This window comes from Cetorhinus maximus, chromosome 7 (assembly GCF_964194155.1).
Source record: "Cetorhinus maximus chromosome 7, sCetMax3.hap1.1, whole genome shotgun sequence".
Taxonomy (NCBI): Eukaryota; Metazoa; Chordata; class Chondrichthyes; order Lamniformes; family Cetorhinidae; genus Cetorhinus; species Cetorhinus maximus.
In genome coordinates, this window is record NC_135885.1 from 65849774 (window position 1) to 65993952 (window position 144179).

The following is a 144179-nucleotide window of genomic DNA, read 5'->3' on the forward strand; positions in this document are numbered from 1 at the left end:
TGCATCGGAGATCACTTTTTCTCTACATAACGTTCTCACCTTTCATTTTGTGCCTCTGGATTTTGAAAGATTTAATATTAATTTTATTGTGTCTCCTCTAAAGACAGAATACAAACAGCTAGCACAGGGATGGAATTACTTGGAGAATTATGGAGAGCTTCTGCTTTGATTCTCCACTTCATTGGGTTATTGATCTTGCTGTAGGGAAGAGTAGATGTCTTTGCTTCACTGAAAGGGAAAAGAAAGTTGGATGGGGTGTCTCTGCCAGGCCATTTTTGTGGGCCTCTTCCTGTCCAGTAAAATCCAACATTAACGGTGCGCAGCAAGCTTTCAGCTGTCCTGCCCACCTAGATACAGGTGAGAGCCTAAAACAAGGTTGATGAAAGAGGATTTACACTCGGATTCATAAATTTGTGGCAGAGGCTAAGCAGAATTTGTAATCTGATTCATTTTTATTTATCACATAACAAGCAAAGTCTGCCATCTTGTGTGTTGTTAGGATATAGCAGAGTCTGTTAGTTGCTTTGGGTCAGGACATGGAACAAGCTCATATTGCCAGTTCCTGACCTGATTGAAAATCCAGCCCATGGTTCTTTAGTATCCACTGTTACATGGGGAAATTTTGCTCACCGTTCAATCTGCTCTCTCTCTCTCTATGAAAACTTCAAATGAACTTAAAGTCACAAGAACAACTGAGAAATAATTTCCATAAATGACTGGCACATAAGCAAATTGAAATATGTCTCTTAAAACTCAAGGACCTAACAAACTTATTTACATCAAAAATGAGCATCTTTGAAATTTTGTAAGTGAATAGCGTGGGTGCTCCCATCATAGCTGACACAGCCAATAACATTGTGACCAAACCCCCATGTTGAACTTGACAGAATGAAACCTTTTCAATGATATATCAGACAAAGTACTTATTTTTTTAAACAGCTGGCTTGCTCTCAGGTATCTGCAATGTCACTTGATTGCTGCCTCAAAACAACTGACTGAATCTTTCAGGCTGAATCTTTTATCCATGGCTGCTCAGCAGTAATCTACATTCACTCAGTTGGATTGGAAAATCAATGCCTGCATTTTGTTCTACTTTATTAATGTATAAATTGGGATAAGCGTCTTTATTAAGTTCTAAAATGAAACTGCAAAGTCAGCAATGAGGTTTACAACCAAAACAATTTAATTATGAAAACAGCTTTCCAAAACATGAGCACAATAATATCACATCCTGCTTACATGATTTTACAGCAACATGTACAAAAATCCAGCAAATTAAGATGTATAGTTTAGAGGAACATCCTGATAATGCACAGAAATCTAATGGCTCTGATAAGACAAAATTGAGCGCTCACTCACTTACAATAAACATCCTTTATAGAATTGGTGCCTGAAGAAAAATGTTTCTTGTTATCCTCCAAATTAGATTACAACACATGTCACTCCTAGGTTTTTATACATTTGGTTGTGTGGAGCATAACACTGTTTGGAGACTGGTCATCTTGGCCGTGCTAATGCCAAATGTCACTGCTTTACATGTTCTTGATGGAAAAGATGTTTATACAATGGTATTAACCCCTTAGGTTGCCAAATTAAACTATTAAGTGGTCACTTTTTTGCATTGTATTTGAAAATATTAAAAGCTGACCTCGCTGTGTTAGTATTACATCTTATAATTCAACATTTCAAGCATTAAGACCCTATTGACTGGGAAACCAGTAATTTTCAATAAAAGGTCAAGTTTGTGTTATGTATTTATCTCCAGAAGGAGCCATACCAATGATAATCACTTTTTAAAAAAAGAATTTTTAAACATAAAAAAAAGTTAAGATAAAATATTTTCAACATAAAAAAAGTAAAGCTAAAATAATAAAACAAGAGGAAAAATAAAAGTCATGGCAAGCAGAAACAGTGTTAGAAGATTTATTTTGTCATAATCAAGCTACTCCTGAAATCTGAGCAATCCTATGCTAACAACATTTGAGTTTGAGTTTATTTCAAAGACATATGCAAACTGAAAATCTTTTAAAGAAAAAAAACTGTTCAGCTGAAGCAGCTTTAACTTTCCTGGAGCTATCAACAGTGTCACATTTAAAGACAAAAGCCATTATTACCGCAGGTTTAATGTCATCACAAATACCTTGTTCAGAAAAGTTTCTTTAAAATATTAAATAAAGAGGACACAAATAATAATGAACACTAGAACATATTGGCTATCTATCTAACCAACCGGCAGTAAGGATTAATAGATTACATTTAATAGGGAGTGAAATAACTTAATCTAACTGACAAGTAAAATAAAAATAAGTAATTGCCTGTAAATTGGTTCTTTCCATGACTAAAGACTGGTTGGGGGGGTGGGGGAAGAGGGTGCTCAGCCACTATATTAATACTCCTAAACTCTTGGACAACCTTTCATAAACCATATTTCAGCAGTACAGAAAACAAAGGTACAAGCTCCTGTCACTCAGAGCAATTTTCCTCCCTGCAAGAGGTGAGAACAGGACTGATAAAATTTACACTCCGTCAAACACGAGCAAGAAACACAACCTCCCCCCGCCTCTCAACACCCATCTGGTAACTCCTGTATAAGTCTGATACAACAGATGCTGGTGACTCCACAGATGTTGGCAGCACTCCTGCTGATTCTGGGTTCTCATGTGAAAAATAGCCAGTCAATTTTGACATATTTATCATGATGAGATCACAGTTAAACCAATCTTGTTCTTGTCCAATGTGTGCCAGAGCTTTTCCTGTTACTTTGACAGTGTTTCTCCCCTTCCTTTCTTGTAGGCACTGAATTTATGCTGAGTATAGCACCCCAAGAACTCTCTAGTACTTGCAAGTAGGCAATATTAAATGTATGAACCTCAACAATAAGTACTGGCAGATAATTCTTCAAATGGTTAAGTGGGTAGGGTGATGGGAAAGCAACAGTAGCAACACAATTGCCCAATATCGACAAAACAGGCAGTTCTGCAGGAATCACTTGATTGCAATTAGCAGTGACTGTTCTGCCTTATTTTACTCTCTTACCTAGGGGTGTAATGCCACTATGGCTACCACAAGCAAAATTAGACAACTCCATACATACTGGGCACTAAACCTCAAGTATGTACGGCTTTGCTACATGTTAGAAGCACCATTTGAATTGATTTGCTTTTGGATTGTTCCAGGATTTTGGATTGAGGATGAAAGAAATAGAATATCACATAGTTCTTTATATTAATTTGTATGTAGTTGGAAAGGGACAAGTATAGAAGCATCATGCTAATGTTTAAATCTGAACAATAACAGTATGCAAATTTCACTTCAACTATACAAAAGAAATTTATTCAAGCTTACGCCTGAAATGGTGAATCAGGATAGAATGTTGATCAAGAGCTCTGAAAGAAGGATTTTAAATACATGGCTGCATTTAAAGAAAAAAAAATTGTAAGCCAATCTCCAGCTACAGATCAACTGGAAATCCAATGCTGTACTGTGGGTCAATGCCTTGCAATTCACAAAAACTTATCAGTATATTTAACTTCATTATTTCTTCCAAAAATTACTGAATTAAATATCATCACTGCTGAATATTTACAGCCTTCATTAAAAAAAGTTATGGTTTAAATTAAAAAAAGATCTTCCATAGTGGACAATTATAGTTTTTTTTAATTAGAGGATCTTTATTGAAGACTGCTGAGTGTAAAAATTAAAAATAGAAAATAGTGATTAATGTTTTCAGAATTTGAATTCTTCCAATTGCTTTTATTAACAATACCATGTTGGTCTGGAGTTTCCATTCAATTGCACTGGTTTCTTTACACAATTCTCTGATATTGCAGTAACTGGTGCATAAGATCATGGAATTTTCAGTGCAAATTGGGTCAGAGTTTCTACAATCATTTGCACTAAATTTTAAAATATCACATTAGAAGCAGGTCCGACCCACAAAACTTGCAATGACCCCACAGAGTTTATCCTAATTGTGCTTGTTTGTACACTTTCAAGGAGGCTCCAAAAATTAGATGGAATTTGAATTTAAGGACACTAATTGGTATATTTTGAAAGATTAGGGTTACAGTAGTAAAACCTAACAGGAAAATATTTTTGTATCTTGAAGTCATTTTCAGTATTTAAAAGGGATCAGGTTACTCAGACTGGATTGACACGGAATTAAAACGTTCACTTTTTTGTGATAACCTATTTTCAGATGTATTAATCGAGCTTTACCAAGTTACCACTCAAGGAGTGTTTTTAATGTAACTTAAAATGTAGTGTTTTAAATGTTGACTAATTGTGCTGGTTCATGGCAAATTTTGTGTTCAATGATGTACAAATGGAGTGTGCAGAAACTCAAAAGGGGACTTTTCAAAGTGGGCACAATTTGCACTGGAATTGTTAACTGCACCCAGTGGGAAATTTTACCCCACTATACTCAAATAACTAATCTTCTTCAGAATCACTGTTCTTCTTTGATGGAGCACTAGTCCTGATAGATGACATCAATTGATCTTCAATCTGTCTTCGTGGGTTTTCCTCTAGTTCAGTTTTGATTGCACCAGATTCTGACAGCTTCCATTCCAGTTCTTCATTAAGCAAGGAGACAAGATAAAAAGACAATATGGAACATTGCAATATTATTTAACTCAAAATATCCCCTTCCATAACTTAATGACAAGTTTTAAATTGCAGGCATATAAAGACTAAATTACAATGCATGTATACACACAAAAGACTGGAGCAGTATTGTATTGTAAACAAATATATAGTTGGAAGTCTCGTGTTTAGCAATGCATCATGAGACCCACACTCTTCACAGGTTATCACATCTGAAAGTGGGGTCCCTGAGGTTTCACTTACCTGATACTTATTTTAATCAATTAATTGACTGACTAATTATAAATGTGAGCTCATTGAACCAAATCAATGAAGAACAAACAAGCAGCAGAAACTGACTCAATTGCTGAAATCATTTTGACATTAATTTAAGCCATCTTCTTGATGTTTCAGCTAGATGAAAATGTGTTGGTAAAAGCAACATTAAGAACATTGTATAGCCATATAAACATGCTTATTTTAACCAATACCTAAAGAGTAAATCTCTGGGGGAAAAAAAACGACCCCCATATTAGGAGTCTGGGGCACAATTCGAGTACTTGCTAAGTTTAGCACCTCCAAAAGGTCATCGACCTGAAATGTTAACTCTCTTCAGATGCTGAGTTTTTCCAGCTTTTTTAAATGTTTTTATTTCAGATTTCCAGCATCTGCAATATTTTGCTTTTAAATTGCTAGCTGTGCCTATTGTACCACCTCCCAACCCAAACTCCTGTCTGACTACTACTTAGCACCCTACCCATGGTTTCCCCTCCCCAATTATGCTGTCTCCCAGCATAAACTAGTCTCATCAGTTAGCTGCAGAACTCATTCTGAATCAGTTAGTTCTTAGCTTTTCAGGTCTTTCCCCCAATGCATTTTAAATATATAGATTGTCATGTATGGTATACATTATACAGTAAAACATATTACATACTAAAAATGTGCATGAGGTAATTAGTAAGCTTACATTAGTTACAAGTGTTAATTGCAGTTGACAAAAGTTAAAAGGTATTAAATTCACATCAGCAGTGTACATCGTGTGGCAGAACACAAATCCTAGATTTTTCAAGCATACCCAATCTCAAATGTACTAAACCCTTACATTTTTGGGATCAGCCTCATTAACAGATCATAGGGGAGCTTGGTGACAGGTGGAAAATCTGATGCTATTGCAGGATTTAAAAAGGACTGCAGAGCTTAAAAGGACAGGTATCATGAATTGTAGCATTGAAAGGCAAAAAGCTGTGTGAAGTATTGAGCTCCAGAGAGAGGCTTTAGAAAGGTCCAAATCAGTTTCATTAGCATGCAGCCTGGCAGAAGGATCACAAATATAAATGAAGACTTGAAAAATTGGGGCTTCTTCATTTTAGTAGTGCACATTTGTTTTAATGTCCGATTCAAAAGACAGCACCTCCAACAAAGCAGTCCTTCCTCAGTACTGGATTGAAGTGCTCAAGCATTGGAGTGAAGATTGAAACCACAAACTTCTGGCTCAAGCTCAAGAGTGCTACAATAAGTCAAGTCTCACACTTACAGATGTAGTACGCTAAAGAGAACCATATAGAAGGATTTTACTGATCCCATTGGATGCATCACAACTGTTGTCATGTTGCTTAGAGATCATGAGCCAATGCTTAGAAGTAGGGCAATGGCTGAAATAAGTGGAGATGGCAAATTCAGAGGCTGGGATTTTCCAGCCCCACCCACTATCAGGATTGTCTGGTCCCATCAATGGACCTTTGGCCGGCCCACTGCATCCCCCGCATTGGGTCTCACCACGGCAGGGCCAGAAAATCCCAGCCAGAGTTGCTGCATACCTGGATCATCCCAGATGCACGTAAATGAGGCTGAAAGCCCCAAACAGCTCATAAAGTTGCAGAGGTGCTGACCTGATAACAGGGTCATGTCAGACCTCATGTCTCAAGAGGTTTTAATAATGGAGCAATTTTCAAACTCCTACCCCTGAGGAATCACCTACTTGAAGCACAAGACTAAATTTAACAGAATATAGGACAAACAGTGTCAGAAAGGGAACGAGCCAGAAACACATACTGGTGGCAGTCACACCCATCACGTTAAATAATCAAAATATTTTTTGAAAGTATGAACAAACTTCATTATATAGCACCTTACATACAACCCAAAATGTTTCAGTGATGAAATATTTTGAGGCATAGTCAATTCTGTAAAGTAGGCAAACAAAGCAATCAATTTGTGCATAGCAAGATCCCACACAGCAATGAGTTCAATACAAATTGATTGGTTTAGTGGTGTGGGTGAGGTGTAAATGTTCACCATGGCACTGGGATAATTCCTATACTGCTCTTCAAATACTGTCATAGGATTTTTTATACCCAAATGAGCAGGCAAATAGACCTTTCATTTGAAGACTGATGGTGTAAGGTTGTACGCACAATACAGTATTAGCAACAGGATTATACATGTAATACATAATCTAATGCTCTCGTTTTACTAACACAGTGCAGCCACTGGTTTGAGAGATCCACAAATGCAAATAAAAAGCACTGTTTGAATTTTCTGAAGTATGTTTCTTCAACAAAAAAAACTAATTGTTTATTTTTCCACGAAAATTCTGGCTCATAAGTAGTGGAAAATTTAACAAGTTCAAGAGTACAAGCTGCCCAATGAGGCAGTGAAAAAATCTGCAAGCGCTCAGCAAAAAGTGCTTGTAATGCAATATACAAAGATTGGTTCATTGGAAGTGCTGACTAAAATCTGCCAACAAACATGATCAAGTGGAAAATGGCTCACTTTTAGTATTTTATACTTTATTATTTAGTACTGTGCAGTAGATGTAATGTATCACATATCAATAAATGTTGAGCTATGCAATGGGGAGCTGTTAAAATTATAGATTAATCTTCTTACAGGTCAAATCTCAATTTATGAACTGCATCATCTCACTCTGTGCATCTCTCAACTTAATGTAACTAAACCAATAGCTTACTGCTCCATTAATTATAGAAGTGGAATTTCCCCTGTCTGTAATTCAGTCACTAATTACATACTCAATCTCACAAGAAAACAAGGAAATGAATAAATCTCATATGAAAACAAGTCAGATCCACTCTTAAATTGCAAAGTCCAGAATTAGTAAATGGACAAGTTATAAATCTCTTGATAGAGATAGCTCTTTGCAATAATCCACACCGTAATTTCCATGAAGCATTAATACATAAAAAACTATTAATTCAGTATAAAATAATGGGATTAACCATCTGAAGGATGGGAACCATCAGGTACTTTGTACAGGAATTGGATTAGTGAAAATGCGAAGTGCTTATTGACGTACCCTAGGGATCACAGCTGCTATCCTTACTTTTTGTAATTCACATGAACTTCTGAATCTAAGTTGTCAAAGGCAAAATGGTCAAATTTACAAAAGGTTGGAAGGTGGGCAGTTGTATTAGGGCATGCAGCCTGGGAATTATAAAATGAATTAAAGAGTTAAAATATGCAAGAGGATAGAACAATGATGGATGAAATTGAATATGGATCTGTGTTGAGAACAGCACATAAAAGGCAAAAATGGGAGAACAAAATTGTTCTCTGCCTAATACATTGCTTCTGAATTTCCAAGTGGATTGGGCAGAGGAATGAAGACTCCAGGGAGTCTCTTTGCCCCATTTACACATGACCGTTCTAATGAAAAGTTATCAATCTGAAATGTTTACTCTGTTTCTCTCTCCAGAGATGCTGCCAGACCTGAGAGTATTTCAAGCAGTTTCTGTTATCATTGCCCTTGACATTTCTTTCCTAACACATCTCCAGTGGGGGTACAAACTTCTGCTTAAAACAGAATCATTTGGCAGACATATCATAATGGCTCTTGCATCATTCTGTGGCAATTCCTTCAGGCAGATACCTGCCACAAAGGTCAACATGGAAACTGGGACTTGGATGTTTCTGGATTGTCCTTTCAGATTGAAAGATCTGTAGGTGGATAGCTCACAACTTCCTGTGAATGTGTCACTGCACTGTAGTGTAGAGGCCATTTGGTACTTATTGACAGCAACCAACCGGCTGAAAACATCTGAATCAAGGGAACCTCTCTTCTTCAGCAAGTGTTAACTCTCAAGTGAAAATCCTGCCCAGTGCTTACTCAAAATATTTAAAGTGCCGGAACTCAGAAATATGGCCCAGTTCAGTAGCCAAGTACTCACTAAGTGCCATCAAAATATGGTCATGCAACAAACGAGTTCATAGATCAGCTATTTGAACATTACAAGTCATTTGAAAAATCCTAGAGGAAAACTTAGTTTGATATTATAATTTGATTATTAAAGATGTCAAGGCATGAATTTGGATAATTACAGCTCTGTATAAAACAATTTTCTTAATCACTTACCTTCTTTTGTTAAATTCATGCCTCCAAATACTAAGGGTCCAACATACTGTGCCTTGATGTCACCATCACGATAAATAAATATTGTTGGGAGGTTCCTGTCAGGGTAGCTGGGTATGCAGGTTGTGGATATGGCTTTAATAAATTTAGTTTCTGGGAACATCCTTGCTAGTTCACCTAGATGTTGATTTACCAACGCACAAAGAGGTATCCTGGTGCATACAAATAAACAGACAAAAAATTGCAAGACTAAGAAAGTGCACAATAAACAATAAGTTATGCTCAAAGTCCTTATTTAAGTAATTAAGGGTGCGAGTTAAAATCTTATGTAGGACAAAGCAACTTTTTAAAAAGAACTTAAATCTACTAAATTCCAGTGAGCAATGAATTGTACTGCAGTGAAATGTTGGTTGGTGCAACCTGAAATGTTATTAAATTCAAATACCTGTAATATTTACTAGTGCTATTTGGAAGCACTAGTTAGACAGTCTGGGAGAAGAGATTATAAATAGTTTCCCTTCTTATGACAATAGTATCATCAGCCATATCCCTCGTGGTTAGCAGGGAGAAATCCTTATTGCAAGTTTGGGTACAGGTTCCTATAATGTTCTGTCCATGAAAATTATATCAGAGGACTGAAGAGGAAATTCCTCTTTAATGTTGCCCCCCCTGTATTCTTCTTTGATTTGAATAAAGAAAGCATAACAACAAAATGGAGTGTGAGACAATTATAAGTATGACAGATGTTTATTTTTCATTCAAAGTGCTACTCTGTGGAACACAAGTGTATTAAATAGATATATAACTTACCCTTGTTTGTATAGGTGCAGTATTACCCACAGGTGTTCACCAGCTTTAGTCACCTCCTGCACATAGTCAGGCCCTGAGATCTCCAAAATCTCCCCAAACATTTTCTTCATCTGGGTTGCCTTCCATTCGGCTAGTCTTTGCTGTCTGGATAACATTAAATTCTAGTTAGTCAATTAATCATACAGTTGTAGTAGAAAATAACCACTCAGATGCCGTTAAACAGATCTAATATTTAATGCCAGGACTATTCATCCTGTTTCTTTCAGACACGAAATCTGCATTTGTGAGGACGAGAAGGTAATGTCCTCCCCTGGTGGCAGGGGACATTTAATCAGGCAGGAGGGTAGCAGTGGCGACCCCACTGCCTTCCCACCTCCACCCTGATTAAGTCCCTGGTGGGAAGGTCTGTGGACGGCACTGCTGGTATTAACCCAGCAGTGGGCAGGGTGCTTGCCATGCAGAGAGCATGACAAGCAAACCTGTTTGAGGCTGCTTGCTGGCACCTAGGGAAGGGGTAGGTGGGAGAGGTGTGCCTCTTGTTCAGAGGGAGATCAAGGGACTTGGCATCAGGAAGAGGGCAGCCCGCTGAGAGCCACTCCCCTCCCATCCTCCTCAACTCCTATTTGACTCTCCTCTCGCAATCACTCACCTGTGGCTCCAGCGACAATGCTAGGGCTTAGGTGGGTGTCATACAGGCAGCAGCCACCGGTTCCCTGGTGGCGCTGCCATTCATTACAGGGGCCAACCTTTGATTGGCCAGCAGCTCTCAGCGGGCGGGTCTTCCACCCCCAGGGTCCTTGATTCTGGGGAAGACCTGCCATTTTCCAGCTAAGTGCCCAAGTGGCACTTTATTTGGCGGGCCTTCCCTAAAAGAGGTGGCATGGGGCTCCTGCTGGCTCTCCAGCCAGTGGGTGAGATTTCTATCACCTCCATTAAATCCAGCCCAGTTAATCAAATCCTGTCCAAACGAAAGTTAACATGACAGTGGCGATCCTGTAAGTTTGAATTTCAAAAATTCAGCCAGGTGAAGGGAAAGCATCATATAAATCAATTTTCCACACTTATGTGGAATGTAAGAGGATATAATGGGGAAGAATTTGCTGTAGCAAATACTATTAAATACCCTGTTGGTGGGACTTGCCCTTACACGTTTAGATTTTTAAAAACTTTTTGGTGCAAGCTAATAATGAAGGAAAATGGGAACCCAAGACGTCAGTGAACAGGCAACCAACTGTGTATCTCCTTAGCCAGATTGAAGACTTTAGAAATAAATAGAAAAGGACTGAGAAGGAAATATCAACTAGAGTTGGTGAATTCCATGTCAAATCACATACAGGAAGAGAAATAAAGATTCAATTAAGAAAAAGAGAAAATGACAGAAAGGAAAATAGAAATTTTTAAAAAAACTCTCCCACAATAACATCACTTGAAGGAATGAAACTCCACACTTGAAATTAATAATCACCACGTCAAATAGGTATGGGTACTTATCCTTGAATGGCAATACTAACTTTCTATGGCAAGTTTAGTTCATACCTACTGCACAAACACAGCAACTGCTCACCATTCAATGCATTTCAATAGTGTAACAAACAACAAAATGCCATTTTCGTGAAGGTAAGGCAGAGTGGTGCAACTTGAACAGAAACTTCTGGGTTTTTCCATTTAGCCTTGAAACTGCCCCTTGCCTGAACTTGCTGTGCCATTTACATGTGAACGCTCCTAGCCTCATCGTTATTTAGACAGCAAAATCTGGGCCAATATTTAAGCAAAAGAGACAGATCAGGAAATCTAGATAAATTAATAGGTTAAAGATAAAAAGGACAGACTAATCCGCACAGAGATAAAGGTTGGTGCAAATACAGCATACTAATGGGAAATTTTAACCAGCATAAAATAACCTGAAATGCTCAAGCAGTCTACAATCTGAGAAAATGAGGAGTTGTTTCATGGGCCATCTTATTGAACCAGGTCACAAATGATTATCCATCAGTCCTAGCGTTGTGAACTGTTTATTTTAAAGTCAGATCAAATATTAAGGACTAACAATCAAAATAAAAATAGGTTAAGCTGCATGGTGGTCCCTCGTGACTGTTATGGTTTTCAATGCTAACTTGATGGCTCAAGTTTGCTGGAGCCCATCAATTAACAAACACATCTGCATTTCCAACACTTCTTTAACATCTTCAAATTGTTTACCTGTACATCTCAATGGCTCTTTCATCTTCCTCACTGAATTCATCCTCATTCTCTTCTAGCTCTTCCAGGGTCATGTCTTCGTATGTTTTAACTGACAGAAAAAGTAGATTCATTATCTGAATATGCTGTAAACCTCACATTTAAAAAAAAAAGTCATGAGCCTTTGAGCATATTTAAAAAGCACTTTCAAAAATATATTTGGCAAATTTCTTTATTTGGAAAGGGCGCAGTGAGAAACCATGTGACATTTACATCGTGCACAAGTGATAAAACAATGCATTCAATATGCAATTTGTTACTGAATTGCTTGTAAAGGAATGCAAAAGGTTTTGCTTAAATACTAAAAGCCAAAGCCCTCTACAGTTGGAACCAATACGTGATACAGCAAGTTGGAATTACACCCCTTCACCAGTGGCCTTGATTTAAATTTCCAACTGTTCATAGCCTAGGCAATTAAACAACTAACCGGATGAGGAGGCTCTCCACGCATCCCCAAACTCGATGGTGGGGTAGCCCAGTACTTCAGAGCAAAAGACAAGGCTGAAACAGTTCCAACTATCTTCAGCCAGGAGACCATCATAAATACCAGTTTTCAGCCAATTTGATTCACTCCACGTGATATCAGGAAACTGCCAGGCACTGGATACAGAAATGGGCCCTGATGACAACCCAGATGTAGTACCTTATACCTGTGCTGCAGAATTTGTCGTCGCTGTAGCCAAGCTGTTCCAGTACAGGTACAATGCTGGCATCTACCTGACAATGTGGAAAATTGTCTCGGTATGTCCGGTCAACAAAAGGCAGGACAAATCCAATCTGGCTAATTATCATCCCATCAGTCTACCCTCAATCAACAGCAAACAGATGGAAGGTGTCATTCATAGTGCTATCAAGCAGCACTTACTCAAAAATAGCCTTCCCACCAGTGCTCAGTTTGGGTTGTGCCAGGGTCACTTGGCTCCAGGACTCAATACAGCTTTGGTCCAAACATGGACAAAAGAGCTGAATTCTAAAAAGTGAAGTAAGCATAACTGCCCTTGACATCAAATCAACTTTTGATCAAGTGTGGCATCAAGAAGCCCCAGAAAAATTGAAATCATTAGGAAATAAGGGAGAAAACACTCCATTGGTTGCAGTCATACCTAGCACAAAGGAAGATGGTTGCAGTTTTTGGGGGGAGCCAAACATCTCATCCCCAGGACACACTACAGGAGTTCCTCAGATATAGTGTCCTCGGTCCAACCACCTTCAGCTGCTTCATCAATGATCTTCCTTCCATCATAAGGTCAGAAGTGGGGATGTTCGCTGAGGATTGTACAATGTTCAGTACCATTCATGACTCCTCAGATAATGAAAGAATCCGACTCCATATGCAGCAAGACCTGGCTAACATTCAGGCTTGGGCTGATTAAGTAGTGAATAACATTTGCACTATACAAGAGCCAGGCAATGACCATCTTCAAAAAGAGAGAATCTAACCATCTCCCCTTGACCTTCAGTGGTATTACCATTGCTAAATCCCCCACTATCAACATCCTAGGGGTGATCATTGACCAGAAACTTAACTGGACCAGCTATTAAATACTGCGGCTACAAGAGCAGGTCAGAGGCTAGGAATTCTGCAGAAAGTAACTCACCTCCTGACTCCCCAAAGCCTGTCCACCATCTACAAAACACAAGTCAGGAGTGTGATGGAATACTCTCCATTTGCCTGGGTGAGTACAGTTCCAACAACAATCAAGAAGCTCGACAACATCCAGGACAAAGCAGCCCACTTAATTAGAACCTCATCCACCACCTCCAACATCCACTCTTCCACTATTGGCACATGCTGGCAACAATGTGTACCATATACAAGGTGCGAATCAATAACTCACCAAGCCTCCTTCAAAAGCACCCTCCAAACCCCCATCCTCTACCATCTAGGAGGGAAAGGGATCAGACATATGGGAACACCACCACCTACAAGTTCCCCTCTAAGCTAAATACCATCTTGACTAGGAACAATATTTCCATTCGTTCAACTGTTTCTGGATCAAAAACCTGGAAAATCCTTTCCTAACAGCACCATATGCGTACCCTAAACACAGACTGTGGTGCATCAAGCAGGCAGCTCATCATTTTCTTAAGAACAATTAGGAATGGGCAACAAATTCTGGCTTTGCCAACAATGTTCACATTCCCATGACCAAATAAATAAACCCTCCCTATTTACCAACTGATTTGGGGTGCTGAATGAGCTCTTCCTCTGCTGCCTCATTTGGATCCTCTTTAGGGGGGAGGATGCCCTTTTTCCGCAAAATGTCATTCCATTCAGTATCTGCATTTGGATCCTGAAGTAAAAGAAAGAAGAACTAGTATTATAGTTTAATACACATTTTCACATCCTATACTCACCACTACAAACGACCCCACACTTCACACTTAACACTGCAAGTGGAAATATTCCACCGTTCTTTAAACACCTCACAATGATGAAACTAACAATTTCTTTTTTCTTTCAAGAATAGGTAGCCTCAAACTGAGACAAGAGGGCAATACTGAGGCAGAGTTTGCCTCTACACTTTTTTCCCTCTGAAGGAAAATGTGCTCACCATCACTGGAAGGGTACAGTCAATGACAGTGACTGGCAATGCTGGAAGAGATACTGTACAGGATTTCCTCACATCTTATCATCTTTTCCCTTCTTACTTCTAACTCACCGTCTGTGCTCAATGACAAACTGCAGATACTTTCTGCCAGCCAGTTCTTTCTTTGATGCCCCTCACTTTCATTTCAGGTGCTGAAAAATGTGGAAGCCTAGTGCTCGCTTGCGCTACTTCGCTGTGTTCAGAGAAAAAGATGCAATTATCTTTCCTAGGGTAGAGAGCCTCTTTGACCTCCCTGATACAGTGGTGGACTGCAAACGGGAAATCTGTGCAGATCATTCAGCACATTTGGCACAACTGATCTATGCCAGTGCTATGTTTCATATGCTCCTCCTCCACCCTACTTCATTTAACCCTATCAGCATATTCTTCCATTCCTTTCTCCCTTGCGTACTTATCTACGTTCCTCTTAAGCACATCTAAGCTATTCACCCCCACGTGGTAGCAAGTTCCACATTTTAACCACTCCAGGTAAAGGAATTTCTCCTCAGCTTCGTTTTGGATTTGTTAGTGATATCTTATATTTATCATCCCTAGTTTTAGACTCCCCCACAAGAGAAAACTATCAAACTCCTTCATAATTTTAAAGACCTCTATTAGGTCACCCCTCAGCCATCTCTTTTTTCTGGAGAAAACTGGCCCAGATGGTTCAGTATTACCTGATAGTTATCGTGGGTACAATGTTGATGAATTTCTAGGCCATGGAATTCTCTGACACAAACCATTATTGAACCTGAGTCCATAAATTATTTTAAAAGACAATTAGATAGTTACTGGAAAAATATTCAAAATGATGAGGACTGGATAATAGAGCAAGTTTAGGCTAGCTGGTTCATGTGGCGATTACTGGAGCGGACTAGATGAGATGAATCACCTATTTCCATGTGTTAACACTTCAGATGCTCGGCATTCAGTAGTCAAAATCATGCAGCAACCTGATCAGCTGGTTCCATGTCAAAGTCCAGCTTATTACATCAGTGGACAATTGTGGCCAGACTGTCAGTCCACTACAAGAGTACAACCAGAGCAACAACAAACTGATATTTGTTCTGAAAGCAAATCTCCAAATTATAGAACTCAACCTACTCCAATTACAAATCAATTTTCCATGTCAATAAGTTCACCCAGAATGCTCCTCACAAAGCTTTACATACTGTTTTGTTTGATGGTCAAATAATCATCACTTGCTGTACTAGGTTTGCTGGAGAATCCATTGCACAATGAAGTAGGAAATGTTACACAAAAAAAACCCACTGTCCATCCAGGTTGCCTTCTACTATCCAGGTAGATGCATGATATAATGTTGATGGACCCGTTGACTAACCATAGCAACCAATCTCATAGACCCTACAACAGACCCAGCAATGACACAAGGATTTATTCAAAGAAAAATTTGTAACTTGGCTGGTGTTACCCAGTTTAGCTGATCAATGGCCTGGATTTTTACAATGACAGAGAGCCTCTCACTCATTATAAAAATGGCAGAAGAGGCTGGAAATCAGAAGTTCCACACCTGAACACAGCAACTACCATTTTCATGGGGGCAGGAATGGGCCCAAGTCAGGATTTGTACACGCATATATCACGGAGGCAGACGCCCGTATAAAACAGCTGCTGCCTCCACTTATGTCTAATTTTGTTGATCTAGGTGTGGGAAACACAACATATGGAAGTTAGACCTGGTAGGAGTAGGTTTGAACTTTGTGGTGTCCTTTGAAGAGGTGGGGTACCCTTTTGGAGAGGTAGAGTACCCCTTTGGATATGGTCCTGGGACACCTTTTGGGGGAGTTCAGGTGCCCTTTGGGATTGTTAAAAGTAGGCACAAATATGTGTAAAGTGTGTTAACTGTCAGGCTACCAAGGCATTTAAAACTCCTGTCCTTTAAATCTTTGAAAAAAAATGTCTGGAATGTTTTAAGAAAAATTCATTGCTTGCTATTTCATTTTGGTGACATAAGCCTGAGGGCTACCATTACTGGATTAGTACTACTATTACTGGATTAGTGCTGCATGATTGATTTCACTACTTTTCATTATCACAGTAAGAGCCTGACATTTCAGTTTGATTGACAACTCCACGTGCTTACATACTCTTTGAAATGGGACTATGAATTCCAATGCTAGTTTTTTTAAGGGTTTATGTACTTGAATGAAATATTTGTTCTTATAAAGGGATTATGTAGTTGAAGGAATGCAAATATAGTAAATGGGTTTTATGAATGTGTTGTTTTCAAAAATAGTCAGCGACAGACACCTAGAACTCTATATTATTTCATCTCAGCATGGTTTCCGAGATCTGCCCATGGTGAATACGGGATGAGTTGGCATGGTAAGTATAAGGGCAAAGGGTGCTGGATGGAGGACATTAGTTGGCATAAGGCCTATAAAGGGCCACGGGGTGAGCAGAGGGGCATGGGAGTGTGCAAGGGTGAGGGGTGAGGGCTGTTTGCCTGGTCTGACATCCAGAGAACCCTACCATCCTGGAATGAAAATCCCAACTACCGGGGCACTTTCTCCTGGGTCGGGTTTGTGGAGCAGGGAAACATCATGACTCTGCACTCCCAAAACGGGAGTGAAAATTCAATCCAATGTCTTTTTCTGCTTCTGGCAGCCAACAAATTCAAACTCGAGATGAAAATCCTTCTAAAATGACCATATTAATATATTAGCAAACAAAAATTAATCCAAGGATTTTGTTTTATTCAATTTGTCTCCCTCATCTCCAATTCTGATAATGGTCTCAAATGAAATGTTGCCTTCCTCTTTCTGATACTCAATAACCTATCATTTTTTGTTCCCATTTCTAACTTATAGAATTCATTGACACACTTTCATCATGGATTACCATCAATTTATATCATTTTTGTTGAGATGAACTAAGTTATGTCGTTTAGCAAACACTCCCTGTTATTAATACCGTAAATCAATTATCCTGCAACATTATAACGTCTTGCTGCAACTGGACAATTAAATGTTAAAGCCCACCCTTGTATTATTGTGCGAAATGGGCAGAAGAAAATGAAGTTAGCTGTTGGATGTATGTACTTAAAACCGAGTGCACCATTAGAAGGTAGAAAAAATAGAATAAGGAACCTCTTAAACGGATTTTTTTGAAATAGGGCTTGCATCACACTGTATCACGACACTGATAATTAATGTGCTGTCAATGTAGTTTGAGACGTCGTTTTCAAATATATATACTTAAAACTTCAACAATTAGTTGATCTCTTGAAATGATACACACGGTTTGACAAGACTTGTGAAACTCAAATAGTGCTTTTATCTAGAAAAGTTTTGCAGCCCCGAGGTTAGTAGGCCAAACAAGCGACCCCAAAGTTATCTCCTGGGTCAATGGAAACATGTTTAATCGTGGCAGCTACACAATAAGATCCGCAGTGGTTTTTGTCACATCTCAAATGACAATAAGACATACAGTTGCTAAATATCACCCGAGAAAGACAACTCCTCTGCTGCTAACTTTTCCATACGAGTTAAATAACCCCCAGGAGGGGAGTTCCTGACCTGCATGCTGCCTGGGATGTTGTCGTCTCACTGCCCACACCGACCCTGGGCTGGATCACTCGCTAATGTCCCCGGAGCACGAGTTCCCGCTGCAGCTTCTCCCTCGATGGGCACAGGTTAATCTCAGTCTGGGTTTCACTCTCTGAAGATTGAAGGTTGCTGTTGGTTATGGGGATTTCTTTTTAGGTTGCACTAGTTTCCGGTTTCTTACGCTGCCATTTATGGAATGGCAGTGACAACATTTCCAAATGAGGAAATAGAAACCCCAGTGACTCATTCATTTGCTACTTGCTCCCAGCAGCTGCAACATGGCAGGCAGGAAATGGTTTATATTCATGTATTGGCAGTGCTTGATAATTCTTAGTTCGTAATTGATAATTCTAAGTTTACCTACTAATGTTTTACAATCGCATGCAGTTTATATGTAACAAACGTTCCAATTTTATAAATTTGCAACGTTGGAAATGTGAAATAAAAAAGGTTGATTTTTTTTGACAACGTTATTCATGCTTTTTTATTTGCTCTCCGCATGTGGGTGGTAGTGGATTTCTCAAGAGGCTCAGTTCGGAAGTCATGGTGAGAAATGTGGAGCTCTGCTGCAAGGTAAGTAAATAGGAGTGAACTGGCAATCCGACGGTGATTGTCACTCCTCGGAAGATTCAGCCCAATATTTCTGTTCCTTTGTGCTGGAGTTTAGTAATCAACTGTCCCTTGACGTTTAGCTGAATGCCTCCTGGACCGTGAAGTCTTGTGGTCGATGGCTGGAGTATGTCTGGTTTTAACCATTTCTCTATGTCTGGAAGAATTAAAACTCTGGCTCCATTGTCTAAATTGAAGTTTGTTTTATGTGGGTTGACCATAATATCTACACACCAGTCGTTCGCATTTGATCCTGTTTTTTCCAAGGAATGGAATCTCTGGTTCTTTTTCTTCTTCAACTTCTTGAATAGCAAATGATTTTGGCTGTTTCAACTTTAATTGTTTCATTGAGAGCTGTTTGGAGCAGGAAGATGATATAAAAATGGCCCCTCTTCCTGCAGGAATGGCACTCCACATTTTTGGCGGGGCATTCTTCACACTGGTGCTGCCCTTTCCCGCCACAATGAGAACATTGAATAATGGCAGCTTCCATGTGCCTTCCTCTTTTTTGCTGTTTGAGATTAGGTGTGCTGCAATTTTTATGTGCTATAAATTGGATTGTATCCACTTTTTTTACGCGATTTCTTTTTTGCCTTGAATAATTTTGTTTTGTTTGCTGTCTTCTGCCTGCCTTGTTATCAGCCTCCAAAAGTGTCAAATTTTCCTTCGACTGCAAAAAGTCTAATTAGCGTCTCTTTTAAAACTCCCACAATAATGCAATCCCAAATTAATTTGTCTTTCAGGGCTCCATATTGACAATTTTCAGCTAATCATTAATAAAAGAATCTATGCAATCTCCCAGTCTTAAGGTGCACCTATTAAATTTTGCACTCTATTATGGTGTTTTGCTGAAGATTAAAATAAATATCAAAGGCTTAGATAGCTGCTGCTTAGTAATTCGTTTATGCCCTGTCTGACCATTATGTCATCTGCACTACTGCCTATGGCATGGAGTAAGGTACTGACCTGCTCCTTGCTAGTCTTCTGCTAATCCCAATGCTGTTCTGTACTTGGTAAATGTGCAGTGCCAGTTCTGCCACTCCTTGCCTTGATCCAGGCTTTCAACATGAAGCACTCTGGTAATGGTAGAATTTTTTCCATGTCTACCTTTTACTGTTGTCTTCTCTGGGCTTGGCTTGAAGATTTTCCTGCACTGTCCTGGTCCTGCAGTTGTCTTGCTGCTCTTTGTAGCCGCTGGGCTGTTTGTGCGTTGCTCCTTTCATCGTGTTTTTCCACTGTCATCATCTGGTATTATCATTGTCAGTCTTAGATGTGGTAGTCTGAACGTACAGACAATGCTGTAGGTAATGCTGTTGGTAAATGCTACCTTTAATTGAACATTATATTAACTATTTACAATAAAATCTCAGCATGAGGCTCTAATAGAACTATCTCTCGCCATGTTGTCATGTGATCTTGCATAGAAACATAGAAAAAAAAGGAGCAGGAGTAGGTCATTCGGTCCTTCGAGCCTGCTCCGGCTTCAATATGATCATGGCTGATCCTCTATCTCAACGCCATACCCCGCACTCTCCCCATACCCTTTGATGCCTTTAGAGTCTAGAAATCTATTTCCTTCTTAAATATATTCAGTGACTTGACCTCCACACCCTCTGTGGTAGAGAATTCCACAGGTTCACCACCCTCTGAGTGAAGAAGTTTCTCCTCATCTCAGTCCTAAATGGACTACCCCATATCCTGAGATTGTGACCCCTTGTTCTATTCCCCCAGCCAGAGGAAACATCATCCCTCTCAGAATTTTATACATTTCAATGAGATCCCCCCTCATTCTTCTAAACTGCAGTGAATACAGGCCTAGTCGGCCCAATCTCTACTCAGACGACAATCCTGCCATCCCAGGAATTAGTCTGGTGAACCTCGCTGCACTCCCTCAGTGGCAAGTATATCCTTCTTTAGGTAAGGAGACCAAAACTGCACACAATGCTGCAGGTGTCGTCTCACCAAGGCCCTGTATAGCTGCAGTAAGACATCCCTGCTCTTGTACTCGAGTCCCCTCGCAATGAAGGCCAGCATACCATTTGCCGCCTTAACTACTTGCTGCATTTGCATGCTTGCTTTCAGTGATTAGTTTAAAGGACACCCAGGCCCCTTTGTACATCACCATTTAAATAATACTCTGCCATTTTATTTTTCTTACCAAAGTGAATAACTCCACACTTATCCATGTTACACTGCATCCATGTATTTGCCCACTCACTCAACTTGTCTAAATCACGTTGAAGCCTCTTAACATCCTCCTCACCACTCACATTCCCACCTAGTTTTGTGTCGTCAGCAAACTTGAAAATATTACATTTAGCTCCCTCATCCAAATCATTGATATATATTGTGAATAGCTGAGGCCCAAGCACTGATCCCTGCAGTACCCCACTAATCAATGCCTGCCATTCCGAAAAGACCCATTTATTCCTACTGTGTTTCCTGTCTGCCAACCAATTTTCAATCCATGCCAATATATTACCCCCAATCCCATATGCTTTAATTTTACACACTAACCTCTTAAATGGGACTTTGTCAAAAGCTTTCTGAAAATCCAAATACACCACATCCATTGGTTCTCCCTTATCTATTCTGCTGGTTACATCCTCAAAAAAAACTCCAAGTTTGTCAAACATGATTTCCCTTCCATAAATCAATGTTGACTTTGTCTAATCCAGGTCATATTTTCTAAGTGTCCTGTTATCACATCCTTTATAATAGACTCTAGCATTTTTCCTACCACTGATGTTAGGCTAATCGTTCTCTAATTCCCTGTTTTTCCCTCACTCCTTTTTTAAATAGTGGGGTTACATTTGCCAACCTCCAATTTGCAGGGACTGTTCCAGAATCTACGGAATTTTGGACGATGACAACCAACGCATCCACTAATTCCATGGCCACCTCCTTTAGTGCCCTGAGATGTAGATTGTCAGGCCCTGGGGATTTAATGGCTTTCAGTCCCATTAATTTCTCCATAACTTTTTTAGTGATACTGATTTCCTTCAATTCCTCCTCACTAGACTTTTTGTTCCCTAGTATCTCTGGGAAGTTATTTGTGTCTTCCTTCATGAAGGTAGACCCAAAGTAGTTGTTTAATTGCGTTGCCTTATCCTTGTTCTCTATTATAAATTCTCGTGTTTCGGATTGTAAGGGACCTACATTTGTTTTCACTAATCTTTTTCTTACATACTTTTACAGTCCTCTTTTACGTTCCTTGTAAGTTTACTCTCATACTCTATTTTCCTCTCTCAATCAATTTGTTGGTCCTCCTTTACTGAATTCTAAACTGCTTCCAATCCTCAGGCTTGTTACTTTAGCTAGTAACTTTTATATGACTCCTTTTTTGGATCTAATTCTATCCTTAATTTCTTTTGTTAGCCACGGTTGGGTTTTTGTGCCAGAAAGGAATATATAACTTACAATGCATACATTCATTCCTTAAATATTAACCATTGCCTATCCACCTTCTAATGAAGTTCCCCAATCTATACTAGCCAATTCAAGCCTCATACCTTCGTAGCTTCCTTTGTTTAGATTTAGGACACTAGTTTCGGATTGGACGACTTTACTTTCCAATGTAAGGAACAATTCTATCATGTTATGGTCACTGTTCCCTAAAGGACCCCGCACAACAAGATTATTAAGTAACTCCTTCTCATTGCACAAAACCAAATCTAGGATAGCCTGTTCCCTAGTTGGTTCCTCGACATACTGGTCTAAAAAACCCATCTCGCCCACACCCCAGGAATTCATCTGCCACAGTATTATTGCTAATTTGGCTTGCCCAGTCTATATATAGATTAAAGTCATGCATGATTATTGCAGCACCCTTGTTACATGCATCTCTAATTTCCTGTTAATTCCCTACCTTAGCACTACTGTTTGGAGGCCTATATACAACTCCCACTAATGTTTTTCACCCCTTGTTACTTCTTAGCTCCACCCAGACTGATTCTACATCTAGATTTTCTGAGCTAATATCCCCTCTCACTATCGCACTGATTTCATCCTTAACTAATAATGTCATGCTACATCCTTTTCCTTTTTGCCTGTCCTTCCTAAATATCGAATACCTTTGGATATTCAGTTCCCAGCTTTGGTCACCTGCCATGTCTCTGTAATCGCAATCATGTCGTACCCGTTTACATCTATTGGCGCTGTTAATTCATCTACCTTATTACAAATGCTCCGTGCATTCAGATACAGTGCCTTTTAGACTTGTCTTTTTACACATCTTTTTTGTACTATGGCCCTATTTGCTGCTAGCCCCTGTTTCCCCTGCCTTCCACTTTTGCTTTTTACTTTTCTGTCTCTCATTTCTATCTTTGTTTCCTTCTCTTCAGTCTCCCTGCTCAGGTTCCCATCCATCTGCCACTCTGGTTTAAACCATCCCGACAGTACTAGCGAATACCCCTGCGAGTATATTGGTCCTGGTCCTGCTGGGGTGGAACCCGTCCAGCTTGTACAGGTCCCATCTTCCCCAGAATTGGTCCCAATGCCTCAGGAATCTAAATCCCTCCCTCGTACACCATCTCTCCAGCCACTCATTCATCCAGTCTATTCTCCTATTCCTGACCTCAATAGCACGTGGCACTGGGAGTAACCCAGAGATTACTACCTTTTGAGGTCCTGCTTTTTAATTTATTTCCTAGCTTCCTATATTCTGCTGTAGGACCTCATCCCTCTTTTTACCTATGTCTTTGGTACCGATATGGACCATGACCCCTGGCTGTTCATCTTTCTCCCATCAGAATGTCCTGCAGCCACTCAGTGACGTCCCTGACCTGGCACCAGGGAGGCAACATCCCATCCTGGTGTCACATCTGCGGCCACAGAAACTTCTGTCTGTTCCCTTTACAATAGAATCCCCTATCACTATTGCTCTCCCACTCTTTTTTTTCCCCTGTGCAGCTGAGCCACTCGTGGTGCCACAGACTTGGCTCTCGCTACATTTCCCTGAGAAACCAGCATCCCCAGTATCTAAAATGGAAAATCTGTTAGCGAGGGAGATGGACCCAGGGAACTCCTGCACTACCTGCTTAGTGCCTTTACTCTGTCTGGCGGTCACCTTCTTCTTGTGCACTCTTTACCTGTGGTGTGACTACCTCACTGTATTTGCTACCCACGAAGATCTCAGCCCTGCAGATGCTTCTCAGTGACTCCAGCTGCTACTCCAGATCCAAAACGTGGATTTCAAGTAGTTGCAACTGGAGACACTTCCCGCATACGTGGTCACCATGGACACTGGAAGTGTCCCTGACTTCCCACATCGCACAGGAGGAGCATTCCACATGACTGAGCTGTCCTGCCATGACTTACCCTTAAATTACTCCCTTACTTCCTCTAGTTTAGAGAATATTAAGGACAGTAGATATACTTACCAAGGCCACAGCTCTTCTTGCCGAGGAAAGGTACAAAATGAAAGGATCACCTCCCCTCTTCAGCAAACTCCCTCAGACACCATCATCGCTGATTATATAGACTATATATTGTTATGATCCCCAGCTGAGCACTAGACAAGCCTGATCCCAGGGTGAAACCCAGCTCAATAGATCCTAACTTTTATTTGTTTGTTTAGATACGAGGAGAGTGGCCACTGAACAGAGTCACTGGAGTCAGCTAATGAACTTTTAACAAAAGCATAAAACATTTATTAAATAAGAAACAATGAACGATATTACAATACTTCTTCATCCAGAACCATACCTTTACAGATGTATACAGGTTCGTAAGGATAACGTAAGTTACAAAAGCTGTCTTATACTCTAATGTCCACAGTAAGTACACAGTCCATGTAAACCTATTGACGACCTGTGGTCAGGCACACCAGACTCTGAAAGCAAGTGACTGATGCCACCTCAAACAGATGCTATGGATCTCCCCTCAACTCCCCACAGATGCTTGTCACACCATGAGCCAATCAGTCTCACTGAACTCCGTCTTTCACATAAGGGTTTTCAATCTCTACTCTCGAAGACCTCACCTTGGAATCTTCTCCCAAGCCGATGCTTTCTCTCAGATGCCTTCTCCAAGGGTTCACCTCCAGGGTTTTGAACTCTCCTTCTGATGTTCCTCTTCCCTGGGTCACCACATGCATTCAAGCTGTCTTCCATGCAATCTCTCTCACTGACTCAGTCATCAACAGCACACCACTGCTTCACATGTCCATAGCAAAGAGTCGCAGACCTTCAGGTGTCCCTTTGAACCTTATTGCCTCTTGCAAGCTGTTCTTGCTTTAAATCTGCTTCCTGCAGCTTTTGTCTCTTTAAATCTGAAGTTTGGAGCCTTTATCTCTGCCCTTCACTCTTATCTTCACTTAATAGGACCTTTTCTATGTTCCTGTTCTTCCTTTTGACTAGATGGCCTGCCTGGGACTTTCTCCTGTTCCACGCCCCTGGCTTTTTAGGGTCTTTTCTTTAACTTGGGACTTGCTATCTGTCCTTTTTGCTCCAGTCTCTGTCAGCTACTTTCAACCAATTTTAGCTTGGGACTGGGTATCTGTCCCTTCTAGGTGGCTTCTTTTTGGCAGCAGTCTTCAAACTGAACTCAAAATTGCTGTTTCTTTCAGTTTTCTGTGTGTGTCTTTGGGAGGGACTTGCTTCTCTGGACCCCTGTTGCTAGGCACTGCAGGATCACCTCCTGGGAGATGTAATTGAAGCATGGAAACACCCTTCCTCGCACTTCTGACATCACCCCACCCACAGACTTCCACCTCATTCCACCTGCAGCCTTCTGTGTGCGGTCGGTATGAAGGCTGCCAACACCCTTTTTAAAATGGTGCCCTCAAGCTCCCTGCTGGCATTAACACCCTCCTGTCATTCTTTATTGGTCACATACCCCCTCCCCACCCCTGCAACCCTGATGTAATTGGCTGCATATCAGAAGATCGCTGCAGAAGTCCTGCCATCCACACGTGTGGCCTTGTGAACCAGAACTGACCCCAGCATCAGGATCTCGAGGCAATCGGCAAAATTCTGCCCTATTTCCTCTGGTAGGTGAGTCCAGAGCAAGAGGGCATAAAGTTGGAGCTAGGCTTATCAGGGGTGATGTCAGGAAGCATTTCTGTACACAGGCAATAGTGGAAATCTGAGATTCGGTCTCTAAAAAGGTGTTGAAGGTAGGTCAGTTGAAAGTTTCAAAAGTGAGTTTAATGATCTATCGTTAGGCATGCATATCAAGGGATATGGAAGCAAGACGGGTAAATGGAGTTTAAGTTCTCATCAGCCGTGATCCAGTTGACTCGGGCTTGGGCTGAATGGTCTATTCCTGTTGTTTTGTTCCTTGGTTAAGCCACCAGAATCTGCATGAACTCGTGCCCAAACTATTAAGAGGTAAAGGTTTTGTTTCAAAATCCTATAAATATTTTGAACCAATCAAATGCTTGTTTTCAGGTTTATTAACTTGTTTGTAAATTTTGTATTGTATGCCTTTATACTGTTACGGCCTGTGCTGCCACAATTCCACAGGGTTTCTCCCAATTATCTGTAGTAGCTTCAATAGAAGATTCAAGAAAATCCTAGAAAAATGGAAAAATCTCCTTTTTATGCCAGTTGTTCAGGCTTCAGACAAAGTTATGCCAGGTGATCCAGAGAACTCCCCTGGAAACTCAACCCCTGTATTTCAAAGTTTTATGCTCTCAGCTATTGAGAATGTAAGGTTATGGCCAAAAAGATCTGAAGCCGTTTAATTAACTTTTGTTTCTCTCCTTTACTAAATTTGCAGTCTCTTCCTCTCTTACTCTGCCTCCCTTCTTCTCTCTTCCTGTCAATTCCTCTCTCTGTATCAATCTCTTTTTCATTTTGAGTTAGCCTGAAGCAAAACTGAATGTTGAAAATAGTTTATCTGTCAAACCATATTGCAAAGCAGGCTATAAAGTTCATATTTAACCTGTTTGGAAGTAATTTCCAAAGCCAAGTTCATGATTATGTAAATAGCCTGCGGAAAGCCACATTTCAAGGTGTTATGGACAATTATCTGAGAGATTGTACTCATACATGCTGAGAGATTGCTCCACAGTGTACACACTAAGACTGTAGCATGCTGAGAATTATAGATATCTTTCATCAACCAACAGAGCAAAAGTTTGGGGAATATTAATTCAGGCTCCAGGCTTCTTAGAAAGAGTGAGGTCTCTGAGTGGAAACATAGCTGATGGTACAACAATAGTAAAAAAGACAGGTTTATTGAAAACTTTAATCATATTATTGCGAAATACGTACTTTTGTTTCTTTATTCTATTTTTACTTGTGTGCAGTGGATTGTCTGAAACAATGGTGACTGTACTGATTTAAAATATATTGGGCCAAATCTTCCGGTCTCCAGATTATCAATGTGCGAGGGAGGATGTGCGTCAGGACCCTGTGGAAGTCCTGACCTGTGGACCTACATAGGAACTCTGAGCTAGAGCTGGAGACTTGGGACAGATCTGCTGTACTTATCTAGTTACCCAGGAAATGTTAGATTAAAACCCAGTTTAACCCCTGAGTAACTTCACAACCAACACCCCCAATCAGCCCCCTCGGCCACCCCTCTGACTACCCTTCAGACCACTCAACCAGACCCAACTATCTCTCCCAACCAACCAACAAACCCCTTAGATTACTCGACTTCACCCCCAACCAGACCCAACTACTACTCCCCAGACCACCGGACTACCCCTCCAAATCTGTCTAGCTCCTGCCTTAATTACCTCCGATCCTGACCCGACTATCTCTCTCTCTCTCTCTCTCTCCGCTCTCTCCCCCCCCCCCCCAACCCCCCACCACCCAATTACTCCTCTGACTGACCACCTGACTACCCCTCCAAATCCAACTACCCCATACCACTTGACCACTCACATGACCTGACTAGCCCCTGACTACTCGACTACCCTCGAGAACCCAACTACCTCCCTGACCAAACCCAATTACCCCATTACCACCCGACTAACCCCCCACCCGAACCAGCTACCTCCACAACCACCCGACTATGCCCCCAAATGACCCGAATGCACCCCTGACCATCTGACTACCCCTGACCACCCTCCAACTCGGCCTAATTGCACCCCCCCCCCCACCCCCAACCTCCTGACTAGCCCCCCTGACATCAACACCACCTGAAAAATGAATCTTGCAACACTGGTCTCCAACCAAACTCTAAACGCCTACGTGAAAGAATTCCTCATTGGCTTTGGCACTCTGAACCTCACGTGAACCAATATTGTTTTTTTTTCTCTGGTCCTTGCATTGTAAACCTTTTCTTTATCTGCCCCCGTTTGCTGTATGAATATGGAAAAGGATGTTGTGGAAGCTCCTTTCACGGACTTTGAATGTGTGAAATAAACTAACCTTCTGAATTAATCCTAACTTGAGTTTGCTGTGGATTATTAGTAAAATTGGATCACACAAAAACCAAGGGGTTGGGAAAAATATGCCACTATTTAGTCTTTAAAACAAACTAATTCAAAACAGCTTCTGTTGATGGACAGGTAGTAAGAGGAAATCAGTGCTGTTTTAACTGACACCCCTCCTGTCTGTAACAGTGGACAAAGTTTGAGATTCAAGACCCTGCTCAGTGAATAAAGCCACAAGATTCCACGGGTTTTGAACAAACAAAAATAAACTTTACTGTACAAGGTCAGGAAGATGAACCATTTACAATATCAATCTTATACTCTAACATTCAATGCGAGGTACATGGAAATTAACAGGCAACTTGTGGTCGAGCACAATAAATGGGAGATGCGACCAAGACAGATTCCACAGATTTCTCAACAACCCACCAAATGTCAGTAAACACGGAGTCAACCAATCTCGTTGAAACTCTGTGTCTCTTTTAGGAGGGAGTCCAGTCTTCGCCTTCAAAAATCTTGCCTTGGAATTCTCTCCAAGTCGCTCCAACGTGGACAGCCTCAATGATGGCCCACCTCACACGGTTTCAATCTCGTCTCCCAAGATCCCGTTCAGTACTTAAGCACCAATTCACAAGCATAATTTCAGCTCTTCGGCCGTGTTGAGCAGAGCTCCCACGGCTCCAAAGGGGTACCTTTGCCCTAATGGCCTGCAGCAGGGAGTCACCAACCTTCTGCCCTCTTTGATTTCCAGGGCTTCCCCTGCAACTTTTTTCCTGCTAGGTGCCTCCTTCTCTGCTCATCTCTTTTTACCACAACTGGGACCTCTTCCTGCCCCTGTCCAGGACTCTACTTTTGGGACCTTCCCTGTCCCCTGCCTGGGACACTTGTCTGCAATGGTGCTCTGCTCCTGGTCACATGATCTGGGTTTTCACTCCATATTCCCTTTCTGCACAGGTGTGCTGGGCCCATCCTCTGCCCAAAGAACTTAAAACACTGAATTGTGCATATGTGGCCCTTTCCCTGCCCGTGCATGCGCGGAAACTCCAAGTTCTGCCAGGACTTGGAGTTCTCGACTTTAAGGTAAGTTGGACAAGTTCTTCTCGAGAATGGCACAAAGCCTTCCCCTCTCGGAGCCCATTTCCGTGGCAACATGAATCACATGGGCCTTGTTCCCAGGTAGAAATGTTGATTGTCTATTCTTGAGACCCTAGCTCTCTCTTTTACTTTGGAATGAAATGGACAGTTTAAAACATAACTGTTTACAACCCAACATTCTCAACACATTTCTGGGCACCTTACCTTACGAAGGATTTACTGGTCTTGGAGGGAGTGCAGCATAGGCCCACCGGAATGATGCCTTTTAATCCCTGGAATTTAGAAAGCTGAGGGGGCGATTTGATCAATGTTTTCAAGATATTAAGGGGACAGAGAGGATAGATAGTTTTTGTCTATTTCCAATGTTTGGGGAGTCTAGAACTAGGGTGGGTACAGTCTAAAAATTAGAGCCAGACCTCTCAGGAGTGAAATTAAGAAACAATTCTACACACAAAGGATGGTAGAAGTTTGAACACATCCACAAATGACAATTGATGCTAGACCAATTGTTAATTTTAATTCTGAGATTGATAGGCTTTTGTTTACTGAAGGTATGAAGGGATATGGGGCAAAGGTGGATATATGGAGTTAGGTCACAGATCAGCCTTGAATTATTGAACAGGCTTGAGGAGCTAAATGTCTTACTCCTGTTCCTATATAGCTAGGGCTATATGATTTCAGAACAAGCATTGGTTCCAATATCCTCTATCCTCCTTCCATTGCCTAGATTAAGAGTCTGGTGGTAGCTTATGGCTGAACAGATCATATCTGTGAACAGATCAATGTGTATCTATGGAGGTGAGGAAATTCTCCCTTTTGGTTAACTATATAGCTGCTTGAGTATGATTTGGTGCTATGCAATTTTTGTTAGTGGCCTTCACACAAGACATAGTGGTAGTAAGGGTATTGTGGAGCACTACTCCCATGTTACTCAATACGTTAATAAACAGAGGAGAGGATTTTCTGGTTGACCACACACCGGGCTGAATTTTCCCAGCCCTGTGGAGTGGAGGCGGAGCGGTGTCAGGAAAATAGTGGGAGGCACATTGGCGCTGCTTTCCAATGCATTTCTGCCTCTGAGGAACTGTCCCGGGATGGATAAGGAACCTGGTTGGCCACCCACTCCAAGACGCCCCACTTAAGGCCATTTTACGCCAGTGCTGGTATTTTACAATGTTGGAGTGCTAACACTTTTACTAGTGCCCCACTGAGGGATAGGTAGACCTCACAAGTGACTGAAGGATTTCTTATTTGACACATCACTATCTGGGAGTGCTGCTGATCCTGCAACCTAGTGAAAACCTGAAGGTGCAAAAGCAGAACAATACTTAAATAGGCAATAAAAAATGCTGAGAGAGATATTTATTATTCACAGTAGAAAGCACATCTGTAATTTTCTGCAACATATTACAACATCTTATGATTCACCACAAATTGTCCAACATTACAATTTGTTTATAGTTATTGATTGTTAGACACTTTCAAGGGATGAAGGTCGATTGTAGCTTGTAACTGTTGTTATTCCTAAATGGTTATTCCAAAGGATCTGTAAATAAAAGTACATTTTAATTCTATGTCTGTTATAATTTTATACAATATTCAAAAGTGCAGGCCAATGCTATATTATCTGAACATCCTCAGATCACATAAGGTGATGCAATCTAAGCACTAAACTATTTTCACCAGATTTCACTGCTTTTTGGAGCTATATTCAGCGCAGCTGAGACTATCGGCATAACATGATATAACCAAACTTATTAATTACCAAAAACACCAGGGGAAGAGCTTTTCCCTTGTCAGCCGGGCGCGCGTCTGACCCGAACAAATGTAAAATATTGCACGATGACATTGGGTGAGCGTCCCGACGTCATCGTGCATCTTGTGATATTTCGCTCGGGCATGTGGGAGAGGCAGCAATGCGCCCGCCAACAATTAAGGCCCTTAATCAAGTAATTGAATCGGATCTTTCGCTGCCTTTTAGACCGTTTGGTTGTTGTTGGAGCTGCAGTCGTCCGTTGGCGAGGAAAATAAGAGATTGCTCAATCCCACAAACTTTGGCGGAGGTGGTCCTGGGCAGCTGTATTGTGGCTCTTTTCCAGGATGTGTTGAGGCTGGGAGGGAAGCAGCCCTCAAGGAGCCAATAATTGGCCACTTAAGGGTTTCAACTGGGGTGAGGGCAGGCGGGCTGTCCTTGGCCTTACCTACACCCCCATAATATTACGGAAAGGATGAGGGCAGGTGGGAGAGCAGAGGGAAGGCCACCTGGGCAATTTTACAGGCCCCCTTTGTCTAAAAGGGGTCTGTAAAATTTTGCCCTTGGAATTATTAATTTATCTTAGTCTTTCCTGCCTTCTACAATCTTTATTTAGATTTTCAAAGTGCGGCATCTCCTAATCACTACTTTCCAAAGTACTCTGTCCTATCTTTCACTATTTTCAACTTGGTATTAGCCTGTATGATGGCCTTCAACTTAATTTCTTAAAATATTAAAAACCCTCAGGAGCTTACCAAACCTTGCATCAGGAGTGTGAATAATTCCACTTCTCATTCCATTGGCTGGATTCTAGTGGCCAAAGGGGGCAGGGCAGTGAGGCAGACGAGCAAATAATTTCTCACTGCCGGCTGTCTTACCGGCTCCCTGACACCGTTCCGACAGTCAGTGATTTTTTTTGGCAAGTTGGGGACTCGGCAACCCACCTGATTCTGAGCAATGACCAATTGAGCCTATTAATGAGCTTGTTGTCAGCTCATCAAGGGCTAGTCTGCAACTTTTGAGGGAAGGCACGAGATCCATGCTGGATATGGAACAGGTGAAGTATAAGAAGGTGGCAAAGCGCTGGTAGGCAGTTAAAGCCACCCCATTCAATGAGATGGGTTCAACAAAGGAAGTAGGGGTAAGAGTGGTATTTCGGGTTGGTAGGTTAGTGGAGCAAGTGTCTGTGCATGCTCAGTCAGCTGAGGGGGTCGTGACCTTCCAGCGATCTTGGGGCCATAAGAGGAAGATACAGCAAGAGCCCTGTGCTTGAGAGGGCAAAGAGGAGGAACGAGGGACAGTAAGGTAATGAAGTCCATTTCCTCAGCATTGAGTCTACCGTTGAAGAAGAAGCTATTTGGAAATGTTAGAGAATCCGTGCTGCAGCAGACCGCGCCTATCCATGTAGATGGTATCTGAGATTTGTGAGCTTCTTGAGAAAGACCTCACACCTGGCAGCACCTCTTGCCATGCCCTGCCAGTAGTTGTTAAAATCAGGCCTTGAACTTCTTCACCTCTCATTCATTCCAAGGATCAGTTATGGACCTTGGTGTTTGTCAAACGGCAGCACACCATTGCATCTCGCACGCCACTAATGGCCTATTTGTAAGCAGGGCAATACATACAATTTTAAACAGATAGGCATGCACCAAAGGGCAGTGAGATTTGCCTCTAGTGCTGGATTCCTGCAGGTGCATGGGATCATCAGTTGCACCGTGTGGCCATTAAGGCACCTAGTGTCCAGCCAGTGAGATTGATCAACAGGAAAGGCTTCCGCTATGCAACCACAAATGCCTTATTCATGTTTATGCTCACTATCCTGCTATTACCATGACGTCTTTATCCTCTGGCGGTTGAGAGTGCAGCAGCTCTTCATGGGTCAGTACTGAAACTCCAAAGATGGCTTCTAGAAGATAAGGGTTATCCCCTGAGGAGATGGCTATTCATACCTTTACATGACCCAGAGATTGAGGCACAGAGCCAAAATAACCAAAGCCACCTGTTCATAAGAACCACCATCAAGCAGGCCTTGGGCTTCTGAAAATGTGGTTCTGGTGCTTCGATCAGTTGGATAGTGCCTTGCAGTGCACTCTTGCAAGGGTCTCGTGCATTTTGGTTGGCTGCTGCACTCTCCATGACACAACCCTCCAGAAAGGTGTAGGCCTTGGAGAGGGGGAAGCACTATATTACCACAGTTCATGTTGGAGGAGGATGCAGATCAGGATGTCACCCTTGCTGTGTAGGGAGGTAGCTGGGGAAGTGTCAGGAATCGAAGTACTCATCAGGATTATGTGAATAATAAGGCATATCTAATCCAGGCACGTTTCACCTGAGCACTCCTCATTCAGGAGGAACAGAGGGTTCAAACGTTAAACAAGCACAGAGATAGCTGATGATTATAAGTTAGTTCATAGAGCCAAACCTTTTTTCCGTCACCTGGAAGTGGGACGGTGAAAGTAAGGTGGGTAGTGAGAGAAGGGAAAGAGTAGGTGGAAATTTTCTGGAAGTTTTTTCCTCAGAATAACAAGGAAGGTGCTGAGGGTTGAGGTGACATTTGAAAATTGAGGTGTTTTCATTGTAATAGAGTTGGACACAGAAAGTCAGTGTGTTGGAAATTACAGGAAAAATCTGTTGGAAAAGTTCTAGAAGTAAAAGTACTGTGAGTTCTGAGGTTCAGCTACAGGAAAAACCAATAGTTTGTGTATAGGTAAAACAGGAAGAATCAGTGATAGGCAAAGATGTTAAAATTTTAAGAGACACAGGGGCTAGTTAATCCTTAATGGTGTGGGATGGTAATATTTGTTGTTCAGAGGGAGTAGTGCAGGTGATAATAAGTGGAGTTCATGGAGGTGCTAAACCTATTCCATTGTGGAAGGTAAATTTAAAGAGTAAGTGGAAAACAGGTGAAGTGAATTTTGGAGTGGTGTAAAAATTGCCCATTGCAAGGGTTCAATTTATTCTGGGTAATGATATAGCTGGATCACAAATTTGGGTGCTGCCTATGGTAGTTGAGCAGCCTGTAGAGATGTCTTCAACAGAAGTGTTACAGAGAGAGCATCCTGGATTCTTTCCAGATTGTGTGATAATGAGGTCACAGGCTCATAGGTTGAAACAAGAAAAACAGGAAGGACAGGCAGTTCAAAGGCAGGAAGAGGTCATTGAAGTCCAATTAGCTGACACTGTGTTTGGTAACATTGGCCTGAATTTTTCCCACGCTGGGCGGGCTCAGTGGGAATGGGCGGGGGTGGTCGCGGAGCCGACTGCTGCCCGTGATCGGCTGCGCACCACCATTTAACACAGGTGGGCCAATTAAGGCCTGCCCAGCAAAATACACGAGCAGTAGCACTGAACGCTACCTGTGCAGGCAGGGGGAGGAGGGAGAGTCGGGCTCAGCGCTCTTTTGCGTATGCGCGCAAAAGAGCACTTCAATCCCCGAGGCACAGAGCTGCCTCAGGGAGATTGAAGTGCCTTTGAAAAAAAATTAATGTATGTAATAAAAATTTAATGAAACATGACCCCTCATGCGACTGTGTCACATGGGATGGGACATGTTTTTATTTTTTAGAAAAACTTTTTAATTCTTAAAAGCTTTAGGAAACCTCATCCCGCTTGTGGATGAGGTTTCCTAAAAAACATGAGGGCTGCTTGGCCTTTTTGCTTGCCCGCCAACTGTAACTCTCTTGTAGAGTTAAAACAATTAACTAAATTAACAATAACAAGGGAGAAATCAAGCACAGCCCCTAAGTCAGGTCAGCTGTAAAATCAAGGAAAAACTTTAAAGGAACCTTACAAACATCAAACCAAAATGTGATTAAAGGGGTCAACAAAACACCCCTGTCCCCGCGGTGCCCACCGGGCACGGAAGGCCTCGATGGTGCCAGCAGACACCGCGTGCTCCCTTTCCAGGGACACCCGGCCGCGAATGTAGCCGCAGAAGAGGGACAAACAATCGGGCGGGACTCCCCCCTCGATCGCCCGCTGCCTGGACCTATTAATGGTCAACCTGGCCAGGCCCAGGAGCAGGTTCACGAGGAGGTCCTCCTCCTTCCCGACCCCCTTCCGCACCGGGTGTCCGTAGATCAGGAGCGTGGGACTAAAGTGCAAACAAAACAGCAACAGAAGGTTTTTTAAATAACTAAAAAGGGAGTGCAGCCTATCACACCCTATATAAACGTGGTCCACGGACTCCACAAGACCGCAAAAAGAGCAGGTGTCTTGGGAGTCCGTGAACCTACACATTCTACGGTTGTAGGGGACTGCTGCATGCAATACCCTCCAACCCAGGTCCCCGATAGAAAGCGGGAGGACACCTCCGAAGAGGGCCTCCCATCGGGGGCCTCCGCTGCCGGACGGCAACAAGGCACGCCAGGGCGTGTCCGGGCGGCAAACGAGGGCAAGAAAATGGAAGGTGTGCAGCAGCAGTCCGTACAGGAAACTCCTCCGCGCCATGCCAAATGGCACCGAGGGCATGTCCCCGAGCTGGCTCATATTATTGCAGGGCACCAGCACCCGAGGGAGGGTTCGGGGCTTGGGGCCAATGTGGAATTCCATCCGAACAGGGGAACGTTCAGCCGGAAGACCACCGCGCACCTGGGCCACCTCGAGACCTAAAATGACATCGGGTCCAAGCACGACTGTCCTTAGGTCTTGGATGGCATCGGCTGCAACCTGGACACTCACTGACGCGCGACGCGCCAACTCCTGTGGGAGCATCTAGCCCAGTCATCTGCCACCCAGCACGTCCCCAATCCTGGTCACCCCGCCAGCCACTGAAAGGGACGGAGGGGCGGATTCCTGAGCAGCGGCTCTCTGACGATAGCCGCTACTCCTGACGGGGGAGAGCTGCGTCGTGAGGCGACCACGTTCCAGACTTTGATCAGGTCCTGGTAAAAGACGGGCAACGCTGCCAACTGTAAGGTTGCACAGGCAGCGTTAACTTGAAATTAATTACTTCATTAATGGCCTTAATAGGCCTATTAATTATCGGCGGGCGTGCAGCCATCTCCGGTGCGCTCCTGCCGAACAAAACATCGCGAGGCAGCGTGATGACGTTGGGACGCTCGCCCGACATCATTGTCATTTTACAAGCCGGCGTGTTGGGCCCACCCTTGCGTACCGACTGTAAAATCCTGGCCATTGTTCAAGAAGAAGGACTAAAAGACAATTCAGCTGAAGTGTTTAACTCAAGACAGCTAGTGGAGTTACAACATTACAGCATTTATATCAGGCAGCTTACTCAGAAACAGAGGCAAAATGTATTCCAGAATGTTATTACCTTAAGGGTAATATGTTAATGAGAAAATGGAGGCTGTATCATGTTTTAGCAAATGAAAGCTGGAGGGAGACACATCAGATTGTTATCCTAGTTGGGTATAGAAATGAGATTCTGAGGATAGCTCATGAAATTCCAATGGGGGTACATTTAGGAATTAGAAAGACACAGACGGAAATACAAAAACATTTTTGTTGGCCTGGATTGCATAGGGATGTAGTCAAAATCTGTAGAACATGTCACAGATGACAGGGAAACCAGAGCAGTGATTATGCTGGCACATTTAATTCCAATTCCAGCATTTGAGGAAACTTTTACTAGGGTCATGATGGATTGTGTAGGACCCTTCCCTAAGACTAAAAGTGGAAACCAGTATTTACTGACAATAATGGATGTGTCTACCAGATTTCCTGAAGCAATACTTTGTGAAACATTACAACAAAGAAGATTATGGAAGAGTTAACTAATTTTTTTTTACGAGATATGATTTACCTAAGGAAATAAAATCAGATCAGAGTTCAAATTTTATGTCATAGCTGATAAAAGGAAGTAATGAACAGTTTGGGGATAAAACAATTTATGTCAATAGCTTATCATCCTTATATTATCTATAAGAATGGAATTCCTCTATCCCAATCCTGTTATTTGCTATTAGGGATGCTCATAATGCATCGACTGGTTTTAGTCCTGTCGAACTAGTCTATGGTCATGAGGTAAGGGGACCACTGAAATTGATTTTATGAGAAATTGGTACGTCAAAACTCAGAAACTACTCTCCTGGATTATGTATCAAACTTCAGAGAGAGATTAGGCAGAACATGTGAGTTGGCTAGGGAACATTTAAAGATATCACAGCAATGAAGAAAGTGAAAGCAGACAGGAAAGCTACCACTTGGAATTTTGTTGCTGGAGAGAAAGTGCTTGTTCTGTTACCAGTACTGGGTGACTCATTAAAGGCAACGTTTAGTGGGCCTTACAGGATTGAAAAGAAACTGAGTGAAGTAAATTGTTCAATAAATACTCCAGATAGAAGAAACAGTCAGAGGATGTGTCATATAAATATGCTTAAAATATTTTGACAGGGAAGAGGACCATAAGACGTAGAAGCAGAGGTAGACCATTCAGCCCATCGAGTCTGCTCTGCCATTCAATGAGATCATGGCTGATCTGATAATCCTCAAATCCACTTTCCTGCCTTTTCCCCATGACCCTTGATTCGCTTACTGATTAAAAATCTGTTTATCTCCGCCTTGATTATACTTAATGACCCAACTTCTACAGCCCTCTGTGGTAAAGAATTCCACAGATTAACTACCCTCTGAGAGAAGAAATTCCTCCTCATCTCTGTTTTAAATCGGTGACCCCTTACTCTAAGATTATGCCCTCTGGTCCTAGACTCTCCCTCAAGGGGAACAACCTCTCAGCATCTTTTTTTTTATTCATTCATGGGATGTGGGCTTCGCTGGCTGGGCCATCATTTATTGCCCATCCCTAGTTGCCCTTGAGCAGGTGGTGGTGAGCTGCCTTCTTGAACCGCTGCAGTCCATGTGGTGTAGGTACACCTACAGTGCTCTTAGGGAGGGAGTTCCAGGATTTTGACCCAGCGACAGTGAAGGAACGGTGATATATTTCCAAGTCAAGATGGTGAGTGACTTGGAGGGGAACTTCCAGGTGGTGGTGTTCCCATCTATCTGCTGCCCTTGTCCTTCTAGATGTTAGTGGTTGTGGGTTTGGAAGATGTTGTTGAAGAAGCCTTGGTGAATTCCTGCAGTGTACCTTGTTGGTACACACTGCTGCTACTGTGCGTCAGTGGTGGAGGGAGTGACTGTTTGTGGATATGGTGCCAATCAAATGGGCTGCTTTGTCCTGGATGGTGTCAAGCTTCTTGAGTTTTGTGGGAGCTGCACTCATTCAGGAAAGTAGAGAGTATTCCATCACACTCCTGACTTGTGCCTTGTAGATGGTGGAAAGGCTAAGCAAGTGCCGCTAGATAGCAGTGTTGATGACCCCTTCCATTACTTTACTGATGATCAAGAGAAGTTAATGGGGTGGTAATTGACCAGGTTCGATTTTTCCTGCTTTTTGTGTGCAGGGCATACCATGGCAATTTTCCACATAGCTGGGTTGATGCCTGTGTTATAGCTGTACTAGAACAGCTTGGCTAGGGGCGCAGCAAGTTCTGGAGCACAAGTCTTTGGCTCTTGACACTTCTGGCCGAAGATTGTAGCAAATGCTTCAGCCTTATTTTTTGCCCTGATGTGCTGGGCTCCTCCATCCTTGAGGATGGGGATTTTTGTGGAGCCTCCTTCTCCAGTGAGTTGTTTAATTGTCCACCGCCATTTACGACTGGATATGGCAGGACTGCAGAGCTTAGATCTGATCTGTTGGTTGTGGGATCGCTTAGCTCTGTCTATCACTTGCTGCTTATGCTGTTTGGCACACAAGTAGTCCTGTGTTATAGCTTCACCAGGTTGACACTTCATTTTTAGGGCATGCCTGGTGCAGCTCCTGGCATGCCCTCCTGCACTCTTCATTGAACCAGGGCTGATCCCCTGGCTTGATGGTAATGGTAGAGTGGGGGATATGCCAGGCCATGAGGTTACAGATTGTGTTCGAGTACAATTGTGCTGCTGCTGATGGCCCACAGCACCTCATGGATGCCCAGGCTTGAGTTGCTAGATCTGTTCGAAATCTATTTCATTTAGGACGGTGGTAGTGCCACACAACACAATGAAGGAATCCTCAATGTGAAGACAGATCTTGCCTCCACAACAACTGTTCGGTGGGCACTCCTACCGATGCATCTGTGGCAGGCAGGTTGGTGAGGATGAGGTCAAGTATATTTTTCCCTCTTGTTGGTTCCCTCACCACCTACCGCAGGCCCAGTCTAGCAGCTATGTCATTTAAGACTCAGCCAGCTTGGTGCTACTGAGCCACTCTTGGTGGTGGATATTGAAGTCCCCTACCCAGAGTACATTCTGCGCCCTTGCCACCCTCAGTGCTTCCTCCAAGTGATGTTCAACATGGAGGAGCACTGACTCATCAGCTGAGGGAGGGCGGTACGTGCTCATGTTTGACCTGATGCCATGAGACTTCATGGGGTCTGGAAATGATGTTGAGGACTCCCAAGGTAACTCCCTCCCAACTGTATACCACTGTGCCATCACATGATGGTGGTGTCTGGGACATTGTCTGTAAGGTATGGTTCCGTGAGGATGACTATGTCAGGCTGTTGCCTGACTAGTCTATGAGATAGCTATCCCAATTTTGGCACTAGCCCCCAGATGTTGCGAAGGAAGACCTTGCAGGGTCGACAGGGCTGCGATTGCTGTTGTCGTTTCCGGTGCGTAGGTCGACGCTGAGTGGTCCGTCAGGCTTCATTCCTTTTTTGTGACTTTGTAGTGGTTTGTTACAACTGAGTGGCTTGCTAGGCCATTTCAGAGGGCATAATCACATTGCTGTGGGTCTGGAGTCATATGTAGACCAGACCAGGCAAGGACGACAGACTTCCTTCCCTAAAGGACACTAGTGAACCAGATGGGTTTAACAGTAATCAACAATGGTTTCATGGTCATTATTAGACTTTTAATTCCAGATTTTTTCATTGATTTCAAATTCCACCATCTGCCGAGGCGGGATTTGAACCTGGGTCCCCAGAGCATTACTCTTGATCTCTGGATTACTAGTCCAGCGACAATCTACCATGCCAAGCCCCCTAAGAATCTTATATATTTCAATATAGTCACCTCTCATTCTTTTGAACTCCAATGAATACAGGCCCAACCTATTCAACCTCTCCTCATAAGAAAATCCCTCCATACCCTAAATCAACCTTGTGAACCTTCTCTGGACTGCCTCCAATGCCAGTATATCTTTTCTTAGATAAGGAGACCAAAACTGTTCACAGTATTCTGGCGTGGTCTAACTCGCGCCTTGTATAGTTTTAGCAAGACTTCCCTATTTTTATAAAAGCAAAATACTGCGGATGCTGGAAATCTAAAACAAAAACAAAAATACCTGGAAAAACTCAGCAGGTCTGGCAGCATCTGCAGAGAGGAGCACAGTTAACGTTTTGAGTCCGTATAACTCTTCAACAGAACTAAGGAAAAATAGAAAAGAGGTGAAATATAAGCTGGTTTAAGGGGGGGGGGGGTGGGACAAGAAGAGCTGGATAGAGGGCCAGTGATAGGTGGAGATAACCAAAAGATGTCACAGACAAAAGGACAAAGAGGTGTTGAAGGTGGTGATATTATCTAAAGGAATGTGCTATTTAAGGGTAGAAAGCAGGACGAGCAAGGTACAGATAGCCCTAGTGGGGGTGGGGTGGGGTGAAGGAATTGAAAAAGGCTAAAAGGTAGAGATAAAACAATGGATGGAAATACATTTAAAAATAATGGAAATTGGTGGGAAAAGAAAAATCTATATAAATTATTGGAAAAAACAAAGAGGGGGAAAATCGGAAAGGAGGTGGGGATGCAGGAGAGAGTTCATGATCTAAAATTGTTGAACTCAATATTCAGTCTGGAAGCCTGTAAAGTGCCTAGTTAGAAGATGAGGTGCTGTTCCTCCAGTTTGCGTTGAGCTTCACAGGATCAATGCAGCAAGCCAAGGACGGACATGTGGGCATGAGAGCAGGGTGGAGTGTTGAAATGGCAAGCGACAGGGAGGTCTGGGTAATGCTTGCGGACAGGCCGAAGTTGTTCTGCAAAGCGGTCACCCAGTCTGCGTTTGGTCTCTCCAATGTAGAGGAAACCGCATTGGGAGCAACGAATGCAGTAGACTAAGTTGAGGGAAATGCAAGTGAAATGCTGCTTCACTTGAAAGGAGTGTTTGGGCCCTTGAACAGTGAGGAGAGGGGAAGTAAAGGGGCAGGTGTTGCACCTTCTGTGGTTGCATGGGAAGGTGCCGTGGGAGGGGGTTGAGGTGTAGGGGGTGATGGAGGAGTGGACCAGGGTGTCCCGGAGGGACTCGGAAATGGTGTCAACATTGAGGTTCAGCACCATATGTTCTTTCTGGGTGATCAGCAGTTTAGTGACAATTTGCAAACTGTTCCTGTGTTGTGAACCCATATGCACCAGGACCTGAGTTGTGACAGCTCAAACTTAGTTCACGTAGTTTATCATTTCGAAGATAATTTAAAAATAATGCTTTCATCCCATCAGTCTGAAATGGATACAAACCCAGTTCCCAGAGCTGAATGGATAGTATGTTAATATACTTCACCATCCAGTCTCCAAAAAAAACATTTTTATTTGTTATAAAATTAATGTACTGGGTTGCAATAAATATACTTTCTAATTCTACCAGAAAAAGATGTTAGTATAAATATACATACGTTTTAGATGATGGTTTTGTTTATTGTGTATACACATTGAGAGTTCTTCCATTACGAGGCTGGAATTAACAATATAAAATATAATGACCAAAATATATAACAGCATTACTAAAGAAACATAGGATCCATTTGAAAATAACATGAGCAAGCTGTAATATCACTACCATATCCTATAGCTGCATCAAATATTACAATATGACTATATATCCTAAACAGAAAGAATGGCCTTACCAGAGCTACCCTGCAACATAAAAGCCTGTCATGTGTAGGAAATCTCTTAATACAATGCAGATGAAAAAGCATTCCAACACGCCACTTAGGAAAATCCTAGATCTATCTTTTTGCTAAATTCTGTTTGTTCAGGCTGTTGTTCCAGAAAAGGAAGACTTCTTTAATCATTAGATGTTGTAACATATTTCATTGTTTTGGAAATTGACTGTACAATGTACGTAACTTTTCGTTGTACACTGCATGTGCAAATTCCCGCCCCCCACCCGAGTAATGAGGGAGCTTAGATTCACAAGACCCTTAAAGCAGCACCTGAAGTGAATAATGTTTTAAAAATAGAACGGAATACTTTGTTTGATGGCAAGAGATTTGGAAGGGAAGCATCAAAATGGAATGGTGTAGGTATATAAAATATTAGTTAGACTACAGCTGGAGTGATGTGTGCAGATTTAAACTCTGCACTCTAGGAAGGATGTTGATGAAGCAAAGAAGGTGCAGCACAGATTCACTAGGATGTTATCTGATGTGAGGAAATATAAATACAGAGAAGAAAATGTCTATTTTTGTAAGAATGATTTGGCTGGGGTGTTTAAACTTATGCAGCAGAATTTTCCCCTTGTCAGGCGGGCACCTGACCCGAAAGAGAGTGAAATAGTGCGCAGTGACGTCGGGCGAGCGTTCCAATGTCATCACGCACTCTCGCAATATTTCGCTCGGCAGGCGCGTGCAAGAGGCGGCAGCGGCCCACGGACAATTAAGAGGCCTATTAAGGCCCTTACTCAATTAATTACATTGGATTTTTCGCCGACTGTCCAACCGTTTGGTTGGCGGGCGGACGAGAAGGCCAAGCAGCCTTTGGATTTTTGAGGAAACCTCATACACGGGTGGGATGAGGTTTCTAATGTTAAAAATAAAATAAAAATGTTTGAATCTCATTTGTAAAATGCCCCTGCTCATGTGACAGAGTCACAAGAGGGGATGTGTTTACCTTATTTTTTAAATCTTTATTTGTAATGTTATAAATCTTCAACTCCCTGAAGCAGCTCTGGCCTTCAGGGAGCTTTCAGTGCGTGCACCCGCATACATGCGCAAGCTTTAGTGCCTGTCCTCCTCCTGCCCCCACCTCGGCAGCGCTGAGTGTTGCAGTGCGCGATTCATGCTGGCTGGCCATGAGTTAGGCTGTTTCACAGCTGCTCTTGGGCCCGCCCACCTGAGTTAACAATCCTGCCCATGAAGAGGTAAAGCGGGTGAATAGAAAAAAACTGGTATCGAGATAACTCGAGGCATGATCAGTGCATAGAGGTCCAAAGCTGAGCAGTGCACAAAGAAATCATGAAGGCGGTGTGGCCCAGTCAATTTTAACAGTTGTGACTCAATTCAACTTTTCAAATATATCTCCAGCCCTAAACTGGTGGGATTGATGGACAGGAGTGGGTATTTGATGAGGAGCTAGGCATTGCCAGGGACTCGAGGGAAGAATTTCCATCATAAGGGTAAGTGATAAGTATGAAAACAATGCCAATCAACCTCCCTGGCCTGAAAAGGGAACAATTCAAACTTGTTCGATCTCATTCCTACATGTAGTAAATTGTTGTTAGAGATTGAAAAGATGTCAAATTTATCTCTAACTTTTCTTTCATGACTCTTGTTTCTCTTTCCCAATCCAATCTTTCTTTTTCTCGACCTGATATGACTCTCATTCACCCTATTTTTATTCAGGTGCAGTATGGGGGGTTACAGGGGGAGGTGGAAGTGGAGGATTTTTCACACCGCTGCCTGTTGGGGGAGGGAGAGGCAAGATTGGGTCTGGGAGGCCCAATGATCTTGTACAGCCTTGGGGAGCGGATCCTGCTCCTCTTGGTCCTCAAGAATTTCACATGGAAGTAACATTTTAAAACACACCTTGGCCTTTTCTGGCTGCTCTGACTCTTTTCATGTATTAACTGTTGGGGTAGGCCTCATGCCTTACCGAATACCAAAGTTAAAAGCCATTGCAGTATTGATGACTTTATCAGGCCACACATTTTATATTTAAATGAGGCCGCAGCCTGCTTGCAATGGGAGTCTCATCTGACTTCAGAATTGGTGAAGATAGAATGTTTCCAGATAAAACAGTACGGCTTTGGAATGATTTTAACCGCTATCAAACACCGATCCTGCCAGATTGAGGAGGATTAGTAAATTCTACCAAACCGTTCGCAGGAATTGTGAGGTTGAAAAAAAGGAGACGGAGATATAACATTAAGTATTTTTAAAAATTAGCAAATAGAGCAAGAGAAACCTCTTTAAACAAAGGATTAAGAGCCTGAGGCATGCACTCGTGAATTAGTGATTTAATGTCGACTTTTAACGATAATCCAGATAGGTGGTTGAAGGATCAGGGAATAAAGGGATATGGGAATGGGGTGGGCACATTGAATTCAGACTGCTTCTCAGTGGACCAACATAAACTTATTGGGCCAAATGGACTGCTTTGTATAATATTTTTGGTAAGGATTCTTAGGAATAGGATAAGCACAACAAATTTCCAATAGGAAAGAAAAAATGGACTGAAGAGGAATAAATGAATTGGCATAGGGTAGGCACACATTAGATGGCACATATTTTGAGGGCAATGGGAAGGACACTTCAGAAGTCTCACTAGAATTCCAAGAGCAAATGATCTGATAGATGCGGTGGAGATAATTTTCTCTTTAGGAGATATGTCAATCAACAGGCGTGGACAGGAAGACTCACAAACATTTCAGAAGACACATTTGATACAAAGGAATTGAAGTATAAGTGTAAAGGATTCTGACGGCAATTGTATAGGGCCTTGATAGGACCACATCTGTTCTTCCCCAGGGAAGGATATACTTGGGATGAGGGGATTGTCTTATGAAGAGAGATTAGGCCCTTATACCCTAGAGTTTAGAGTTTAGAAGAATGAGAGGTGATCTCATTGAAACATCAAAAAAATCTTAAAAAGGCTTGACAGGATAGATTCTGGGAGTCAGAGATTGATAGTTTTTTGGATACTAAGTAAATCATGGGTTAATGGGGATAGCGCAGAAAGGTGTAGCTGTGGTCGAAGATCAGTCAAAATTTTACGGAATGGCAGAGCAGGCTTGAGGGGCTGAATGGCCTACTCCTGCTCCAATTTCTTACGTTCTTGTGATTGCCTTCTGGATGTGATGAGACATTAAATGAAGGTCCTGTTTAGATAGATAGATAGATGTTCAGATAGATGTTAAAGATCTCATGGCACTTTTTGAAGAACAGAGTTCTGATGGCCTGGCCAATATTTGTTCTTCATTAAACACCACCAAAAATAAAATGAGCTGGCTGCTCAGTTCATTGTTGTCTGTAACTTCTTGTAAAATGGTTGCTACATTTGCTGACATAATTCCACCACAATAACTTGCATTTATACAGCAATGTTGGGGAGTAAAATATCTCAAGGCTTCATAGGAGCATTATCAAACAAATTTCAATACCTAACAACAAAGAGATATTAGTACAGGTAAACAAAAGCTTGGCCAAAAAAATAGGTCTTAAGGAGCATCATAAAGGAAGAGAGAGAGATGTGGTGCAGAATTTTCCCTGTCAGGTCACAATCTCAATGTTTGCCTCAATTCTGCATCAGGAACCCTGAAGTGACTGTGGGTAGGTTGTTGTTCATGATCTTCCTGGAGGCAGCCAGTTAAGAAGCTGCCTCCAGGAACCTCATCTAATTGAGGACAGTGAGCAGATCAGTGAAGTGGGAGGCTCAGTTGTGATGTCTGGCCAGCAGCCCCACGAGGAAAGGTGGGTGCTGCTGAGACAGGCAGGTGAGCATAAGGGCGTCTCAAATTGAGGTCATACTTTGCAGCATTGTAAAAGGTTAAAAATCCCTCATGTCAACAGCTGTCAGGCCATGAGTGTGAATTGAAAATCCTTCCACAGGATGGGTCCTTGGCTGCGGCTTTGGCATCCCAGCAGATCTGTGCTGGGGTGATGGAGGAGAGGCATTTATGGCTCACTAACCTGCTACTTGGAGACTGCCTCCAGTTCAATTCCAGTCTCCAAAGACAGCAGGTGAGGGGGACCCAACACCATCAGAAAAATCCCGCTGGCGGCAGCATCTCTCCCCCAATTGGCCTAATGATGAGCCTAATTGGCTACCCACAAGTGTTGAGTGCTTAGCCTCTGCCAGACTCAACCTTCCTCCAGCACGGTTGCTTGGAGGTGGGAATGCATTGGGTAGCCGACCCAACATGTTCTTCTCTGATTTTGCTCCTGATTCCACCTCCTACCCCACCTCTGCAGGACTGGGAAAATTCAGCCCATAGGGAAATGAGGAGGTTTAGGGAAATAATTTCAATGCTTAGAGCTGAAGGCAGGGCCGCCAATGATGAGGTAAAGACGGAGCACAAGAGCCACAATTGGAGGAACATCAAGTTTTCAAAAAAATGGTAGGGCTGCAAAAGGTTACAGAGATGGGGTGGGGTGGGGAGGGGGGGTGGTGTGGTGAGGGGTGTGGGTGAGGTTCTGGATGGTTTGGAACACAGGGATGAGAATTTTAAATTTGAGGTATCACTGAACCAGGAGCCAATGTAGGTCAACAATCATGGGGGAGATGGGTGAATGGGACTTGAATTCACTGCATGAGAAGCTTGGAAACATTTTTGAGGGGGAGTAATGTTGCAAGAAAAGCAAGTCTTTCCTTTCCTTTTAACTGGAAGTGCAGGAAGACAGCAATTGATACTTCTTAATACTTGATAAACAGTGCAGAGAGCCAATTTGACAGTTGAGAAAGGAAACCAAACTAAGATCAGAAAACATACTGAAGTTGTAGATAAGAGGAGAGAGATCAGGACCTGATCCTATATGCTGGGAGGTATTGGCATTGCAAATTGTACCAGGATGCAACTCTAGCAACCTGTTTGTGGCAACACCTCCTGTGGGCTGCTGTGCAACACCACAATGACCAGTGGCTAAGGCAACAGACACCAACACTGAAAACAAGAAACTGCAATGACACTCGGTAGCTTCTTCTGCAGCACTTGTGACAGAACCTGCCTCTCATGAATTGGCCTCTTTAGCCATCAGTAAAGGTATGCCATTTGAAGGCACCTCATCTGAAATGGATTTGTTTGCTGGGGTCCATCATCTTTTGTAGATGGAAGGATGCCAGAATGGAACTGAACAGTTCATACTGCGGTTAAATAATTGCTCCTCAGAACTTATCTTGTAATGTAATTTTTTTTTAAATTATAAAATATTGAACCAGTCCTTAGTTGTACATTTGTAATCCACTATATTGAATTAAATTGTGAAGTTAACTGTCATAATGTAAACCCTACAACTTATCATTTTGATTACACCAGAATTATGAGTTAACGTTCTATTGTAATGCTTGTCATAACATCATTTTCTTTGATTTTTTATATTTAAATATAGAGATAAGATCACAATGTGAATAGATGGCTATATGAAAAAGTTTGTTTCAGTCATATCGCTAAACCCACTCCATATGCAGTGATTGGATTTAGTTCCCATTAAAACTTCAAAAATGTACATGCAAAAGTTAATTTTACTTAATTACCCATTATACTTGCTGAAAACCAATGAAGTAAGATCTATATCTCAGCTGTAGTGATGATCATTAATCATTTGTAACATTATGTTTGGGCTCCATATCATGTGGATTTTTTTTTAAAAGAGCAGGATCCTACCTAACAGTCAGCCTGATTGACAGGCTTAGCTTCTTGGCAGGCAGAGAACACTCCAGAGAAGCAGCCATCAGCTGCTAGAAAGCGTGCACAGATGGGGGTCCAAACCCTGACCCCAGGGGTGTCCAGCCCTTATAGGTGGGGTGGGGAGTCTGAACCATGATTGCAGGTCGAGGCTGGTCCCCAACCTTGGGAAGTGATCAGATTTTCCCTAAAGGGATCTTTGTTTAGGGGTGGGTGTTGATCCAAGGCAAAAATGAAAACTTGGGAGGTAGGGGGCAAGCACACCTGCAACTCTTGTCCCACAAGCAGTGCTGTAAAGCTGTCCTCGCCTTCCTTCAGCTGCTGGGTTTCCTGAGGCCTAGGAAACTCGGTCAGTCAGGGTTAAATTTGCAATGCTGGTTAAATGTTCCCAGCCTCATTAACATATCTAAATTACCAACTTGTCTCCTGGGAGTGGATTGGCTGCTTGCTCCGTGACCTGACTTGGTTAAACTCAGTGGACATGTTGGAAGCAGGTTGTGGTCAGGTTTGAGATTTAACATCTCACTGTTGGGTGCCCCAACGCACCCTCACTGGGGGTTAGAATTAATCCTGCAGAGTCTAAAATAAGAAGTTTAAGTTAGAATAACTAAATCAATGTCATATCATGTTCAGAAAGCAAAAACAATGATGGGATTAAAAGTGTTGGATAAAAGGCAGAGAGAAAAGTAAACTAAAAATTATGGAATTTATTTTGAAAAAAGCAAAAATAATTAAAATCTGCTAGAATGAGAATCCACATTTGTAAAACCTATGTTTCAGTGCCAGGGACATTGTTGATAGTGGTTAAAACTTAGCATGCTGTTAAAATTCACTTCCACTTGAATGGGCAAGCTATAAATTTTACTGATATGTTTAGTTGCTATCTAATGGGCAAGTACTGCAACTTCATACCTTTCCATGTGTTTCAATTTTGAGTCTCTTGGCCAGATACTGATATAGCAAAGTTGTGGAGAAGTAGGACATTTTAGACAACAATTCCTGATTTTCATGGCCTGAATTTTCAGCTTGGCGGGCAAGCGCGATCGGTGGGCCCGAGACCGGTTGGGAAACGGACCGCCAATCGGCCCCTGCCTGCGATTTCACATTGGCTTGCTAATTAACAGCTAGTCAGCATGAGATGTGTGTTGAAATGCTCAGCGCTGCCGGGGTGGGGGGGCGGGAGGAGGGTGGGCAATGGCGTTTCTGTGGGCATGGGCGAGTGCTGAGAGAAAGCTCCATGAAGGCAGAGTTCTGCCTCAGGGAGCAGGCCCAAAAACCATGAAATAAAGGAAATCAGGAAAAAAAAAACCAAGCATCACAATCAGTCACCTGAACATAAAGATGATAAAAATGCTGTCCATAGATTTTTATTTTATGTAATAATAAAAACCTCTTCCCACCCTTGGGTGAGGTTTCATGAAAACTGCAAAGTCCGCCTGGCAGTTTCGCCCTTCTGCCAACCGTAAGGTTGGACTGACCACGAAAAACAGAGTCAATTGCTCCATTAATGGGCTTAATTGCCCCCTTAATTGTCGGCTGTGCTTCCGACTTTTGCACGCGGCTGCTGACTGAAATATCGTGTGAGCGCGGGATGATGTTGGGACGCTTGCCTGATGCCATCTTGCGCAATTTTACGCCAGATTGGGTCAGGCGCGCGCCTGCCCAATCTCCGTAAAATTTTGCCCTGTGTTTAACTGCATATGTGGAACCTCTGGAAGTTGCTGTTCAATTTACTTTCTTTAAAAAACACTGATAGCTTCATTGTTATTTTTCCACACAAAATCTAGGCTAATAACTAGTCATTTAGGGTGAAATTTAATGCCACCCCCACACCCCCCATGACAAATTTGGTGCAGGGTGCATTTAATCAGGCAGGAGGATGGTGATGGGGCGGGTTGATGTTGGGGGGTGGTGGTGGGGGGAGACCCTGCCATCTTCTCACCTCCACCCTGATTCAGCCTGTGGTGGGAAAGCCCGTGGAGGGCCTTTTGCCCTGCCGCCAATTGAGACCCTTAAGTGGGCCTCATCCTGCTGCCACTGGCATTAACCCAGTGGTGGGCGAGAGGTGGAGGGCTTGCCATGTGGGAAACACAACAAGCAAACCCTGTCGGAATTGCTTGCGGCCTCCTGGGGTTGTGGTGGTGGTGGGGATGGGGGTGTTGGTGGTGGAAGGGGTTTGTCCCATTCGTCCCTTGTTCAAAGGCACTCAGTGTCTGAATGAGGAACCCAGCATTGTGAAAGGGGGGCCCACTGAGAACCACTCTCTTCCCTTGCTGACGACCACCCTGCTCCCCCCTCCCCTGCGACCCCCACTCCGTGGCCCCCCCACCCCTACCCCGCCAATTGGCCCCCCTCCCCCACTGCTGCCATCGCTCACCTGTGGCCTGGGACCTAGCAACGATACTAGGCCTCAGGTGGGTGTCATCTCAGCAGCAGCCACCACCTCCTAGTGGCATTGCCGTTCAATAGGACTGACAGCTCTCGGCGGGCAGGACTTCTGCCTCCCGAGGTCCTGGATCCTGGGGAAGGCCCACCGCTGTCCAGTTAAGTGCCTGAGTGGCACTTTATACAGCTGGCCTTCCCTAAGAGAGACAATGTGGGCTCTTGCCAGCTCCCCAGTCAGTGGGTGAGATCCCTGTCACTTCCATTAAATATCACCCTAAGTGTTGCTATTGGTATATGAGCAACCTGGCAATGCATAAATTCACCTACTTTGCAAGAACAGAGATTTCCCATGAAAGATGATTCATTAGAATTTGAAGTTCTCTGAGCATGTGATATGCAGGTTTTTTCTTTAGAATTGCCTGACCAACTCATTTGTGGTATTTAAATCTTATTTTGGCTCTTCATCTATCCTATTGGCTGACATTTACACAAAAATGTCATATTCAAAGGCCCATTATTCTTTAAGCTTTCTTCTCAACTTTCCTCCTGTTTTGTCATGTATAGAATTTGCAGCACAGAAACAGACCAATTGGCCAATCTGGTCTGTGTCTCAGTGCTTATGGTCCCTGTGAACCTCCTCTCACCCTACCTTATTTAACCCTATCTGCATATCCGTTTAAATGTTTTTTTTTTAAAACTGTCACATTCTGGTTAAGAGAAATTTCAGAAAACATTTGGACAAGTTTATGGTCTTGCATCTACTGTACACAGCTATGACTTTGCAGATTCAGTAGAAATGAAAAAAAACCTACACCTGGGCCAACATAAAATACAGGATTGCTGCTTGTGGATCCAACCCTTCCCCCCCAGGAATTTGTCAGGGCGCAGGAAATTCGTATGATTTTTAAAATGTAAAATTGTGTTATGGCAGCCTGTAAGGGATATTTCACTAGAAAAGGTATTTCACTAGGCGATGTTCTCTATCAGCAGTCATACCTGAACTTTATACTAATAAGTTTCACTTCAAATAAAAACAGAAAATGCTGGAAAAACTCAGCAGGTCTGACAGCATCTGTGGAGAGAGAAACAGAGTTAACATTTCGAGTCCATATGACTCTTCTTCAGACTGTTGAAAACTACTGTTTCCGTCAGTCAGTCAACTTTGTATCAATACCTCCATTGCCCCTTTTATTCAATGGTTTTTGACTCTGCTGACAAGTCTTTGATATGGGCCAGAAGCTTACTTATGTCGGGCGGGCTGGGCAGGGGCGGGCGCAGAGTCGATCGCCACCCGCAATCGGCTGCGTGCCGCCGTATTACGTGGGCGGGCTGATTAAGGCCCGCCCAGTGTGAGGCACAGCAGGTAGAGTGCTACTTGTGCGGGTGGGGGAGGAGGAAGAGTCAGGGCCTGTGCTATTTCGCGCATGCATGCAAAAGAGCACAGCAATCTCCGAGGCAAGGAGCTGCCTCAGGGAGATTAAGTTGCTTAAAAAATTTTGTTACCAATAAAGTACAAAATTATTTAAACATTTCCCCTCATGTGACAGGAAACATTTTATCATTTAATTAATAAAAGCTTTAGGAAACCTCATCTCGCCTGTGGATGAGGTTTCCTAAAAAACGCAAAGGCCGCTTGGGCTCTTTGCCTGTCCACCAACCTTAAGGGTTGGACGGGCAGCATTGCAAACAACTTTAATTGGCCTTTTAATGGCCTTAATAGGCTGTTGACAGTTCAGTGGGCGTGCAGCCGCCTCCAGCATGCGCCCGCCAAGCGAAAGATTTAAATGACATATGATGACGTTGGGATGCATACCCGACGTCATTCTCGCGTCATTTTGCATGTCAGTGTGTTGGGCCGGCCCCCGCAAGCCGACGGCAATATTCTGGCCGTGGTATTTAATCAAATACCTTTCAGAAGTCCAAGTATACCACATCAACTACATTACTGTCATCAACCTTCTTTGTTACCTCAAAGAACTCAATCAGTTTAATTAAATGCAATTTGCCTTTAACTATCTATGCTGGCTTTTCTTAATTAATCCACGTTTATCAAGTGATTGTTTATTTTGTCCCGGATTATTATTTCTAAAAGCTTCCCCACCACTGAGGGTAAACTGATTGCCCTATAGTTGCTGGGCTTATCCTTGTGCCCTTTTTTTGAACAAGGCTGTAACATTAGCAATTCTCTGGACCTCAGGCCTGTATCTAAGGAGGATTGGAAGATTATAGCCAATGTCTCCACAATTTTCACCTTTACTTCCCTCAGTATTATGGGTGCATCTCACAGTCCTGGTGACTCAACTACTTTAAGTACAGCCAGCCTTTCTAATACTTCACCTTTATCAATTTTTACAAACATACAAATTAGAAGCAGGAGTAGGCCACTTGGCTATTTGAGCCTGCTCCGCCATTCAATAAGATCATGGCTGATCTGATTATAACCTCTCGCTTATCCCTGATAACCTTTTACCCGCTTGTTTATCAAGAATCTATCTACCTCTGCCTTAAAAATTTTCAAGGACTCTGCTTCCACTGCCTTTTCAGGAAGAGAGTTCCAGAGATTTACTACCCTCTGAGAGAAAAAAATTTCTCCTCATCTGTCTTGCACTCAGAATGAGATACCCAGCATTCCCCTACAGTTAGCCAGAGCAGCTTGACCATCACTCAGGGGTGAGTGCTAACCACCCTGAAAAACCCCTCTTTAAAGGGCACTTAATCAGGAGTTGGACAGGCAAAGTTCTGAAACCAATGGCTTTGCTTGTGCCTGATCACCAGCAGAGGAAAATTAATAATTCTAACCCTGAATAGATTTCCTCACAAGTTGAATTTCGAATCTTCCCAGGTCACAGGCAGAAAGGGAATGGCTGATCATCAGGAACAATAAAAGACTTAGGAAGGTAGTGCAGGAGTCCCCTGTGGTCATCCGCCTCTCTAACAGATATACCGCTTTAGATACTGTTGGGGAGGATGGCCTCTCAGGGGAAAGCAGCAACAGCCAAGTTCACGGCACCGTGGGTGGCTCTGCTGCTCAAAGGGACGGGAGGAAAACAAGTGGCAGGGCTATAGTGATAGGGGATTCAATAGTTAGGGGCACAGACAGACGCTTCTGTGGCCGCAAATGTGAATCAAGGATGGTATGTTGCCTCCTTGGTGCCAGGGTCCAGGATCTCAGAGTGGCTGCAGGACATTCTGGGGAGGGAAGGTAAGCAGCCAGTGGTTGTGGTACACATTGGTACCAACGACATAGGTAAACTAAGGGATGAGTACCTGCAAGCTCAGTACAGGAAGTTAGGAGATAAATTAAAATGCAGGACCTCAAATGTAGTAATCTCAGGATTACTCCCAGTTCCACATGCTAGTGAGAGCAGGAATAAGAGGTTAGACCAAATGAACACGTGACTGGAGAGATGGTGTAGCCGGGAGGGATTCAGATTCTTGAGGCACTGGGACCAGTTCTAGGGAAGGCGGGACCTGTACAAACCGGACGGACTGCACCCAGGCAGAGTTGGGACCAGTGTCCTTGCGAGGGCTTTTGCTAGTTCTGTTGGGGAGTATTTAAACTAGTGTGGTAGGGGGATGGGATTCCAGGAGTAGGATCAGATAGGTCAGATTCAGATCAGAAAAATGGAGGTAGAACATTAGCTAGGGATGTTGTGATAGACATGGAGTTACAGGAGAGGCAAAGTTTAAAAAGTGTCCAGCAAGGGAAATTGACGGAGTTAAACTGTTTATACTTCAATGCAAGGAGTATTACAAACAAGGTAGATGAGTTAAGGGCACAGGTAGACATATGACAGCAGGATGTCATTGCTATAATGGAGACCTAGCTAAAGGAGGGACAAAACTGGCAGCTTTATATCCCTGGTTATAGAATCTTCAGACACAATGGAGTAGGAGATAAAAAAAGAGGTTGGGGGGGTGGGGGTTGGGGGGTGGGGGGGGTGGGGGGTGGTGGGGGTGGCGGTAGCACTAATGGTTAAAGAATCAATTCCAGTTGTGCGGAGGGACAATATACTAAATGGGTCAACAAACGAGGCTTTATGGATTGAGCTTAGAAATAAAAAACGGGCAGTCACACTACTGGGAGTATACTACAGACCCCCAAATAGTGAAAGGGAGTTAGAAGAACAAATATGTAGGCAAATTTCTGCTTGTAAGAACAAGAGGGCAATAATAGTAGGAGACTTCAACTAATATCAACTGGGATTCAAACAATATAAGGGGCACTGAGGGAGAAAAATTCATGCAGTGTGTCCAGGAAAATTTTTTCAACCAATTAGTGACAAACCCAATGAGAGGAGATGCAATTCTAGACCTAGTCTTGGGGAATGAAGAAGGGCAAGTGGGTGAAGTGACAGTTGTCGACCATATCGGGGACAGTGATCACAATTCAGTTAGATTTAGCATTACCATGGAAAAGGACAGGGATAAGGCAGGAGTAAAAATCTTGAACTGGGGGAAGGCAAATTTTGCAGAAATGAGAAGGGACTTGGCTGAGGTGTTCTGGACAGCACTGCTGGAGGATAAAACAGTGGGAAGCACTAAAAAGTGAGATCTTAATTGTACAAAGTAGACATGCCCCTACAAAAATAAGAGTGGTACTGCCAAATCTAGATCCCCCGGTTGTCTAGTGGAATACAGGAGAAGATCAAACAGAAAAAGAAAGCGTACGATAGGCACAAAGAACTAAGCACTGCAGATAGCCTAGACGAATATAGGAAGTGCAGGGACGAAGTAAAAAAGGAAATAAGGAAATCAAAGAGAGGGCATGAAAAAAGATTAGCAAGTAAAGTTAAAGATAACCCAAAGATGTTTTACCAATACATTAATGCTAAAAGGCTAGTTAAGGAAAAAGTGGGACCTATCAGAGATGAAGATGGAAACTTGTGTGTAGATGCAGAGGCTGTGGGAAGTGTTTTGAATGAATATTTTGTCTCTGTGTTTACAAAGGAAAGGGAGGATGTATATATAGTAGTCCAGGAGGAACATTGCGAGATATTGGACGGGATAGTCATAAAGAGAGAGGAAGTACTTGAAGGGTTGAAATCCCTGAAAGTTGATAATTCACCAGGGTCAGCTGGATTGTTTCCGAGGCTGCTGAAGGAAGTCAGGGAGGAGATAGCAGATGCTCTGAGGATGATTTTCCAATCTTCACTAGATACAGGGGAGGTACCAGAGGACTGGAGAAATGCAAACGTAGTTCCATTGTTTAAAAAGGGATCAAAGGAAATACCAAACAATTATAGGCCAGTTAGTCTTACATCGGTGGCGAGCAAATTAGCAGAATCAATCCTGAGAGATAGGATTAACTGTCATGTGGAAAGGCATGGACTAGTCAGGGATGGTCAGCATGGATTTGTTAAAGGAAGGTCTTGCCTCATAAATTTGATTGAATTCTTTGAGGTAGTGACAAGAAGGGTTGATGAAGGTAGTGCAGTGGATGTTGTGTACATGGATTTTAGCAGGGCATTTGACAAGGTCCCACATGGCAGATTGGTCAGGAAAGTAAAAGCCCATGGGATTCAGGGTAATGTGGCAAACTGGATAAAAGATTGGCTTTGTAACAGGAAACAAAGAGTAATGGTCGATGGATGCCCTTGCGAATGGAAAGTTGTCTCAAGTGGTGTTCCACAGGGCTCGGTGTTGGGACCCTTGCTGTTTGTGTTATATATTAACGATTTGGAAATTTGCAGATGACACAAAGATTGGCCGAGTAGTGGATAGTGTAGAGGATAGCCATAATCTCCAAAACGATATAGATGGGTTGGTGGAGTGGGCAGTAAAGTGGCAGATGGATTTTAACATAGAGAAGTGTGAGGTCATACATTTAGGGAGGTCAAACAGTTACAGGAATTACACAATAAATGGGAATATACTAAGAGGGGTAGATGAAGTGAGAGATCTTGGCATACAAGTACACAGGTCCCTGAAGGCAGTAGTTCAAGTAGACAAGGTTGTAAAGAAGGCATATGGAATGCTCTCCTTCATTGGCAGAGGTATAGAATATAAAAGTAAGGTTATAATGTTGGTATTGTATAAAACACTGGTGAGGCCACAACTGGAGTATTGTGTGCAGTTCTGGTCACCACATTACAGGAAGGACGTAATAGCTCTGGAGAGAGTGAAGAGGAGGTTTATAAGAATGTTGCCAGGGTTAGAAAAGTGTAGCTACAAGGAGAGATTGGATAGGTTGGGGTTATTTTCCTTAGAACAAAGAAAGCTGAGAGGTGACTTGATTGAGGTGTACAAAATAATGAGGGGAATAGATAGAGTGAACAGGATAAAATTGTTTCCCTTGGTGGAGAATTCTAGAACCAGGGGACATAGATTCAAGATAAGTGGCAGAAGGTGTAGGGGGGACATGAGGAAGAACTTTTTAATGCAGAGGATAGTGGGTGTCTGGAATTCGCTGCCCAAGTTGGTGGTAGAGGCAGAAACTCTAAACTCTTTTAAAAAGTACCTGGATTTGCACCTTAAGCTGCAGGGCTATGGGCCGGGTGCAGGAAGGTGGGATTAGAAAGGGCACCTGGGTGTCCTTGGGCTGGCATGGACAAGATGGACCGAATGGCCTCATTCTGTGCTGTAACTTTTCTATGGTTCTATGGTCACCTAAACATTCCACATCCCAGGAAAGTACAGTGTCCTTGCTAATACACCAACCAGGTTTAAACCTCAAAAAGAAAATGCAGCAGAGAACTGCCATTGCCCCTGCTAACTGTGTGTCGGACGTGCCAGTGTGAATGAGATAATGCATGCATATTTCTTTACTTCCTATCCTTCCTTCATAAGACAACAGATATGAAAAGAAATACCAGCTAATATGGCAGTTTTGCAGGAACTGGCACCTTGTTAACTCTGAAGAGACCCTATTGACCCCCCGGTGGGCTGCAGAGAACAAGTTCAAAGGGATCAATACAAAGGCCATCTACATTTCATAAGCCAGACCTGGCCAACCAGTGCTGTTTCATCTGCTAGGACAAAGGACCGCACAACCTCTCTTTAAGACTTAATGGTTGGAACACTAACAATCTCAGGGACCCATACAAAGGGATACACATCCTTTGTCAAAGTCAAAGTGGAGAGGTATGACTCACGTGACATGACCCCATCTACCTAGCAGCAGAACAGAAAAGGGGCTCTGTCCAGGTTTGAATGCCTGGCCCCCATCTATACTCTTTCTGCTAGACCTTTAGTACCATCACCTACAAGACTGATTCATCTCTGCATGCCTATCTCATCGTGGAAGTCAGCTCTACTGGAAAAGTAAATTATTCAACATCAGTTCAGCCTGCCAATCTCTGTGAAGGAATACACGATTAAACTTTGATTCTGGACCCTGGACTCACGTGAAACCATAATTCTTCAGTTCATGGTCTTTGTCCTGTAAATCTTTCTTTCTCTATCCCACTTTATTGTATGAGCGCACAGGAGGCTACGTAGTGACCACTCTCCTATGTTTTGTGTGTGCGCAAATAAGCTAACCCCCTGAGTTCATCCTATCTTGAGTTTGCGGTGGGGTTATTTATAGAAAATTAGATCATGCCAAAACTTGAGGGGTTGGGAAACATGCCAGCGCTTATAAAAGGGGAAGCAAATCAAAGCACCTTTCTGTTTATGGACAGTGGTGACAGTAGAAATCAGGGCTGTTTAAATTAAAGCCACTCCTGTCGTTAAACACATGTGTAATAATGAGAACAATTTAAAAAAAGATAATGGAAGGAAAAATTGCATACTGAATTGCGAGATCTGTCCATCCTTCTTTCAGAAAGCTTTGGAGCAAGATGCAGCAATGGGTGCACAGCAGACAACTACAACAAAAAGACATGATGAACGTCAGATAGCATTAAGAGAATGGAAACATTTTCAAACACTCCAGGCCTGGTGCATTTTTTGTTAGACAATAAACTGCTGAACAGATTTGTCCCATTGACAGATTCCTTAAAGTTGGCATCAAAGGCAGCACAATTATTTCAAAGCTTAATCTCAGTCTTAGTAATTACACATTTTTAACTTTAAACTATTAGAAAAAAATGTCTGTTTTTAAACTTTTATGAACTAATTGGTTCTTTTGTTACGGATTCAGAAAATATTTATTTAGAATTGGCAATTGAAGTAGGACTGAGAAGTGAAATCATTTAAATCCTTCTGGAAAAACATTTATGATAACATGAAAACACAGATATCTGAGCACTAACAAAACATTTTAACATGTTGGGATAGTTTCCTGTGAACTGAAAATACTTACTGCATTTTTCAGATGTGATGTTGGCGTTTTGGAGTAATGAAATAAAAACTGTATCAGAGAAAAACAGGACTTCACTCATGTACAATGAGACAAACTAATTTCACAATTTTAATCTTTAAGTAAAATAATAAAAAATACTCACTCTTTTATACATATCCACACTATCATCACCCTAGAATGGGTGTAATGATACAACATTTGGTAAGTTGATTTGTAATGGTAACAAAAATTGATTTTTAAAATTAAAATAAAAGGAAACCATCCAAATTTGAAGAGAAATATGTGTAAAATAACTTCCATAGATTAATGTCAATTACTTGCCTCAGTTCTTGGCACATATTGAAGGATGTCATTGCAAAAGTCCACAACAAATTTACTGAGCTGAAATGCAAATATTTCATATATATTAATTAGCATGAACATAGTATTATGGTAGTTCTTTTGTTTTAATATTGTTTTGGTTTTGCTCATTTCCTTTTACCCAAAATGGTTGGCCATTTGGACATTGGAATTATCCAGTTCAAGCATCACTGCCATTCAACATTGAGGAATTTAAATTGGCATTGAATGTCTGGTGGAACAGATCACCTCAATATCCTTTTCTCCTTCTATTTCAAGATGAAGTTTCCTGCTAATCCAAGATGTTCTTTCTGGTAGTTAAATGTTTGCATTTTGGGGATCCAATTACAGCATCATATTTAGAGAAAAGCCTTATTTACTCTATCCCATTATACCTTAAGTTTATTCTCAGACAAGCACTGCCCACTGATCTCGTGTGAACTTTTAAATTTATCACACAAGCTACCTCTAAGTAACATTGTTAAATTAATGCTAATTCTGAGGAGTTACTTTTGCTGATCAGAAACTGGGATGCGGTTGTACTGCTAAACCCATTTTACCTTGGTTCTTTCAGTCAAAAGAGAAAGACCTTGGGCAGAATTTTAATGAAACCATAAGACTTGTAGCAGCAGTTGGGGGTGGGGGGGTGGTGTTAGTGTACAGGGGCTGGTGGTGGCAGTGGATTGGGAACCCATTTCTCAGAGGTGGGGTTTGCCAGGGCTGTTTAATTCAGCCATGGCATTAGAATCCTGCTCCTGAGTTTTCCGATCAGAGAGCCAGCATGATGATGACCTGCAATGGTCAATGGAAGGATTTCTACCTAAAGGGACCCTTACATGGGCATCATTTCTCCAGGGTTCAGAAAGTAGGACATATGGTCTTGATGTCGCAACTTATCCCATTCTGATAAAATGCTGGGCCTTGTTCCAGGAAGCTGCAGATGGTAGCAGTGAAATGCTGTGAAATCCTAAGCCTGCTGAGGCACTGCTGCTCTGATAAGTTGGCAAAGCTGATCTTCTGCCTGTGCTTGAGATATTTTCTCCTTTGAGCTGGAGCTCTGTGTCCCTCTACACTGTCCTGTGGAGCAGCATGTGGCTGTGGAGAAGGCAGTTGGTGCTGCTGGTGTTGCTCCTGCTGCTCCCAGTTTTGTTGCTGATGCAGCTCCGCTCCTCTTGTCCAAGGTGGAGCTACATAAGCTGCTCCCATGCTGCAATGAAGACTGAAAGCAAGAAAGTGCAGATCAAAATGGACAAAGTCCACAATAGTTGAAATGTCTTCCAGTTGGAAAGTTGGAAATCACCTTTAAAGTTGTGAAAGCACATCCTCAGGACAGGTTGTGTGAGCACAAGCCTTTTCCTCAGGTAAGGAAGCAGGTATTCCGTGTACCACTTCACTCTTTAAAGGCTTTCCAGGTGGTTAAAGCCAGAATGTTGGGTTCAAAGTTTGCATTAATTGTTTTTTTATACATATCTGAATTAAAGACCTTGCATCTTCACTGGTGTTTCCTGCACCCTCCAAATGTGCCCCTGTAATAGCTAGAAGCTAGTGGGATCATGTTGGGTTTCTGACATGCCGGCATTTTTTTTGAGATTTAAACCCTTGCCCACAAGCAAAATTGCACCTGCCCTTGCCAGTTAAAATGTTGTCTTTTGATCCAAGTAGTCAGGCTCACTTCAAACCCAGGTTAAATGCTAAAGGACAATATAATAACCCAATATGCAATGCCATACGTTGAAATAATATTCAGAACTAAGATTTTAACCCAAGACCTCTGAAACCTTATAATGATTTGATGTTAACATTTTCAGGAACTGTCCTCCTAATGGCTCAGTGAGTAAGTGCACCACTTATTGCACTAGTGACATTGGATGAAGTTCGATTCCATATCAGTGTTGAATTAACTGATTTCAGCCAGCACATCAGCAGGGCTTAGTTACCCCAGACTAGGTGCAAAAAAAAGTGTGTCAATCAGTGTTCCTCTTTACCTCTGGAGGAAAAAGAGGAGGGTAACAGGAACAAGGAGGGGAATTTCAACGAGAAAAGGAGGAACGTGTATGTCAATGCTCAGCTTCATGGAAATATTGACCACCCCAGACATTTTTGACCCTTTCAGAGAAACAGCTTCATTGAGGTATGAGGTTCATTTAGGATATAGTGAGGGAGATCAGTGTTCTCCTGAGTCTCATTGCACAGCTGACACCACTATCCCTGTTACTCTGAAAATTACTATTGCATTAAACATTTTTTGCTTCCAGAAGCTTTTGGGAGACCACAGAGGATATGGCTAATATCTGCTGGTCAAGGAACCTTTGTTGCATTGAACAAGTCATAGATACACTGCTTGCAAAGTACAATGCCTTCTTACTGGGCATCAAAGAGCTGTGAGCTTTTACAGGAAAGTAGGAATTCTCTCATCCTAATGGTCATTCATGAAGTGTGATCAAAGACAGTGAAAGTCAGAAGAATGTTTGACCATGTTTTTGTCAAAAGAGAAACAAGATTTGTTGTTGCCAAAATTAAAAATGAAAAACTAAAAGCTACTCCGGATGCTGTAAATCCAAAACAAAAACAGAATTACCTGGAAAAACTCAGCAGGTCTGGCAGCATCGGCAGAGAAGAAATCAGTTAACGTTTCGAGCCTTCATGGCCCTTCGGCAGAACTGAAGCATAGTTAGAAGAAGGGAGAAATATAAATTGGTTTAAGGTGGGTGGCGGGGGGGTGGGGGGGGGGGGTGGAGAGGGGGAGAGAGAGACATTGAGGGTGTGGTGATTGTGGAGATGAGCAGGTAATCAAAAGATGTCACAGACAAAAGGGTCAAAGAGGTGTTGAAGGTGGTGATATTTGTCTGAGAAAAGTGCTAATTAAGAATGGAAGACAGGATATTCAAAGTACAGCTCTAGTGGGGGTGGGGTGGAAAGACTAACAAGGTTTTAATTTAGATTTAAAAATAATGGAAATAGGTGGGGAAAGAAGAATCTATATAAATTATTGAAAAAAAAGCGGGGGGGGTGGGGGGGGGGAAGAAACGGGGTGGGGACGGGGGGAGGGGGAGTTTAAGATCTAAAGTTGTTGAATTCAATATTCAGCCCGGAAGGCTGTAAAGTGCCTAGTCGGAAGATGAGGTGCTGTTCCTCCAGTTTGCGTTGGGCTTCACTGGAACAATGCAGCAAGCCAAGGACAGACATGTGGGCAAGAGAACAGGGTGGAGTGTTAAAATGGCAAGCGACAGGGAGGTTTGGGTCTTTCTTGCGGACAGACCGCAGGTGTTCCGCAAAACGGTCGCCCAGTTTGCGTTTGGTCTCTCCAATGTAGAGGAGACCGCATTGGGAGCAACGAATGCAGTAGACTAAGTTAGGGGAAATGCAAGTGAAATGCTGCTTCACTTGAAAGGAGTGTTTGGGCCCTTGGACGGTGAGGAGAAAGGAAGTGAAGGGGCAGGTGTTGCATCTTCTGCGTGGGCATGGGGAGGTGCCATAAGTGGGGGTTGAGGAGTAGGGGGTGATGGAGGAGTGGACCAGGGTGTCCCGGAGGGAATGATCCCTACGGAATGCCGTCAGAGGGGGTGAAGGGAAGATGTGTTTGGTGGTGGCATCATGCTGGAGTTGGCGGAAATGGCGGAGGATGATCCTTTGAATGCGGAGGACCTCATCTCCTCTGGAGATCTTCCTCCCACAGCTTCCAACTTGATAGTCGCCCAACCTCGGACGGCCCGCTTCTACCTCCTACCCAAAATCCACAAACAGAACTGTCCTGGCAGACCGATCGTGTCAGCCTGTTCCTGCCCCACGGAACTCATTTCTCGTTATCTTGACTCCCTTCTCTCTCCCCTTGTCCAGTCCCTTCCCACCTACATCCGTGATTCCTCTGACACCTTACGTCACATCAACAATTTCCAGTTCCCTGGCCCCAACCGCTTCCTCTTCACCATGGATGTCCAATCCCTCTACACCTCCATCCCCCACCAGGATGGTCTGAGGGCCCTTAGCTTCTTCCTTGAACAGAGGCCCCAACAATCCCCATCCACCACTACTCTCCTCCGTCTGGCTGAACTTGTTCTCACACTGAACAATTTCTCCTTTAACTCCTCTCACTTCCTCCAAATAAAAGGTGTGGCTATGGGTACCCGCATGGGCCCCAGCTATGCCTGTCTCTTTATGGGGTATGTGGAACATTCCTTGTTCCAGTCCTACTCCGGCCCCCTCCCACAACTCTTTCTCCGGTACATCGATGATTACTTCGGTGCTGCTTCATGCTCTCGTCGGGACCTGGAAAAATTTATTAATTTTGCTTCCAATCTCCACCCCTCCATCATCTTCACATGGTCCATCTCTGACACTTCTCTTCCCTTCCTTGACCTCTCTGTCTCAATTTCTGATGATAGACTGTCCACCAATATCCATTACAAGCCTACCGACTCCCACAGCTACCTCGACTACAGCTCCTCACATCCCGCTTCTTGTAAAGACTCCATCCCATTCTCTCAGTTCCTTCGCCTCCGTCGCATCTGTTCTGATGACGCTACCTTCAAAAACAGCTCCTCTGACATGTCCTCCTTCCTTAACCGAGGTTTTCCATCCACGGTCGTTGACAGGGCCCTCAACCGTGTCCGGCCCATATCCCGCGCATCCTCCCTCACGCCTTCTCCTCCTTCCTAGAAACATGATAGGGTCCCCCTTGTCCTCACTTATCACCCCACCAGCCTCCGCATTCAAAGGATCATCCTCCGCCATTTCTGCCAACTCCAGCATGATGCCACCACCAAACACATCTTCCCTTCACCCCCCCTGACGGCATTCCGTAGGGATCATTCCCTCCGGGACACCCTGGTCCATTCCTCCATCACCCCCTACTCCTCAACCCCCACTTATGGCACCTCCCCATGCCCACGCAGAAGATGCAACACCTGCCCCTTCACTTCCTTTCTCCTCACCGTCCAAGGGCCCAAACACTCCTTTCAAGTGAAGCAGCATTTCACTTGCATTTCCCCTAACTTAGTCTACTGCATTCGTTGCTCCCAATGCGGTCTCCTCTACATTGGAGAGACCAAACGCAAACTGGGCGACCGTTTTGCGGAACACCTGCGGTCTGTCCGCAAGAAAGACCCAAACCTCCCTGTTGCTTGCCATTTTAACACTCCACCCTGTTCTCTTGCCCACATGTCTGTCCTTGGCTTGCTGCATTGTTCCAGTGAAGCCCAACGCAAACTGGAGGAACAGCACCTCATCTTCCGACTAGGCACTTTACAGCCTTCCGGGCTGAATATTGAATTCAACAACTTTAGATCTTAAACTCCCCCTCCCCCCGTCCCCACCCCGTTTCTTCCCCCCCCCACCCCCCCCGCTTTTTTTTCAATAATTTATATAGATTCTTCTTTCCCCACCTATTTCCATTATTTTTAAATCTAAACTAAAACCTTGTTAGTCTTTCCACCCCACCCCCACTAGAGCTGTACTTTGAATATCCTGTCTTCCATTCTTAATTAGCACTTTTCTCAGACAAATATCACCACCTTCAACACCTCTTTGACCCTTTTGTCTGTGACATCTTTTGATTACCTGCTCATCTCCACAATCACCACACCCTCAATGTCTCTCTCTCCCCCTCTCCCCCCCCCCCCACCGCCACCCACCTTAAACCAATTTATATTTCTCCCTTCTTCTAACTATGCTTCAGTTCTGCCGAAGGGCCATGAAGGCTCGAAACGTTAACTGATTTCTTCTCCGCCGATGCTGCCAGACCTGCTGAGTTTTTCCAGGTAATTCTGTTTTTGTTGTTGCCAGCCTTGTACTAACAATAAGAAACAAAAAGCCTTTATTTTATTGCAATTAAAATATCTCCAAGAAATAATTCATCAGTCAGGTTACAGTTAAATACATTAGTTTCTCATCTATCTCTACAAGGAAGAAAAGAAAAATTCTTATTTTACCTGAGGGTGCATCTGCAGTGCTCTCCAGTGAGTGAAGCACAAAGCCAAATTCTATAGCGGAGAAAACAAGGTCACAAGTACATATAAATTATGTTGCACATCCCTCAAGAATGTAATTTATTGTTAAAGTTAGATCATGGCAACTGTAATAGCCAGCAAACATTTATTTAAGTCATTAATATTACCTCTGCACTGTTATTGTCCCATTCTTCAAAATAGTCTTGAAAGTGATGTGGAGAACCTGCCAAAGGAACAAATAAGTGTGGCAAATGCAAGTGGCCAAAGAACACACATTAAATATAACTATAACATTAATACATAGGAGCATGACAAGTGGATGGGGAAATAGGGTGTAACCAGTTAGCAAACAAAAACATTAGAGATAAGATTTAGTTCATTTTTGTTCAGCACCATTTGTGACTTCTCAGATATTGAAGCAGTCATGTCCAGATGCAGCAAGACCTGGACAATATCCAGGCTTGGGCTGACAAGAGGCAAGTAACATTTGTGCCACACAAGTGTCAGGCAATGACCATCTCCAACAAGAGAGAATCCAACCATCACCCCTTGATGTTCAATGGCATTACCATCTCTGAATCCCACACTATCAACATCCTGGGGGCTATCATTGGCCAGAAACTGAACTGGACTAGCCATATAAATACTGTGGCTACAAGAGCAGATCAGAGGCTAGGAATCCTGCAATGAGTATCTCACCTCCTGACACCCCTAAGCCTGTCCACCATCTACAAGGCACAAGTCAGGAATGTGATGGAATAGTCCCCACTTGCCTGGATGAGTGCAGCTCCCACAGCACTCAAGAAGCTTGACACCATCCAGGACAAAGCAGTCCGCTTGATTGGCACCCCATCCACGAACATTCGCTCCCTCCACCACTGACCCACAGTGGCAGAAGTGTGTACCATCTATAAGATGCACTGCAGGAATTCACCAAGGCTCCTTTGACAACACCTTCCAAACCCACGACCACTACCATCTAGAAGGACAAGGGCAGCAGATAGATGGGAACCGCCACCACCTGGAAGTTCCCCTCCAAGCCACTCACCATCCTGACTTGGAAATATATCGCCGTTCCTTCACTGTCGCCGGGTCAAAATCCTGGAACTCCCCCTCTAACTGTACTGTAGTGTACCTACACTATATGGACTGCAGCAGTTCAAGAAGGCAGCTCACCACTACCTTCTCAAGGGCAACTAGGGATGGGCAATAAGTGCTGGCCCAGCCAGTGAAGCCCATATCCTGTGAATGAATAAAAAAAAACAAGCAGTTTCTATATCAATTTTTCAGCAGTATTCAGGTGGATGAGACCAAGAAATGTGACAACGTGTCATACTTGGATTCCCATCTACTTCAGCTTTCACCCTAAAAGGAAAGACACATTTCAATGAAATGATAACAAAGCAGGATATTACACATCCCATGTTCTGTTGTTACTACTAAATTTATTGTGTGTGCCAATCACACCTTTATAAATGGGTGCCTAGCATTGCTAGGCATTACAGAACATATAGAAGTGAATTCAAAACATCTAGCAGGCATTCACAAAAAGTTTGTTTCTCAGTGATTTTGGTCAATACCTGAACTTATGCTGTATCCTCTGCAAACATCCTTCTTTTAAAAATAGACTCTGGTCAGATCTGCAGTCCCAAACTCTTCAGCAGGACAATGTATCCTGACCCTTTGGCCAGCTATGTGATCTGCTTCATGTCCCAGCACTGCCTGGTCATTCATGCTCTGTGCATCAATCCTCTCATCTTGCACATGCCCTTATGTCCCTTGGATGAATATCTCCAGATTGGAAGGGAGACCATGACTCTGTGTGCTTGTGTGTGTGTGTGGTGAAGTGCTGTCAGGACCAATGCCAGAAGAACCTGATACTTCTTCCCCCTTTGTTTCTTCCACAGGGGGACATCCAGAGGATGAAGAACAGTGGAATGCCATGCTAAAGGGCAGATTCAGATAGCACTTTCAGTCGAAGGAGTGACATGAAGGTTTCATGCTACTGTTTGCTGCCAGTTAATGCAGAATGAGAAAGAAGAGAACACCATTGTGAACCTCCACCTGACATCTACCCTTCTACTTTCCCCTCTCTGCCTTCTTCTATCATTTTCCTTTTTAGGAGCTCCAACATTTGGTAGAGGGTGAGAGGATACAAATTTGGAAGCCCATCATCTGTTACCAATCTCTGTTTGCTGTTATAGGAAGAGCAAACTTAGATAGCAGCTTTCATGTCGTCAGGATAGCAATTCAAGCAATTCAAAATTTGCAGAGAGTTTACACATAACAAGGTTCTGCAAACAGCAATGGCATAATAGTCATCTAATTCATGTTTCTGGTAATGGTAGAGGTCTAAAAGTCTAATAAAACAGGGAGCTGCACATTCATTCTGCTTCAAAAATGTGCCGCCTGCCATATTGGATCAGAATACTCTTGGCATCCAGTGCATTTACAAGGAACAACAAAAAGGAGATAGTGATGTAATGGTAATGTCACAGGGCTAGTAATCCAGAGACCCACGCTACGATTCTTGGGACAAAGGTTCAAATCCCACCACAGCAGCTGATGGAATTTAAATTCAATTAATAACCTGAAATTGAAAAGCTAGTCTCTGTAATGGTGACCAGGAAACTGTTGTTAATTATTGTAAAAAGCCATCTGGTCCACTAATGTCCTTTATGGAAGGAAATCTTCTGTCCTTACCTGGTCAGGCTTACATGTGACTCCAGACCCACTGCAATGTGCTTGACTCTTAACCGCCCTCTGCAATGACCTAGCAAGCCACTCAGTTTAAGGGAAATTAAGGATGGGCAACAAATGCTGGCCTTGCCAGAGATGCCCACATCCAATAAAAGAATAAATATGGATCCTGCACTTTTCGCAGGACACTTGAGAAATTGATCTTCACATCATCTGACTTGTCACATGAATAAATCACGATGCTAATAGGCAACAAGGGCCCTGCAGGAAGTCTATTTAAAGTGCTCATCCTCTCTGTACAACTAAGTTACAGGTTTGTTCTCCTTGGCTACTGATTAACTTCTTGGCCCTTTTTTGCCTTTGTTCCTGCATTCAACAACTGAATTCTGACTTCTGTTAGCAACTTTGTGCTGGTACTGGGCTGCTTTGTCTGCCTTAAAATAGCATTATTGCAGTCAAGGACTGGTCTAGTTGATCCACCTTTTGGGCAGATGAAGTGAAGAAGTGAAGATGGCAGGAAAGAGCCAGTACAGCCTGGGGAAGAGGGAGGACTAGAGCACTTCATAGGATGCCATGCCCACAATGAGTCTTCAGGGAAGACTTTGCACCTAGGTGACATTGAGGTATGAAATGTGTGAAGTCTTCACTTCACCAAGGAGGCTATCACCTGTTGCAGCCAGAACTCAAGCCTCAACAAGGGCATTAACAGTACTGGCAATGACTCACCAAGGCTCTGTAAATAAGGAGGGACTTCTACATTACATACCCAATAGGCAGAGCAAAGCAGGATGGGAGATCACTAGGCTATAAACACATAGCAGGCTTCCCTAGGATAAAACTGCCATTGAATGCTTCCACACTGCATGGCATGCTTCCCATCCCAGCCTTGAAATCTTTTTCACTGGAAATAGATTCCATTCCTTGAATGTCCAGACTGTTTATGACCACCTTAATAATTGCAGTGAGATCATTGAACCTCTTCTGGCATTGCAGTATGTCCTGGGTTCAAAGTTCTTGACAATCACATGCTCTGTGATCTCTTTGTATTCCCAGCACAGCTGATGACTGGACCTGCCTCCTATCAGCAAAGTATGCCCATCATTCTGTGTGTTGCCTAAACCATGGGCTCCAAGGTGCAATCCAAGAACCTTGTAACTGCCTCGGTGCTTCAGGGATCTCCCTAATTCCATAAGTACTTTCCTGCAGTGTGCAGTCAGAATGCACTTCCCTTTTAAGAGGTGCTGGATGCATTTAAGTGATGTGATAGATACCCAATATTTGACACCCTTTCCCAACATGCCCTTTAAAGGGGTGCTGTTAATGGAAAGTGTGTGCTTAAAATGATCAAGTAGCATGAATCAGAAAAGATCAATCATTATTGTCGATAGGAATAGGGGCAGGCATCTCCAATAAGGCAGCACCCACTCAGTACTTCACTAAATTGTCAGCCTAGATTACACGCGCAAATTTTGGATAGCTCCTGAATTCACAACCTTCTGACTCAGAGACAAGTACAACAAAGTTGACCAACATTTGACCAAAGTTGATACTAAATGAGCTATCTTGCCTTAGGAAAATAGCGTTAAATTAGCCTCAGTAACCATGACTTGCAATAAAGCCCAGCAGGGTGAATTTCCACAGAGTTTTTTCTGTTCGTCCACTGCAACATGGAAAAACTGTAGAAATCCTGGAAAAAAAGAGGTAAATACATTTTGATCCCATGACCATTTGCTTTCCAATGAGCTCCATATTTTAATGGCTCCATCAGCAGGAGTATATTTTTCTCATTTGATAACTTTAATGTAAAGCTAGATATGAGTGTAAAGTAGCGAAGACTGCTTTATACTCAAACCTATACTTTAATTAATTAAGATAATTGAGGAAAATGATTGACCATTTATATCAACTGATGTCACATTAACTTCATCCACAGTGACTCAGAAACTGCTGTAATGGTGCAAATTATTGAAAAACTCACCAGGCAATTGGTGGACACAATTATTTTTCCAAGGGGCAGGGTCTCAGTTATTACAATGCACTTGTAATTTCCTTGTTTGTATCCTATTCAGTCAAATATACCTTTGGCAAATACTGCTCCATTTATGTACAATTTACATGCCCTATTACTTGTGCCCAAATGTAAAATATAGCAATGGCGTTAATGAAATGTGAGTAGTCCGGTCGTCTGTGTAATTGATAGGTCAATGAAAAATGTTTGTGGAAAATAGCAGCCTGAATCAAACCTGAGAAGAAAGAAAAACTTACATTTTTCTAACTTCATGACCAGTCGACATCCCAAATTTCTTTACAGCTAATGGAGTGCTTTCAAAGTGTAGTCAATGTAAAAAACACAGCAGCTAATTTGCACACAGCAAGCTCCCACAAACAGCAATGTGATAATAGCCAGATCAGCTGTTTTTGTTATGTTGATTGAGGGATAAATATTGGCCAGGACATTGGGAATAACTTGCCTGATCTTTCTGGAAATAGTACCATGGAATGTTTTACATCCACTGGAGAGAGCAGATGGTGCCTCAGTTTAACGTCTCATATGAAGGACGGACTTTGAGATTACATTGTGACAAAATGGGTAAGAATGTTAATACCCTGGTCTAGAGTATGTCTCAGTGGTGTCAACTTATATTTTGGTCTTCTGTTAAAACAGCAGAAAGCATCATTTCAGATGTATGTATTTGCCCATAAACAACTAATACTGTCCAGCCTGGAGAGAGCAATATAAATATTGCTTATGCATTATTATTGACACTATGATGTTTATTACCTAATAGTTATGAAATTAAAAGAGCTTATGAAAATATATTTAACATTTTTATATGTCTTAGGATCCAGTCAGCTTTAAAATAGTAAGAATTTATTTAAAATGATTGAGAGATCAGATCAATTACTAGCATTACACACCCTAAGAGTAGATGCAGTTTGTTTTAACTCCAATATAGTTTTGATGGCTAACAAAGCATGAGTCTAATATACAAACATTGTTGCAATCATTTCTATCTGAACGGTAATGTCCATGATTATCGATTCATAAGGAATCCACAAATTAAGCCAGCTTTGCAAAAAAAACACAGAATTATCTGACTGTGTTTTAGACTTTGCATGTCAAATACCTTTAACGGGACCAGATCAGAAAAATAATATCATACAGAATCATAAATGATAAAGCTCCGAAAGAGGTCATTCGGCCCATCGTTTCTGCCCATGTATGATGAAGAAACAGTATATTCAAACTTTAAACAAAATCTAATTTTAGCCACAAAATAGCTAGTCCAAAAATACCCAACTCTATCATTATTGCATGACTATCATGGATTTAAACCTTCCAAAGTAGATATTGTTGTAATGATATTCCTAACATGTTTACACACATTAAGGATTGTGTTTCCACTGAACAACGAAGCTAGTCTAAAGTGACAAAGTTACACACAATCACACAAGTGTAAAATAAAAGCTCAGATAATTGAAAATGTAACAGATTATTCAGACACAATTTTAATTGACATACAGCCAAAAGATGGCGATTTCCTTTGTGAAATAAGTTTAACTTTATTATGAAACATTTGTATCTTAAGACCATTGAAAACAGGGTGGTCCATATTTTTTGTGCACTTTTATGAAATTAATTGTATCTTTAAAACTTACGCACCTGAGCTTAAAGGCAAAGTACACAGGCAGCACAAAACCAGGAAAAGATGCATTTGAGCGCTGCTCCTCATGTTGGTGATTTTGCCTGATGGTCGCAGGATTACCTTATTGGAGCCACAGTTCAGCATGATATTATACACAGTGGCGCAATGAATCTGGAAACTCACCGACCAGATGTGAGAAATCCTCAATTTATAGCATTTTGGTTCCTGTATGCAAAGCTGTCCAATCAGCACTCGGCGGGTATCCCAGCCGCCACGTAAATGTCACACGGCTTTCTTATTTATAAGGCAATCTGCCCGTTGATCCATCAGCACGCTTCAAACATTATTTAAAAAGTTAATAAGGTTAGTAAAAACTTCTTCTTTACGACACAGAAGGGAATTTAATCAAATGTCACACAAAACTACAGCTTCGAGTCACAGGAATTTTGTATATAAATGTTTCTTACTACATTTCCTCTCGTTTTGAAAAGTCAATGTATTTCCATTCTACTCTCGCAAAGAGACATCGTGGATGAGCAACGGACAGAGTGATAATTTTAACTTGAACCTCCAAAATGTTAATACCGGATAAAATTAGCTTAAAACTAAATACAACATATTTTCAGCACCTCATCTTCCGACTAGGCACTTTACAGCCTTCCGGACTTAATATTGAGTTCAACAATCTCAGATCATGAACTCTCTCCTCCATCCCTTTCCCATCCCCCTTTTTCCAATAATTTATAATTTAAAAAAAAAAATATTTTCCTTTCCCCACCTATTTTAAAATTTATTTCGATCTATTGTTTTATCTCCACCGTTTAGCCCATTTGGATCCCTTCCTCCCACCCCACCCCCACTAGGGCCATCTGCCACTAGATTGTCCTGCTTGCTACCCTTAATGTCCCCATTAGCACATTCCTTAGATAATATCGCCACCATCAACACCCCTTTGTCCTTTTGTTTATGACATCTTTGGCAATCTCTTCTTTGCCTCTATCTATCACTGGCCCCCTATCCAGCTCTACCTGTCCCACCCTCCTCTACCAGCTTATATTTCACCTCATTTCTCTATTTCCTTAGTTCTGATGAAGATTCATACGAACTCAAAATGTCAACTGTATTCCTCTCCGCAGATGCTGTCAGACCTGCTGAGTTTTTCCAGGTATTTTTGTTTCATACTTTCAACTGTCCTGAATGAGATGAAAGTAAAAACTATTTTATGAATCAGTTTCATCCGCAAAACTAAGGTCAAGTGGTAGCGCTGGATGCCACAAAGGTGGAGGACAATTTGAAAAAAAAGAGATAAATCACAGAATCACAGAATTGTTACAGTGTAGAAAGAGGCCATTTGGCCCATCATGTTTGCACCAGCTCTCTGAGCATTTTAACTTTGTGCCAATCTCCTGCCTTTTCCCCGTAACCCTGCACATTGTTTCCACTTAAATAATCATCCAATGCCTCAATCGAACCTATTTCCACCACACTTCCAGGCAATGCATTCCAAATCCTAACTACTTGCTGTATGAAAAACTTTTTCTCACTTCGCATCTGCTTCTTTTACAAAACACTTTAAAACTGTGCCATCTGGTTTTTGATCCATTTACAAGTGGGAACAGTTTCTCCCTAACTACTCTCCCAGGCCCCTCATTATTTTGAAAACTTCTATCAAACAGTGACAATTTGCCCTGCCTGGACCTAAACCCCACCCCACAAAAAGTCTAGGAGGAGAGAAAACATATGAACATACCATCATATGAGTTAGGAGCAGGAGTAGGTCACTCGGCCCTTCGAGCGTGTTCCACCATTCGATAAGATCATGAAGAGGTGCTAGAGGACTGGAGAATTGCAAACATTAGCACCCTTGTTCAAAAAAAGGTTATAAGGATAAGTCCATCAATGATAGACCAGTATGTTTAACTTCGGTGGTGGGGAAGCTTCTAGAAACAATTAATCAGGATAGAATTAATAGTCACATGGAAAAATGTGGGTTAATTAGCAAGAGCCATCATGGATTTCTGAAGGGAAAATTGTGTTTAACTAACTTGCTGGAGTGTTTTTAAAGAGGTAGCCGAGAGTTTGATGAGGTTAATGCTGTTGATGTGGTGCACGTGGACTTCCACCACCTTCTCAAGGGCAATTAGGGATGGGCAATAAATGCTGGCCTAGCATGTGGTCCCCACATCCCATAAATGAATAAAAACAATCAATACAGTGCTGCACAACAGACTGGTGAGAAAAGCTATAGCTCATGAAATAAAAGATACAGTAGCAATGTGGATACAAAATTGGCTGAGTAAGAGGAAACAGCGAGTAATGGTTAATGGATATTTTTCGGGCTGAAGGAAGGTTTGTAGTGGAGTTCCCCAAAGGTCAGTATTGGGACCTTTGCTTTTCCTGATATATATCAATGATCTAGATCTTGGTGTGCGGGGGACAATTTCAATGTTTGCAGATGATACAGAACTTGGAAGCATTGTAAACTGTGAGAAAGACAGTGTAGAACTTCAAAAGAACATAGACAAGTTGGTGGAGTGGGCAGATAGGTGGCATTTGAAGCTCAATGCAGGGAAGTGTGAGGTGATTCATTTTGGTAGGAAGAACGTGGCGAGACAATATAAAATAAGGGGTACAACTCTAAAGGGTGTGCAAGAGCAGAGGGACCTGGGTGTATACGTGTGTAAGTCATTAAATGTGGCAGGACAGGTGGAGAGAACAGTTGATAAAGCATACAGTATCCTAGGCTTTATTAATAGGAGCACAGAGTACAAGAGCAAGGAGGTTATGCTGAACTTGTATAGGACACTAGTTAGACCTCAGCTGGAGTATTGTGTACAGTTCTGGGTGCCACACTTTAAGAAGGATATGAAAACATTGGAGAGAGTGTAGGAGAGGTTTACAAAAATGGTTCCAGGGGTGAGAAACTTCAGTTATGAAGATAGATTGGACAAGTTGGGACTGTTCTCCTTGGAGAGAAGAAGGCTAAAAGGAGATTTGCTAGAGGTGTTCAAAATCATGAGGGGGCTGGATAGAATAGATAGAGAGAAAATGTTCCCACTCGATTGAGAATGAGAGGGCACAGACTTTAACTGATTTTTAACACAGTGAGTAGTTTGGGTCTGGAATGCACTGCCTGGAAATGTGGTGGAGGCAGGTTCAATCGAGGCACTCAAGAGGGCGTTAGATGATTATTTAAATATAAACAATGTGCAGGGTTACAGGGAAAAGGCAGGAGAATGACACTGAATCATAATGCTCATTTGGAGAGTTGGTGCAGACACGATGGGCCGAATGACCTCCTTCTGCACCATAACAATTCTGTGATCTGATTTAACCTCAACTCCACGTCCCTGTGTGAAAAAACATGATGCACTAAGGAATCCCACAGTTTTGAGATCCTGGGAAGAATGAACAATGCTGTATTTACATTGTAGCTTCTAGTTTGGGACCAGTAGTTTCAGTATGAATGGCCCAATTAACTGACTGGATCTGTAATTCAGCCCAGCAGACAACCCTGTGCACATCTATTTACACAACTCCGAGCTGTTCATGTTAAAATGTTTAAATGATGCAGATGGGAAAACATGGTGTATAAACATATCAGGTTTTTTGAAAAAACTGTCTAGAAGGTCCAGAGACCCTATGAGCACTTATTAATCCCGATCTGATTCCATACTGGAATTACAATTCCGGTGTTGTTGAACCCAAGTAGTGTAGGAAAGCAACCTTCAGGGCAACTCAGTCAACTTTCCACTTGAGTTAAGTTGAGTTCTGACTCAAGATTTTTGCTGCAACTTTTAAAAAGATAAATCCATGCTGAGAGACAATGTTTTGCAGTGTCATATCATCCACTTATTTTTATTTTTATTCATTTTCATTTTTATTCATTGTTTTATCCCCACCTTTTATCCTATTTTCGATATTTTCTCCCACCACCGTCCCCTCCCCCCACCCCACCCCCTCAAGGGCCATCTGTCACTAGTTTATGTTGTTCTTTCCAGAGTGCTTTCCCTTGTCCTGCTATTATCACATTCTGCTTTCTTACCTTAATGCTACCATCAGCACCTCCTTTAGCCAGTACCACTACCGTTAACACCCGCTTTGTCCTTTTGTTCACGACATCTTTGTCAATCTCTCCTTTGCCCCCACCTATTGCTGGCCTTCTATCCAGCTTCACCTGTTCCACCCCTCTTAAACAGTATAAAGTTAATTACATTTTTACTTTCCTTGAGCTCTGAAGAAGAGTCATACGGACTCGAAATGTTAACTCTGTTTTTCTCTCCACAGATGCTGTCAGACCTGTTGAGTTTTTCCAGCATTTTCTGTTTTTGGGACAGTGTCATGCATCTTGATTTCATCACAGCAGAGCTTTAGGGGTTCATTTTAAGGTATTACTCAGATATTTTTCTCATGCTCAGTATCAAATATGACTTCTGTGAGTGAATACTCCCTATGATTCAGACTGTGAGTTTGTTTGAATACTATTTGATGATCGAGAGTTGCTCAGGAATTGAATAGAAACCCTCGTTATTGTAATAACTCCTCTAGTTTATTCTCCTAATCTTTGGAGAGTGGAAGAATAAACAGTGTCAGAAATAATACTTAAAAGGTAAATTGAATAAAGCATATTTTATTTATCTAGAGAATGTTCAACTTGCCAATACTCAAATATACAAAAATGATGAACAAGCAACACACATTCTTAGCAATACTAAACCAGAACCACATTCTGTTGAGTAAAACTAATGGGCTTTTGTCTACCTACCAGAGTCTCCATACATCACCTCCACACAGGTCCCAGTACTGTAATAGCAAGGGGTATTGAGCCCACAACAGACTACATGACATATAACATTTCAACCCTTTGAAAGTCAAAACTGAGATATGGCAAAACAAGAAGTGTCTACAATAGATTAACCAAGCCTCCAACTCTTCAATATCTTCTTTGCTGCATTGTTTATGAAAACCACCAGAGATATGCCTGCAGGCATTAACATTAGGTTCCTTTCAGAGAAGCTGTTCAATCTCTCCAGGTTGTGTGCTTCCACCAAAGTCACAGAGGCAGTAATTACAGAGCTTCTGTATGTAGATGACTGTGCCCTAGCTTCCCACAAAAAACAAGACACCCAGGCTATGACAAACAAATTCTCGAGTACTGCCAGAAACTTTATTCTCCAAATCAGTAACTCCAATATGGAGGTTATATTTCAGCCAACACCAGGCACAAACTATGAAGGGCCAGACATGGCCATGGATGGCACCAGTCTTAAGGTTGTAGAAAAATTCTCATACCTTGATAATGTGTCCTCTAGCAATGTCACTATTGATGAAGGCATCAATGCACAAATCCTGAAAGCAAGTTTTGCCTATGGCACACTCTATGATTGTTTCTGGAAACAGCATGACATTAAGCTAAAGATTAACATAAAATTCTACCAGGCCATTGTCCTTTCCACTCTGCTGTATGATGCAGGAACCAGGGCCCGCATGGATGACTACAGAATCCCCGAGCAGATCTTCCAAGGGGAACTGTCTCAGAGCAAACAACATCAAGGTGGTCAGTACAAATGATACAAAAACACCATAACAAAGAGCCATACAAACCTTTGCATTGCAGACCACCTCTCTTGGGAAAACATTGCTGCCGACCGGCCCATATGGAGACAAGTACTGAGACATGTTTCAAGGACCATCTATGCCCAACTCACCATATTCGACATGCCCAGAGGAAGACAAGAGGTGGTGCAGCTGCGGAAGTTCGCCCAAGCACCAACAATGGTGACATGAACTGCTAGTTCTATGGAGATCCTGCTGATCCCCATCGGACTCTTCAGTTATGGGAGGACCCACAGAAGGCGATGAAATCGCTTATAGCTTAGACATACTTGAGCAACGAGGAGTCTACCACTAACCAAGTATAAAACGATGCCTTCTGACTCCACGCAGATGTGAAACCTTCCCTTGTGTGTTACAGAACACATTCCCTATAATGAATCCTTTAGGACAAGGCATGCAGTCTAAGTTAAATGGATTCTATTTGCTTTGCAGTAATAATATATTGTCTAGGAATAATCACTTTGAAGTAACGCAAACATCTGAGAGAAGTTCTCAACACGTAATTGTCAAATTTTAACAGACCAGTTAAATCTCAATTATAGGAGAAAATTTAATGTAAATTTTCTTATGATTTGAAATCTTATGTTCATAATGAGATGCGCATGAAAGATGAAATCTTTGCACCTTAGGAAAAACATAAAAGGAAAATTCAGAGGAGTATTGATTTTCATGGTAATAATATAATCCTTTCCTACATTACAACAGCGACTACACTTCAAAAAGTATTTCATTGGCGCTTTGACATATCCAGTGGTTGTGAAAAGCGCCATATAAATGCAAGTCTTTCTTTGTTTCTTTAAAATAAAGACAATATAGGATGAAACCGAGAGAGAGGCTGAAGCTTAAAGCAGAGAGGGGATTGCTAATTACATGACAAGGATTTTTTTTGTATCCTAAGCGGGGCTGTGAATAGTGCTAGCGTAGGATGTTCTCTAAATAGGGGAGCAATTTTTAAAGTCTTGGCAGACATAAGCTTTATAGAGACTGATTAGTTGTTGAGAAAATAAAACAAATGTTTGGCATTAAAGAGGAAACCAAGGTTTTTGGAGACTGTTTTAGGAATGGAGGAGATATTAGAGATTCATTTATGGTTAGGGCAAAGAATGTCAATAACTGAAAGGACTATGGCTGGAACTGGCTTTAGCCTTAATGGTTTGTTAGACTTGTGAGAGATGTGACAAAACTGCATATTTAATACTTGAAAGAAACAATGTTTTCATTGGACAGGGAGGAAATCAGAATGCATTGATATATTGAACTGCAAAGGATTGGAGGCTGTTTGTAATGAGAGCATGTGATCTAACAGAAGAATATAATCCACAGCAAAAGAGTAGATAGAGTTAGATATGTTCAGTAATTATGAAGGTGGGACAGAATGGAAGGAAGCACAGAACTCTGTGGAACCACTGAGTTAATAGGAAATGAATCAGAGAATGAGCCATTAACTCCAGCACAGTTATAGTAATTTGAAAGGAAACTGAATAGTTCTGAACATAGCTTTGGTGAAAAGATATATACTGATAAATTATTTAGATGCTCAGAATGTTAGACCCTGGAGGCTTTGAAGATGTAGAAAGCAACAACAGATGACATATAAAATGTTCAAGCGCATAATGCAAGCAACAAAGGGACTGAAATTGTTTTCCTCGCATGATGATTTTGTGCTCTATTGCCAGCACAAAGTTCCTCAATGCAGAAGTACACTGATTACCCTGAAACATGTATTCCAGATCCTTGGAATAATTTTATGTAATGCCAAACCAGTCTTGCCCTTGTGCAGGACAACCTAATAGAGCAATTGAAGTTTCTGGCAATCAAGTCTAAATTAAAGATATGTTCCCACTTAAAGGAGTATATCTTTATATGTGGAGAACTATTTCACATACCTATAATCATGGTCAAGGCTGAAGGATATGGGGGAGGTGGAGGCAGGAGTGTCAGACATAACTGAACTGTTAAAAAACCCAATGTAGAGGCAGAAAACTGACACTGTGAGAGAGTGAACAGCCACTTCTCTTTTTCTGGAATGGCTAAATGAACATGCAGCTGCAAGAAAGATTGCCATATTCTTCCTTCCATTCTGTCCCACCTTCATAATTACTGAACATATCTAACTCTATCTACTCTTTTGCTGTGGATTTTATTCTTCTGTTAGATCACATGCTCTCATTACATTATTCGGGGTATCTTCCCAGAAAACGACTGGGCACCATTGGGTAAATAGGCTGAATGATATGCTTATCAGGATGGATTTCTAAAAAGAAGCATATGCACAAAAGCACAAGAATTCTGAGCAGGAGTAGGACTTCAGCCCCTTGAGCCTGTTCTGCTATTTGATATGATCAGACTGCAGCCTCAACTCCACTTTCCTGTCTATCCCCCTTAACCCTTGACTCCCTTGTCAATCAAAAATCTGTCTAACTCAGCCTTGAATATATTTAATAACCCTACCTCCCCTGCTCTCTGGGAGGAGAATGCCACAGACTAATGACTTTCTGAGGGAAAGGAATCCTCATCTCAATCTTAAATAGGAAACCTCTAACTTATAAACTGTCCCCTGGTTCTAGGCTTCCCCAGAATGGGAAACATCCTCTTAGAATTCACCCTGTCAATTCCCCTCAGGATCTTACATGTTTCAATAAGATCACCTCTCATTCTTCTAAACTCTAATGGGTATGGGCCAACCTGTTCAAGCTTTCCTCATGAGATAACCCTTTCATCCCAGGTATCAGTTGGGAGAACCTTCTCTCAACTGCTGCTAATGCAATTATATTCTTTCTTAAGTGAGGAGTCCAAAACTGTACACAGTACTCCAGCTGCAGTCTTATTAATGCCATGTACAATTGTAGCAACACTTCCCAACTTTTATACTCAATTCCCCTTGCAATAAATGCCAACATTCCATTTGCCTTCCTAATCACTTGCTGTGCCTGCGTAATAACTTTTTGTAATTTATGTACCAGGACACCCAGATCTCTCTGTACCATGAAGTTCTAAAGTTTCTCTGCATTTAAATAATCTTCCTGCTAAAGAGGACAAGTTCACATTTTCCTACGTTACACTTCATATGCCAAATTGTTGCCACTCACTTAACCTATCTAAATCCTTCTGTAGACTCTTTATGCCCTCTTGACAACTTACTTTCCTAACTATCTTTGTGTCATCAGCAAATTTAGCTACTATATATTGTCCCTTTATCCAAGTCATTAATATAGATTGTAAATAGCTGAGGCCCCAGCACTGATCCCTGTGGCACTACACTAGTAACAACTTGCCAATCCGAAAATGACCCATTTACCCCTACTCTCTGCTTCCTGTTAGCTAACTAACTCTATCCATGCTAGCATATTACCTCCTACACCGTGAGATCTTTTCTTGTGTAGGAACCTTTGATGTGGCACCTTATCAAATGCCTTTTGGAAATCCAAGTACACCACATCCACAGGTTCCTCTTTATCCACCTTGCTTGTTCACTCCTCAAAAAACTCTATTAAATTAGTCAAACATGATTTCCCTTTCAGAAAACCATGTTGACACTGCAATATTATATTATGATTTTCTAAATGCCATGGTAATATCTCTTCAATAATGGATTCTAGCATTTTCCCAATACCAGATGTTAGGCTAACACACCTGTACTTTTCTGCTTTCTGTCTCCCTCCTTTCTCGAATAGATGTGTTACATCTGTGATTTTCCAATCTGTTGGGACCTTTCCAGAATCTAGGGAATTTTGGAAGTTCACAGCCAATGCATCTATTATCTAGGCAACCACTTCTTTTAAGACCCTAGGATGTAGGCCATCATGTCCAGGGGACTTGACTATTTTTAGTTCTGATAGGTTTCCCAGTACCTTTTCCCTAGTGATTGATTGTGTTAAGTTACACCTTGCCTTTTACCTTTTGTTTTCAAGCATTCTTCAGTTGTTTTTTGTGTCTTATACAGAAAAGACAGACACAATGGGCGGAATTTTCCATTTTTGAATCTAAGTGTGGTGGCAGGTGGGTTTTGTGGCACGTTTCCCACTGGTTGGAATGGCGGGAAATTGCATCCAAATCCACGCTTGGAAGCTCATTAATTATGCACAGGTGAGTATCTCTCCGAATCAGCTGGTGAGTCGGGAGCTGATTCGTCTGCCCGCTGTTACTTTACGGGGTCAAAGGCCCAGGCACCATATTTAGACACCAGCCGAGCACACACATCTCACTCTCTCCAGCCCACCTGTTTTCAGGAGACGTGTCGAGATGTCAGGTGACCACAGAAAGAAGGCAGCATCCCGCTTCTGCCCTGACATCCTCAAGGCATTGATAAGAGGAGTGTGTGAGCACAGGGATGTGCTTTATCCCAGGGACAGCTGCAGAAAGCATGTCAACCTCACCCCTCCAGCCTGGGAGGCCATTGCAGAGGATCGCCATCCAGTGCAGGAAGAGGATGAATGATCTCATCCGCTCTGCCAGGGTAAGTCATCCTTCAAGTCCCTCCAATATTAAATTTTCATCATAGCATCATGTACTCAAAGGGCTATTCTGTTCAGGGATCTCACACAACCATTAGCGGGGGACATATATCACCACTGATTGTCTTACAGGAACTTTCACATCACCACCATATCATCAATCATGCTGCTCACACTCCATCCTCAGCCCCTTCTGGGGAGGGCTCACCACACACAGGGGGCATGCATGATTCGCAACCTCTGCCACATCCCTTCTCATCACGGTCTTCCTTTGTCTTCATCAAAGGCAAGCTTGCCCACAACAGTGGGAAAGATCCCAGACTGGGGGAGGGAATGCTCACATAATTGCCCTCATGCAATTCGAGCAGGATGCTGCCGAGCTCGCTGGAGAGAACAGGGATCGACTCCGGTGGGGAAGGGGAGATCGGATTGTCTCAGCAACCTAGTCCGGATCACACCTCCATGCGTTCATCACATCCTGACCATCACAGTGAGTGACTTGCAATCTGTAATCCAGCCCCCAGACCATGTTGGTTGAGGAAGCTGAGGAAGAACCATCACTGCGCTCACCCACACCCTCCACCAATGCAGTGATACACACCTCCATGGGGCATAGTTCTAGATTAGGCTCAGGCTCACCTGCTGGGGAACACCTCACTGACACGTCCCTACAGCAGTCGGAGGCAGGGATCCCAGATCTCTGGCACCCGCAGGGCTGCTGGAGACCAGCCGCCCACTCAGTCCGAGTCAGATTATAAGCCTTTGCGAGTGGCCACCACCTCAAGGCTGGAGATGCAGCAATAGGCGGTGGAACATCAGACAGAGATTCAGCAGTCACTCAGCAGACTAGAGCGAAGGATGGAGGAGTTCATTTGCGTTCTGTTCTGTTCTGTGGCACCAACATTGGAAGATTGCCGACCACCATAAAGGCGTTGGTGCAACATGTTTTGCTGGATTTGCGCTTGACCCTGGACTCCATGGCCACACACACTGTGGGGCACCATCAATGTGTAGGCGAGAGGGGGAATGAGGCACCTTGACCTCCCTCCAGGTACTCCTCCTCCTCAAGGAGTCAGGGAGGGGCCCTCAGGAACTCACAGGGAGGTTGAGCAGTGGCCGGATACCCCAGGGTCTCCACTCAGGACACTCCAAGGGTTTCCAGCTGCTCAGAGTCCTCTTTGCTTGTGACCCCATCCACTCCAGCTGCTCGGGCCAAGGACGGTGCATCTGCCCTTGAGCAGGAGACCCTTATCAGGCCAAGGCTCTCTAGGCCTTGAGCCACCAAAGGTGTCCGCCAAGGTTATCACAGACATCAGGGCATAACAGTCAGTGGGCTACCTCCACTTCTGCTGCGGATGTCAGGGCTGTACCCAGGTGTAGTGGCAGGGTTAGGAAAGTTAAGAAACATTGAAATCACTTTTAGGTCACAGGTGTGCAAGCATTGTAAAAATATTACACCTTTGTAAATATATTTGATGTTTATGTGAATGGCTTGGTCAACTGAAGGTTTTTTTTTGCAAAAATATACTTTATTCACAAAATATCTTCAAACAACATTTCAAAACATTTCAAAATCACCAACACAAAAATACAAACAGGTTCAACTTTTACAACACGTATCACGAAATCCATTGATACATAAAATGAATATTACATTCATTTTGAGCTGTACAGCCCGAGGGGCTCTACACAGTTCCCAGTCCCTCGGTGCACTATGGCAGAAAGGTCTTAGACAGCGACCCTTCCCCATTGCGCCTTTGCGGCAGCTGCCCCAAGCTTTAGTGCGTCCCTCAGCACTTGGTCAACTGAAGTTGTTTTTTTTTTTGCAAAAATATACTTTATTCATAAAATATCTTCAATCACATTCCAAACCATTCCAAAAACACCATTTCAAGGGTACAATCCGGTTCAACTTTTACAAAATGTATCACCAGGTGCATCAGTACAAACAATATTACAATCATTTACAGCCTTTCATTTTGAGCTGTACAGCCCGAGGGGGTTTAAACAGTTCCCAGCCCCTCGGTGCGCTGTGGCAGGAAGGTCTTAGACAGCGACCCTTCCCCATTGCGCCTTTGCGGCAGCTGCCCCAAGCTTTAGTCCGTCCCTCAGCACGCAGTCCTGGACTTTGGATTGTGCCAGTCCGCAACACTCGGTCGGGGACAACTCTTTGTGCTGGAAGACCAACAAGTTTCGGGCAGACTAAAGAGCGTCTTTCACCGAGTTGATGATCCTTCAGCTGCAGTTGATGTTTGTCTCAGCGTGTGTCCCTGGGAACAGCCCGTAGAGCACAGAGTCCTGTGTCACAGAACTGCTCGGGATGAACCTCGACAGCAACCACTGCATCTCTCTCCAGACCTTCTTTGCAAAGGCACAATCCACAAGGAGGTGAACAACGGTCTCTTCCCCACCACAGCCACCTCGAGGGCAACGTGCAGAGGGGGTGAGACTCCTGGCGTGTAGGAAGGATCTGACGGGGAGGGCCTTTCTCACCACCAGCCAAGCCACATCTTGGTGCTTGTTGGAAAGTTCTGGCGATGAGGCATTCTGCCAAATGCCTTTGACAGTCTGCTCGGGGAACCATCCCACAGGATCCAACCTCTCCTTTTCCCTCAGGGCCTCTAAGACGTTACGTGCTGACCACTGCCTGATTGACTTGTGGTCAAAGGTGTTTTTCTGCATAAATTTTTCCACGAGGGACAGGTGGTACGGCACGGTCCAACTACTTGGAGCGTTCCGCAGCAGCGTGGCCAGACCCATCCTTCGCAACACCGGGGACAGGTAGAACCTCAGCACATAGTGACACTTGGTGTTTGCGTACTGAGGGTCTACGCACCGCTTGATGCAGCCACACACAAAGGTGGCCATCAGTATGAGGGCGATGTTGGGCACGTTTTTTCCCCCTTTATCTAGAGGCTTGTACATCGCGTCCCTGCGGACACGATCCATTTTTGACCTCCAGATAAAGCGGAAGATGGCTCGAGTGGTCGCCACCACGCAGGAGTGTGGAATGGGCGAGACCTGCGCCACGTACAGCAACAGCGAGAGTGCCTCACACCTGATGATCAGGTTCTTACCCGCAATGGAGAGGGAGCGTCGCTCCCACATGCCCAGTTTCCTTTTCACCATAGCCACTCGCTCCTTCCAGTTTCTAACGCATGCCCTGGTCCCTCCGAACCATATCCCCAGCACCTTCAGGCCATCAGCCCTGACAGTGAAGGGGACAAAGGATCGGACAGACCAGTTCCCAAACAACATGGCCTCGCTCTTCCCACGATTTACCTTGGCTCCCGAGGCCAGTTCGAACTGGTCGCAGATGTGGATCAGTCTGCGCACCGACAGCGGGTCCGAGCAGAAGACAGCGACATCATCCATGTACAGGGAAGCTTTTACCTGAGTGCCTCCACTGCCTGGGATCGTCACTCCTCTTATGCCCGGATCCTTCCTGATGGACTCGGCAAAGGGTTCTATGCAACACACGAAAAGAACAGGCGAGAGAGGACACCCCTGCCTGACTCCAGATTTAATCAGAAAGCTATCTGTTTCCCACCCATTGATTGAGACTGCGCTACTGATGTTAGTGTAGAGCAGTTGGATCCAATTTCGAATTCCCTCCCCAAACCCCATTTTGGAGAGCACATCCACCATGTAGGTGTGCGATATTCTGTCAAAGGCCTTCTCCTGATCCAAGCTGATGAGGCAGGTATCCACACCCCTGTCCTGTACATAGGCAATCGTATCCCTGAGCAGCGCGAGGCTGTCAGAGATCTTCCTGCCTGGCACAGTGCAGGTCTGGTCAGGGTGAATCACCAATTCCAGAGCGGATTTGACCCGATTGGCGATGACCTTGGACAGAATCTTATAGTCCACATTCAACAGTGAAATGGGTCGCCAATTTCTAATTTCCTCCCCCCCTTGTGCTTGTAGATGAGGGTGATGATGCCTTTCCTCATGGATTCTGACATACTACCAGCCAGGAGCATACTCTCGTACACTCCTAGCAGGTCTGGGCCGATCAAGTCCCACAGAGCCGAATACAACTCCGCCGGCAAGCCGTCGCTTCCGGGAGTTTTACTCTTCTCGAAGGACTCGAGGGCCTTAGTCAGTTCATCAGGAGTTAGCAGTTTGTCCAGGCTCTCCCGCGTACTGTTGTCTAAGACCTCCGTGATAGAGGACAGGAAGGACTGGGAGGCCGTGCTGTCCATGGGCTTCACGTCATACAATCCGGCATAAAAGGATTTGCTGATCCTCAAAATGTCGGACTGCGATGACTTTACTGAGCCGTCTTCTTCCTTCAGGCTGCTGATCACAGAGCTCTCTCTGTGTATCTTTTGGAAGAAGAAACGTGAGCACGTCTCATCCTGCTCCACGGAGCAGACTCTGGAACAGAAGATGATCTTGGAGGCCTCTGAGGCAAAGTGCAAGGCTTGCTGGCTCTTCACCTCTTGGAGTTCCTCCTTGACATCGACCCCCATCGACTGCAGCCGGAGCAGATTCTGCATGTTTTTCTGGAGTCGAGACATTTCCCTCTGTTCCTTTCTAGCTTTCTGGGTGCCTTTGAGGATGAAAAACCTCTTGATGTTTCCCTTGATCGCTTCCCACCAGTGTGTCAGGGACTCAAAGAGGGGTTTCACGGTTCTCCAACCTTTGTAATCCCTCTTGAGCTCCTCAATGTTCTCTGGGGTCAGCAGTTGCACATTTAGCTTCCATGCCCCCCTGCCCACCCTCAGGTCCTTCTCTAAGTGGCAGTCCGCCAGTAGGAGGCAGTGGTCTGAGAAAAACACCGGCTTGACGTTAGTGGATCTGACTGTGAATGCACGGGACACAAACAGGAAGTCTATCCTGGAACGAATGGACCCGTCTGGCCGCGACCAGGTGTATCTACGCTGCGCTCCATCTGCAGGGTTGCTGAAGACGTCATGCAGCTTGGCATCCTTAACTGTTTCCATCAGGGATCTGGACGTAGCGTCCAATCTGCTGTCGGCCCTGCTGGATCGTCCAGCCGCATTGATGATGCAGTTGAAGTCACCGCCCAGAATGACCGGCCTGGAGGTCGCCAGCAGCAGTGGGAGCTGCTGAAAAACCTCCAGCCGCTCGGCCCCTTGTGACGGGCCATACACGTTAATTAACCGGAGTGGAGCGTTCTTGTACATTACGTCTGCTATGAGGAGGCGCCCGCCCACCACCTCCTTAACCTCGGAGACGGTGAAGTTGCCTCCCCGCAGCAGAATACCCAGGCCGGAGGAACGAGAGTCGTTTCCGCCCGACCAGATCGATGGCCCATGGGACCACCATCGTGACCATTGCCTGTAGGAGCTGAGGTGCGGTATCGCACACTCCTGCAGAAACAACAGGTCAGCTTTGACCTTGGCAAGGTAGTCCAAGGTCGCAACACATCGCGTAGTAGATTTAATGCTACGCACATTTATGGATACAATCTTTAAACCCATTTTAAAGAATTTATTCTCCTACCAAACCCGTTGTCTCTGAGAGTCCCAGACCTTTAGTCTGCTCCTTCATACCCGTAGTGAGCTCAAATTGCTTCACTTTGGATGGGCTGAGGTAGTTCTCCTTGGCAGTGTTCTGCTCAGGTGGCATCTGGGGGTTCGCGTAGAGAGCGGGTTTTGAGATGACCTTTGCTGGAGAAGCTTCTCTAAAACTCACCCCCTCTGGGGTGTTGCTGTTCCCGGCTTCCCGGAGCTGGGGTGCGATGATTGCCTCACTGCTCCCAGATTCCAGGGGCTGTGGTGCACTGGCCTCCTCAGGTTGCAGGCAAAGTTGGGGTGCGCTGGTCTCCTTGTTGTCTCCAATGTTCTGGAGCTCGGGTGTCTCGTCCTCCAATGCCCTGGAGCTTTGCCGTCTCTTCTGTCGGTGCTGCCCTGGCACTTCTTCATCCGAAGAGCTGCTGCCTTTGTCATCCATGTCGGATGGGAGACGCCTCTTGCCACTTGGCTGGGAAGTGGCTTTGCTTCTTCTTCGCTCCTTCTTCATTTTGGCTCTCTTCACCATCTGCCACTCCCCCTGCTGCTTTTCCACTGCTGCCTCCTCCTCCATTGATTCGCTGTCCTGAGGACTGGGAGGTTCAGGGGGCAGTGCTGTTGATTGGCTATCTGTTGCCTCAATCTCTTCCTCCACCTTGTCTCTCTCTGTGTCCTCCTTTGTCCCGTTGAGCTCCCTGGGGGCCTTGGTGGTTGGAGTGACACGAAGCATTTCTTCTGCTTCCCCCTCGTTAGCTTTGGCTGCCTGTGCGTAAGTATGGCAGCGTTTTGGGGCAGGCCCTATAGAGGTGATCTGCCTCACCACACAGGTTGCAGCACTTGGCCTGTTTGCAGTCTTTTGTCTGGTGCCCATCCTGTTTGCAGATCTTGCAGAGGGAGGCGCTGCAGTTGGCCGCCACATGACCAGCCTTGCCGCATGAGCGACAATGCTTGGGTTGCCCAGCGTAGACCAGGTAGCCACGGTTTCCCCCGATAGCGAATCTGGAAGGAGGGTGGAAAATGGCTCCCTTACCGTCGGTCTTTAGCGTAATCTTAAACTGGCGTTTGCCTGTCCAGATCCCCAAGTCGTCTCGAATCTCGGTGCCGCTCCCCACCTTATCGAAGTACCTGGTGAGGAAGGTGACTACGTCGGCGACAGGGACGAAGGGGTTGTACAGATGCACCATCACCACACGTTCCCGTTGCAACGGCAGAGCAAAGAGCGGCTCCGCCATCAGGATCTTCATCTCCGGCAGGTCTCTCTTCTCCTCGAACACCCTCAGGAGCTGGATGCAGTCTGCCACCCGCTTGAACGTTACGTCGAAAAATCCAGCGCTGGGGAAGTCCTGCAGGGATAAGATCTCCGGAGCTTCAAAGCCGCACGCCTTCAACAGGATCCTCCTGGCGAAGAAGGCCCGATCCATAGGTGATCCTCCTTCGCTGTCCTTCACCGTGACTCGGACGGTGTTAGATAACCCATGGTATGGGTTTTGATTGGTTATAGCCTTTGCTTCCCGACCTTGCCTTGGCAGAACCATGATCAACTGAAGTTGTTGTGGTTATATACATTTGAATCCTCTTATTTTGAGGTTTAGCCATCCTCCCACTCAGTGATAGCCTTCCTCTGTGAGATTCACATTCATGTGGTGTTAACCTCACTGAAGATAGTTTCTGCACCCTTATGTGATGTCAGGGAGATAGGTTAAAATCTTTCTTGGAAGTGTGTGATTAAAGTGCTTGTAGCCCACCTGAGTGGCCCAAACATCTGAAGTGCATCCTCAGAATGCAAATAGTCTGCTGGACTAGGGACAGAGTAGAACTGTGAGCCGCTTTGTACCTCTCCTCAGAACAACTTTGAGGACAACACACCAGTGTCATCAGCCAGTGTTTCAGTGGGTACCCCTTATCCCCAGGCAGCATCCCTACAGACACTCAGGGCCTTCAAATATCTGAGGCACCTGGGAGTGACTCAGGATGTATGAATCATGGCAACTCCTAGGGTACCTGGCACAAACGTGCATTATATGCTTCCGATGATCTCACAGCAGTTGAACATTAATGATAGCCTTTACGGTTGATAACATTAGGGGCTGTTGCCATGGAGCCCTTAGAGTCACATGGGTACAGTCAGTTGCACCCTGTACTCTTGGGAAGCCTGAGATAGCTGCAAAACCATTGAATCTCGCAGCCTGGCTATCTTCATTGAGTGCGAACCTCACATAGTGATGTGCCTTTCTGTAGCGGGCATCTGCGACCTCTTTGATATATCTAGGTGTTGCGAGATGCCACACAGGTCCCCTGCGGATCCCTGTAATGACCCGCAGGCAAAGAAATTAAGCACGGCAGTCACCTTTAAAGCCACTGGTAGGAGATAGCCTCACACCCCACAAGAATGTGACAGATGTGATCTACCAGAGCTCGGGACAAATACAGACATGCATGGCATTGTCTCTCACTTATCTATAATAGGAGAATCTTCTTCAGTATGCACCCGGTCTGGCCAGTTTCCTCCGTGCTCTGGGTCTATCCTCCTGAACCTCATGTTCATTCTGTGGCTCCCCTGCACCCTGGACCTCAGGCAGGACCTTCTCCTGAAGCTGCACTCGGCATCACCTCTCCCTTCTTCTCCTCCTCCGTTGTATTAGAACTCTCAAAAAGGCAGCATTGAGCCCTGGATCCATAACTGTTTAATCCTTCTCTCTGAAATGATAGATTGAATAGGTTAATGAATAATGGATGAACATAGTGGAGTTCAATAGGAGTGGTAATGTTCTATAGTGGCTTCAGCCCTACTAGCCTTTTCGCTGATGCAGCCTTGTATCTGAGGGGCTAACAGACACATCAGGTGACTAAGATGTCATCCCTGAGACTTAATATCTGAATTCCACAGTGGTCAGAGAAGGTTTGGATTGCATGTGTGACCTCACCTAGCTCAGCGTTTCAATCTCTGATCTGGCATACTAATTAACAATGTTGTTCATGAATAATGACTGGGTGCCCTTTGGCCTGTTATGAATGCCAATTCTGGAAAGCACATGACAGTCTTCCATTGATGGGATGACATCTATGCTATACCTGCTAACAGTTGCCTACATTCCCAAATTTCACATTCCTGTGTGTTAGTGTTGAAATGCAACAGCTATGATGTTAAGCCAGAGACGCCTTCACTTCCCTATTGCAGCACTGAAAAAGGCATGGGTTCCAATGGCTCACTTCTCAAGGAGGTCTTCCTCCTTTCTCTCAGCTCAGACTCCAGTTTAATCTTGTGGCACCAACAAGCTAGAGTGTGCCCCAAGAAATGGCCCCTCACTCCAGCAGTGAGCTCCTTCCACACTGCCTCAGACTCCCCTCCCACACTGCCTCAGACTCCCCTCCATTCAGATTCGCTTCTACTTTCAATTTATAACTGTGCCATTATTTCGATAGTGCCAGATGATTCTGCACATCACTTCGAGACCAGCTTCGGTGCTCCCTCTTTCACTGTCCGCGTCCCAGAAATCTACCTGGAACCTCACAATGTAAATGTAGAGATCCCCTCTGTTATTCTACAGCCTCCCCCAGAAACATTGGATCCCATAGTTATTGTGGTCGACATTCCTACCCTTCCCACTGAGCCCATCACTACTGAGCCCATGCCCCATGTGGACCTCTACCATCCCCATCTAGAGGCTGTGTGCATGGTCACCTACCCAGGTGAACCCTCCCAGGGAGGCTTCACATATGCCCCCCCACCCCACCCATTTTATTATGTTTTCCCCAAATACAGGGTGCAGAAGTCTCCCATAACCATTACCATCCCATCTGCAGCCCAGTGGAGACAGGCAAGCCCATTGACAATGACTGTGAAATCACCGTGCACACCAAGCTATGCATTGTTGCAATTGAGCACACACCCCTTGCCCCTCCCTGGAGTGGGAGTACACCCGAACTACACTCCATGACTGTATCAACTCCCTCACTCCACTTTTTCCTAGCATCCTGTTCTTCCAAAGTGTCAAATACCCTTGAATGTTTAGGTCCCAGCCTTGATCATCTTGCAACCACATCTCTGAAATCAGATCATACTTATTTATTTATTTTTGTGCTATCAATTCATCTGTTTTGTTAAGAATGCTGCATGCATTCAGGTACAGAGCCTTTAATCCTGTCTTTTCACCATTCTTGCAAACTCTGTTCTTATCTGCTGGTGCACTCTTAAGTTTTAAACGCTCTGTCCTTTCCTGCCACACTCTGGTTATCATTACCACTATTGCTACCGTGCTATATTGTCTTGTCCTTTGTCTTTCATTTACCACATCTCCCCACATGTGATCCCTCCTCCCACTATTTAGTTTAAAGTCCTCTCTGCCACCCTAGTTATATGACTCTATGCGACTTGCCAGAATACTGTTCCCAGCACGGTTCAGGTGAAGACCATCCCAACGGTATAGTTCCCACTTTCCACAGTACTGATGCCAGTTGTCTATGAATTGAAACCCATTTCTCCAACACCAATCTTTGAGCCACGCATTTAACTCTCTAATCTTGTTTATCCTGCGCCAATTTGCTCGTGGCTGGGGTAGTAATCCAGAGATTATTTATTACCTTTGTGGTTCTGTGTTTTAATTTAGCCCCTAGCTGCTCATAATCCCTATGCACGGCTTCTTTCCTAGTCTTACTTATGTCATTGGTACCCATGTGAACCACAATACATGGGATCCTGCCTCTCCCACTGCAAGTTCCTCTCCAGCCCCGAGCAGATGTCCCAAATCCTGCCACCGGGCAGGCAACGCAGCCTTCTGGACTCATGCTCTTGGCTGCAGAGAACTGTTTCTATTCCCTTGACTATATGATCCCCTACTACCACTACATTCCTATTTACTCCCCCACTTGAATGTTCCCTGCAACACAGTACAATGGTCAGTTCGCTCATCCCTATGGGGATATGTTATGTTTATGAAGATGCTCAGAATTGAGCAGGCAGCTGTGATGCATTCAGGGCCAATCTAATGAAGTTAGTTTAATTTAATTTTACAAAGTGTTTTCCTATATGAAGTCATGGATCATAGAAGCAGTCATATTTGGTGATGTGAAATTTCTCAGTTGGATCTGGGTTTGGTGAAGCAGCTTGGCCAACTGAGTAACATCATTCTCATGCCAAAGCTTGGTGACCATGATACTGAGATCCTCTGGTAAGTCACTGTTGCACCACTATGAAGAGAGAGCCAACAAGAAATATGTTGCAAGCTACTTTCTAGATTGCCTGGGTTAGATATATGATTGGATACTTCTGTGTAGCGATTTTTTTAATGGGGTTTGTGAGAGAAGAGAGCATAGAGTGGCTAACAGGCATGGTCGGGTGGCATTTGCATTCATGCCAAACCAGAGATTCTTGGAAAGGTCCTGTTTCAGACAATGATGTCCAGCAGTTGGACTGCCAAGTAGAAGCAGTTAAAGTTGGAAGACTCAGTCCATCCTTTTTTTTAGGAAGGTGGATCTTTGACCACTTTCCTCCTCAGAGAAACCTATTAAACTGCTTGTCAAAGCCCCCAACCTATCGAGCCAGGATGCAAATGGGCAGTATCTGAACATGAAGTGGAGGCAGGGGCTGTCATTCAACGTCATGGTGCTCGATCACCACAGCAACAAGATGGGGAGGCTATTCCTGTGGAGGCTGTTCCAGGTGCTTAGGTCAGCATTTATATTAGAAAGGCGATGGGTGGCAGTTCTTCTGTAGAAGGCTAAAGTTTAGATGTAACAAACATTGTTGGGTACTTGAATCCTGGGCAGAATTTTACAGCCCCTCCTGCCGGAAGGATTTTCCAGTCCCACTGAAGTCAATGGACTTTTGAACGGCTTGCCGCATTTTATGGACCCACCCCGGCCGCAATGGGGCTGTAAAATTCCACCCCCTGTGTTTTTGGGCACTTCAGAAGTGAGGTGTTGGCCCAGGTATTGCCTCAGGTGTGACAAAAGCATGACAAAATAGTGGCGCAGGAAGAGGAAAAATTGGTAGAGGGGAGATTTTAATGTATTATAGATATTTCATGAATGCTGGACTTTTTCCATTTGCCTGCTTCATTCTGTATCTCTTTATTTGTACTCTTTCATTTGTCCCTATGATTGAACATAGTTTGTTGCTGAATCAGATGAAAATCATCAAAGGAATTTTATACACATAGCCAGATGAGAAGCTAGGCTGTTACTGCTAAACATAAGGAAAACAGTAATTAGGTTTCATTCAAAGCACATTGGAAACAGAGTTGTAAATCTAGTAAATACATGGTACACAGACAAGCATTTGGACATTGTGGACCAAGATCTGGCAGGTAGGGAGAAATTTGAGCATAATACGATGATTAAATAGGGATGAAAATTGTCAAAGGAACGTTAATCTTAAATCCTTTATCCTAATGAAAGAAACAATACCAGTAAATTGGCAAATTGGATCGATACTAGTTTGTCAAAATATTGACATTACTGGTAGCACAGAAATATGGCTTCAACCAGAAGACAGACAAGAGATGCAGCCAAAAAAATGTAAAATGTTCTGTAAAGACGGAATTATTAAGGTAGGCAAAGCTGTGGTACTGACAGCTAATCACACAGCAACTATTGAAAGAGTGAGAATAACAGTGTGCAATAGAGATTACAAATGCTAAAAGTACAAAAAGATATAGATAGGTTAAGTGAGTGAGCAAAGATCTGGCAAATGGAGTATAATGTGGGAAATTGTGAAATTGTCCATTTTGGCAGAAAGAATAAAGGAGAAGAATATTATCTAAATGGTGAGAGATTGCAGAGCTCTGAGATGCAGAGGGGTCTGGGTTTTCTAATGCATGAATTGCAAAAGGCTAGTATGCAGGTACAGCAAGTAATTAGGAAAGCTAATAGAATGTTATTGTTTATTGCGAGGGGAATTGAATACAAAAGTAGGGAAGCTATGCTTCAGTTGTATAGAGCACTAGTGAGACCACATCTGGAGTAATGTGTACAGTACTGGTCACCTTATTTGAGGAAAGATTATGCATTGGAAGCAATTCAGAGAAGGTTTACCAGACTAATACCTGGAATGTGCAGGTTGTCTTATGAGGAAAAGTTGGACAGGTTAGGCTTGTTTCTGTTGGAGTTTAGAAGAGTAAGAGGCAACTTGATTGAAACCTGAGAGGTCTTGACAGGGTGGATGTGGAGAGGATATGTCCTCTTGTGGGAGAATCTAGAACCAGGGGTCACTGTTTAAAAAGAAGGGGTCGCACATTTAAAACAGAGATGAGGTGAAATTTTTCTCTCAGCGGGTCGTGAGTCTTTGGAACTCTCTTTTTGAAAAGGCAGTGGAAGCAGAGTCTTTGAATATTTTTAAGACAGAAGTGGGTAGATTCTTGGTAAGCAATGGGGTGATAGGTTATCAGGGGTAGGGGGGATGCAGATTTGAGGCTATTATCAGATCAGCCATGACCTTACTGAATGGCGGAGCAGGCTCAAGGGGCCAAATAGCTTACTCCTGTTCCTTGTTCCTATGTTTGTTCATATATATATATAAAGGCTCCAATTTTCCTCAAGGCCTGGGAAGATGCCAGAATGACATTTTTGCTGGCCAATGACCTCAGTGGAATTGATGAGATCAGATTATTTACATATTCATAGTGGGGCATGAATTTGAATTTACTGAGAAAAGTATGCTGGGGTAAAAAGTGTTGGTGCAGGATCCAAAAGCCTCTAGCAGCTTAAAGTGACAGTAGCTTTGTAGAGGTAAAGCAGCTGAGTGATTTCTCTTTCAGCATGTGGTGCAATTTCTGCTGGTAACTTAACTAACTTTGTGTGGCATATTGAAAGAAAAGAATGAGAAGAGGCATTAGAAAAGGAGAATTTTTAGATGCCCAGCAACTTCTTATCAAAACTGCCAAAAGCTCCAAACAACTCCCTAACAACAATAAAAAAAACCAAGCAACTACAGACACTAACCTGGAGATTCCAATGAGAAGATGAGGAAACTTATCTGCATCAGCTTCTTCTGGGCCCAACTTGTTTTCATGCTGTCTTCACCTAGTACAGTCAGCATTTCTGATTGGATGCATTCCGGGAGGTTTAATCGCACAACCTCTTGCCTCATCTACCTCAAAGAGTCTGATTTTTCCATCTCCAATTCTTTTGTAACCAATACACAAAAGTGTTCAAAGAAAATGGAAAAAGCACAATCTTTTTTAATGCCTCTATGAGCAGAGTTTTACGTCCTGCAAGCAGGTGCCTGCCCGACCTGATCGGACGTAAAATAGCGCGTGATGACATCGGGTGAGCGTCCTGACGTCATCGCGCACTCATGCGATATTTCGGTTGGCAGGCACAAGAGGCCACTTAAGACCATTAAAAAGCTAATTGATGGCCATTTTTCATTGCCCGTGCGATTCACGCTCATCGCACAGGCAGAACAGGCAGGTGGCCAGCCGACAACTTCAAAAATGTCATCCACAGGTGGGATAAAAGGGGTGAGCAGTATTGCCAGTGTCAGTACTGGAGGGTTTGATACACAGTTTGCTGCTGGTGACTTATTGGTACTTGGCAGCTTCATCTCTGTTCAGAGCTTCATTGTTAGCGTTTCCTGGCTTTATTTCAGGTCTCCCTGGTGTCTCCAAGGACCCTGGAGGATTCAGACCATGTGGGCCCTTCCAGGTATCAGACAGCCTTCCCTTACCCTGGTAATGGGGGATTGTGGTCTCCGCTGGAGGCACCTTCTCTGAGGAGGAAGAGAGGGCCAGAAGGGAGAAGAGGCCAGGTGTCCCAATGCAGCTTCCAGGGGAGGGAGCTGTGGGAGGAGAGGCGCAGGCACAAGGGACGCAGGGCCAACAGGAAGTCCAAGGTGGAAGGGGCCACAGAAGATGCCAACATCCTGCTGCCAGGGTTTACAGGTGGCGATGCAGCTACCTCAATATGTCTGAGGTGCAATGCTGAAGGAGACACCGGCTCTCAAGGGAGACAGTGACCTCCATTCGTCATATTATTGGACCTGAGATCACCTCCGACTGTGTGGGTGGACAACCCAAGCCAGTGGCTCTGAAGGTCACAGTGGTCCTCAACTTCTATGCCTCCGGCTCTTTCCGGGGCTCAGTGGGGGATCTGTGTGGAGTCTCCCAATTAGCTGTCCAAAGTTGCGTCGAGCTGGTGACAGAAGCTCTATTCAAGCAGATACTGACCTTTATTCTTTACCGTATGGATGAGGCCAGCCAGGATGAGCGAGCCAGAGGCTTTGCCGCGATTGCTGGGTTCCCCCGTGTCCAGGGTGCCATCGATTGCACATGTGTGGCCATCAAGGCGCCAGTGGGTCAGCCGGGTGCCTTCGTCAACAGGAAGGGCTTCCACTCCATAAACATGCAAATAGTGTGTGACCACAGGATGCAGATTCTGCAAGTCTGTGCAAGGTACACTGGTAACTCCCATGACGCTTACATCCTGAGACACTCCCAGGTGCTGAGGCTCTTCAGTGCTCCAACCCAACTGGATAGATGGCTGCTGGGTGGCAAGGGATATCCGTTGAAGAGGTGGCTCATGACGCCTCTCCGCCACCCAAGAACAGAGGCAGATAGGTGTTACAATATGAGTCACACTTCCGCAAGGGCAGTGATAGGGAGAACCATAGGTCTTCTCAAGAGGCGTTTCCGATGCCTGGACCATTCAGGGGGTGCACTACAATACCCCCCAGAGAGGGTGTCACTGATAGTGGTTGCATGCTGCTCTCTCCACAATCTGGCACTGGCAAGGGGGGACACACTGGAGGAAGAGGATCTTGCTGCACAGGCCACAAATGATAAGTCCAGTAGTGAGTCAGAAGAGGAGCACAGTAAGGAGAACACTGAGGGTGTGGAGGCAGACCTCGGTAACTCCAGGGAGGTAGGGACACCAGGGAAGCCTTGACCCAACGCTCCTTCAGCTAGGCTACCAAAGATCAGCTTCAACCTCATGTCAGGGCTTCCGCCTCCACCCCGGATGTCTGAAATGACCCTTTCATTTTCACACAAAGTCCACTCAATGCCTGTGCAATAAAGTATCGAGCCACTCACGTCCAGCATTACATACTGGCATATCCTACACTAGAAGGAAAAAAGGTAAAGCATACTTAGGCCATCAGAACCAAAGCAAAATTAATGTTATCGTCACATTTAAATCATTATGACATTACCAGCACTGGTAAGAACATAAGAACTAGGAGCAGGAGTAGGCAATTCAGCCCCTCGAGCTTGCCCTGTCATTCAATATGATCACGGTTGATCTCATTTTGGCCTCAACTCCAATTTCCTGCCCTCTCCCCATAAACTTTCAACCCGTTACTAATTATATTGATGTTCACACCAGCAGGCATATAAACTAAACATGAATGAACAGAAAATCACCTGTGAACTGTGTCCTTGTGTTCATGGTCCCTTAAACTTAGGTTTGTGAGTGCTATATCCTGGTGCCCCCCCCATCGCTGGCACTGGCATTGGAGCCAGCCTGCTGACTCTGGTGTCTTGTTGGCCTTGATGACCTTGGCGATTGTCCTCTGGCCAGTGGAGCCTGTGCTGGCCTCACCTGGGAGGGAGCAGCCAGTGCCACGGCTGGCATCTCCCCAGTCATTGCAGCCTTATCAGATGCCATGGTCACTGGTAGAAGGGCGAGGAGCCAAAGAGATGACAAGCAGCTCATGTGCCAACATGAGGACACTCTGTATCTCCCTGCTCACCATGGATGGACGGGCACCGCTGGGATACTGGGTGTCTCATCCATCTCCCACTCTGACACTGACCACCTGAGGTCAGTGCCTGTGTGAGGGCTTGCAGATCCAAGTGCAACCCCAGGAACCTCTGATTCTGTCCATGGAGCTGCATCTCCATGAGAATGGCCACTCTCTCCATCGGGGAGACAGCGTGCTCGGCCATGAGAGTCTACACAGTGCTCATGCTCCACATGGACTCCTCCACAACGGAGACCATAACACGCAGACCCTCATGGTTCTCCGGCAGATCCTCCCGCACATCCCACTGGACATCCAGCATCTGCCACCTAATGGACGACTCCAGAGGCCCATCATCTGCCTTCGACTGAGCATCGTCCTGGCCTCCAGCAGTCCTCCAAATGCTGGCACCCTGGGCACACTCTGCATCTACCTCTGCCTACACCTCAAGCGAGAGTGAACTGCCCTCACCAATGTGCACCGACATTCTAGCTGCCAATCTAATGCCCACTGAGGTGCTGGTATCTATGCTGGTGCCTGGGTCAGAGAGTGGGTGTGACGCAGGTGCAAGTGAAGCCCGGTGGTCCTCTGGCATCAGGAGTGGCTCTTCAGAGTTCAGAGAGCAAATGCGTGCTAGTGAACCTAAAAGGGAGAAGAAGGACATGTCATTAAAGTCATCACACTGTCACTGTGCATGCCAGGCACCCTGGTGAGACCATGAACATCTGCATCATGGTGCCATCGTCTTTCAATGATCAATGGGGACTGCAGGTTTGAGGCTTACATCAATGAGGAGACTACACTAAAATGGTTGCACAATCTGAAACTCTCACCTCTGTGCACTGCGCTCTTACCTTTGTCTGGCACCCCCGCCTCTCCACGGCCGGTTGCATTGGTGGCGTGCCAGCTCTCCAGCTCTAGGGCACCCTGCTCGAATCTGGTGATCAGCAGCAGGTTGGGCGGGACTCCGCCTGTACATGACCTCTTTGCTTGGTTATGGCTGGTCTTGTCCTGAAAGGATAGAGGAGCATTGATTAGTCTACTCTCTACCTGCAGCACCATGGCAGCCTGGCCAATCCCAGCTGAGGAGCACCTTGCAGGCACATCCGAGTGGCCCTTGAACCACAAGGCACTCAGTCCAAGCAGCCAGGGCTCACCCCCTTGGCCAGTTCTGGCATCATTGACAGTTGGCAGTCAGACTCTAGCACCCTTCAGGTCCATGGGGATATGGCCACACCTTAACACTTCTGCACACTGATGCATGCCAACATGGTACTCACCCTTCCTGAGCACAGCAGGTCATTGAAGTACTTCCGGCAGTGCACCCACGTGTGCCGGACCACGTCATGGCTGCTCACCAGCACTGCCACCTCCTCCTATGCCCTCTTTATGAGGTGCGGTGGCCTCCTCCTCCCATCTCTGGGGACAAGGGTGTCCCTTCTGGCAGCCACCTCGTCCAGCAGGACCGCAAGGCACTCATCCGAAAAGTGGGGGGTCAAGTGCCCACCCGACCTGCCCTCCTTCCTGGCGTCTCCAGTCACACTCGACTCTATCAAGACAATGCAGGACAGACATCCTTCCGTGGCAGCCTTTCTGGGACTTCCTGGGCCATTTTTAAACCAGCTGCTGGGTCGCCATTGGACCCGGCGGCTGACAGGCCCCCGCCCCCACTTGGCCCTTCCCGACCAGTGAAGAGACGCATTTCACGTTGAGTGGGCCTGAATTGGCCCGCCAGTGTGAAAACGTGGTTGGGACTGATCGCGGGCCCCTGGTCCCGCCGACCATGCCCGCCTGCCGACCTCAAAATTCTGCCCTATGATTTTTCTCCTGGGTTACTCTTAGCAGTATCCAGGAGATTAAACAAGATTCTAGGGCAATGCTGGAGGTTTCATAATGACGGAACAGTCACTACAGCTTTCTGCTCAGATCGTTCAGTTAAAATTGCAGCTGGTTTCTGATGACACCATGGGGTCCCAACTTGTATATTTAATAAAGGAATCCATTAGTTTTGAGTGGGTCTCCTTACCAGCCGCTCAATGGAGCAAATTAAAATTTGGAACGATCAGCTGTTGGCGACTCAATGATGAATAAATAATCTGGGCAATTTTAACTTTCCACCTGCCTGGTTTCTGCTATTTGGATAGGGTTATAATTACCCCTTTTGTTCCATTGGAAATTCGAAAGAGCTGAGGAGACAGACATAGCCACACAATGACAAAGAGACAAATCTTATTTAGAAGGTGTTTGTATTTTTTGCAAGAACAACAGGATGAAGCATTAAGATGGCCCTCAGAACTGGGATGAGAATCACTAAATGTAACACTTATTAGGAGTGTACAATCAAATGTTCCCGAAATTCATTTAAGGAACTTAACTAACCTTAACAGGATCTAATTAATCGTATACCTTTAATATAGGATTGTTAACCAAATTTAAATTGAGTGCATTATTTTACCATCTTTTATGTTAAGTTTTACCTGTTAATTCTTAGCCTATTTAGTCATCATAATTTTATAGCCAAGATGAATAACTAAATAATCTATACCAGTTAAATACAACCAGATACCTAACGTGCTTACAGAATAAAAACACCAATGCAAACATCAATATTTGTTTAAATTACATATGATTACACAGAATATCCAGCACAGATTTGGCCCAACCAGCCCATGTTGGCGTTTATCCTCCACTCAAGCTTCATCCTGTCCTTCCTCATCTTCATTTATGAGCATAATCTTCTATTCCCTTCTCCCTTATTTATTTGCCCAGCCTCCTCTTCACTTCAACCGCTCCCTGTGGTAACAAGTTTCACATTCACATTCGGCTCTGGATAAAAAAGTTTCTTCTGAATTTCCTATTGGATTTCTTGGGGACTATCTTATATTGATGGCCACTAGTTATGTTCTTGCCACAAGAGGAAGCATTCACTTTGGATCAACTCTATCAAAACCTTTCATAAGTTTGAAGAACTCTATTGGATCACCCCTCAGCCATTTTTTAAAGGGAGAAGATACCCAGCCTGTTCATGCTTTCCTGATAGGTATACACCTGCATTCTTTGTGTTATCATTGTAAATCCCTTCTGTCCCTCTTTATCTTTCTTATAATATGGCAACCAGAATTGTACTCAGTACTCAAAGTGTGGCCTGCCCAAGATTCAATACAAGTTTAGCATAACTTCTTTAATTTTCATATAAAAGCAAAAAACTGCAGATGCTGGAAATCTAAAACAAAAATAAAAACACCTGGAAAAACTCAGCAGGTCTGGCAGCATCTGCGGAGAGGAACACAGTTAACGTTTTGAGTCCGTATGACTCTTCAACAGAACTAAGTAAAAATAGAAGAGAGGTGAAATATTCCACCTCTCTTCTATTTTTACTTAGTTCTGTTGAAGAGTCATACGGACTCAAAACGTTAACTGTGTTCCTCTCCGCAGATGCTGCCAGACCTGCTGAGTTTTTCCAGGTATTTTTATTTTTTTCTTTAATTTTCAGTTCTATCTGTCTAGACATAAACCATAGATCTTGGTTTGCTTTTTTTATGGTCACATTAACCAATGTTGCTACTTTTAATGTTTTGTGTATTTTAATTCCCAGATCCCTTTGCTCTTCTAACCCATTTAGATTCTTATTTTCTAAGCATATTTGCAACCTTCTTATTTTTCATGCCTAAATATAAAACCTCACATTTATCTGTGTTGAAGTTCATTTGTATATTATATACCCATTCTGAAATCTTATTAATATCTTACTGCAATTTGTTGCAGTTTCTCTCGGTATTAACTCTCCCCTCCAATTCTGTGTTACCCACAAATGTCAAAGTTGTGTTTTTGATTCCAAAGTCTAAATCATTAATATAAATTGTGAACAACAGTGGTCCGTCCCAGCACTGATTCTTGTGGATCACCACTTCTCACCTTCTGTCATTCTGAATAACTATCCTTTACCCCTACCCTCTGCTTTCTGCTAGTCATTCTGCTATTTGTCTCTGACTCCACATTCTCTGACCTTATTTATAAGTCTGTTATATGGCTCCTTATTGAAGGCCTTTTGAAAATCTGGATAAATTACATATATTCCTTAATGACATTCTCAATTACTTGTTTAAAATATTCACAAGACTGGTCAGCAAGACTTTCCCTTTTGAAATCCATACTCACCATTTATAGTTATATTTTTGGTTTCTAGGTGTTCTTCTATTCTCTCCTCTAGTAGGGATTCCATTATTTTTCCTATCGCAAATGCTAAGCTGACTGGAGAGGACTCAGATGAGACTTTCGATGGGTATACAGGAAAAGGCTGATGGGTTTGCGCAGTGAAATGCTTTGTGCATTTGTAGGCCAGCCAGAAAGTCTGCTGTCATTGTCAAGAGCACAAAGAATTCTGGTACCAACCTTGCACACAGCTTTGCTGAGAGCTCACTGGAGCTCGTTCTTTGCAGCATGGAAGTAATGGCTATCTCCACGAGAACACTTGCGAACGCAACCATGATGCAGCTTCTGATGGACAATGTCTCAGCTTCCATTACAGCACAAGCTGGAAGGAGACTGTTTGAGGGGTGGTTTAGGCCTGATATCTTGTGAAGAGGAAATGTAGCCAGATTTGAGTATTTACTTAAAACTAGTTTATTTACACTGTACAATATGTGCAAGGATGGTTACGGAGTAGGCACATCTCCTCTGAGAGTTTCCTGTCTGCTGTACAGAATCTCCGGGACATGACTACTATAGGTCTTTGAAATATAGGTTATTTTAATTTATCTTAATCCTTAATTATGCAAATATCTGACTTCAGTTTAACCCAATGAAATCAATTAAACGTTTAAGCTCAAACAAGACACAACCACAAAGCAAGATGGACTTTCGAATAGTAAGTAAAAAGAGAAAGTTTATTTTAAAAAGGAAAATATATACTTAACAACATGAAATAGATTTACAGCTTAAAATGAGTGATCAGGTCACTGAGGAGTAAGGTTGTCCTCCTGTTCCTACGTTGATAGCAATTCTTTCAAATTCTGCTTCAGGAGCATCTAGTATGTGACCAGATAGTAAATACATTGTTCAAAACCTTTATTTTTATCCCCTAAATTATCAAAACCTCATATCAGACCATGGGTGGGATTTTACGGCCCTGCCCACTGCCGGGATCGTCCGGTCCTGCCGAAAGTCAATGGACTTTTGGCTGAGCCACCACATTCTGGCGGTGGGTCCTGCCATGGTGGGGCCGGAAAATCCCCGCCCATGTCTGTGTAATTTCATAACTTGTTAATTTAAATGTTGGTTTGTTTTATTTGGAGTTTAGCTACCTATGTACATCATCTCTTGAAAGGACAATATTTCTTTCGCTGTCCCTTTTGTCATCTGACTTTGCACAATTGTCTATTGTCCATTTTGGTCACAGGTTTTTGCTGTGCTTAGCACAACATATCTGATTGATACTCATCCAAAGTAGAAATAGGGTTTTAAATCCAGCTTTAACATAGCTACATGATTAATTACTATTTCTTCAATTACAATTTAATTGAGGTACACTATCTGGTCAATCATCTGTTTCTGGCCGGTTCCTAATTATGCAATAACCCTTAATTAATACATATGAGCGATTATAAAGCACAGAACACAAAATGGCTTCTTATCTCAGTGTTAGCACAAAATGGCGTTTTGACCTTGTTAGTTTATTACAATGAATATAACATGAAGTTAATCTAAAAATAGTTGAGTTACATTAAAATCTAGGACTCAGGCTTACTTACAGTTCCCTAGGTTGAGGGTGAAATATATCATCGACATATTGATCCCTTGTCACTTATTGGATCTCCTTCTTTTCTTGTTTTTAAGGCATGAGAATTTGTCTCCAACTCAAATCAGCTGTATGTGTTCGTAATCTTCTAGTGAGGGCCCTCAAGTAACAAAGGATGGAAATAATGACAACTGTGGTTTCATAGAATCACAGAATTGTTGCAGCACAGAAGGTGGCCCTGTGGCCCATTGTGCTGCATCAGCTCTCCAAATGTGGAATTCACCTAGTGCCACTCCCGCTTTCTCCCTGTAACCCTGTACATTCTTCCTTTCCAGATAACACTCTAATTCCCATTCAAAAACATTGATTGAACCTGCCTCCACACTCTGAGGCAGTGCATTCCAGACCTTAACCACCTGCTGCGTGAAAAAGTTTTTCCTCATGTCACTTTTGCTTCCTTTGACAATTACTTTAAATCTGTGCCTTCTTGTTCTCAATCCTTTCATGAGTGGGAACAGCTCTTATTTACTCTGTCCAGACCCCTCATGATCCTGAATACCTCTATCACATCTCCTGTCAGCCTTCTCTTCTCCAAGGAAAATAGTCCCAATTTCTCCAATCTATCTTTATATCTGAAGTTCCTCATTGCTGGAACCATTCTTGTGAATGTTTTCTGCACTCTCTCCAATACCTTCACAACTTACGGACATATGAAATAGGAGCAGCAGTAGGCCATTCGGTCCCTCGAGCCTGCTCCACCAATCAATAAGATCGTGGCTGATCTGTTTGTATTTCAAATTCCACATTCCCATCTACCCCCGATAACCTTTGATTCCCTTGCCTAACATGAATCTATCTATCTCCACATTAAACATATTCAATGACCCCCGCCTCCACCACCTTCTAAGTCAGAGATTTCCAAAGTTGCACAACCCTCTGAGAGAAAAAAATTCTCCTCATCTCTGTCCTAAAAGGGCAACCCCTAATTTTAAAACAGTGCCCCCTCGTTCTGGAGTCAACCACAAGAGGAAACATCATTTCTGCGTCTACCTTGTCAAGACCTTGTATACTTCAATCAAATCACCCCTCACCCTTCTGAACTCCAGTGGAAACAAGCCCAGTCTGTCCAACCTTTCCACATAAGACAACCCGCTCATTCCAGGTATCAATCTAGTAAACGTCCTCTGAACTGCTTCCAATGCAGTTACATCCTTTGTTAAATAAAGAGACCAAATCTTCACACAGAATTCGAGATGTGAGGCGGAATTTTCCCAGATTTGAATTAAGTGCGGTAGCGGGCAGGTATAATGACGTTTTACCCACCGGCAGCAATGGTGGGTTTTCATGCTGTATCATCCCAAACCTGCCTCATTATTTATGCACTCCTGGGAAACAGGCCATTTTCATAGCGGGCGGGATCTCATTCGCCTGCCTGCCTGCCATCACCCTGCTGCCGCATCAGACCAGGCGCCATGTTTAAAGTCCAGCCGCAAACACAGTGCTCATTACTTGCAGCTCACCACTGCTGCATGGGAGACATGGCAAGCAAAGGAAAAAAGACTCCAGCCCCGCGCTTCAACAACGGGTCCCTCGAGCGACTGCTGGATGCCGTGGAGGCCCGCCGGGATTTGCTCTACCCCCGCTCTGGCCGCAGGATGGGCAGCAATGTGACCAATCCAGCTTGGGAGGCAATGGCAGTGGTGGTCAGTGCCAATGCCCTTCAGAAGAGGACAGCCACCCGGTGCCGCAAGAGGATGAATGATCTCCTCCGTTCTGCCAGGGTAAGTCACTCTTCTCATCACTCTCAACTCACACACTTGCAAACCCATCACACATCCACAGGGCCCTCATTCATTGCCAGTTCAAGGGACATCACCATTCACTCTCTCACACACACACTGTCATTGACCACTCACCACCCAAACAGGCCAGGCATATTTATCATCTGGCCTGGCAGGTGTCTTGCTTACTCTTTCTCTATCCTTATTCAAAGAACAAAGAACAAAGAAAAGTACAGCACAGGAATAGGCCCTTCGGCCCTCCAAGCCTGCGCCGATCATATTGCCTGTCATACTAAAACAGTTTGCACTTCCGGGGTCCATATCCCTCTATTCCCATCCTATTCATGTATTTGTCAAGCTGCCTCTTAAACACCACTATCATACCTGCTTCCACCACCTCCTCTGGCAGCGAATTCCAGACACTCACTACCCTCTGCGTAAAAAACTTGCCTCGCACATCTCTTCTAAAGTTTTCTCCTCTCACCTTAAATCTATGTTCCCTACTAATTGACTCTTCCACCCTGGGAAAAATCTTCTGACTATCTACTCTGTCCATGCCACTCATAATGTTGTAAACTTCTATCAAGTCGCCCCTCAATCTCCGTCGCTCTAGTGAGAACAATCCGAGTTTCTCCAACCTCTCCTCATAGCTAATGACCTCCAGACCAGGCAGCATCCTGGTAAACCTCCTCTGCTCCCTCTCCAATGCCTCCATATCCTTCTGATAATGTGGCGACCAGAATTGCACGCAATATTCCAAGTGTGGCCTAACCAAGGCTCTATACAGCTACAGCATGACTTCCCAGCTTTTATACTCAATACCCCTGCCGATGAAGGCAAGCATGCCATATGCCTTCCTGACTACTTTATCTACCTGCATTGCCACTTTCAGTGACCTGTGGACCTGTACACCCAGATCCCCCTGCCCATCGATGCACTTAAGGGTTCTGCCATTTACGGTATTCATGCAGGACAAGCTGGCACCACAACAAGAGAGAGAGGTCGCAGACCAGTGATGGAATGCCCGAAATCAAGATCCTCATGGACTTTGGAAACAGAGCCATCCAGCTGGCCGGCGATGACCGGGACCGGTCTTGTGCTGACGGTGAGGTTGGCACTGCTCTACCAAGTGAGGATCCAGCAGTGCGACATCCATCAGACAACCATGCCGTGAGTGATGTGTCCTCTTTCACAGGCCACTGCCGTGCACTAATTATCTCCCCATGCTTTCGCAGGCACATCTGCCAAACAGCCAACAGAGTCCATGACCCAGAGCCTCCAATCAAGTGCTGAAGAAATCTCTGGAGAGGAATCTGAAGGCACCCTCCCTGAAGTCCCGTCACAGCGCTCATCCACACGCTCCACCAGCGCAGAGACACATACCTTGGTGCGACTTAGCTTTAGAGTAGCCCCAGGATCACAATCTGGTGAGCACATTGCACTGTCTGATCCACAGCAGGCGTTGGCAGGGACTTCCAGAGGATGCCTGCCAAAATCATCACAGACAGGGTGTCACAGTCAGCAGGCTGCCTCCACCTCTGCTGTGGATGTCCAGGGAGCAACAAGATGTAGCGGCAGGGTTAGGCAAGTTAAGGATAATTAGTTGCACAGCCTGGACACGAGTGTTAATCACTTGTACATACTCTCAATAAACTCCCAAGAAAGTCTCCCTGCCTATGGCTCCTTGTTCTGATGAGCAGTGTTCTTGTCACTCAGATGTGAAACCTTTCTGCACAAGATAAAGGCAGGTGTCTCAGTCCAGGGCCTCTTCCCTGTGCTCTGTGCGGCCTTCAGACCAAAATGATGGTCTGGCCTCGCACTCCCTGGAAACATTACTGATGCCTGCACCTTGGCGGTGCTGGCCATTGCTGCGAGAATGTCATGGGCAGGCGCCACAGAGTCCTCTCATTCTCTCAATGTGCTCTCAGCATCTTTAAGGAGGGGCTGTCCTCCATCTCTTCAGCATCTGCAACTACTGATGCTGTGCTCCTGCTCCTGAATGGCTCAGGTGCTGAAGGCAGACAAAGCATCAGATGCTTCTAAAGTTTCATGGCTGCGTCTCTATGATATGACCCTGATCATGGAGCACAAGTGAGCTGCCCTCGGCCAGATAGGAGTCAGACATTCTCAGAGTCTTTATCAGACTTACGGAGTGTCCTCACTGCATGTCGTCATCATCCTCCTGCAATCGAGTGACTATTAGGACCTCCATGTCAGGAGCATTCTCAAAGATTGTATTCGCACTGCCGTAAGCCAGACTGGAGTCAAACGTTCACAAATGCGATGTGAGGGTCTATGGGGATCACCTCACTGCATGTTGTCATCGTCCTCCAAAAATCTAGCAAATATGAGGGCCTCCCGAGCACGTCTGCCTCATCTAGCCAGTGCAAGGGCCTCATCCCCGTCATCGTCACCTCCGAGGACCCCCTTACCCTCATCCCCATTGGCGTCCTCATCGGAGGAGATGTGCAGTTCCTCCATCTCCTCCTCAGCCAGCTCCTCTCCCCGTTGCAGCGCCAGGTTGTAAAGGGCGCAGCAGACAACAAAGATGCGTGACACCCTCTGTGGACTGTATTGCAGGGCTCCACCAGACCGGTCCAGGCACTGGAACCTCATCTGCAGCATCGCAATGGTCTGCTCCACCAAGTTTAAGCTGCAGCATGAGCCTCGTTATACCATCGCTCTGCTGTAGCCTGAGGCCACCACACGGGTGTCATCAGCCATGGTCTTTTCTTGTCCCCAAGGAGCCATCCCTGCGACTTCTGTGGACCCTGGAAGACTGCAGGGATCTGTGATTGACTCAGGATGTAGGCGCCGTGCACACTCCCTGGAAACCGTGTGCATACCTGCAGGATGTGTTTCTGGTGGTTGCACACCAGCTGCACGTTCAGTGAGTGGAAGTCCTTGTGGTTGATTTAGTCCACCGAGTGTAGCAACGGAGACCTGAGCACCACATGGGTGCAGTCAATTGCACCCTGCACCTGTGGGAATCCTGAGATCTGGGAGAATCCAATGGCCCTTGCACCCTGGCTGTCACTGTCCCGGGCGAAATGCACAAAGTTCTGTGCCCTCGAGAAGATGGCATCCGTGACCTCATGGATGCATTTGTGGGTGGCAGCTTGTGATAACCCACAGAGGTCACCTGTGGAGCCCTGAAAGGAGACACTAATATAGAAATTGAGCACTTTCACAGCCACTGGCAGTGGATGCCCTCCATGTCTGCTTGGCGCCAAGTCCTGCAGTAAGTGGCAGATGTGAGCAACCAGGTCCCTAGACATGCGCAGTCATCAGCGACACTGGTTCTTCATCATCTACAGGAATGACAGGCGGCTCCTATAGACCCTGGGTGTCGCTAGGTGCCGACCAGCCACAACTCGCTGGCGCTCCTGGGCAGCATGTGCGGGAGCCCCTGCTGCCTCTTCTTCCTGAGGTTGCTGTTCCTGCTTTTGCACGACCAGGTGTCTTAGTCACTCTCTCCTCCGTCTTCTCCGCTCTCTGGAGCACTTGGTGGCACTTTGGTGCCTCCGCGTTGCTTGCGTGGGCGGGCAGTCTAGGAACCCGACCCCAACCGTATCACTGTGGCTGCACCTGAACTGTCTCAGTTGCAGAGAAATGTCAGTTTATGCAGGTGTCCCTACTGCGTGGCCACTTCCCTTGCCTACCCTGCCTCCCACCTTGATTTCTTGTGCATGGGATCCAACGCCAGAGCAGCAGGTGCCCCCCAGCACTCCAACAATAGCCACCTCCAAGGCTGGGCAGCAGTTGCCCCAGGACACCCCCCCCCCACAACCCAGACAACAGTCGCCTCCGTGGCAGAGTAGCACTTCACCCCAGCCCCCCAGCGCTCCTGAAGCCTGCCAAGTAACAGGCAACCCTGGCGAGCTCTGCAGAATGATGCTGTTCACTCACCTCTAGTTCCCCCAAAGTGAAGGCCGCCAAGTGCACATTGCCCATGTGCTGTTGTGAAACACGCCAACGTGCTTTCCTGGCGATGTGGATGAATGGTCCGGCAGGGGTGCAAAAGCTGGTGGGATGCATACAATGAGGTCCTGATGACCATTGGTGGGAAACGCAGCCGTTGGTGGGCTAAGCGGACGATCGCGACCTACCTTCCCACCGTCGTGAAACCGATTGTGCCATATTGTCCGCGCACGCCATCTGTCACACCTGCTGCCTGGGGGCATGGAAAATTCTGCCCGTGGTCTCACCAATACCCTGTATAACTGAAGCACACCATCCTTACTTTTATGTTCAGTTCTTCTCGTAATAAAGAATAGCATTCCATTAGCCTTCTTAATTACTTGTTGTACCTGCATACTAACTTTTTGTGACTCATGTACTAGAACACCTATATTCCCCTGCACCTTGAAATTTTACAGTCGTTCGCCATTTAAGTGATACTCTGCTTTTTTATTCTTCCTGCCAAAGTGAACAGCTTTACATTTTCCCACATCATACACCATCTGCCAGATTTTTGCCCACTCACTCAACCTATCAATATCCGTCTGCAGCCTGCTTACGTCCTCTTCACAACATATTTTCCTGCCTATCTTTGTGTCATCTGCAAATTTAGCTACCATGCCTTCACTCCCCTCATCTAAGTCATTGATACAAATTGTAAAAAGTTGAGGTCTCAGCATAGACCCCTGCGGGACTCCACTTGTTACATCTTGCCAGTCAAAAAATGACCCATTTATGCATACTCTCTGTTTTCTGCCAGCCAGCCAATTTTCTATCCATGCTAATATGTTATCCCTACACCATGAGCTTTTATTTTCTGCAATAATCTTTGATGTGACACCTTATCAAATGCCTTCTAGAAATCCAAGTACAATACGTCTACAGGCTCCTCTTTATCCATGGTGCAAGTTACTCTTTCAAAGAACTCCAATAAATTGGTTCAACATGATTTCCTTTTCACAAAACTCTTCCCAATTACCTTAAATTTTTCTAAGTACCCAGCTATAATCTCCTTAATGACTGATTCTAGCACCTTCCCCACAACAGACATCAAGCTAACTGGCCTATAGTTTCCTGTTTTCTGCCTCCATCCCTTCTTGTATAAAATGCAGCACCCAAAGCTGGATGCAATACTCCAGCTGAGGCCCAACTAGTGTCTTATACAAGTTCAACATAACCTCCTTGCCGTTGTACTTTATGTCCCTATTAATAAAGTCTAGGATACTGCATGCTTTATTAATTGCTCTCTCAACCTGTCCTTCCGCCTTCAATGACTTATGCACCTATACTCCCAGGTCCCACTGCTCCTGCACCCCCTTTAGAGTTGTACCTTGTATTTTATATTGTCTGTCCATGTTCTTCCTACCAAAATGAATAATTCACATTTCTCCACATTGAACTTCATCTGCCACAACTCAGCACATTCCATCAACTTGTCTATGGCCTTTTGAAGTTCTACACTAACCTCCTCACAGTTCACAATGCTTCCAAGTTTCGTATCATCTGCAAATTTTGAAATTGTGCCCTGCACAGTAAGGTGTAAGTAATTAATATATATAAGGAAGAGCAAGGGTCCCAACACTAACCTCTGGGGAAATCCACTACAAACCTTCCTCCAGCCTGAAAAACATCCATTAACCATTACTCTGTGTTTCTGCCACTCAGCCAATTTCATATCCATGTTGCTACTGTCACTTTCATTCCATGAGCTATAAATTTGCTCACAGGTCTGTTTTGTGGCATCATATCAAAAGACTTTTGGAAGCCCACTTACACCACATCAATAGCATTGACCTCATCAACCCTCTCTGTTACCTCTTCAATAAAAACTCTAGCAAGCTAGTTCAACATGATTTTCCCCCAACAAGTTTGTGCTGACTTTCCTTAGTTAACCCACATTTTTCCATGTGACTATTAATTTTGTCCCAAATTATTGTTTCTAGAAGTTTCCCACCACCAAAGTTAAACTGACTGGCCTGTAGTTGCTGGGCTTAACTTTGCACCCTTTTTTGAACAAGGGTGTAACATTTTCAATTCTCCAGTTCTTTGGCACCATCCCTGAGTTTAAGGAAGACTGAAAAATTATGGCCAGTGCCTCCACAATTTCCACTCTCACTTCCCTCAGTATCCTTGGATGCACCTCATTCAGTCTTGGTGCTTTATCAACTTTAAGGATAGACAGCCTACCTAATACCTCCCCCTTATTAATTTTAAATCTTTCTAATTTATGATTATGTCTTCTAGGTAGCATCTTCTTCCTTGATAAAGACAGATACAAAATATTCATTTAATACCTCAACTATGCTCCCTGCCCCCATGCATAAATCCTCTTTTTGGTTCCTAATTGGCCCTATTCCTCCTTTTACTATTTGTATGCCTATATAAGACTTAGGGATTACCATTTCTGTTGGCTGCCAGTCTCTTTTCATACTCCTTCTTTGCTTTTCTTATTTGCTTTTCACCTCCCCTCTGAACCTTCTATATTCAGCCTGTTTTTTTTTTCATTTTCTACCTGACATCTGTCATAAGCATACTTTTGCTTCCTAATCTTAATTTATATCTCTTTTGTCATCCTGGGAGCTCTGAATTTGTTTGCCCTACCTTTCTCTTTTAAGGGGATATAATTTGACTGTGCCTGAGCTATCTCTTCTTTGAACGTAGCCCAATGTTCAGCAACTGTTTTTCCTGCCAACCTGTGATTCCAATTTATTCAGCCCAGATCCATTCTTACCCCACTGAAGTTGGCTTTCCCCCAGTTAATTATTCTTACTCTGGATTATTCTTTGTCCTTTTCCACAGCCAAACTAAGCCTTATGGTACAATCATCACTGTCCCCTAAATATTCTACTGGCACTTGATTTACATCTCATAATCTGATTAATATTTTCATATCAAATGACAAAAGATTGGAGTGTTATGAAAAGGTCTGATGATACTTTCTGAAGAGATAAACTGTCACAGTTCAAAGAGCCATAGAAATATAGAGCAGAATTTTACCAGCCCTTGCTGCCAGGGCATTTTCCCAGTGGCAGGACTGGATGCAGAATGGCAGCCCACTACATGGAGGCAGACAGCCAATTTGCATGCTTAGAGGCCATATTGAGGCCAATTTTATGGAGTGGCCAGCATTTTGCCAACATCCAGGCAGCCCTGTTACATGGTGAGGCCGCCAGCTTAACGGAGATGGTGTGTGCAGCCAGTCTGGGGCAAATCAGGGGGCGGTCGGAGCCTCAAAGAGAGGGCCATGGGCACGCAAGGCAGCCAGTGCAGCCCCAGCAGCCTCAACCATCTCCCCAGAGGGTTTTACCCTCCAACCCTTAGCCCCTGAATTTTCTCATTTTTTAATTTACTTACCAGTAGGAGGCTCAAGGGTTTCCTGCCTCCCTGGCAGTGCCCACCTTTCCCAGTGGCACTGATGAGCCTTCAGGGCTTCCATCTCTCTGATTGGGCCAGCAGCATCAGGAAACAGCTTTCTGTCCTTAATCGGATAGCATGTCCGCAAATGGCCAAATAGAAGGTTGTCTCTGGTAAAATCATCGGGCCGGACCTGTTGGCAAGTGCAGCCTCAGGATCCACAGTTCTTCTCGATGTTGAGGACCCGAAACCCATGGTAAAATTCAGCCATAGAGTCATTAAGGTACAGAAGCAGGCTATTTAGCCCATCAAGTCCATGCTGGCTCTCTGTAGAGTAATATAGTCAGTCCCATTCCCTCACTCTATAAATTTCTTTCCCATCCAATTTCCTTTTGAAATCTGTCAGCATCTCCACTTCCCCCACCCTTACTGGCAACGAGTTCCAGGTCAATGCCACTCACTGTGTAAAAAGGTTCTTACTCGCACCCTCCAACCTCCTTTGCTTGAAGGAGAACAACCCCAGCACCTCCAATCTAACCTTGTAATTAAATTTCCTCATCCCTGGAACCACTCTGGTAAATCTCCTCTGTACCCTCTCAAGCACTTTCAGATCCTCCCTAAAGAATGGTGATCAGAACTGGACACAATTGCACTAACACAAAAATAGTTTAAATAGTTCTGAGCCAAGGATGTTCATTTATATTAACAACTTTCTGCCACTAGTGTGTTTTTTCATCTCTTAATTCTTTAATCCCTTTTTCTCATCTCTCATTATCCTGTTGCATCCTAATTACATGTATTTGTGAAGCCTCAGTCCTTTTAATGATATTTTGCAATTTGCCTTCTCACAACCTCAGTACGTTCCATCATACTTTCTATATTCCTAGCCATTGCCAAATATTTTCTTTCCATCTCCTCTGATTTTCCCTAGCATCTTTTGTCACGTTCACATTCTCAAATCCTTCTATACCATGTCTCCAAAACGCATGCAATTACATTCAAATCTCAGTCCTTCACCTTCTTCGACCATAATTACTCCGTTGACACCATCTGTGGCCCAGTCACATTTGTCACAGAAGACAGTCATTTTACAGTAGTTACAGTGATGACCAGCAAAATTTTCAAAATTACTCCATTCATATAGTCTCTTCAAAGGGATGGGGGTGTTGGGGGGGTGGGGGGGTTGGGGGGGGTGGGGGGGGTGGTGGGGGGGTGGTGGTGCATGGGGTATTGGTCCTGGGGCTTCCATTCCTGTTAGTAAGATATTGATCCTTGAGGAGAAGTTCAGGCAGGCCATGGATATCAGGGTGTAGAGTATCAGGATATACATCTGTAATGAAACAAACTGTAGTATTTACTCTTTCAGAGTTTTTAATTGATTAATGTGGTACCATTTCTCGTCTTTACTTTTGTTTTCTTCTCTTTCGCAATCTGCACCAAGTATACAACTGGACTCAACTTGTCTATTATAGGAAATGGTCCTTTCCATTTTGGATCAAACACATTTTCCTTCTTACTGTAGCTGAATGTCATGTCTAGATCTCCAACTCCATATTCATAAGGTCTTACTTTTGCATCAAAAAAACCTTTCAATCCTCTTTTTAGAAATTCCTAAATTCTTTGCCACATACTCATTTACGAGGGCTGTTGGTTCCAGCCATTTTGAACTGCATGGCTCCTGTGTCATAGGACATGTTTCTGTCATTGTGAAACGACCTGGTGTTCTCATGAGTCTCCCTTCATTGCCTGATAAGGAGAAACTCCTGTGGTTCTGTGAGGAGTTGATCTTATAGCTGTAAGGCACAGTGGTAACATGTTAGCCCATTGCGTGGGGTGATCTGTACATAACTTTTTTAACATTGTTTTTAAAGTTCTGTTCCCTCTTTCCACTACTCCAGAAAACTGTGGGTGATAACTGATGTGAAATGTATGTGTAATCCACAATATTTTTTGTATTTGGGTAAAGCCTTCCCCTGCGAAACGTGACCCTTCAGTCACTTTCCACTTGCAATGGTAGTCCCCACCTACAGATTACCTCACTCAATAAAAGCTTTGCAGCCATGAGTGCAGTGTTATTTCTGCAGGGGAACGCTTCAATTCATTTGGTAAATTGATCTATACAACTAGTGCATGTTCATAGTTGTGTAGAGTTTTTGGCAGTGGCCTTATAAATCAATTTGTAAGTGAGTCTGTCGTCCTTTAGGGGGTAGTGGAATTTTCAAAATGGCTCTGTTGGAACAGGCAGAAGGGTTCTGCTGAACACATGGCAGACAACGTGACACATGTAAGTTGACTGCACCCTAAATGTCTGGCCACCATGCTGTAACAGCAATTTTCTGATAAGTAACATCAGCTGAATGGTGGCCACTTTTTGGGTGTGAATGAAATAGGCATAGCAATTCTTGTCCCATTTCAGGAAGAACACAAAGGGTAGGGGATTTGTCTTTTGTTTTTTGCATCAGTAGCTGTTCTGCATGTGAGACTTGAGACAGAATGGCGTTTGCAGCCCAAGGAGTTGGTTGGGGGAGTGGCCTATCCTGTTTGTGCCATTCGATAACAATAGCATAAGGATCATACTGTTGCTGCAGGGTGACTAAATCTATCGAACATTTCACGTGGTTGCTGCTACTTCAGCACATTCATCTGGGGTATCTTTATACAGTTCTCCTGACGGCAGCTTCTTTGGCTTCTTTGTCAGAGAGCTAATATGGCATTGATGGCATAGGCACTATCAGACCAGATATTTACTGTTTGATTAGAAGTTTCTTTGATGGCTGTTAAGAGGGCAACTATTTCTGCATATTGGGAAGAGTGTTTAGCACACTGTCCTCTGATGACTCTTCCTGGTAATATTACAGCATAGCCTGTGTGTGGTGAGCCTTGGATGTGATAACAGGAACCATCCACATACACATCAGAGCATCCTTGATAAGTTCCTCTATGACTGGGTGTGATTCAAGGTCTATTAAAGGTAGCAGACATTTAAGACGCTCTCCCTCATAACCCTGAAAATGAGGTAGTAATGTTGTCTTTTTTGCTGTAAAATCAACGTCTCTGTGCAATAATTCTGAAATTCACTTGCTTAATCATTGTGATGAGACTGAAGAATCTCCGGGTTTTATTAATGAATTCAGTGGTGTGGGTGATGAATGCAAGATATTGCGCTGCAGGCCGGTGATGTACATAAAATGTTGTACTGCCCAAAATATAGGTAGTAGGTGACATTCACACGTGGAATTGGTAGGATGCATGATGCATATGCATTCGGTTGCAGCCTCCCAGCCTGGCAAAGTACAACAGTTAGACTTTGTTCTGTAGATGAAACTTCTAAATGAAAAGGTAGAGCAGGATCAAGATTAACAGCTTGCATGACTGAGACTTTTTCCAATCAGGCTGAATATTGTCACTTGGGATTTTTAGAAGTTTATAGAGAGGCTTTGCCATTTCAGCAAAATTCGGAATAAAGTTTCTCTGATAACTGACCAGACCCAAAAGTGATTGAGGGGTAGTTTTGGATCTCGGAAGAGGTAGTCTCTGAATGACCTCGAATTTATGAGAGCCAGGACTTGTTCCTTGAGAAGTGATTACAGTTCCTAGATATGTCACTCGTTCTTTGAACAGTTGAGCTTTTTGTGGGTTAACTTTTAAACCTGCTTGTGTAAGGATTGTTGGTAGTTCATCTAATAGGAGCAAGTATTTGCTCTCAGCTTCAGTTGCTAAAAGGATGTCATCCACATATTGCAACAGGCAGTCAGGTCAAGAAAAGTCTCTCAAAATGGCTGCCATTCATTTGTGAAATATTGCAGGAGCATTATGGAATCCCCAGCAGACAAGTCCAAGTGTAACTCTGATCTTCAAATGTAAAAGCAAATTAGTACTGATCTTCCTTTTTTAATAGGAATACCCCAAAATCCATTAGAAATGTCTATGGTAGAAAAATGCTTTGAACCAACTGGAATTTTTGAGGGAAGAGTGGGTGCTTCTCACACAACTGGAGCTAGAACAGGCTAGTGTTTCAGAATTCAATTTCTAATAATCAATAGTTAATCACCAACTATCATCAGGTTTCTTTAGAGGCCAAATAGGTGAATTTGTTGTAAATGTGCCATACCTTCACCTTGTTTAACAAGAGACTGAATTGTTTCTCTGATATAAGGATAACTTTCTTTAAGAATTGGATAACAAAGAATTGGTTTAACAAAGGAGGATGTCTGTTGATAGACTCCTCCCCCTCCATTTGCCCACAATCATGTTTGTTAGTAAAGTGTTTCTGAATTAACTGTTCTACCTGAGCATTTTCATGTTCAGGGGGATCATACAAAGAATCTTTTTTAATCGTAAAAACAGAATAAGCATTGGAAACTACCATTGTTTTCTCATTCTCAGCTATCCACAGACTGTTATTGTTATAGTCAGTAATTGAACCATGCTGGTTTAATGTATCAGTACCTATTATTCCCCTTTTCAATGGCAAATTTATATACAGTGGTGAGTTAACTGTACAGCAGAAACTTCCTAACCTAAGTTCAGAAGACACTACTTCAAATGCAACTTATTCTGAACCATCATAATCTTTTAATGGAGCACAACCCTTGCCCGCCATCATGTGTGAAGTATGAATGGTTGTGACAGCTGAACCAGTGTCGATTATCATGTGGATAAAAGCAAAAAACTGCGGATGCTGGAAATCCAAAACAAAAACAAATATACCTGTAAAAACTCAGCAGGTCTGGCAGCATCTGCGGATAGGAGCACAGTTAACATATCGAGTCCGAATGACCCTTCAACAGAACTAAGTAAAAATAGAAGAGAGGTGAAATATAATCTGGGTTAAGGGGTGGATGTGGTACAAGTAGAGCTGGATAGAGGGCCAGTGATAGGTGGAAATAACCAAAAGATGTCACAGACAAAAGGACAAAGAGGTGTTGAAGGTGGTGATATTATCTAAAGGAATGTGCTAATTAAGGGTAGAAAGCAGGACGAGCAAGGTACAGATAGCCCTAGTGGGGGTGGGGTGGGGGGAAGGGATCGAAATAGGCTAAAAGGTAGAGATAAAACAATGGATGGAAATACACTTAAAAATAATGGAAGTAGGTGGGAAAAGAAAAATCTATATAAATAATTGGAAAAAACAAAAAGGAGGGGGAAAATCGGAAAGGGGGTGGGGATGGAGGAGAGAGTTCATGATCTAAAATTGTTGAACTCAATATTCAGTCCTGAAGGCTGTAAAGTGCTTAGTCGGAAGATGAGGTGCTGTTCCTCCAGTTTGCGTTGAGCTTCACTGGAACAATGCAGCAAGCCAAGGACGGACATGTGGGCATGAGAGCAGGGTGGAGTGTTGAGATGGCAAGCGACAGGGAGGTCTGGGTAATACTTGCGGACAGACCGAAGGTGTTCTGCAAAGCGGTCACCCAGTCTGCGTTTGGTCTCTCCAATGTAGAGGAAACCGCATGGGGAGCAACGAACGCAGTAGACTAAGTTGAGGGAAGTGCAAGTGAAATGCTGCTTCACTTGAAAGGAGTGTTTGGGCCCTTGGACGGTGAGGAGAGGGGAAGTAAAGGGGCAGGCGTTGCACCTTCTGCGGTTGCATGGGAAGGTGCTGTGGGAGGGGGTTGAGGTGTAGGGGGTGATGGGGGAGTGGACCAGGGTGTCCCGGAGGGAACGATCCCTGCGGAATGCCGCCAAGGGGGGCGAAGGGAAGATGTGTTTGGTGGTTGCATCATGCTGGAGTTGGCAGAAATGGCAGAGGATGATCCTTTGAATGCGGAGGCTGGTGGGTGATAAGTGAGGACAAGGGGGACCCTATCATGCTTCTGGGAGGGAGAGGAAGGTGTGAGGGCGGAGATAGACTGTCCACCAATATCCATTACAAGCCTACCGACTCCCACAGCTACCTCGACTACAGCTCCTTACACCCCGTTTCCTGTAAGGACTCCATCCCATTCGCTCAATTCCTTCGCCTCCGTCGCATCTGTTCTGATGATGCCACTTTCAAAAACAGTTCCTCTGACATGTCATCCTTCTTCCTTAAACGAGCTTTTCCACCCACGGTGGTTGACAGGGCCCTCAACCGTGTCCGGCCCATCTCCCGCGCATCCGCCCTCACACCTTCTTCTCCCTCCCAGAAACATGATAGGGTCCCCCTTGTCCTCACTTATCACCCCACCAGCCTCCGCATTCAAAGGATCATCCTCTGCCATTTCTGCCAACTCCAGCATGATGCAACCACCAAACACATCTTCCCTTCGCCCCCCTTGGCGGCATTCCGCAGGGATCGTTCCCTCCGGGACACTCTGGTCCACTCCTCCATCACCCCCTGCACCTCAACCCCCTCCCACGGCACCTTCCCATGCAACCGCAGAAGGTGCAACATCTGCCCCATTACTTCCCCTCTCCTCACCGTCCAAGGGCCCAAACACTCCTTTCAAGTGAAGCAGCATTTCACTTGCACTTCCCTCAACGTAGTCTACTGCATTCGTTGCTCCCAATGAAGTTTCCTCTACATTGGAGAGACCAAACGCAGACTGGGTGACTTCTTTGCAGAACACCTTTGGTTTGTCCGCAAGTATTACCCAAACCTCCCTGTCACTTGCCATTTCAACACTCCACCCTGCTCTCATGCCCACATGTCCATCCTTGGCTTGCTGCATTGTTCCAGTGAAGCTCAACGCAAACTGGAGGAACAGCACCTCATCTTCCGACTAAGCACTTTACAGCCTTCCGGACTGAATATTGAGTTCAACAATTTTAGATCATGAACTCTCTCCTCCATCCCCACCCCCTTTCCGATTTTCCCCCTCCTTTTTGTTTTTTCCAATTATTTATATAGATTTTTCTTTTCCCACCTACTTCCATTATTTTTAAGTGTATTTCCATCCATTGTTTTATCTCTACCTTTTAGCCTATTTCGATCCCTTCCCCCCACCCCACCCCCACTAGGGCTATCTGTACCTTGCTCGTCCTGCTTTCTACCCTTAATTAGCACATTCCTTTAGATAATATCACCACCTTCAACACCTCTTTGTCCTTTTGTCTGTGACATCTTTTGGTTATCTCCACCTATCACTGGCCCTCTATCCAGCTCTTCTTGCCCCACCCCCCCCAAACCAGATTATATTTCACCTCTCTTCTATTTTTACTTAGTTCTGTTGAAGGGTCATTCGGACTCGAAACATTAACTGTGTTCCTATCCGCAGATGCTGCCAGACCTGCTGAGTTTTTCCAGGTATTTTTGTTTTTGATTATCATGTTCTGTTGTTGGCCTCCATAAAAAACAACAGGAATAACTGATCTATCATCACAACCACGTCAGAATCTCATTACCGACCATTTGAAGGGGGTCTGATCCCTTTGTTGGAAACCCACTTGGGTTCCATTTGCTATGGGTGCATTTGGCCTCGAAGTGCCCGCAACTTGCCCATTAACAAACTGCTCTTTGAACATGGATAATATCATATCCGACATTCCTTTTCTGAGCATTTGCTTAATTTCATCTTCCATTTTAGAAAACATGAATTTAGCAACATCTTGTTGTGAGTCTCTTTTGTGAATTTTGCTAAATATGCTGAGGTAACTTCCGATTCTTGGGGCTGACTGATGTGCGGATGGTTTATTCCAACGATCCCTTGCATGATGGCCTATTTTGCCACAATGGAAACAAGATATACTGGGTCCTTTCTGCGCACAATGGTGTTGGGGCTGTTGTTTTCACCCTTCAACTATTGCAACATTTCTCTTGACAGTCGGGCGTACTTTTTGGTTGTTCCCTAATAGGACCTTTAATACTTCTATTGCATTAGCTTCGACTTGTCACCAGGGGTCAGTCGCTCGGGTTGAAATTCCCACTGCACTCCAAACTTTCGGCTGCTGCTTGATAAATGCGCTTTTAAAGTTGTTTTTTCCCCTGTTGCTGCTGTTCTCGGGGTTACATGTTGGGAACGCTCGTATAAGTCATACAATCAGTTACCAAAGACACGAGGTGATTCATTAGGGAACTGCCTGGTTTGGTTCATCTTTTCATTTGGGTTTATATTTGCAATCCCAAGGGCACATAAAAGTAGGACCATTATTTCTGCAGAAGTTTGCATGCTATAAAGTTCGGGGGACTGCGTTTTCTTTTAACTCCCTTATACAAGCACATAAAAAACGCGTTTTAAATCGCTGTTCTGCAGCTCTGAATGACCTCGTCTGAAGTCTGTCCGTCATCTATTTACTTCGAGAGAATCATCACCTTGAATTATTTCTAAATTCTCGAAAACAAGTTTGATCCTCTGCAAGAGTTAAGGGAACAGCTCTTTGTTCTTCACTTACTATATGAACTTGTGTGTCTCGGTCAGTTATCCGTGTTACTATTGAAACCTGGGCTGGATCTGGTGCAACATCGGAAGGGAGTGGAGGGTATCTATCTGGGGGAGTTGGAGGGGCAGCATTTGTCAGCGCAATGGTTGGGGGGAGAATCCCTAACATTGACCACTTCTACCGGTGGTGGCAGACATGCACATTCCCAGTCTGACACACACACACACTTCTGATAAGCTTGTTTCAGCAGATCTGAAATGGATTCTCCTCGAGGAACTGCAGAGATGACTGCATGCTGTCTCTTTAATCTCCCTTCAAGCTCATATTTTTTCGTTTGACAAAGGGAATGATCCCCCCTAGAATGTTGTTCGTTGATATATTCTCTAAAGGCGCCCCTAGCATCCCATAAATCAGATTTCAGTGACTCATTTTATTTTTTTGCTTTCAGAAAGCTGTTGCTCAAATTTCTATGCCTCAACCGTAATTATCTGACTTCATATTAAACTAATAAAATCAATTAAATCTTTAGGTTCGAACAAGACATAACCATAAGGCAAGATGAACTCTCTACTCGAGAGTTAAAAGAGAAAGTTTATTTTAACAACACAAAATAGAGTTGCAGCTTCAAACGACTGATCAGGTCGCTGATGAGTAAGCGTGTCCTCCTGTTTCTTCATTGACAGCAATTCTTTCTGCCTCAGGAGCATCCAGTAGGTGACTAGATAGCAAAGACGTTGTTCAAAACCTTTACTTTTATCCCCTGAATTATCAATACATCATATCAGACCATGGGCAGCATTTTCTGGCCCCGCCCCTGCCTCGATCACCCAGTCCTGCCGAAAGTCAATGATCTTTTGGCTGGGCCTCAGTGGACTGAAAAATCCTAGTCCATGTCTGTGTAATTTCATAATTTGTTAGTTTAAATGTTGGTTTGTTTTAATTGGAGTTTAACTACCTACGTACATAATCTCTTGAAAGGCCAATATTTCTTTCAATAGACAATGCAAAATTGTCTATTGTCCATTTTGGTCACAGGTTTTTGCTGAACTTAGCATAACATATCTGTTTGATACTCATCCAAAGTAGAAATAAGGTTTTAAATCCAGCTTTAACATAACTACATGATTAATTACTATTTTTTCAATTACAACTTAATTGAGGTACACTATTAGATCAATCATCTGTTTCTGGCTGGTTCCTCATTATGTGATAACCCTCAAATATGAGCGGTTATAAAGTACAGAACACAAAATGGCCTCATCTCAGTGTTGATACAAAATGGTGTTTTGACCTTGTTGTTACATTGATTATAACATGAAGTTAATCTAAAAATGGTTGAGTTAAACTAATATCTAGCACTCAGGCTTATTAACATTACTAAATGTCACAGATGCATCCCAACCTTTTACACCATAGAGACGAATGTGGATAAGTTTATGGCCATGTATATTCACCTTCACATTCACTGGCAATGCTATATCCTTGCCCTACTCTGAGGCTGCAGGTCTGGCTGCAACAGGTGATTATGTCAGTGAGCACCTCCTTATAGTGAAACAGAGATGTCACGTATACTGTTTCTAGGTTAGGTTGAGGTGAGGGAATTATTCCCTAAAGATCCTGGCTGGATACGACCCCCTGCTAAGACCTTTCGTACCCTCTTCCCACTCCTTTCTCTTTAAGCAGCTTGTCCTCTTTAATAACAATTGAAAATGCTGGAAATACTCAGCAGATCAGGCAGCATCTGTGGAGAGACTGGCAAAGAGAGAATATGTGAATGGAATGGCTGTTAGCATAAAAAAGACCCCAAAAATCTTCTACCACTATGTAAATATTAAGCGAATGGGTAGTAAGAGGCAGGGTGGGGCCTATTAGGAACAAAGATGGCAATATATGCTTAGAGGTACAGGGTAAAACTAGAACACTTAATGAATACTTTATATCGGTGTTTACAAAGCAAGTAACCCAGGACTCTGCAGGCACGAGTTCAAATTCCATCCTGGTGGCTGGAAGAATTTCAGTTTAATTAATTAATACAATTGGAAATAAAAAGCTAGTCTCAGTAATGGTGACCATGAAGCCACCAGATTGTTGTAAAAACCCATCTGGTGCACTAATATCCATTTGGGAAGGGAACTTGCCATCCTTACTTCATGTGACTACAGACACACAGCAATCTGTTGACTCTTAATTATCCTCTGAAATGGCCCAGTGAGCCATTTAGTTGTATCAAACCACTTGTTATGATATGGCAGATGGCAATTGCCAAGCTGACCAAATCCCATTGGGAAATTTGATCAAGCTATCACAACTATTTTGCAATTTGTATTTATTACAAGAAGGTACATACTCTGAAGTCAGAAGTAAAGAATTCACTACCACCTTTGGAGATTTTAAAGATTAAATTAAAACATTTATTAACAAAAGAAAAGTTAAACACACGAGATTACAGTTATATAGTTAAACTTAGTCTCATAACAGTTCCCAAAAGATTTCTACTTAACCAGACTCCCAAATACACACCCCTTTCAGGCAACAGTCTGAATAAATTCTTAATCTATAAAAACATCCAGCAATATTACCATAAACATCCACTGTTGCTATAAGGGAGGCATTTCACAGCTTCTGTATCTCTCTCACTTGACAATGGAACTCCAAGGCTTTTAACAAAACCTTACACTCTAGACAAAACCAGCACTTCTCTGGTGTGGCTAGAGGCTGCTTTCTCACAGGTCTATTTCATACAGCCCACCTCTCAAGATCTCACAGGGCCATTCATCATACAACTTTCCATCTTTCTCTAAATATATTTCCTCCCTTTGATCTGTAAATCCCATTGTTTCACCCTTGCTTTGGAAGTTACTTTTCTGAGAATATAAAAATATTTAATGTTTTCCTTACAGCCAGCACCTTTGGGAAAAAAAAACTTAATAACTTTGCCTTATTTATCTTGCCAGTTGTAAAACATCTTATCATGTCCCTTTGAAAATCAAACAACTTCTCAACTTATCTACAAATGCAAATTCCATTCACAATGTATCTGCTGAGTCTTCATCTTAGCTCACCGATCTCCATTTCAAAATGCCTGTTTTACATTTAAAACATTTGATGATCGTCTTTAGGTTAATTAATTTAGTAACATGTACACACACACACACACACACACACAAGCCTGCTTCAGCATCCCACGGTAATGTCAGGAAAAAAAAAGATATTTTCTTTACACCTTCATCCTTATGGAAAAATGAACCATCATAGTTCTAAAAGATGGTTTCATTTTCTCAACCCATTTCGCATTACTTGCTATACTTATCTCTATACACAAAGCTATTTCACTACCAGGTACATGCATTAACATGACAATATATAAAAAGCCTTCATACCAACTGAAATCATTTCAGTCCATTGTCCATGTTTCAAATGTCCACTTTCCTTTGAACTTTAAACTCTTGACAACGCATCTGCAATTAAATTTTCTCATCCTGCCACATGTATTATCTATAAATTAAACAGTTGCCATAATAAACTCCATCTGAACAGTCTGGCGCTTTGGTCTTGAAATATGTCCAGAAATTTTAAAGGATTGTGGTGGGGTCTGAATAAACAATTGTTCCTGAAAAATTGCTTTCAACATAAACCTTAAAATGATAACACCAGACCTAGAGTCTCTTTATCGATGCTTGAGTATCTTTTCTGATGTACATTCAGCTTCCATGAAAAATATCCTACCGGCAATTCCCATTTCACCTTCTTGTAACAACACAGCACCAATACCAAGCTCACTTGCATCAATTGCCAATTTAAACTGCTTGGCATAATTAGGTGCGGCCAAAACTGGTGTAGTAGTCAACACAGTTTTCAAACTGTCAAATGCATCCTGACACTCCTGTGTCGATTGAAAATTCTTGTTCCTTCTTAGTAGTTCAGTCAATGGAGCAACCACACTGCTAAAATTTGGTACAAACTTCCAAAAAAATCCACTCATGCTAAAAATCTCAAAACTTCCCATTTTGTTGTAGACGCTGGGAAATTCACGATGGATTTTACTTTCACATCTCATGGTGCCATCTGGCCATGTCCAACAGTGTAGCCTAAATATGTAACTTGTGCTTTCGCAAATTTACTCAACCAAGTTCACTATCAAATTAGCTTCTCGCAGTCGATCAAACAGTTCTTTCAGATGTTGTAAATGCTCCTCCCATGTTTGACAGAAAACTACCAAGTCATCGATATAAACCGCACGATTGCTCAGTCCTGCAATTACTTTGTTTGTCAGTCTTTGACACACAGCTTCATTGTCCTCATCCTGTCCATGGGACCACTTACCACCCACACAGGCCAGGCAATCATCTGGTCTGGCAGGCATCCTGCTTACACTCTCTCCGTCTCTATTCATGCAGGACAAGCTGGCACACAACAGGAGGGAGAGGTCGCAGACCGGTGGAGGAATGCCTGAAATCAAGGTCCCCATGGACTTTGAAAACAGAGCTATCTAGCTGGCTGGTGAGGATCTAGACCAGTCTCGTGCTGATGGTGAGGTCGGTGGTGCTCTACCAAGCGAGGATCCAGCAGTGCAGCATCCATCAGACAACCATGCTGTGAGTGATATGTCCTGTTTCATAGGCCACTGCCAGGCACTAACTATCTCTTCTTAATTTCACAGGCACATCTGCCAAACAGCCGACGGAATCCATGACACAGGGCCTCCAATCAAGCCCCGAAGAAACCTCTGAAGAGGAATCTGAAGGCACCCTCCTTGAAGTCCCGTCACAGCGCACACCCACACCCTTCACCAGTGCAGAGACACATACCTCGGTGGGGCTTAGCTTTACAGTAGCCTCGGAACCACAATCTGGTGAGCACATCGCACTTTCTGACACAGCGGCAGGGCTTCCCTGGTGTCTGGCACTCGGAGGGCCGCTGGAGGCCAGAAATTTGTTGAGTCCGAGTCAGATGATGAGCCTCTGGACTCGGTCATGTCACAGTTGCGGGAGCTGCAAAAGCAAGCTCGGGAACATCAGAAAGGGATGTCCGCTGCATTCCTCAGGTTGCAAGGCACAATGGAGGAGTCCATCCGCCTTTAGTCTGAGGTGATAGTACCAGCATGCCAGCACACTGGGTCAACACTGGTAGGATGGTGGCTGCCAAGCAGACCTTGGTCGAGGACATCACTCCTGCACTGCTGTGCAGGCTGAACTCCATCATTGATGCCATAGTTGGCCTCCAACAGAGTGTACATGAGAGGGGTGCGGGGCAGCCCAATCTCACTCCAGCTACCCCTTCTCTTCAAGGAGCCAGCCAGGGACTTTGAGAACCAATGGGGAGGACGATCAGCAGGTGTGCCCTCCAGGGCCATCCATCCAGGTGACTCCGGGAGTGTTCTGCCTATCCAACTCCCCTCTTCTTGTGGCCTCAGAAGCTTCAGCTCCACAGGCCGAGGAGGGTGCCACTGTCACACAGCAGGAACCCCAAAAGCAGGCCGGGGCCCTCCAGGTTTCAGCCCTCCAGAGGATGCCTACTAAGGTCATCACAGACAGGGCATCACAGTCAGCAGCTGCCTACACCTCCGCTGTGGATGTCTGGGAAGCACCAAGACCTAGCGGCAGGGTTAGGAATGTTAAGACAATGTAACTCTTTTTGTTACCAAACAAATAAACTAAATTAACAAATCAAGGAACAAATTAAAAGGCAGCCCCTTAAAGGGAAACTGCAAAAATAAAAGACAAAATGCAAAGGAAACTTGATAACATTAAATCAAAATATGATTAAAGGGGTTGATAAAACACCCCAGTCCCCACAGTGCCCACGGAGAACGGAAAGCCTCAAAGGTGTCGGTGGACACCATGTGCTCCCTCTCCAAGGACACCCAGCCTTGAATATAGCCGCGGAAGAGGGGCAGACAGTCGGGTCAGACGATCCCCTCGATCACCCGCTGCCTGGACTCGTTAATGACCAACTTGTCCAGGCCCAGGAGCAGGTTCACGAGGAGGCCCTCCACCCTCAGTCCCCCTCCACAGCGGGTGCCCGTAGATCAGGATCATGTGGCTGAAGTGCAAACAAAACAACAGTAAAATGTTTCCAAGAAACTATAAAGGGAGTGCAGCCCACAACAACCAACATACATGTGGTCCACAGACTCCACAAGGCCACAAAAGACGCAGGCACCTTGGGAGTCCGTGAACTGACACATTCTACAATTGTATGGGACTGCTGCATGCAACACCCTGTACCCCAGGTCCCCGATGGAAAGCGGAGGACACGCCCCTAGAGGACCCCCCCACTGGGGACCTCCGCCACCGGATGGCAACAAAGCACTCCAGGGCATGTCCGGGCGGCAGGCGAGGGCAAAAAAGTGAAGGGTGTGCAGCAGCAGCCCATACAGGAAACTCTTCTGCGCGATGCTAAAGGGCACAGAGAGCATTTCTGCAAGGCAACTCAGGTTGCAGGGCACCGGCTCCTGAGGGAGGTTTCAGGGCTTGGGGCCAATGTGGAATTCCGTCCGAACAGGGGTACGCTCGGACAGAAGACTACCGTGCACCTGCGCCACCTCTCAAGTCCCAGTATGACATCGGGGCTGAGCATGACCGTCCTAAGATCTTGAATGGCATTGGCCGTGAGCCAGACGCCCACGGACGCGCAATGCCCAACTCCTGTGGAATCATCCAGCCCACTCCTCCGCCACCCAGCACATCCCCGATCCTGGTCACCCCGGCAGCCACAGCCCTCCCCTCCACCAGCCACTGAAATGGATGGAGGGGCAGATTCCTGAGCAGCGGTTCTCTGACGATAGCCTCTATTCCTGATGGCAGAGAGCTGCGTCGCGAGGCGACCATGTTCCGGATTTTGATCAGGTCCTGGTAAAAGACGGGCAACACCTGCAAGGAGCTACAAAGGCCCCTCAGGTCTATAAACAGGAGCTGCACATCATAATTCATAATGGCAGAAGAAATAATTCACCAGGGCACACCGTCTCGGAGGGGGCTCGATGTAAAGGTATCGCTGCAGGGCCTGAAGGCGGAAAGTTGCCACCTGTGTGCGTAGGCACACTAGCGCCTGACCGCCTTCCCTAAGCGGGAGACTCAGAACCTCAGCAGTGATCCAGTGCAGCCTTTTGTCCCAGAAGAAGTCGATGAGCATTCACTGGATTTTTGTGACAAAGTCCAGGGGAGGGGTCAAAGTGACCAGCCGGTACCACAACATGGCAGCAATCAGCTGGTTTATGACCTGAACTCGACCCCGGTAAGACAGCGCTCAGAGCAGTCCTGCCCAGTGCCACAGGCGAGCGGTGACTTTTGTCTCCAGCTCCTGCCAGTTCGCCGGCCAGGATTCCTCAACAGGGCAGATGTGTACCCCCAGGTAGAGGAAGCTGGTCTTGCTCCAGGTGAAAGGCCTGAGCTCCTCGGGTAGGGGATCCATCTGCCACTGATTGACCATGAGTCCAGAACACTGGCCCCAGATGATCCTGGCAGAGGACGCGGCAGAGTAGACCTCCTGGCAGTCGCACATTCTCTGCAGGTCAGCCAAGTCGGTGAATATGAGGAGCACGTCATCGGCGTAAGCCGAGAGGACCACCCCGATGTCCAGCCCGCGCAGAACCAAGCACGACAACCTGCTCCGCAAGAGGCGCAGGGAAGGCTCCACGCCGATAGAATACAATTGGCCAGACAGGGGGCAGCCCTGACCCACTCCTCCCCCAAAGCGAGGGGAAACACTCTGTGACAGTGTACAGAAGTTGGATCCGGACAACAAAACGCGTCCCTAACCTGAATGCTTGCAGAGTCCCAAATAAATATTCGTGATCCACCCTGTCAAACGCCTTCTCCTGGTCAAGAAACAGGAAAGTGCTCGACAGACCAGTCCCCTGGAGGTGTGGATGATGTCCCGGACCAGATGGATATTATGGAAGATGGTTCGGCCCGGGACCATGTAGGACTGGGTAGGGTGGATCATGTGGTCCAGCACAGTGCCAAGAGAGACGACATTGCCCTGGCAAAGATCTTGTTATCCGTGCTGAGGAGGGAGACTGGGCGCCAGTTCCTGAGTTGGCAGAGGTCCCCCTTCTTAGGCAGCAGGGCAAAGATCGTCCTGAGCCACAAAAGGGTCATCTCCCCGGTAGCGATACTCTCCCCCAGGACCCCCGCGTAGTCGTTCCCCAAGACGTCCCAGAACGCCCTGAAGAACTCCACAGTCAGGCCATCCAGCTCCGGGGACTTTCTCCTGGAGAGACTGTTGAGGGCGCCGGTCAGCTCCCCCAGAATTATAGGGGAGTCAAGTTTTCCGGCGACCTCCAGGCCGACCTGCAGCAGGTCCTCCCACAAAACTCTGCGAGCGTCCTCGCTGGACGGATCCAGAGTAAACAGAGCAGTGTAATAGTCTCGGGCAATGGCCCTGATGCCCTCTGGATCCGAGACGAGGAATCCGTCGTTGGCCAGCAGCGTAAGGAGCTGCTGATGGACCCCGTGCCTTTTTCCCAGCGAGTAGAAGAAGGGGGAGCCACGGTCCAGGTCCCAGAGGAACCGGATCTGCGACCCCACGTATGCTCCGTGGGACCCGGCGAGTTGCAGGTCCCGCAGCGCGCCCTTCTTCTCATCGTACACCCGCTGCAGGGCCGGGTCCGCGTCGGGCTGACGGAGACGTGCCTCCAGGTCGAGCACCTCCTTCTCCAATTCCTCGACCCTGGATTTCTGCCTCTTCGTCGACCCCCTCACGTACCCCTGACAGAAGACCTGGACGTGAGCCTTGCCCTGTTCCCACCATAGCCTCAAGGAGGGGGAGCCTCCCCGCTTCCTTCTCCAGCCGGCCCAGAAACAACAGAACGAGTCCAGGAACTGCTCATCCTCCAGTAGCAGGATGCTAAAGTGCCAGTACACGGACCCCGTCCGAGTGCAGAACAGAATGAACTCCGCCCATACCAGACAGTGGTCCATGCACGGCACCTGCTGCACAGAAGCTGATGGAATGCAGGACACGAGCACCTTGAAATGTAAAGGAGGTCGAGTCTGGATGTTCCGACTCCAGAAAGTTAAAACGCTGGAGTCAGAATGAAGAGGTCACCAGACATCCACCAAGTCGAAGGACCAGATCAGGTCCTACAACTTACTGGGTACCGTGATGGTCCCAGGCCTTGAGGGTATAGTTGAAATCCCCCCCGAGGACGATGCACTCGCCCGCATTGATGGAGCCGAGATGAGTGGACACTTCCTCAAAGAAGCTCGCTTGCTGCTGCGAGCCCAGGGGAGGGTACACATTCACAAAGTGAAGCACCGCGTCCCCCAGGCACACAGTAAGGTGCAGCAACCGGCCTGGCACTGGCTCCTTGACCCCCAAGATCTCCGGCTGAAAATATGGGGCCAACAAGATAGCCACCCCACCAGAATTGGAGGCTAGGTGACTCATGTAGACGCCCCCTCGCCACTCCAGGAGCCACGTAGCTTTGTCTCCCGGAACGGTATGGGTTTCCTGCAGGAAATATTTCCCATCCCTGGGGACTGAGAAGTTCTGGAACCTGGGCTGTGCGTCACTGCTGCTGTTGATGTTGAGGCTGGCTATGTTAGTCTTCATTGTCAGAAGCATGTGCTACCATCACTATGCCTAGTGTAAGAAGGAGAGAACTATTTTAATCCTTCCTCTCCTTCCGGAGCCCAGCGAGAAAGGTGTGGACCCTCCTCTTAGCATTCCAGTCCAGCCCAGGGGCCTTGAGGGCCTCGCAGCGGGCCAAAACACAAGAGGAAAAGAATGCAACCAGTCCATGGCCGACTGGACCCTGTCTCAGTGACCGCGATTACTGGCTAAAAAATCCTGGAGCTCCCATAAAGGGATGAGGGGAGAATCAGTGGGGGGGAGAATCAGTTGGGGGGCACCAGGGGATTCACCACCTCACCCGACAATGGCTCTAAGTCGTCCCCGGTGCTCACTACCGAAACTCTGTCCTCCTCCTGGTCGTCACCTCCAGCTTCCAACTCTTCCCCCGTATTGAGTACGGGGGCTGGTTTGGAGCTGCCAGTCGGCTCCGCCTCCACCTCGATCTCACCCCCAGGATCAAGGGTAGAGGGGTCCTCTCTGGTCTCCTCCGGGGAATTTGGGCCAACAGGTGACAGTGGCTTAGAGCCTTGCTCCTACCCAGGCACCGGGTCGCTCAGCCAGTATGGAAAAAGCTCTGAACCTAGCACAGAGGCTCCTGGAGCTAAAGGTTGGGAGGGAGTTGGGAGGCCTTCCTCGCCACCACCACCCGATGACCCAGCAGTCGGGGCCATGAAGGGACTGCTGTAGTCCCCTGGTGGGCCAGATGGCATCTTGGGGGTACAAGGTGGGTCAGGGTGGGGCACTACTGCAAGGGCGGTACCCTCCCTGAGCCCTGAGGGGCCCTGTTCAGGGAATTGCAACCAGACGTTAGGGATTTGGGCTGCCCCCAGAGGGCAGAGTAAGAACTTACGGGGCAGAGACGACACCACCTTTTCATCTGGGGAGGAGACACTTTTTTTTTATTCAATCACGGGATGTGGGCTTCGCTGGCATTTATCACCCATCCCTAGTTGCCCTTGAGAAGGTGGTGATGAGCTGCCTTCTTGAACCGCTGCAGGCCATGTGGTGTAGGTACACCCACAGTGCTGTTAGGAAGGGAGTTCCAGGAATTTTACCGAACGACAGTGAAGGAGCACTGATATATTTCGAAGTCAGGATGGTGAATGACTTGGAGGGGGACTTCCAGGTGGTGGTATTCCCATCTATCTGCTGCCCTTGTCCTTCTAGATGGTAATGGTTGTGGGTTTGAAAGGTGCTGTTGAAAGAGCCTTGGTGAATTCCTGCAGTGCACCTTGTAGATGGTACACACTGCTGCTTCTGTGCGTCGGGGATGGAGGGAGTGAATGTTTGTGGATGTGGTGCCAATCAAGCGGACTGCTTTGTCCTGGATGGTGTCCAGCTTCTTTAATGTTGTGGGAGCTGCACTCATCCAGGCAAGTGGAGAGTATTCCATCGCACTCCTTGTGCCTTGTAGATGGTGAAAAGGCTTTAGGGAGTCAGGAGATGGGTTACTCGTCGCACTATTCCTAGCCTCTGACCTGCTTTTGTAGCCACAATATTTTTATGGCTAGACCAGTTCAGTTTCTGGTCAATGGTAACCCCCAGGATGTTGATGTTGTGGGATTCAGTGATGGTAATGCCATTGTACATCAAGGGGTGATGGTTAGATTCTCTCTTGTTGGAGATAATCATTGCCTGACACTTGTGTGGTGCGAATGTTACTTGCCACTTGTCAGCCCAAGCCTGGATATTGTCCAGGTCTTGCTGCATTTGGACATAGACTGCTTAAGTATCTGAGGAGTCGCAAATGGTGCTGAACACTGCGCAATCATCAGCGAACATCCCCACTTCTGACCTTATGATAGAAGGAAGGTCATTGATGAAATAGCTGAAGATGGTTGGGCTGAGGACACTACCCTGAGGAACTCCTGCAGTGATGTCCTGGAGCAGAGATGACTGACCTCCAACAACCACAACCATCTTTGTGCTAGGTATGACTCCAACCAGCGGAGAGTTTTTCCCCTGATTCCCATTGACTCCAGTTTTGCTAGGGCTTCTTGATGCCACACTTTGTCAAATGCTGCCTTGATGTCAAGGGCAGTCACTCTCACCTCACCTCAGGAGTTCAACTCTTTTGTCCATGTTTGAACCAAGGCTGTAATGAGATCAGGAGCAGAGTGGCCCTGGCAGAACCCAAACTGGGTGTCAGTGAGCAGGTTATTGCTAAGCAAGTGCCGCTTGATAGCACTGTTGATCACCCTTCCATTACTTTACTGATGATGGAGAATAGACTGATGGGGTGGTAATTGGTTGGGTTGGATTTGTCCTGCTTTTTGTGTACAGGCCATACCTGGGCAATTTTCCACATAGCTGGTTAGCTGCCAGTGTTGTAGCTGTACTGGAACAGCTTGGCTAGGGGCGCGGCAAGTTCTGGAGCACAAGTCTTCAGTGTTATTGCCGGAATTTGGTAAGGGCCCATAGCCTTTGCAGTATCCAGTGCCTTCAGCCATTTCTTGATAACACGTGAAGTGAATTGAATTGGCTGAAGACTGGCAACTGTAAAGGAAGAGGCCAAGATGGATCATCCGCTCGGCACTTCTGGCTGAAGATCGTAGCAAATGCGTCAGCCTTATCTTTTGCACTGGTGTACTGGGCTCCTCCATCATTGAGGTGTTTAATTGTCCACTACCATTCACAACCGGATGTGGCAGGACTGCAGATCTTAGACCTGATCCGTTGGTTGTGGGATCGCTTAGCTCTGTCTATCAACCACAAACAGCTGCTTATGCTGTTTCTCACGCAAGTAGTCCTATGTTATAGATTCACCAGGTTGATCCCTCATTTTTAGGTATGCTTGGTGCTGTTCCTGGACTCTTCATTGAACCAGGTTTGATCTGCTGGCTTGATGGTAATGGTAGAGTGAGGGCTATGCCGGGCCATGAGGTTACAGATTGTGTTCGGGTACAATTCTGCTGCTGCTGATAGCCCACAGTGCCTCATGGATGCCCAGTCTTGAGTTGCTAGATCTGTTTGAAACCTATCCCATTTAGCACAGTGGTAGTGCCATACAACACAATGGAGGGTATCCTCAATGTGAAGGTGGGACTTCATCTCCACAATGACTGTGTGGTGTCATGGACAGATACATCTGTGGCAGGCAGGTTGTTTAAGATGAGGTCAGGTATGTTTTTCCCTCTTCTTGGTTCCCTCACCACCTGCCACAGACCCAGTCGAGCAATTATGTCCTTTAGGATTCGGCCAGCTCGGTCAGCAGTGGTGCTACCGAGCCACCCTTGGTGGTGGATATTGAAGTCCCCCACCCAGAGTACATTCTGCGCCCTTGCCACTCTCAGTGCTTCCTCCAAGTGGTGTTCAACATGGAGGAGCACTGGTTCATCAGCTGAGGGAGGGCAGTAGGTGGTAATCAGCAGGAGGTTTCCTTGCCCATGTTTGACCTGTTGTCATGAGACTTCATGGGGCCCAGAGTCGATATTGAGGACTCCCAGGGCAACTCGCTCTTGACTGTATACCACTGTGTTGCCACCTCTGCTGGTGGTACGGGACATACCCAGGGATGGTGATGGTGGTGTCTGGGACATTATCTGTAAGGTATGATTCCGTGAGGATGAATATGTCAGGCTGTTGCTTGGCTAGTCTGTGAGACAACTCTCCCAGTTTTGGCATTAGCCCCCAGGTGTTAGTAAGGATTTTGTAGGGTTGACAGGGCTGAGATTGTCGTTGTTGTTTCCGTGCCTAAGTCAATGCTGGTGGTCCGTCCGGTTTCATTCATTTTTGTGACTTTGCAACAGTTTATTATAACTGAGTGGCTTGCTAGGCCATTTCAGAGGGCATTTAAGTGTCAATAACACTGCTGTGGGTCTGGAGTCACGTGTAGGCCAGACCAGGTAAGGACAACAGATTTCCTTACCTAAAGGACATTAGTGAACTAGATGGGTTTTTACAACGATCAACAATGGTTTCATGGTCATTATTAGACTTTTAATTCGATTTTTATTGAATTCAAATTCCACCATCTGCTATGGTGGGATTCAAACCCAGGTCCCCAGAGCATTACCCTGGGTCTCTGGATTACTAGTCCAGCGACAATATCACTACGCTAACGCTATCGCTCCAACCTCACAACTGGTCAGGTCCTCCCCCTCCAAACGGTGGCCTTCCGGGGTAGGCTGGGGTCTGGGAAGACCTCCATCTGTGAGGCCTCCACCGCCTCCTCCTGCACCCCCCTGGATGTCCTGCCCTCTGGGGTTTGGTCAGGCCCACCCTCTTTAGCAAGACCACTGGCTTGGGGTAATGTGCCACATCGCCGCCGGACCCAGGAACTTGCGCAGGGATGATGCCGGGCCCAGCACTTGGCACCGAGGTGCCCACGGGCCCGGGAGCATGCGCTGCCAGGACACCGGGGCCAGATGGTGTTGTTACATCTGAGCTGGTATCTTCAGGGGTCTTGTGATCAGGGTGTTTTTGATGTATTCAAAGGGTTTTGGGGGCTGCTTCCGGGTGGCTGGTCTTCCGTCACGTCTTCTTCCGGCATGGGGTCTCCACCCCTCCACCTCGCCTGCAGCCGAGATGGCGGAGGCTCCCCCCCTTGCAGGTAGGAAGATGGAGTGGTGGCGGGAGGAGGAGCGGTGGTGCCAGCTATGGCCACCTGAGTGACATTGGCGGCCTTGGAGGCGGGGCAGTTCTTTTGGACATGCCCCACCTCCTTGCAGGCATGGCACCTCATGACCCTATAGGCAGCCCCCTCATACTCCACACTAAAGCCCCCCCTCGACGCACTCATCCCGGGCCAAGCACACAAGTACCTGGCACCGGATGGAGTACACGTGGCGGAGGGCCGTCTCCTTGAGGCCGAGCGGGATCGTCGCGACCCCCGACCTAACCTCCCCTAGTTGATGGGGGTGGGGGAGCAGGAGCCCATTGGGAACAAGAGGCGGGACATTCACGATTATGATCCTGTTCCAGAGGGTCCACCACTAGAAACATCCCAGCCACAGTGAGCCCCTTTTCAAGGGCCAGGTGCACCGCCCGCTCCGACCTCAAGAAGAATACAGCTTTGCTGTACATCTTTGAAGCAGCAACTACGGTTGAGGGGCCGATGAACCCAGCATCGCCTTGACGCACGCCTCAATTGTCATGCCGGGGTGAGTATAGCTCATGACCCCGAGTTGTTTTGTCACAAGCTTAAAGGGTGACGGGGCCATAGGAGCAACAGGAGCCGAGGAGGCCACTGCCCCTGCATAGGTGGCCTTGGATGGCCCTCGCCACCGGTGATGATGGTGTCGCCACCCCAAAAAGTGTTAGTGCAAAAGGAAAGCAACAGCAGTGGTGGTGGAGTGGGGGGGTGGGGAGTTGGGAATGGAGGGGTTCAATTGCACCCCCCACCTCTGGTGTAAAGGGGGAGAGAGAGAGGAGAGAGGGAGGAGAGCACAGGAGGGAGGACAGTGAGGCACAAGGTGGACAAGTAACACAGGTGGACGAGGTGGGGTGGTGGTTGGAGAAGAATGAGGTGATGTCTTGATTCTTGGTTTTCTTCAGAAACGGGGAGTAGCATGTCTTTGTCCCAGGGCAGCTGGGACTGCCGGCACACTGTCCCTCACTCTAGCACCTTCTTTACCGGGCAGCCCCAGCTAACCCAGGCTTGAACAGGAGGTCCGTGGGGTGGGGTGAACGCACAAAGGCCTTTCCAGCTCACAAACACGCCCACACTCCTCAAATGTTCCTCTTCCTTTCCCTCCCCTGTCAAAACACAGGTCCAATACAGAGCTCCCACATCTTGTGTACACACCTCTCCCAGCACCACTCGAAATCTTCTCCCTCCTGGTGCACTTCTCTTCTTCCTCCCTTACAACGAACTAAGCCTTGAGCCTCAGGCCTCAAGCTGCAGGGTCCCCCACCGCCCCCCAACCACTCCCATGCAGATGGGCAATCAGCAGCAGCACAGTCCCAGGCTTCTAATAAGGTCACAGGCCCCTGCAGATCCCCAAACACCAGCAGCAACAGAGTGCGGCAGCAGGATGTAATACAGGCTCTGCAAAAAGTTTTCTCCGACAGACCTTTCTCCCTCCTGCTCCTCCTCCTCCTTTCAGGCAGCAAGCTTGTAGCAGTCTTCTTCCTTTGAGTGTAGGCCAGGGAAAAAAACACCATTAGCACAACAGCAAATCGCTCAATAATAGCAGCTCCCCACTCGCAGCAAGAGCTCCCACTCAGGCAGCAACGACCTGTGTCTGAGCCCAATCAGGAAGATGCAGTTGCTCAGCCTGGGCACAGGTGTTAATCACTTGTATATAGTGTTCACTATTGTCAATAAACTCCCAAGAATGTCTCCCTGTCAATGGCTCTTTGTTCTGATGAGCATTTAGGACTGACTAGCCTACGTGTCCCTTAAAATTTTGATATCTTTGCCTGCTCCACCCTGTGAGTAGAAAGACTTAGACTTTCCCTTCACATATAAAATCTTTAAACATTTCTGCAACCTGTCCTTCAGAACTCCCTTGGATAAATTGTGAACACATTCCCACTTTTTTAGCTACTACTGATTCTTCCTGCTGCACTTGTACATAAACCATTGGTTTTTCTTGCTTTTGGATAGCAGAGCCCACAGTACTCGTATGTCCAGAACTTTTCTGTGTTCCAATTACTGCAATAGGTTTTCCCTGTTAATTCCAACACATTGACTTTTTGTGCCCAACCTTATTACCATGGAAACATTTAAGTCTTCAAGTGTCACTTCTGTCCTCAGCACCTTCCTTTCTGACCAGAGGAGAAATTTCTTGAAAATTCCCAGCTGTCCCTTCTCTTCCTTGACTACCTGCTTTCTTTACAACTTCCCACTTCCTATCCTCAGATTTAAAAGGGTGATGGAAAACAGGTTTTGATCTATGGACCAGCTCATAATCATCAGCTATCTCTGCTGCCTGCCTAGCCATTTTAACCCTCTGTTCTTCCACATGAGTTCCAACTACTGAAGGAAGTGAATCTTTAAATTCTTCCAAAAGAATTTCTTCACTAAGAGCTGCATATGTTGTCTCTACCTTTAATGCCCATATCCGCCAGTCAAAATTACTTCATTTTACTCTCTCAAACTCAATATAAGTCTGTCCAGGCTGTTTCCTTATATTCCTAAATTTCTGCCTGTATGCCTCAGGAACCAACTCAAATGCACTCAGAATAGCCTTTTTTTACTGCATCATTATCCACAGATACTTCTTTCGACAGCGATGTATACACCTCATAAACTCTACCTATCAGCCTAGGCTGTAAAAACAATGTCCAGATTTCTTGTGGCCATATCATTTGCTTAGCTATCTTCTCAAACAAAATAAAGAATGCCTCTACATCCCATTCCTCAAACTCCGGAAGCACTTACACAAATTTAAATATCTCTCCATTTGGTTTTGGGTTGAAAGTGGTTGTTTCACCATCAGAAGCTTCCTCAGCATTTGAGGTCTCGTTTTTAAGGTCCAGCTTTTTAAGCTGGTATTCTCTTTCCCATTCTTTTTCTCTTTCCTCCATGGTTAACTTCTCCATTTCCAATTTGCTTTCTTTCCTTCTTTCTCTCGCCTGCCTTTCTGCTGGCTCCCTTAGAAATGCTCTCTCCTTTTCTTTTTCTTTTGCCTCTAATTCAAGTTTTTTCATTTCCATTGCTTGTTCAAGTTCAAGCTTCTTCATTTGTAACTGAAGTCTCACCACTTCCAGCTGTGACTCACTAGTTTCAGGTATCCCTTCCAATTTCAAATGCTGAGCTATTAATTCAATTATGTCTGCTTTCTTCGCCCTTGCGGTTAATCCTAACTGCAACGTATCTGCCAATTCTGTTAACTTAGCCTTGGTTACTTGTTGTAAACCAATCAGGGTTACATCTTCTACTCCCAGAAAAGTCTTAGCAATTGTTAAAGCCATATTTGCAGTCTAACCACATTAAAATCCTTCAACACCAACTCCTGAGTTCAATGTTCTTCTCGCACTTGTAGCCTTAAGATTCATCAACTCCAAGCCAATCAAGGAATTTTTAAAAAAAAATCCTGGATGAGCCCTCAATTTTGTTATGATATGGCAGATGGTAATTGCCAGGCTGACCAAATCCCAAAGGGAAACTTGGTTAAGCTATCACAACAATTTTGCAATTTGTATTTATTACGAGAAGGTATGTACACTGAAGTCGGAAGAGTCTACTACCACCTTTGGAGATTTTAAAGATTAAATTAAAAAATTATTAGCAAAAGAAAAGAAGTTATACACATAAGATTACAGTTATACAGTTAAACTGAGTCTTATAACAGTTCCCAAAAGATTTCTACTTAATTAGACTCCCAACTGCACATCCCTTTCAGGCACCAGTCCGAATAGATGCTCAATCTACAAAAACACCCAGCAATATTACCACAAGCACCCACTGTTGCTATAAGGGAGGTATTTCACAGCTTCTGTATCTCTCTCACTCGATAATAGAACTCCAAGGCTTTTAACAAAACCTCACACTCTGGACAAAACCAGCACTTCTCTGGTGTGGCTAGAGGCTGCTTTTTCACAGATCTATTTCACACAGTCCACCCCTCAAGATCTCACAGAGCCATCCACCATACAGCTTTCCATCTTTCTTTAAATATATTTCCTCCCTTTTGATCTGTAAATCCCAATGTTTCACCCTTGCTTTGGAAGTTACTTTTCCCAGAATATAAAAATCTTAATGTTTTCCTTATGGCCAGCACCTTCAGGAAAACTGAACTTAATAACTTTGCCTTATTTATCTTGCAAGTTGTGAAACATTTTATCATGTCCCTTTGAAAATCAAACAACCTCTCAACGTATCGACAAATGCAAATTCCATTCACACTGTATCTGCTGAGACTTCATCTTAGCTCACCCATCTCCATTTCAAAATGCCTGTTTTACACTTAGCCACTTTGATGATTCAATCCTTACAGTCTGACCATCTTTAATTTATTTACGTTAGTCACATGCGCGCGCGCGCACACACACACACACACACACACACAAACATACTCACACATACAAACATACTCACACACACAAACATACACAGACGAGCCTGCTTCTGTATCCCACACTAATATTAGGAAAACTTTGATATTTCCTTTACACACTACAGAAACCAGTATTGACCTAGGCACTGGAAATGACAAAGGTACATCCTGCAAAGACCTCCTGACTAACATCTAGCCATTTGTGCCAAAATTGGGATGGCTGTCCCTTAGACTGGTCAAGCTACAGCCTGGCACAATCATACTCACTAAATCATACCTTACAGTCAATGTCCTGGACTCCTCCATCTCTATTCCTGGGTATATCCTGTCCACCAGCAGGGCAGAGGTGGCAGTACAGTGGTATATGTTGGGGAGGGAGTGGCCCTTGGAACCCTCAACATTGACTGCAGAAAACCTGAAGTCTCATAGAATTAAATCAAACATGGGCAAGAAAATCTCTTGGGATGTGGGTATTGCTGACTAGGCCAGCATTTATTGCCCATCCCTAATTGCCCTTGAGAAGGTGATGGTGAGTTGCCTTCTTGAACCATTGCTGTCCATGTGGTGTAGGTACACCCACAGCACTGTTAGGAGGGGAGTTCCAGGATTTTGACCCAGCAACAGTGAAGGAATGGTGATATATTTCCAAGTCAGGATGGTGAAAGGCTTGGAGGGGACCTTCCAGGTGGTGGTGTTCCCATATGTTTGCTGCCCTTGTCTTTTTAGATGGTAGTGGTCATGGGTTTGGAAAGTGCTGTCTAAGGAGACTTGGTGAGTTCCTGGAGTCCAGCTTGTAGATGGTGCACACTGCTGCCAATGTGCATCAGTGGTGAGAGACTGAATGTTTGTGGATGGGGTGCCAATCAAGCAGGCTGCTTTGTCCTGGATGGTGTCAAGCTTCTTGAGTGTTGTGGGAGCTGCACTCATCCAGGCAAGTGGAGAGTATTCCATCACACTCCTGATTTATGCCTTGTAGATGGTGGGCAGACTTTGGGGAGTCAGGAGGTGGGTTATTCATCACATGATTCCTAGCGTCTGACCTGCCCTTGTAGCCACAGTATTTATATGGCTAGTCCAGTTCAGTTTCTGGTCAATGGTAACCCCCAGGATGTTGACAGTGGGGAATTCAGTGATGGTAATGCCATTAAATGTCAGGGGACAATGTTTAGATTATCCCTTGTTGGAGATGGTCATTGCCTGGCACTTGTGTGGCGCAAATGATACTTGTGGTGATTGCCTCATACAGCTGTCAACTGATGAATCATCGCTCCTCCATGTTGAACACCACTTGGAAGAAACATTGAGGGTAATAGGAGCACAGAAAATAGTCTGCAATGTTAATGTCTATCACCAAGATTAGCTCCATAGCACGACTACTGACCAAGTTGGCCAAGTTTTGAAGGACATATATATCAAACTGAGCCTGCAACAGGTGCTGAGAGAACCAACAAGAGGGAAAAACCTACCTGACCTCATCAATCTACCTGTCACAGGTGCCTCTATCCTTGACAGTATGGTAGTAGTGAAAATTTCACAGCCCTTATGGAGACCAAGTCCTGTCTTCACACTGAAGACACCATGCATCACGTTGTGTGGCACTACCAAGGTGCTAAATGAGATAGATTCAGAACAGATCCAGCAGCTCAAAACTGGGCATCCAAGAGGCACTGTGTGCCAACAGCAGCAGAATTGTATTCCATCACAATGTGCAACATTATGACCCAACATATCCCTCACTCTATGATTACCATCAAGCCAAAGGACTAACCCTGGTTCAAGGAGGAGTGCAGGAACATGCAGCACCAGTCATATCTAAAAATGAGATGTCATCCTGATAAAATTGCAGCAAAGGACTAAATGCATGCTAAACAGCTGAAGCAGCATGCAATAGACAAAGCTAAGCAACAACAAAGGGATTGGATCAAAGCTCCATAGTCCTGCCTCATCCAGTGATAAGACCATAAGACATAGGAGCAGAAGTAGGCCATTTGGCCCATCGAGTCTGCTCCGCCATTCAATGAGATCATGGCTGATCTGATAATCCTTAACTTCACTTTCCTGCCATTTCCCCATAACCATTGATTCCCTTACCGATTAAAAATCTGTCTATCTTAGCCTTGAATGTACTCAACGACCCAGCCTCTGCAACCCTCAGTGGTAATGAATGGCACAGATTCACTACCCTCTGAGAGAAGAAATTTCTCCTCATCTCTGTCTGAAATGGGTGACCCCTTACTCTGAAATTATATCCTCTGGTCCTAAACTCTCCCACAAGGGGAAACAATCTCTCAGCGTCTACACTGTCAAGCCCCCTGAGAATCTTATATGTTTCAATAAGGCCACCTCTCATTCTTCTAAACCCCAAAGAGTACAAACCTGCTCATCCTCTCCTCATAAGAAAATCCCTCCTTATCCAGGATCAACCTAGTGAAGCTTCTCTGGACTGCCTCCAATGCCAGTACATCTTTCCTTAGATAAGTGGGGACCAAAATTGTTCACAGTATTCTAGGTGTGGTCAAACTGGTATCTTGTTTTAGTTTTAGCGAGACTTCCCTATTTTTATATTCCATTCCCTTTGAAGTAAAGGCCAACATTCCATTTGCATTCCCTATTACCTGCTGAACTTTTATGTTAGCTTTTTGGAATTCATGCATGAGGACTCCCAAATCCCTCTGTGCTGCAGCTTTCTGCAGTCTTTCTCCATTTGAATAATATTCAGTTCCTCTATTATTCCTGCCAAAGTGCATAACCTCCCATTTTCCCACATTATATTCCATCTGCTGCGTTTTTGCTCACTCACTTAACCTGTGTATATCCCTCTGTAGACTCTTTGTATCATCCTCACCACTTGCCTTCCCATCTATTTTTGTGTCATCTGCAAACTTGGTGATAGTACACTCACTTCCCTCATCTAAGTCATTAATATATATTGTAAATAATTGTGGCCCCAGCACTGATCCCTGTGGCGCTCCATTAGTTACAAGTTGCCATCCCGAAAATTCCCCCCTTATCCCAAATCTCTGTCTTCTATTAGTTAGCCAATCCTCTATCCATGCTAATATACTACACCCAACACCATGGGCTCTTATCTTATTGAGTGGCCTTATGTGCGGTACCTTATGGATGGTGGTGGACAATTAAGCAACTTGTGGCAGGAGGAAGCACCACAAACATCCTCATCTTCAATGATGAATGAGCCCATAACATCAGTGCAAATGGCAAGGCTGAAGCATCTTCAGCCAGAAGAACTTCAGCCCCCACCTGAGATTCCCAGCATCACAGATGCCAGTCTGCAGCCAGTTCGATTCGCTCCATGTGTTACAATCCTGTTGGGGGCCATTAACATTTAAAGTAGAAATCCCAATACCCAATGGGCTTAACTGACAGATCTACGCCACAAGATTTCACATTTTTGAGCAAAAACAAACTTTATTGCATGTCATGTCAAAAAAAATTAAACAAAGTAAGCATTATTAACACCACTATAGCTTCTAAAGACATGCTATAAACTCAGTTATACCTTTTATTTCCTTCCCAAGAGTTCCCTTATCTTACAAAATCTTTGAGGTTCATTCACTTTTCCTGGGAACAACTCAAAAGGCATTTTTTATTATTCATTGGATGTGGGCATCACTGGCTAGGCCAGCATTTATTGCCCACCCCTAATTGCCCTTGTTCAGAGGGCATTTAAGAGCCAAGCACATTACTGCGGGGTCTGGAGTCACATGTAGGCCAGACCAGATAAGGACAGCAGATTTCCTTCCCTAAGCCTGATGGGTTTTTACAACATTAGACTTTTAATTCCAGATTTTTATTGAATTCGAATTCCACCATCTGCTGTGGCAGGATTCAAACTTCGGTCCCCAGAGCATTACCCTGGGTCTCTGAGATTCAGAGAGTATAAAAACAGGCCATCTTACAGTGCTGACTTTGTCTGCACTGGAGTGCGGCTTTGGGCTGCAGTAGAGTGCTTAAGTTGGGGTTTGGTGACTGAGGGAGTTAGCTGAGGAGGGAATGAGGTGATCCTTTGAGTACCGTGAGTATGGTCGGGTAAGTATTTACTGCTTTTATCCCTATAGTTTTTAAGGTCTTATTTTGTGGTTCATCATTTAAGGGCTATATTCTGTAACAACGAGGAGCAGGGAAGAAGGGTCCCAGAGTAATTGATATTATTTGATATTAAGTATCTTCCAAAAGGTTTAATTTAATTTAAAGGGGTAAGTCATGGCAGGAGAGCTCAAAGCCGTGGTGTGCTCCTCCTGCTCTATGTGGGAAGCCGGGAACATTTCCAGTGCCCAGGGCCAGCATGTGTGCAGGAAGTGTCTCCACCTGCAGCTCCTGGAAGCCCGGGTTTCGGAGCTAGAGTGGTGGCTGGGGACACTGTGGAGCATCTGCGAGGTGGAGAGTATCGTGGATAGCACGTATAGAGAGGTGGTCACACCGCAAGCTAAGAGTCCACAGGCAGGAAGGGAATGGGTGACCACCAGGCAGAACATGAAGACTAGGCAGGCAGTGCAGGAATCTTCTGTGGCTATTCCCCTGCAAAACAGATATACTGCTTTGGATACTGTTGGAGGGAATGGCCTCGCAGGGGAAAGCAGCAACAGCCAAATTCATTGCACCACGGTTGGCTCTGCTGCACAGGGGAGGAGTAAAAAGTGTGGGAATGCAATAGTTATAGGGGATTCAATTGTAAGGGGAATAGATAGGCATTTCTGTGGCCGCAAACGAGACTCCAGGATGGTTTGTTGCCTCCCTGGTGCTAGGGTCAAGGATGTCTCAGAGCGACTACAGGACATTCTGAAGGGGAGGGTGAACAGCCAGTGGTCGTGGTACACATTGGTACAGACGACATAGGTAAAAAAAAAGGGATGAGGTCCTAAAAGCAGAATATAGGGAGTTGGGAAGTAAGATGAAAAGTAGGACCTCAAATGTTGTGATCTCAGGATTACTACCAGTGCCACATGCTAGTCAGAGTAGAAATATCAGGATATATCGGATGAATACGTGGCTGAAGAGATGGTGTGACGGGGAGGGTTTCAGATTCCTGAGACATTGGGATTGGTCCTGGGGGAGGTAGGACCAGTACAAACTGGACTGGTTACACCTGGGCAGGACGGGGACTGATGTCCTAGGGGGAATATTTGCTTGAGTGGTTGGGGAGGGTTTAAACTAAACTGGCAGGGGGATGGGAATCTATGCAAGGAGTCAGAGGAGGGGGAATCAAGGACAAGAACAAAAGACAGAAAGGGGAATAAGAAAAGTGATAGGCAGAGAAATCAAGGGCAAGAATCAAACAGGGCCTCAGTGAAGAATAGTGGGAACGGGACAAGTAATGTTAAAAAGACAAGCCTTAAGTCTTTGTACCTTAACGCAAGGAGCATTCTCAATAAAGTGGATGAATTAACCGTGCAAATAGGTGTAGGATATAGTCGGGATTATGGAGACATGGCTGCAGGGTGACCAGGGATGGGAACTGAACATCCAGGGGTATTCAGAATTTAGGAAGGACGGACAAAAAGGAAAAGGCGGTGGAGT

General features: G+C 44.5%; 2 protein-coding genes across 4 annotated transcripts; both read right to left on the minus strand.

Moving 5' to 3' along the window:
- Window positions 1-1160: 1160 nt before the first annotated feature.
- pdcl3 (phosducin-like 3) lies at window positions 1161-18380 on the minus strand. 2 transcript variants are annotated; one of them, XM_078545637.1, is made up of 7 exons: window positions 18214-18380; window positions 18129-18155; window positions 14175-14292; window positions 11960-12050; window positions 9761-9904; window positions 8954-9162; window positions 1161-4574 (listed from the first exon to the last, which is right to left on the minus strand). In XM_078545637.1, the coding sequence occupies exons 2-7, from the start codon at window positions 18132-18134 to the stop codon at window positions 4432-4434; spliced, it is 711 nt and encodes a 236-aa protein (XP_078401763.1). In that variant the 5' UTR covers window positions 18135-18155; window positions 18214-18380; the 3' UTR covers window positions 1161-4431. The 2 variants fall into 2 exon arrangements, with proteins under 2 accessions (XP_078401763.1, XP_078401764.1); XM_078545638.1 differs by lacking the exons at window positions 18129-18155; window positions 18214-18380 and adding an exon at window positions 18040-18125.
- Window positions 18381-30071: 11691 nt separating this feature from the next.
- nms (neuromedin S) lies at window positions 30072-70919 on the minus strand. Of its 2 annotated transcripts, XM_078544875.1 has the most exons (9): window positions 70777-70919; window positions 64580-64635; window positions 64395-64445; window positions 58450-58509; window positions 58271-58300; window positions 58129-58176; window positions 57617-57691; window positions 41554-41612; window positions 30072-30739 (listed from the first exon to the last, which is right to left on the minus strand). In XM_078544875.1, the coding sequence occupies exons 1-8, from the start codon at window positions 70901-70903 to the stop codon at window positions 41574-41576; spliced, it is 486 nt and encodes a 161-aa protein (XP_078401001.1). In that variant the 5' UTR covers window positions 70904-70919; the 3' UTR covers window positions 30072-30739; window positions 41554-41573. The 2 variants fall into 2 exon arrangements, with proteins under 2 accessions (XP_078401001.1, XP_078401002.1); XM_078544876.1 differs by lacking the exon at window positions 58129-58176.
- Window positions 70920-144179: the final 73260 nt, after the last annotated feature.

What these genes read in the sequence shown, in the direction of transcription:
- pdcl3 (XM_078545637.1), bottom strand. An exon ending in TCAGCACCCCAAATCAGTTG is followed by an intron (nt 12,051 to 14,174) that starts GTAAATAGGGAG and finishes TTTTTCTGTCAG; the next exon opens with TTAAAACATACGAAGACATG. An exon ending in AGAGCCATTGAGATGTACAG is followed by an intron (nt 9,905 to 11,959) that starts GTAAACAATTTG and finishes AATGTTATCCAG; the next exon opens with ACAGCAAAGACTAGCCGAAT.
- nms (XM_078544875.1), bottom strand. Translation starts at nt 70,903, where the DNA reads ATGCTGAACTGTGGCTCCAATAAGGTAATCCTGCGACCATCAGGCAAA. An exon ending in AATATGTGCCAAGAACTGAG is followed by an intron (nt 58,301 to 58,449) that starts GCAAGTAATTGA and finishes CACCCATTCTAG; the next exon opens with GGTGATGATAGTGTGGATAT. An exon ending in CATCACATCTGAAAAATGCA is followed by an intron (nt 57,692 to 58,128) that starts GTAAGTATTTTC and finishes TTTTTGTTGTAG; the next exon opens with TTGTCTGCTGTGCACCCATT.